This window comes from Zingiber officinale, chromosome 6A, assembly GCF_018446385.1.
Source record: "Zingiber officinale cultivar Zhangliang chromosome 6A, Zo_v1.1, whole genome shotgun sequence".
NCBI classification, from domain to species: domain Eukaryota; kingdom Viridiplantae; phylum Streptophyta; class Magnoliopsida; order Zingiberales; family Zingiberaceae; genus Zingiber; species Zingiber officinale.
This window is the reverse complement of record NC_055997.1, coordinates 80,654,361-80,798,081: the sequence shown is the minus strand read 5'-3', so window position 1 is coordinate 80,798,081 and position 143,721 is coordinate 80,654,361. Positions and strand designations below refer to the sequence as shown.

Genomic DNA, 143,721 nt, shown 5'->3' with positions numbered 1-143,721 from the left:
TCAATTAATTTATAGCTGTGAATAATATAGTATGTGGTGTCACATACAGAGGGTGATATATCGATTATATTATAAATTATAAGCGGTACTCACGACCAAAATGGAAAGGAACAAACCATTAGTAATTAAGTGGTGTAATTAGGTATCAGTTTATCTTGACTGTATAAATACACTAGTACCTCGAGTGTATTGAGTAGGATCATTTGAGGTTAAGTTTCTTTTGTCTTGACTTTATAAAGAAATAAAGACCTGATTTATTATCAGTATGTGCTCTTAATCCTAATATAATAACAAGCACATATATTTGATATTTTATTTCTTTAATTTATCAATGGGTGAGGTTTAGTTCGATGAATCAATAAGCAGATAAATTGGGAAATGATATCACTTATAGTGTGTGTTGTTGATTATAGAAGAGCGTGTCCTAGAGATACTAGGTTGATAATGTCCTCAAGAGGGAGCTCATAAGGATTGTCATGTTAAACCCTAGCGGTGGACTTGATCAGGCATGATGATAAGGTTGGTGGTACTACTCTTGACTTAGATATTAATTAAATGAGTTGTCAGTAACTCACTTAATTAGTGGACATTCGATATCTTAAACACAGGGAGACTAACATGCTCATAATAAGAAGGAGCCCAAAAATGTAATTTGGGATTGGTGCGGTAGTTCAATAATAGTTCTCTAGTGGAATGAATTATTATTGATAAAATTAAGTTGTGTGTTCGGGGCGAACACGGGATGCTTAATTTTATCGGGAGACCAAAACCAATTCCTCCTCTCGGTCCCTATCGTAGCCTCTTATTTATAGAGTTCTATACCCACCTATACCCACCTTCTATACCCACCCAATTGGGGCCGGCCAAGCTAGCTTGGGAACAAGCTAGGGCCGGCCTAGGTATGAATTTGGGTGGCCGGCCCTAGCTTGAACCCAAGCTAGTGGGGGCCGGCCAAATTAAATTAAAAAGGAATTTTAATTTTAATTTTAATTTTTATTATGTGGAAGAAATAATTTATTAAAGAGAATTTAAATTAAAATATCTCTCTTATAAAAGATCTACAAAAGATTAAAGAAAGAGATTAGATCTCTTTCCTTGTTTAATTGGTGAGATATTTATTTTCTTTAAAATTATTCACATGATAATAAATTAAAATTATAGAAATTTCCTTTATTAACCATGAAGATTTTTAAAGAAATTTTATTTTAAAATTTCCGGAAACAAATTAGGAAGTTTTAATTTGTTGATTGAAACTCTCTAATTTGTTCTTTTGATTGTGGCGGCCATCAGTTGATTGAAATTTTATTTTATTTTTCTCAATTAATTCATGTCAAGGAAAATTAAGGAAATTTTATTGTAATTAAATTTCCTAATTTGCCTAGGCCAAGGAATATAAAAGAAGGGGTGAGGGTGCCTTCATGAGACACAACATCTATTATTTCTCTCCCTCTTTTGTTCCTTGGTGTGGCCGGCCATCCTCTCCCTCTCTTCCTCTTGTGGTGGCCGAACCCTTCTCTTCCATTGGAGCTCTTGTGGTGGCCGGATACTACTCGGAGAAGAAGAAGAAGAAGGAGAGAAAGCTAGCATCTCTTGGAGCTTGGTTAGTATTTTGATTTTTCTCCTTGGTGAAGTTTTCCTTTGTGGCCGAACCTTGCTTGGAGGAGAAGAAGGTGGTTGGTGGTTTCTCATCTCGGAAGATCGTTGCCCACACAACGTTCGAGGTTAGAAGAGGAATACGGTAGAAGATCAAGAGGTTTTTCTACAAGGTATAACTAGTAATTTTTCTTTCCGCATCATGCTAGTTATTTATGGAAATAATACCAAATACAAGAGGCTTACGTTCTAGAATTTCGAATATGTTTTTCGATGTTGTGTTCTTTTGTTTTTTCTTTTCCTTGTGATTTGATTGTTCTCTTTGGTTAACCTAAAGTTATTTTAGGAAATTAAATATTAGCTTTCTATAAAAGGTTTTGTCTAGTCGGTGGTGGTTGCTCCCATATCCAAGAAGGCCATGTGCCTCGCCACGTCAGTACTGGGAACCAATTATGGAAATTAATATTTAATGGAATTAATAACTTAAGGTGACTTGGGTCGAACGTGTTAAGTTCCGCAGGAGATCCAAGTCAAAACCTAAAAGAACAAATAGATTAAGTTTTGGATCAAGCGTGTTAAGTTCGCGAGCGATCCAAAATTTAATTTAAAGAACACATGGTAGCTAGAAAAGGTTAGACCTTTGTACAAAAATTTGAGTGGAACCTATAGGTTTCCTTTGAGCCAACAATTGGTATCGAGCTAGGGTTTTGCCTCGTGTATTTGGTATTTAGTTTAATTATGCATATGTCATAATTTAGGCGGGTTAATAGTAGGATGTGCTAACTTTGTGGATCGGATCTAACTATTATGGCTTTTAGTTATTATGTGTGATTGGACCCTTGGACATGTCAAGGCATTTATCTATTTGCATGATTGTATTAAAATACAGGGGCTGTATTTAGTTTTATTAGGATTTTATTTTTGATCTAGATACATACATTCCTTTTATGGAATATAGGATCAAAATGTAAAATTCTATTTATGTCATGGTCGAATCTTAAACGTGGAACCTTCTAAGGACCGGAGGCGCGGGAACTAGGAGCAAGATGGATGTGGCTGACAGACCCGTGGCGGTGGCCAAATATGGCGGCAGTTGGGATGACAACACACGGAGGACAATTAGAGATAAAAGCCTAATAGTTGAAAATTAAATTTTCTATTTATTGCTTTTAATGTTGTGTGTTGTTAGTTTACAAGTTTTAGTAGCTAGCATAGTTAAAATTCCTCGTTCGTAAATAACTAAGTGGGAGGGTTTTTAAATAAATCCCATGGTCTCCATTCTTGGTTTGTAAGTGATGCGAACAAGCTTCTTGGCGTTGGCTCTGAGGTGCCTTCCTCCATATGGATGGCTTGTTTGCGGATCACTAGAACATGCTTCATTTTGGATGACTATGGGAAGTTAATTAGGCGTGTGATCTTCCCCACGGAAGGGCTAATCTTATTAATGGACTTAGTGTCAAGTAATGGTATACACTTAGACACATCTAATAGTATCCTCCCCATTGGAGTCACTACTATTTGTGTGACGAAATACCAACTATTAATTTTATTTGTCAAAAGTTGGTTGACAAGATAATAAAATTAATAGGATAAACCCTCCTTTACAAATGTTGAATTTGTATCACGTCAACAACGTGGCATCTGAAATTCACGGTGTTTTAAGGTGTTGGTTAATTTAAAATAGTATTGTTTGAGGAATCGATATTATTCTAAATTTAGAGTTACGACCAAAAGTTATTTGTGATTCTTAGGATGACTTTGTCCATCATACTTCAACGAGAATGAACTTCTGGACTAATTACATAGATTGGAAGGAACACGGACATTGTTCTTCTTCTAAGCTATAAATTTGTCTTGTTGACGATTGCGATGCACCTCTTGGTGAATCTACCGAAGGAGATTGAATATCATAGGAAATGGGTAAGCAGATGAGATGGTGTGGTGTTGTTTGGCTTCAATGTCAAATGTGTGCAACATCGGCATCGAGTTACCAGCTTATGATATTATGAACAATCTCAAAGAACTCTTTGGTCGGATAGGGCTTCTAGGCAAGAAGCCATGAGAATGATAATGACCACCGAGGGTACTCTTATAAGGATCATATCCTAAAGATGATGGCTTATCTGAATGAGATACAAATCCTTGGAGGAGAAATTGATGGAAACCCGGATCGATATGATCCTCCAAACGCCCTAAGTTTTGAGCGATTCACTTTGAACTATAATATGAATAAGAGGATTTATTCATTAGGGAACTACTGAACTTCAAGCACAGAAGGATTATTTCGTCACAATTCTCAAATTCACTATGTTGAGAATGGTTACTTCTAAACCGAGAGGAAGAAGAAGAAACAAAATAGCAAAGAAAGTGAATAAATTTCAGTCACAGGATTTAAAGTTGGAGTGAAGAAGCAGAAGGGCAGTCTTCATCTGGGAAGGCGGACTGTCCTCGTAGGAACCAAAACAAAGGTATATCTCATATTCTAGTTGTTGAAACATGTTTAGCGGTGTTATCTACCAGCACGGTGTGTAGATCTGAGACCAGTCATGTCTGCAATTCCTTGCGGGTTCGAGGAAACGACGACTATCACGGGAGAAATTCACAGTCTACATGGGCAATGCTACTAAGGTGGCATATTGCGGTGGGAGAGTCTACTTATCTTTTAGTAGAAATAGAATTTGGTTTAAGAAATTGTCTTTATGTACCCAGTTTTAGAAAAATTTAATTTAGTTTCTAAGCATTTTTAGATGGATATTCAGTTTCTTTCGATGTGATGTAGTTATTAAAAGAAATAATGATTCTGGTGCATTAGTTGGCAATTTGTATACTTTAAATCCAATTTCTTCCACAAAGTAAAACATGGAAATTTATAACTCATCTTCTAACTCTAATAAGAGAAAAGAACCTTATGAACCAAGCATATCTTTGGCATCTAAGGCTTGGTCATATTAACTTAAGTAGGATTGAGAGGCTTATAACGATGGACTTTTGAGTTCATTAGAGTTGAAAAATTTTCCAACTTGTGAATCTTGCTTGGAAGGTAAAATGACCAAGAGGCCATTCAAGGGGTATAGAGCCAAAGGTGTTAGAGTTGGTTCACTCTGATTTGTGTGGTCCTATGTCCGTCTGCAAGAGAAGGTTTGAATATTTGTCTCTTTCATGATTATTCAAGATATGGATACATTTACCTAATGCACCGTAATCCGAGTGCTTTGATAAGTTCAAAGAATACAAGGCGATGTGGAAAAATAAAAGTATCAAGACACTACGGTCGGATCATGGTGGCGAATACCTCTTAGGAGTTTAGGAATTACTTATCGGAGGGATTCAATCCCAATTGTACACCCCAACAGAATGGTGTGGCGGAAGAAGAATAGGACTCTTATGGAGATGGTTAGATCAATGATGAGTTATTCAGAATTACCAAATTGTTTTGAGGATATGCTCTGAAAGCAGATACATTCCGAACTTAGTACCTTCTAAATCAGTTTCTTCTACTCCATAGGATTGTAGAATGGATGAAAGCCAGTCTAAGACATATTCGGTTGGGTAGTCCGACATGTCTTTGAAACCAATCGATAAGTTAGAATCCGTGCAGAGTTCGGCGTGTTTGTAGGATATCCCAAAGGAACGAAAGGTGGTTTATTTTATAGTTCTAAAGACTGAAGGTCATTGTTAGCACCATGCCCGATTTTAGAAGAAGACTATATAACACAAGCCCGGTATGAAAGTTGTTTTAGAAGAACTTAGAGGACACGTCTACTTGTACCTACAAGATGAAGTACCACAAGAGCGCAACACGTGTCACACATGATACACAACCACGAGACGGACCTCGTCGTAGTGGGAGGGTTGTAAGGCAACTGAAAAGATTCATGTTTTTGGGAGAGTCTTGATTTGATCTGGTAAACATGAACTGATCCCCGGACATATGATGAGCACTCCAAGATCTGATGCGTCATCGAAGATGAATTAAAATAGAGTCTATGTACTCTAATAAGGTCAGGAGCTTGTAGAATCACACGATGGTGTAAGCCGTTGGATGTAAGTGGATCTACAAAGGAAAAGAGGATGAAGGGTCAAACCTTTAGGCAGAGCTTGTACACTCGAGAAGAGGGAATCGATTATGAAAAACCTTTTCACCTAGCCATGCTTAAGTCTATCAGGATACTCTTATCCATTCTTTGCTCATATGGATTATGAGATTTGGCAAATGGATGTCAAGACAACTTTCCTTAATGGAAGTCTTGAAGAGAACATCCATATGAAGCAACCAGAAGGGTTCATTGAAAAAGGAAAGAGCATCTAGTGTGCAAGCTCAATCGGTCCATTTATGGACTAAAGCAACTTGAGGTCTTGGAACATCCGGTTTAATGAAGTAATCCACCATATGGATTTATTCAAAGTCCGGATGAGTCTTGTGTATATAAGAAGTGTAACGAACGTGGTGGTATTTCTTGTACTATCGTAGATGATATTTTGTTAATTAGCAACAATGTTAAGGTATTATCGACGTAAGGGTATGGTTGTTCAACAATTTGATATGAAGGACTTGGGAGATTGTGCACATTCTTGGGATCAAAGTTATAAGGGATCGTGAAAAGAATGTTGTGTCTATCCCAAGCTTCATATATAGATACAATCCTTGCTCGTTTTAGCATGCAGATTCCAAGAAAGGTTTCTTACCTTTTTAGAACATGGGGTAGCTCTATCTAAAGAGATGTCTCCAAAGACGTCAAAGAGATAGAGGACAGCAGTTCCTTATGCTTGGTGTAGGAAGCCTAATGTATGCAATGCTATGTACGAGACACGATATTTGTTTTGCCGTGGGCATGGTCATGAGATATCAGAGTAACCATGGACAAGGACATTGGACTGCGGTAAAGCATATTGAAGTACACGAGAAGGACTAGAGATTATATGCTAGTTTACCAGCCAGACGATCTGCTCCCTGCGTCCAATCAGATAGGGGTAATAGTAAGTCTACATCGGCTATGTGTTTACTTTGGGAGGTGGAGCCATTTCATGGAGGAGTGTTAGCAATGCGTTTGGACTCAATGGGGCGAGTATGTAGCGACCTGAGGCGGCTAAAGATGCGATATGGCTCGGGAACTTTCTAATGGACTTAGATGTGATTCTGGTTTGCCCAAAATCATCACAATTTATTGTGATAATGCGGTGCAATTGCAAACTCGAAGGAACCACGAGCTCATAAGGCAAGTAAACATATAGAGCGCAAGTACCACCTGACACGAGATATCGTGGCGAGGAGAAGTTGTCATTGCCAAGATTGCATCAGCGGATAACTGGCAGATCCTTTCACTAAGGCCCTTCCTACTTTTGATTGGCATGTGGAGGAATGGGAATCGGATGTATGGTAGAAGATATGGCGACTTAGTCATTAGTATAAGTGGGATGTATCTTGAAAGCCTAAGCTTTGTAAACATTCATTATAAATAAAGAATCACATTTGGTCAAATTTCTACATTTAGTTGTAGTTGTTCAATTAATTTATATTGTAGATAATATGGTATGTGGTGTCACATAGAAGATGATATTATCGGTACCTTATAAATTATAAACGATAGCTCACGACCAAATGGAAAGGAACAAACCATTAGTAGGTCGTAGTGTAATTAGGTATCGGTTTATCTTGTTGTATAATTACACTAGTACACTCGAGTATTGAGTAGGACCATTTGAGGTCGTTTCTTTTGTCTTGACTTTATAAAGAAATAAAGACCTCGGTTATTATGGAAGTGTATATTAATCCTAATATAATAACAAGCACATATATTTGATATTTATTTCTTTAATTTATCAATGGGTGAGATTTAGTTCGATGAATCAATAAACCCGATAAGTTGGGAAATGATATCACTTATAGTGTGTGTTGTTGATTATAGAAGGAAACTGTGTCCTAGAGATACTAGGTTGATAATGTCCTCAAGAGGAGCTCATAAGGATTGTCATGTTAAACCCTGCAGGTGGACTTAGTCCGACATGATGATAAGGTTGAGTGGTACTACTCTTGGACTTAGATATTAATTAAATGAGTTGTCAGTAACTCACTTAATTAGTGGACATTCGATATCTTAAACACAGGGAGACTAACACACTCATAATAAGAAGGAGCCCAAAAATGTAATTTGGGATTGGTACGGTAGTTCAATAATAGTTCTCTAGTGGAATGAATTATTATTGATTAAATTAAGTTGTGTGTTAAGGGCGAACACGGGATGCTAATTTTATCGGGAGACCAAAACCAATTCCTCCTCTCGGTCCCTATCGTAGCCTCTTATTTATAGAGTTCTATACCCACCTATACCCACCTTCTATACCCACCCAATTGGGGTCGGCCAAGCTTGGAAGCAAGCTAGGGCCGGCCTAGGTATAATTTGGGTGGCGGCCTAGCTTGAACCCAAGCTAGTGGGGGCGGCCAAATTAAATTAAAAAGGAATTTTAATTTTAATTTTTATTATGTGGAAGAAATAATTTATTAAAGAGAATTTAAATTAAAATATCTCTTATAAAGATCTACAAAAGATTAAAGAAAGAGATTAGATCTCTTTCCTTATTTGTAGATTGGTGAGATATTTTATTTTCTCTTTATTCACATGATAATAAAATTAAAATTATAGAAATTTCTTTTTATTAACCATGAAGAGATTTTAAAGAGAAATTTTATTTTTAAATTTCCGGAAACAAATTAGGAAGTTTTAATTTGTTGATTGAAACTCTCCAATTTGTTCTTTTGATTGTGGCCGTCCAAGTTGATTGGGAAATTTTATTTTATTGTTCTCAATTAATTCTTGTCAAGGAAAATTAAGGAAATTTTATTGTAATTAAATTTCATAATTTGCCTAGGCCAAGGAATATAAAAGAAGGGGTGAGGGTACCTTCATGAGACACAACATCTATTATTCCTCTCCCTCTTTTGTTCCTTGGTGTGGCCGGCCATCCTCTCCCTCTCTTCCTCTTGTGGTGGCCGAACCCTTCTCTTCCATTGGAGCTCTTGTGGTGGTCGGATACTACTCGGAGAAGAAGAAGAAGAAGGAGAGAAAGCTAGCATCTCTTGGAGCTTGGTTAGTATTTTGATTTTCCTCCTTGGTGAAGTTTTTCCTTTGTGGCCGAACCTTGCTTGGAGGAGAAGAAGGTGGTTGGTGGTTTCTCATCTCGGAAGATCGTTGCCCACACAACGTTCGAGGTTAGAAGAGGAATACGGTAGAAGATCAAGAGGTTTTTCTACAAGGTATAACTAGTAATTTTTCTTTCCGCATCATGCTAGTTATTTATGGAAATAATACCAAATACAAGAGGCTTACGTTCTAGAATTTTGAATATGTTTTTCGATATTGTGTTCTTTTGTTTTTTCTTTTCCTTGTGATTTGATTGTTCTCTTTGGTTAACCTAAAGTTATTTTAGGAAATTAAATATTAGCTTTCTATAAAAGGTTTTGTCTATTTGGTGGTGGTTGCTCCCATATCCAAGAAGGCCATGTGCCTCGCCACGTCGATCTGGGAACCAATTATGGAAATTAATATTTAATGGAATTAATAACTTAAGGAGACTTGGGTCAACGTGTTCAGTAGGAGATCCAAGTCAAAACCTAAAAGAACAAATAGATTAAGTTTTGGATCAAACGTGTTAAGTTCATGAGCGATCCAAAATTTAATTTAAAAGAACACATGGTAGCTAGGAAAAGTTCAGACCTTTGTACAAAATTTTGTATGATGGAACCTATAGGTTTCCGAGTAGCAACCAACAATTGGTATCGAGCTAGGGTTTTCCTCTGTGTATTTGGTATTTAGTTTAATTATGCACATGTCATACATAATTTAGGCGGGTTAATAGTAGGATGTGCTAACTTTGTGGATGCAGGATCCAACTATTATGACTTTTAGTTATTATGTGTGATTGGACCCTTGGACATGTCAAGGGCATTTATCCGTGTGTGCATGATTGTATTAAAATACAGCAGGAGCTGTATTTAGTTTTATTAGGATTTTATTTTTGATCTAGATACATGTACATTCCTTTTATGGAATATAGGATCAAAATGTAAAATTCTATTTATGTCGCGGATCGAATCTTGCAAAGCGTGGAACCTTCTAAGGACCAGAGGCGCAGCGGAACTAGGAGCAAAATGGATGTGACAGCTAGACCCGGTGGCGGTGGCCAAATATGGCAGCAGCTTGGGATGACAACACACGGAGGACAATTAGAGATAAAAGCCATAATAGTTGAAAAATTTTCTATTTATTGCTTTTATATAATGCTGTGTGTGCATGTTAGTTTACAAGTTTTAATAGGCTAGCATAGTTAAAATTCCTCATTCATAAATAACTAAGTGGGAGAGGGTTTTTTAAATAAATCCCATGGTCTCCATTACTTGTTTGTAAGTGATGCAAACAAGCTTGCGCGTTGGCTCTGAGTGCCTTCCTCCATAACGGATGAGCTTGTTTGCGGATCACTAGAACAGACTTCCATTTTTAGATGACTATAGGAAGTTAATTAAGAGCGTGTGATCTTCCCCAACGGAAGGGGCATAATCTTATTAATGGACTTAGTGTCAAGTAATAGTATACACTTAGACACATCTAATAGTATCCTCCCCATCGGAGTCACTGCTATTATTTGTGTGACCAAAAGATACCAACTATTAATTTTATTTGTCAAAAAGTTAGGTTGACAAGATAATAAAATTAATGGGATAAAACCCTCCTTTTACAAATGTTGAATTTGTATACGTCCACACTAACGTGGCATACAAAATTCACGGTGTTTTAAGGTGTTGGTTAATTTAAAATAGTATTGTTTCAGGAATCAATATTATTCTTGTTGGTGCAATATCCCTCAGGTCAAGGTTGACCTGGGTAACCAAGCTGAGTCTTGGTTTGGGTTTAGATGTTTGACAATAAGATATTGATTGAAGAAGAGTCAAGTAGGTCAAGGTTGACTGGATACTTGACTGAGAAGTCCTAACTGGGATGTTAGGCAAAATGAAAGACCTAGTGAGTGAAGCTAGCGTGAAAGTCCCGGTGAGTGAAGCCGAGGAGAAGAAAAGTCCGTGAGTGAAGCGAGTGAAGAAAAGTCACAGGTGAGTGAAGCCGAGGCGAGAAGGAAGTCTAGTGAGTGAAGCTAGGCGGATGGAAATCCTGGTGAGTGAAGCGGTGAAAGTCCTAGTGAGTGAAGCTGGCGGATGGAAATCCCGGTGAGTGAAGCTAGGTGAAAGTCCTAGTGAGTGAAGCTGGCGGATGGAAAACCCTAGTGAGTGAAGCTAGGTGAAAGTCCCGGTGAGTGAAGCCGGGCAGGAAAATCAGATGGATCGAGGATGATCGGACATCCGGTGCTGGGAAGTCCAAGTAGGTCAAGATTGTTGGATACTTGGCATGAAAGAAAAGTCCAAGTAGGTCGAAGGATTGACGGATACGAAGAGAAAAGTCCAAGTGGGTCGAAAGGATTGACCGGACACTTGGTAAGGAGTCCTAGCAGGTCAAGGGTGACTAGATGCTGGGCATGACATCATACAGGTCAAGGTTGACCGGATGTTGGTTTGGGAGGTTTGGGACTTGGTTTTGGACAAAATCAAGTCGGATCGTCGATGGATCGATCCAGGCTGAATCGATCGTGGATCGATCCGACTGTCAATGAGCAGAAGAGCCTGGATCGATCCGTGGATCGATCAGAGTCCCAATCGATCGATGGATCGATTGGGGCCTGGCGATAAACTGCCGGATCGATCCGTGGATCGATCCGTGAATCGATCCGGCGCGTTCGCGATGAGGCGCTCGGATCGATCCGTGGATCGATCCAAAGCCTCGATCGATTGGGAATATTCGAATCGATCGGGATCCGACCATTGGCGTTTATAGCTGCAGGCGTGTGATGGCTGCGGCATCGCTTCTCCGATTCACTCGATTACTCTCCCACAGCGCTCTCAAAGATCAGATCGCCAGTTCTTGAAGGATCTTGGAAGCTTTCCAAGTCAAGAGGCGGATCAAAGGCAAGAAGATAACCTAGGGTTAGGGTTTTCTGTACTCATTGTAAGCTTTGCGCTTGTATTTTGTTTCCCTTTCCTTTCTTCTTGTACGGAGAGTCTTGTAGGGCTTCTCCGCCCTCGGTAGTTACCGAAAAGGAGTGTTTTCATAGTGGAGGGTGCGTGCGTGGTGTGGATCCTTGGACTAGTCACCTCTTGTGAGGTGGATACCAAGTAAATCAACCGTGTTAGCGTTGTTGTATTTGTTTCTATATTTTCCGCTGCATATTCTTGAAGAAACAAGCAACGCCGAGCAACGAGCGAACGCGACGAGCTATTCACCCCCCCCCCCCTCTAGCTACTTTTGGTCCTAACAATTCTAAATTTAGAGTTCTGACCAAAAGTTATTTGTGATTCTTAGGATGACTTTCAACCCACTGTCCATCATACTTCAACAGAATAGACTTACTGGACCTAATTACATAGATTGGAAAAGGAACCTGGACATTGTTCTTACTGCTGAAAGCTATAAATTTGTACTGACTGAGCAGTGCCCTGATGCACCTACTGGTGAATCTACCCAAGAGGAGATTGAATATCATAGGAAATGGGTAAAAGCAGATGAGATGGCACGGTGTTACATTTTGGCTTCAATGTCAAATGTATTGCAACATCAGCATCAGGATTTACCAACAGCTTATGATATTATGAACAATCTCAAGGAACTCTTTGGTCATCAGGATAGGGCTTCTAGGCAAGAAGCCATGAGAAAGATAATGACAGCCACCATGCAAGAGGCACTCGTATGAGATCATATCCTAAAGATGATGGCTTATCCGAATGAGATACAAATCCTTGGGGAGAAATTGATGGGAAACCCGGATCGATATGATCCTCCAAGCGCTAGAAGTTTTGAGCAGTTCCACTGAACTATAATATGAATAAGAGGATTTATTCATTGGGGAACTCTTGTGAACTTCAAGGCAGAAGGATTATTTCATCACAATTCTCAAATTCACTATCTTGAAAATGGTTCTACTTCTAAACCGAGAGGAAAGAAGAAGAAACAAGCTGGAAAGAAAGTGAATAAATCTCAGTGCACGGGATTTTTTGGAGTGAAGAAGCCGAAGGGCAAGTGCTTCATCTTAAGCATGGATGGCGGACTATCCTCGTAGGAACCAAAACAAAGGTATATCTCATGTTCTAGTTGTTGAAACATGTTTAGCGGTGTTATCTACAAGCACTGGTGTGTACGGGAGCCACCGATCATGTCTGCAATTCCTTGCGGGGTTCCAGGAAACGACTATCTGAAGAAGAAATTACAGTCTACATGGGCAATGCTACTAAGGTGGCGGCTATTGCGATGGGAGACGTCTACTTATCTTTTAGTAGAAATAGGAATTTGGTTTAAGAAATTGTCTTTATGTACCAGTTTTAGAAAGAATTTAATTTCAGTTTCTAAACTGTTTTAGATGGATATTCAGTTTCTTTCAGTAACGATGTAGTTATTAAAAGAAATAAAGTGATTATCTGTTCTGGTGCATTAGTTGGCAATTTGTATACTTTAAATCCAATTTCTTCCACAAAGCAAAACATGGAAATTTATAACTCATCTTCTAACTCTAATAAGAGAAAAGAACCTTCGGAAATGAACCAAGCATCTTTGGCATCTAAGGCTTGGTCATATTAACTTAAGTAGGATTCAGAGGCTTATAGCCGATGGACTTTTGAGTTCATTAGAGTTGGAAAATTTTCCAACTTGTGAATCTTGCTTGGAAGGTAAAATGACCAAGAGGCCATTCAAGGCCAAGGGGTATAGAGCCAAAGAAGTGTTAGAGTTGGTTCACTCTGATTTGTGTGGTCCTATGTCTGTCCAGGCAAGAGGAGGTTTTGAATATTTTGTCTCTTTCATAGCGATTATTCAAGATATGGATACATTTACCTAATGCGCCGCAAGTCAGAGTGCTTTGATAAGTTCAAAGAATACAAGGCTGATGTGGAAAAATGACTAGGTAAAGTATCAAGACACTACGATCGTGGTGGCGAATACCTCTTAGGAGAGTTTAGGAATTACTTATCAGAGGTCGGGATTCAATCCCAATTGTCTGCACCTGGAACACCCCAACAGAATGGTGTAGCAGAACGAAGGAATAGGACTCTTATGGAGATGGTTAGATCAATGATGAGTTATTCAGAATTACCAAATTCGTTTTGGGGATATGCTCTGGAAACAGCAATATACGTTACGAACTTAGTACCTTCTAAATCGGTTTCTTCTACTCATAGAATTGTAGAATGGACAAAAGCCGGTCTAAGACATATTCGGTTGGGGTAGTCGGCACATGTCTGAAACCAGATCTTGATAAGTTAGAATCCCGTCTGAGAAGTTCGCGTGTTTGTAGGATATCCCAAAGGAACGAAGGTGGTTTATTTTATAGTCCTAAAGACGGAAGGTCATTGTTAGCAATGCCCAGTTTTAGAAGAAGACTATATAATGGATCACAAGCCCGATGCAAAGTTGTTTTAGAAGAACTTAGAGGACACGTCTACTTGAGTACCAACGGTACAAGATGAAGTACCACAAGAGACGCAACACGTGTCACACATGATACACAACCACAGACGGTGCCTCGTCGTAGTGGGAGGTTGTAAGGCAACCTGAAAGATTCATGTTTTGGGAGAGTCTTGGTTTGGGTTAATCATGAACCTGATCCCGGACATATGATGAAGCACTCCAAGATACGGATGGCAAAAGGCGATGAATTCAAATAGAGTCTATGTACTCTAATAAGGTCCGGGAGCTTGTAGAATCACCGATGGTGTAAAAGCCGTTGGATGTAAGTGGATCTACAAAGGAAAAGGACAGACGGAAGGTAGAAACCTTCAAAGCTAGGCTTGTTGCGAAAGGTACACTCAGAAGAGGAATCGATTATGAGAAACCTTTTCACCGTAGCCATGCTTAAGTCTATCCAGGATACTCTTATCCATTCTTGCTCATATGGATTATGAGATTTGGCAAATGGATGTCAAGACATCTTTCCTTAATGGAAGTCTTGAAGAGAACATCCATATGAAGCAACCAGAAGGGTTCATTGAAAAAGGCAAAGAGCATCTAGTGTGCAAGCTCAATCGGTCCATTTATGGACTAAAGCAAGCTTCAAGGTCTTGGAACATCCGGTTTAATGAAGTAATCCAGTCATATGGATTTATTCAAAGTCCGGATGAGTCTTGTGTATATAAGAAGTGTAACGGAAACGTGGTGGTATTTCTTGTACTATACGTAGATGATATTTTGTTAATTGGCAACAATGTCAAGGTATTATCAGACGTAAGGGTATGGTTGTCCAAACAATTTGATATGAAGGACTTAGGAGATTGTGCACACATTCTTGGGATCAAAGTTATAAGGGATCGTAAGAAAAGAATGTTGTGTCTATCCCAAGCTTCATATATAGATACAATCCTTGCTCGTTTTAGCATGTAGGATTCCAAGAAAGGTTTCTTACCTTTTAGACATGGGGTAGCTCTATCTAAAGAGATGTCTCCAAAGACGTCGAAAGAGATAGAGGACATAAAAGCAGTTCCTTATGCTTCGGCTGTAGGAAGCCTAATGTATGCAATGCTATGTACGAGACCTGATATTTGTTTTGCCGTGGGCATAGTCAGCAGATATCAGAGTAACCCTGGACAAGGACATTGGACTGCGGTAAAGCATATATTGAAGTACCTGAGAAGGACTAGAGATTATATGCTAGTTTACCAAGCAGACGATCTGCTCCCTGTGGGTTACACGGATTCAGATTTCCAATCATATAGGGATAACAGTAAGTCTACATCAGGCTATGTGTTTACTTTAGGAGGTGGAGCCATTTCATGGAGGAGTGTTAAGCAGAAATGCGTTTCGGACTCAACCATGGAAGCTGAGTATGTAGCAGCCTCTGAGGCAGCTAAAGAAGCAGTATGGCTCAGGTGTTAGGACCAAAAGTAGCTAGAGGGGGGGTGAATAGCTCATCGCATTCGCTCGTTGCTCGGCGTTGCTTGTTTCTTCAAGAATATGCAGCGGAAAATACAGAAACAAATACAACAACGCTAACATGGTTGGTTTACTTGGTATCCACCTCACAAGAGGTGACTAATCCAAGGATCCACACCAACACACACACCCTCCACTAAATAAAACTCTCCTTTATGGTAACTACCAAGGGCGGAGAAGCCCTACAAGACTCTCGGTACAAGAAGAAGGAAAGGGAAACAAAATACATGCGCAAAGCTTACAATGAATGCAAAAAACCCTAACCCTAGCTTCTCTTCTTGCCTTTGGTCCGCCTCTTGACTTGGAAAGCTTCCAAAATCCTTCAAGAACTGGCGATCTGATCTTTGAGAGCGTTGTGGAGGAGCTGGCGAGTAATCTGGAGTGAATCGGAGAAGAGATTACCGCAGACACACATTCGAAACGACGCCAACGGTCGGATCCGATCGATTCGAATATTCCCAATCGATCGGGAGGCTTTGGATCGATCACGGATCGATCCAGAGCGCGTGCTAAGCGCTGGATCGATCCACGGATTGATCCGGTAGCTGCAGCGAATTCCCGATCGATCCAGCGATCGATTGGGACCTCGATCGATCACGGATCGATCGGAGGCTCTCGCTCGGTTGGGGTGCGGATCGATCCGCGATCGATCGAGCTGGATCGATCCAGCGATCGATCCGACTGATTTTGTCCAAAACCAAGTCCCAAACCTCCCAAACCAACATCCGGTCAACCTTGACCTGTTGGTATGTCATGCCTAGCATCTAGTCACTCCCTTGACCTACTAGGACTCCTTACCAAGTGTCCGGTCAATCCTTTGACTCACTTGGACTTTTCTGCAAGTATCCGGTCAATCCCTTTGACCTACTTGGACTTTTCTTTCATGCCAAGTATCCATCAATCCTTTGACCTACTTGGACTTCCCACACCGGATGATCATCCTTGATCCATCTGGATTTTCCTGCCCGGCTTCACTCACGGGACTTTCACTAGCTTCACTCACTAGGGTTTTCCATCCGCCTAGCTTCACTCACTAGGACTTTCACGGCTTCACTACTAGGATTTCCATCCGCTAGCTTCACTCACTAGGACTTTCACGGCTTCACTCACGATTTCCATCCGCCTAGCTTCACTCACTAGGACTTTCACCGCTTTGCTTCTTACCCACTGCTTCACTCACCGGACTTTTCTTCGCCTGGCTTCACTTACGGGACTTTCCTTACTGCTTCACTTACGGGACTTTCCTACTGCGGCTTCACTCACGGGACTTTCATCTGCCTAGCTTCACTCACTAGGTCTTTCATTTTGCCTAACATCCCAGTTAGGACTTCCCAATCAAGTATCCGGTCAACCTTGACCTACTTGACTCTTCTTCAATCAATATCTTATTGTCAAACATCTAAACCCAAACCAAGACTCAGCTTGGTTACCCAGGTCAACCTTGACCTGAGGGATATTGCACCAACAATCTCCCCCTTTTTGATGTTTGACAATACCACAATAACACTTATAATCCCATATGTAAGTTAGGCTAATCCCATAGCCTCCTTCTTCATGCCACTAGGTAATGAAAGCATAAATTAAGCTCTTCATTCTCCCCCTAAGAGGGCAAACTCCCTCTAGGTAATGAAAGCCTAACTTACTCCCTTTCATGAGTCCTTTCATTCTCCCCCTATGACCTTCCCATAGGTAATGAAGGCCTAAGCTTAACCATACATTCTCCCCCTATTGGCATACATCAACCCATCGTTGGACACACATCAACCTATGCTCCAATTCTGGGCACACTTCAACAAATCCATTTGTTGAAGACTCTCCCCCTGAAGAGTTGCTCATCGTTGTTCACAACATCACTCGTTGTGATCAACACGATAATGAAGGTCCCATACCCTTCATTTATCCTTAACTTCTCCTCAATGTAGACAACTACCCAACCTTGAGCATTATCTACCACTTGAGTGTCCACTTGAAATAATGAGGATATCCACTCCCCATTTCTCCCCATTTCAAGTTTAAATGCTCAACCTTGAGCAAGTTCACAACAGAAGGTTAACCACCTTCCAAGGTTCATGAAAAATAATTTTTCATGTCTTTAAAGAGTCCCTCCCCCTAAAGACATGGTGGTAACTTCTGTCATTGCACCAACAATGACTTGGAATTCCTAAACTTTTAGAAAACCCAAATTTTAGAAGTTTTGAGGTTTAAATGTTCAATATTTGAAACAACCTCAACCTAAACTTCTACTTAGTCTTCGTTAACCAATCCATCCTTGTTTTCAACATGAAAACACCCTTTGTTTGTATACAAATGTATTTTAGGGGTTCGGAATGGTTACCTAGACTAAAATAGGTTCAAAGATGCTGAAATCAGGCCTTCCCAGCCAAAACCAGTAACTTGGATCGATTGAAGTTGGGTTCCAATCGATTGAACCTTTCTGAATCGATCCACTGATCGATTCACACTCCCTGGATCGATCAGCTGGTCGATTCTGCTCGTGGGAATTGCCGTTTAATCGATCCATGGATCGATTCAGAACTCCAATCGATCCATGGATCGATCGGAGCTCTGATAGTTGCTGAAATTCCATTTCAGTCAACTTCAGAAACCCCTAGAAAATTCTACAAAAATCTAAAAATTATGAAATTTCGTGTAGACATTATTTAGGGCGTTTACAATCACGGAAAAATAGTTTACTATGAAAATACATCATATTTTCAAAGATTGACACAAACTTGAAAACTTGCAAAAACTTTAGTGTTTTTCTTCAAGTTTGTGTCTAACTATTCAATGGTGATTACTATCAAAAGATAGCCTTCACCAAGGTTTTCCAAAAACATTTTAAAAACATTTTCAAAACCAATATCCCATCATGTTCCTTGGGCATAATGCACATGACTTGTACATTAGCTTTCCCAATGATGGGAAAACACATAACTATGTGTTTTGATGAATTTAAAACTCAAAGGAATGCACTAAATCAACATCTTGAGCTTTGTTCATCATCCTAACATCTCACTTGTATATAATATGCACTAAAACACATACAAGTCACCTTATAGTCTTTGTGAGATGTAAAATTTGGTTTTGCCCTATTCTAGGGATCATGCATATCTATCTAGGCATTTTAGAGATATTGACATCCACCCAGGATGTCACTTGTCAATAAGTGTCGTTAAATGCCATTCGTCCTTAATTACAAGGAATTAAACTTAATGCATGATTATGTTATGGCATACATCAAAAGAAAATAATTTTCAAAAGAAAATATCCTATTACTACATGATGTATGAATGTCATGACATGGTATTTTTGGATTTTTCATAATAAAACATGAATGCAAAACTAGACATGATGTCATGGCATATTATAGGCAAACAATCATGGCAAGATTTAGCATAAATAAAATATACCTAGATTAACTATCTAAGTATCCTTAAAGTCTTAGCTAAACTTACAACTTAAACCTAGATTGCCCTAAAGTGCTACAAGAGAATGCCAAAACCTAAATTTGACATTTCTAATTTCCTTGATTTAATGTATGCCAATTGAAAATAAACATGTCCTCAAATGTTGGCATATTCCATTTTTCTTCAAGAGTAGCACTTTTGAATTAAGGCCCGGATTGCCTTAAATTGCCTAAGAACATACCAAAATCCCAACTTGATAGTTCTTATGAATTTTCCAATATGTGCCATTTAAGATTAAACTCAATTCTTCCACCATTAGGCACATTTTACTCTTTCAAGGAGTAATCAATAGGTCCATTTCATTTTCAAAGGTTAACTAAAACCTTGAAAATGCTCCTTGAGTGTCAATTTCCTCAAAGTTGGGTTAACTACCCTTCTAATCGGAGTTGACACTCTCTAACCCATCTATGGGGTAGAGGAGATGCTCCTAGGAACCCAACACCTATTGGTGCTCCTTGGATGCTCTAGGTACTCACTAGGGATAACTTCCCTAGATACCTTCCTAGTGACCTTGTTGGACTTCTTAGAAGCCTTGGTCACATTTTCTAGGTCAACTCTAGGGATAACCTCCCTTGTGACCTTGTTTGTGACTTTCTTAGACTTCTTAGAAGTCTTAGTCACATTTATTGCAAAAATACTCTTAGGGATGACTTCCCTAGTATTTTTGGCTTGACCACTAGACCTAGGGTTTGTTCCATAACTATATGGAACTCTATGGTAAGAGGGCACATCCTTCTTAGCCTTTGGTTTGTATCCCAAACCTCTATGGCCATTGGATGGCTTTTGTACCCCTAAACCTAGGTTATGCTCATTTTGCCCTAATAGGATATTTTCCATCCTTTTTAGGGTCTTTTCCATTTTATCAAGTCTTGACCTCAAGACTTGATTTTCTATCACTAAGTCCTTAGTATTTGATTCATGAGCATATTTTGTTTTTGGGCTTGTATCTAAAATCTTTAGAGTTATTGCCCAAGTGTCTATCTACCTTCCTAACCTTAGGTTGGGTAGTTTTGGCATGTAGGGCCACATGTTTTTCCTTAAAGCCCTCATGCTTTCTATTCTTATGGTAAATTGCATTAAAATGATAAAAGTTAGAACTATCATGCTTTTTACCATAATGTAAAGGGGTAGGCTCAATAAATGTTACCTTCTTCTTTACCTTGGAGGCTCCCCCTTGACTAATGCCTCCTTGAGCCTTGACCATCTTCTTCCCCTTGGGGCATTGACTTCGGTAATGCCCTTTTTGGTTGCAAGAAAAACACACAATGTGCTCCTTGCTCCTTTTTATTCCGGGGATGGTCTCCTTGGGCTTCTCCTTGCCCTTTTGTGCCACTTGGCCCTTCTTCTTGGCCAAGTTGGGACACTTGCTCTTATAGTGCCCATGTTCCCTACACTCAAAACATATTATATGATTTTTATTTTTAATTGAAACATTTATACCTTCTTGTATAGGGATGGCACTTGCTCCTCCATTTGATATTTCTTGAATTTCGGAGGTGGCACCATCTTCTTCTTCTTCACTTGACCCGGATGTAGAAGCTTCTCCTTCTTCTTGATCCGGCGTCACCAAAAATTGCTCCCCCTCAATCCTAGAGGTGGAGGCTTCATCATCTTGAATATGAAACAAGGAGTATGCTCCCTCCTTGTTCCCTTCATTGCATTCCCTTGAGGATGAAGCTTCTTGGACTTCCTCTTCTTCGGAGGTTGAGCATCTCTCAACCTCGGAGTCATCCTCTTGGTCTTGCTCCAAAGAGTCACCCTCTCTGGATTCTTCATGATCTTGTACAGTGGAGAGGATCTCTTCATGAAGCTTAGCCAATTTGCTCCAAAGTTCCTTGGCATCTTCAAACTCTCCAATTTGTTCCAAGATGTTGCTTGGCAATAAATTGACTAAAAGCTTGGTCACTTTGTCATTGGCGTCACATCTTTGAATTTGGTCTTTGCTCCACTTGCTCCTTTTGAGTACTTTGCCCTTGGAATTTGTGGGAGCTTCAAAACCTTCCATGAGAGCAAACCATTTCTCTATCTCCATCATAAGAAAATTTTCGATTCTTGATTTCCAAGAATCGAAGCTTGTAGATGAATATGGTGGAGCCACCCTTGTGTCAAATCCAAGTCCATCTTGGAATTGCATCTTGAAGTTGAGCTTGATAAAATCTTGAACTTGAAGAATTTGCTCCAACTTCTTCACCCCTCTAGCTTTTCTTGTTATGCTTGACCCTTCCGGCGATGATTCCGGTGAAGAGCGGCCTTGCTCTGATACCACTTGGTAGGACCAAAAGTAGCTAGAGGGGGGGTGAATAGCTCGTCGCGTTCGCTCGTTGCTCGGCGTTGCTTGTTTCTTCAAGAATATGCAGCGGAAAATACAGAAACAAATACAACAACGCTAACACGGTTGGTTTACTTGGTATCCACCTCACAAGAGGTGACTAATCCAAGGATCCACACCAACACACACACCCTCCACTAAATAAAACTCTCCTTTATGGTAACTACCAAGGGAGGAGAAGCCCTACAAGACTCTCGGTACAAGAAGAAGGAAAGGGAAACAAAATACAAGCGCAAAGCTTACAATGAATGCAGAAAACCCCAACCCTAGCTTCTCTTCTTGCCTTTGATCCGCCTCTTGACTTGGAAAGCTTCCAAGATCCTTCAAGAACTGGCGATCTGATCTTTGAGAGCGTTGTGGAGGAGCTGGCAAAGAGAGTGCCTCAGTGCTCTCGAAAATTGCCTGGATCGATCGGCTGATCGATCCAGGGCTTATCGCGCGAAATCGCAGCTCCCAATCGATCCACAGATCGATTGGGAGCTCTGGATCGATCGGCTGATCGATCCAGAGCTGTTCTGTTTGCGCGATGCTTCTCCCCAATCGATCCACTGATCGATTGGGAAAAGGCTTGTCGCGAGGACTCACCCAATCGATCGGGCAGGCCAATCCATCGGCTGATCGATCCAGCTGTCGATTTTTGCCCAAAACCAAGACCCAAGCCCCCCAAACCAACATCCGGTCAACCTTGACCTGTTGGAACATCATGCCTAGCATCTGGTCTCCCTTGACCTGCTAGGACTCCCTCACCAAGAGTCCGGTCAACCCCTTTGACCCACTTGGACTTTTCTCGTGCCAAGTATCCGGTCAATCCCTTTGACCTACTTGGACTTTTCTCCTTGTGCCAAGTATCCTATCAATCCCTTTGACCTACTTGGACTTTTCTCCTGTGCCAAGTATCCTGTCAATCCCTTTGACCTACTTGGTCTTCCCAACACCAGATGTCCGATCAGCCTTGATCCATCTGGGTTTTCTCATGCCTAGCTTCACTCACTAGGACTTTCACCTGGCTTCACTCACCAGGATTTCCATCCGCCTAGCTTCACTCACTAGGACTTTCACCGGCTTCACTCACCAGATTTTCCATCGCCTAGCTTCACTCACTAGGACTTTCACCGCTTCACTCAGGATTTTCACCTGGCTTCACTCACCAGGACTTTTCTTCTGCCTGGCTTCACTTACCAGGACTTTCCTTCTGCCTGGCTTCACTTACCAGGACTTTCCTTCTGCCTGGCTTCACTCACCAGGACTTTCATACTGCCTAGCTTCACTCACTAGGTCTTTCATTTTGCCTAACATCCCAGTTAGGACTTCCCAGTCAAGTATCCGGTCAACCTTGACCTACTTGACTCTTCTTCAATCAATATCTTATTGTCAAACATCTAAACACAAACCAAGACTCAGCTTGGTTACCCAGGTCAACCTTGACCTGAGGGATATTGCACCAACATCAGGAACTTTCTAATGGACTTAGATGTGATTCCTGGTTTGCCCAAAATCATCACAATTTATTGTGATAATAGCGGTGCAGTTGCAAACTCGAAGGAACCACGAGCTCATAAGGCAAGTAAACATATAGAGCGCAAGTACCACCTGATACGAGATATCGTGAAGCGAGGAGAAGTTGTCATCGCCAAGATTGCATCAGCGGATAACCTGGCAGATCCTTTCACTAAGGCCCTTCCGGCGAAAGCTTTTGATCGGCATGTGGAGGGAATGGGAATCAGATGTATGGTAGAAGATATGGCAGCTTAGTCATTAGTATAAGTGGGAGATTGTTGGAGTGTATACTGAAAGCCTAAGCTTTGTAAACATTCATTATAAATAAAGAATCACATTTGGTCAAATTTTCTACATTTAGTTGTAGTTGTTCAATTAATTTATATTGTAGATAATATAGTATGTGGTGTCACATACAGAAGATGATATTATCAGTACCTTATAAATTATAAATAGTAGCTCACGACCAAAATGGAAAGGAACAAACCATTAGTAGGTCGTAGTGTAATTAGGTATCAGTTTTTCTTGACTGTATAATTACACTAGTACACTCAGAGTGTATTGAGTAGGACCATTTGAGGTCGTTTCTTTTGTACTGACTTTATAAAGAAATAAAGACCTCGGTTATTATGGAAGTATGTGCTCTTAATCCTAATATAATAATAAGCACATATATTTGATATTTATTTCTTTAATTTATCAATGGGTGAGGTTTAGTTCGATGAATCAATAAGCCCGATAAATTGGGAAATGATATCACTTATAGTGTGTGTTGTTGATTATAGAAGGAAACTGTGTCCTAGAGATACTAGGTTGATAATGTCCTCAAGAGGAGCTCATAAGGATTGTCATGTTAAACCCTGCAGGTGGACTTAGTCCGACATGATGATAAGGTTGAGTGGTACTACTCTTGGACTTAGATATTAATTAAATGAGTTGTCAGTAACTCACTTAATTAGTGGACATTCGATATCTTAAACACAGGGAGACTAACATGCTCATAATAAGAAGGAGCTCAAAAATGTAATTTGGGATTGGTGCGGTAGTTCAATAATAGTTCTCTAGTGGAATGAATTATTATTGATAAAATTAAGTTGTGTGTTCGGGGCGAACACGGGATGCTTAATTTTATCGGGAGACCAAAACCAATTCCTCCTCTCGGTCCCTATCGTAGCCTCTTATTTATAGAGTTATATACCCACCTTCTATACCCACCCAATTGGGGCCGGCCAAGCTAGCTTGGGAACAAGCTAGGGCCGGCCTAGGTATGAATTTGGGTGGCCGGCCCTAGCTTGAACCCAAGCTAATGGGGGCCGGCCAAATTAAATTAAAAAGGAATTTTAATTTTAATTTTTATTATGTGGAAGAAATAATTTATTAAAGAGAATTTAAATTAAAATATCTCTCTTATAAAAGATCTACAAAAGATTAAAGAAAGAGATTAGATCTCTTTCCTTATTTGTAGATTGGTGAGATATTTTATTTTCTCTTTAAAATTATTCACATGATAATAAAATTAAAATTATAGAAATTTCCTTTTATTAACCATGAAGAGATTTTTAAAGAGAAATTTTATTTTTTAAAATTTCTGGATACAAATTAGGAAGTTTTAATTTGTTGATTGAAACTCTCCTAATTTGTTCATTTGATTGTGGCCGGCCATCACAAGTTGATTGGGAAATTTTATTTTATTTTTCTCAATTAATTCATGTCAAGGAAAATTAAGGAAATTTTATTGTAATTAAATTTCCTAATTTGCCTAGGCCAAGGAATATAAAAGAAGGGGTGAGGGTGCCTTCATGAGACACAACATCTATTATTCCTCTCCCTCTTTTGTTCCTTGGTGTGGCTGGCCATCCTCTCCCTCTCTTCCTCTTGTGGTGGCCGAACCCTTCTCTTCCATTGGAGCTCTTGTGGTGGCCGGATACTACTCGGAGAAGAAGAAGAAGAAGGAGAGAAAGCTAGCATCTCTTGGAGCTTGGTTAGTATTTTGATTTTCCTCCTTGGTGAAGTTTTTCCTTTGTGGCCGAACCTTGCTTGGAGGAGAAGAAGGTGGTTGGTGGTTTCTCATCTCGGAAGATCGTTGCCCACACAACGTTCGAGGTTAGAAGAGGAATACGGTAGAAGATCAAGAGGTTTTTCTACAAGGTATAACTAGTAATTTTTCTTTCCGCATCATGCTAGTTATTTATGGAAATAATACCAAATACAAGAGGCTTACGTTCTAGAATTTCGAATATGTTTTTCGATATTGTGTTCTTTTGTTTTTTCTTTTCCTTGTGATTTGATTGTTCTCTTTGGTTAACCTAAAGTTATTTTAGGAAATTAAATATTAGTTTTCTATAAAAGGTTTTGGCTAGTCGGTGGTGGTTGCTCCCATATCCAAGAAGACCATGTGCCTCGCTACGTCAGTACTGGGAACCATTTATGGAAATTAATATTTAATGGAATTAATAACTTAAGGAGACTTGGGTCAAACGTGTTAAGTTCCGCAGGAGATCCAAGTCAAAACCTAAAAGAACAAATAGATTAAGTTTTGGATCAAACGTGTTAAGTTCCGCAGGCGATCCAAAATTTAATTTAAAAGAACACATGGTAGCTAGGAAAAGGTTCAGACCTTTGTACAAAATTTTTGTACAGTGGAACCTATAGGTTTTCCGAGTAGCAACCAACATAAGTCACTTCACTCGCCGACATTTCATCATCACTATCCGATGATTCTTGCTCGGATTCGGATGATGAGGATTCTATCTTCTTTTCTTTCTTCTTTTTCTTTTCCTTCTTTTCTACAATAAGAGCCATACCTTTCTCTTTTGAAATCATATTAGCTTGTTCATGAAGTTCAAATTCACAAAATAATTCATCAAGCTTAACTAAGGAAAGATCTCTAGAAACCTTATACGTATCAACCATTGATGCCCATAAGCTAGTTCTAGGAAAGGATTGTAGAACATACCTTACTAAGTCTCGATTGTCAATTTTCTCACCTATTACATGAAGTCCATTTACTATCTCCTTGAATCTACCGTGCATTTGACTCACGGTCTCATTGGACTTCATAGTGAAAGTTTGAAGTTGCCCCAACAAGAGATCTCTCTTGGCTCTCCTTGATTCACTTGATCCTTCATTTAACTCAATGAGTTTTTCCCAAAGTTCTTTGGCGGAGTTGAATGGTCCTACTTTGCTTAGTTGCTCCTTTGAGAGTCAACATTGTAGGGTTGTTGTACCCTTTGCATTTGCTTGAGCCTTCTTTGCCATCTCTTTTGTCCAATCCTTGGTTGAAAGAGGAGCTCCCGACCCATCCTTTGGCATCTCGAATCCATCTACAACACTAAACCAATTTTCAATGTCATTCATTAAATAATACTCCATCCTACCTTTCCAATATGCAAAGTCGTTCCCATCGAAGAAGGGTGGCCTTGCGGTGCTATATCCCTCTTGAAATGCCATTTTGATGCTTCAGTTGACGGTGAGGTCTTCCGATGCGAACCTCGCTCTGATACCAATTGATAGGACCTTGAGTATGGCTAGAGGGGGGTGAATAGCCTTTCTTCAATTCTTCACCTACAATTTGTTAGCGAAAGCACAAAAAGAAATGAAATTGAAAAACAATGAAAGAACAAAACTAACTCCTCGATTTACTTGGTCTCCACCTCCTTGAGGTGACTAATCCATGGCACACATATACCCAATCAAGCTCCACTAAGATCTTCTCCTTTTCAATCCAAGAGTGATGGTGGAGAAACATTTACAAGATGATCTCCTCCTTTTACAAGTTTTTGATGAGCTTAGGGAGGAGAGAATAAGAGTTGTAAGACTTGAAGATCACTTGGAAAGCTTTAAATAGTAATTTGAATCAGTTGAGTTTTTCTTTCCAAGCTCTCAACTTTATATACAGTATGCTGGAATTCCCGATATCAGTCGACTGCTAAAACATGCAGTCGACTGGTATCACACAACGGCTATTGTTTTATTCAAATATGCGGAGATCTTGTGCATCACCATCCCAACGACATTATACCAGTCGACTGCTGAAACATGCAGTCGACTGCATGTTTCATCAGTCGACTGGTGATTGTGGAGTGAGCGAACAGAGACATTCTGTTCGCTCCCAGTCGACTGGATCAGTCAACTGGTGTCCGGAGTTGCTCTTGAAGTCTTCCTCCTCAACCTTTGTCCCTCAGATGCACTCAAGCCTGCAGCTATTCTTCGTGTCATCCTTCACATTGCTTTGAGGTTCACTTCCCTTCACTCCGTTTGCTTCTTGTCCGTGGTCCATCGGATGCACCATCCTTCACCAATCTTTAAGAACCTGAGCCATGAAACTTTCTAAGCTTGTGCAATCTACCAAGACCTGCACAACTTAAGTACATATTAGAACCAATATAAAGTCTAACTTAAACCCTTTGACACACACATCAAAAACAAAGATCACTCTATTTAATCCTATGTCGATTGTATCAACAAGGTCCTAGGGGGGATAACCCTAGGTCCTAGGGGGTGGTAACCCTAGGTGTAAAGTCTTGGCGGATCGAACACTTTGGGTGAAATCCTAGAGTTGGGGACTCTAGGTGAAAATTCTGATGGTTGGAGACCAGGTGAAAGTTTGGACGGGTCGTGGAGCAGACGTCTAGCATGAAGACCTGAAGTCTCGGGCATTTAGCAAAAGTTCAGTCAGCCTGGAGAACCGGTCTAGCAAAAGGTAACTCTATTGAGAGGAGTAGGTGAGGACCCGTTCCCCGAATAGGGAATAATAGGAGTTGGTTCGACCTAGGGTTTCCAGAGGAAATCTGAAAGTCAGAACTAGACAGTCCGAATGCTGTCAAAAGTTATATATTGCTTTACTATTATTTGTTGTTTATCTAACTCTGTTATGCAGGGAAACTAACATTTTACAGGTTGGACTTTCGGCCTTGATCAGTCGACCGAACCTCCAAACAGACAGATTGGATTTCCAGCGAGCTGATCGGGTTCGACCAAGGGATCAGTCGATCGAACCTGTGGTTCAGTCGACTGAACAGTAGATAGGCATCGACGTGGTCGAGCCAAGTTGATCGGACCAAATGAGCTGGGGATTGGTCAACCGAATAGCAGGATCGGTCGACCGAAGACTCTTATCCAGGCGGTCGAATCTGGATGCGAAGCTGGGCAAGTTTAGAAGGTTCGGTCGACTGAACACCTGGATCGGTCGATCGATCAACGTCAAGTCAAAGACAGATCCCGAGATTAGTGGATCTGGATCAGGTCTGGCTCGGCTATAAAAAGAGGGTCGACCAACACCTTCGGTACAGAAGACATTCTAAGATCAAGAAAGAATAATTGCTGCTCTCTTCTACGCTGCTCCGACAAATGACAATGTACTGCTATTCTTAATTATCAGTAAACCTTGTTGTTAATACTTAATCTTCTGTACTCTTCCTTGTAAAGAATTTACAAATTGATAGTGGATTGCCGAACGTAAATGATCAATGATCGCAGACTTTGGAGAATGAGTCATCACGGGCTCTGAATCAAGTAAAACCAAAGGTGCTAGCTTTGTTTTACTTGTTCTTTATTCCGCTGCGTTATTCTGTGTTTTCTAAAACGAGTGAAAAAGTCACAACTACTATTCACCCCCCTCTAGCACGCATTGTTCTTACACTTTCTCCCCTATTAAAAGGTGGGCATATGGTCGACATGGCAGCAGATGTTTATGGAGCATATATCGTCGATTGGGGAGGAGTTGTCGGTCAGGGATGTTTATGACACTAGCGTTAGATTAATGGCTTAGCAGAAGTAGTGGAATCAGAAGGAACAACAGAACGCCTCGCCAGGAATAAGGATTGTAAATAGGTCAAGTCAGTCAACTTTCAGTCTCCTTCGATTAGATTTAAGGGGAAGGCTTATGATATGGTGATAAGGGTGGCTCCAAAAGGCAGATCAAGGCTGGGAAGATCAGCTGACAAGGCAATAAAAGTCAAGAAGTGGTCAACCTTTAGAGTCACCAACCGGGGCAGGGGCACACCTGAGCGGGTCATATGGACGATCGACACTTGAGCGACTGATCAGACCTTGGATGGTCGGCGAGCCTCATAGTGCAATAAATAGTGATAACCCAACAGACTGGGCCTTTCGATCAGTCGATTGGACCTACAGATCGATCGGACATATTGCACCCTTGATGCGAACGAAAAGGCCAAGTGAAGACTGAGTCACTCATCACATTCCGCAATGCCGAGCGGTTGGTCCTCTTGAGTGTTGGCCAGTCGGGCCATTGTGGTCCCCATGCCCCAACGACTTCATACTCTCTATTGAAAGTTTGTGCCACAAAGGACAAGATATCCTGCAAACAAATTGTAATTTCGAAGCTTCCAGACTATCAAATTATAGAGATTTGCGGGCTCATTTTAAGAAATGTGTCAGAGTTATTTTATAATTTGACCTTTCTTAGGAGTGCTTCGGAATACGCGCATAAATACAATAGTGACATTATAAAAAAGGGTCCCCATCTACAAGTGGAGATATACGATGCTCTATAATCCTACGCGCTCATTGCTACAGTTTTCTTCCACCATTTTTCTTCTCACAACTCGATCACTAATTTGAACATTGGAGGGCTAACGCCGATGACTCCTTCCCTGACCAAGCACTAATAGTCAGTTTACTTGGGAAAGTGGAAACCAAAACTAAGGAAAAGTTTTCATCGTTTACTTCATTAAAATTTTCAGATGAAAATGAAACGCAATCCATCAACAGATGATTTTGGAGCCAAAATTGATAACCTCAAAATCGACCAGAAAGCAGCAGATGGAAATAAAAATGGCGTATGTACCCCTTTTCATTTACAAAACTAAACCAAATACAAAAAAAATGACGCATGTACCATTTTTAACTCATAAAATTACACCATGTATATAATAAAATGACGCATGTACCCTTTTTTATTTAGAAAATTACATTGCATGTATCCACCTTCTTCTATCAAGATAAACAAACATCTAGGAAGAGATTTCTTCACCCTTTCTCTTCTCTTCCTCCAAGGATAATTTTCTACCATATATTCCTTTCCCTTCCTCATCCATGCTTTGGAGTAAACATAGCATAACATTCTCTGTGTTACACTAGACAACGTGGAGTCTTCTTTTGGTCAATAGTAGAGTCACGTTCCCAGCCAACCACTTTCACCGCTTTCAGACAAGGTTAATATGTATAGTCAAATTGATATTTAGATGGTAGAGTTGTTTTATTAGGTAAGACCATTTTAGCAAGCTTCATGCTCCTAAGTATTAAATGTTCTCTTATTTACTTCCCTTCGTCCCATTGTGGGCTGATGATAAAAAAACTCTCATAGGAGCAAAATCATCTTTTACTTCATGTATCCCCTATATCGACTTCTTGAGTGCTTAATCATATAAAAGAGATGACATTAATAATAATAATAATAATAATAATAATAATAATAATAATAATTAAGTTTTATCCTACCAGATCCAGATGGTTGATAAAAGATGTTGGTGCAATATTCCCTAGGTCAAGGTTGACCTAGTTGACTGAGCTTGAATTGGGTTAAGCTCGAGTCTTGATGTTTGGGTTTCGATGTTTGAGAATACATAGGGACAAGACATGGAGATTGCATGTGTAATTGTTCATGTGGTAAGATTGTGAAGGTGAGTCAAGTAGGTCAAGGTTGACTGGATACTTGACTGGAAAGTCCTGGTGAGTCAAGCCAGGCAGAAAGAAAGTCCTGGTGAGTGAAGCCAGGCAGAAGGAAAATCCTAGTGAGTGAAGCTAGGTGAAAGTCCCGGTGAGTGAAGCCAGGTGAAAAACCTAGTGAGTGAAGCTAGGCAGTATGGAAAATCCTGATGAGTGAAGCCGGGCAAATGAGAAGTCCTATTGAGTGAAGCTAGGCAGAAGGAAAGTCCTGGTGAGTTAAGCTAGACTTCATTCAATAAGCTCAACTTCAAATGAAATTCCAAGATGGTCTTGGATTCGACACAAGGGTGCCTCCACCATTCACAATGATGAGCTTCGATCTTTGGAGATCAAGGATCGAGAATTTCTTAATGGTGGAGATAGAGCAATGGTTTGCTCTAATGGAAGGCTTCAAAGCTCCAAAGAATTCAAAGGGAAAAATTCTCAAGAGGAGCAAGTGGAGCCAAGACCAAATCCAAAGATGTGAGGCCAATGACAAAGTGACCAAACTTTTGGTCAATTTATTGCCGAGCAACATCTTGGAGCAAATTGGAGATTTTGAAGATGCCAAAGAGCTATGGAGCAAGTTGACCAAGATTCATGAGATCCCCTCCACTGTACCAAGCCAAGAAAAATCTAAAGAGGGTGACTCATTGGAGCAAGACCAAGAGGAGGAGAATTCCGAAGGTGAGAGATGTTTATCTTCCAAAGAAGAAGAACAAGAAGCTTCATCTTCAAAGGAATGCAATGAAGAGGGCAAGGAGAGGGCATACTCCTTGTTCCATATACAAGACGAAGATGAAGAAGCCTCCACCTCTAGGATTGAGGGGGAGTGTAGATCATTAACATCGGAGAAAGAAGAAGCCTCTACATCCGGGTCAAGAGAAGAAGAGGATGAAGAAGCTTCCACCTCCACAAGTCGAGTCAAATCTATTGGAGGAGCATCATTATCGGATCAAGAGGAAGTTTAAATAATGGTAAAAAGCATATTAATTCTAATTTTTATCATTTTAATGCTATTTACCACAAAAAGAGGGAGCATAATAGTATTAAAGAAAAACATATGGCTCTCCATGCTAAGACTACCACATCTAGGGCTAAGAAGGTAGATAACCAACTAGGAAGTAATCCTAAGGATTTTAGGTATCTACCTAAGAAAAAGAAAAATCAAGGTTTTAGTGAAAAATCCAAGGTTGAGGGATTATGGAGAGAAAATCAAGTCTTAAGGTCAAGACTTGATAAATTATAAAAGACCCTAAAAAGGATGGAAAATATCAAAAAAGGGCAAAATGAGCATAACCTAGGTTTAGGACAACAAAAGTCATCCAACGGCCATAAAGATTTGGGATACAAACCAAAGGCTAAGAATGATGTAATTTCTTACCATAGGATTCCATATAGCTATGAAACCGAGTCTAGGTCAAATGGTCAAGTCAAAAATACTAGGAAGGTTATTCCTAAGAGTATTTTTGCAACAAAAGTGACTAAGACTTCTAAGAAGTCCAAGAAAGTCACAAAAGAAGGTCACAAGGGAAGAAATCCCCAGAGTTGACCTAGAAAATGTGACCAAGGCTTCTAAGAAGCTTAACAAGGTCACTAGGAAGATATCTAGGGAAGTTATCCCTAGTGAATACCTAGAGCATCATAGGAGCACCAATAGGTTTTGGGTTCCTAGGAGCATTTTTTCTACCCTTTAGATGGGTTAGAGAGTGTCAACTCTAATTGAAAGGGTAGTTAACCCAATCATGATAAAGTTGGCACTCTAAGAGCATTTTCAAGGTTATTGTTAACCTTTGAAAATGATAAGGATTAATGACTTACTCTTAAAAAGAGTAAGATGTGCAAAAAATTTGAGTTTTTGGATATAATTTTAATTGGCACAAGAAATCAAGTCTAAAGAAATGCCAAGTTGGCATTTTATTAGGAAGTTAAAAGCAAGTCTAAGCCTTATTTTAATTTGTTACTATTTAAAAGAGTAATTTGTGTCAAAATTTGAGGAATGTGCTTAATTTAAATTGGCACAAAATTAGGAAAATCAAAAGAAATGTCAAAATTGAATTTTAGCATTTTCTTGGGAAATAGTGGGCAATCTATGGTTAAATTTTAATTTAGCTAAGGATTAAGGATACTTAGATAATCTAGGTATTTCTTTTATGCTAATTTGTCATGCTTTATTTGCCCATCATATGACATGACATCATATTTATTTTTGCATTCATGTCTTATTATGAAAAACACAAAAATACCGTGTCATGTCATACATACATCATGTAGTTATAAGAAATTTTCTTTTGAAAATTATTTCTTTTTGATGTATGTCATAACATATCATGCATTATTTTAATTCCTTGCAATTTAAGGACAAATGACATTTATTAACAAATAACATCCTTGGTGGATGTTCATAACCTCAAAATACCTAGGTAGATATGCATGATCCCTAGATTAGCGCAAAACCAAAAGTTTACATCTCACTATGTACTATAAGGTGACTTGTATATGGTTTAGTACACATTAAATACAAGTGAGATGTTAGGATGATGAACAAAACTCAAGATGTTGATTTAGTGCATTTTTGTGAGTTTTAAGTTCATCGCACACATAGTTATGTGTTTTCCAATCATTGGGAAAGCTAATGTACAAGTCATGTGCATTGAGCCCAAAGAACATGGTTGAAAATTGGTTTTGAAAATGATTTCAAATATGTTTTGGGAAACCTTGGTGAAAACTATCTTTTGATAGTACTCATCATTGAAAAGTTAGACACAAACTAGAAGAAAACACTAAAGTTTTTACAAGTTTTCTAGTTTATGTCAATCTTGGAAAATATGAAGTATTTTCTTAGAAAACTATTTTTCCATGATAGTATATGCCCTAAGGAATGTCTACATGAATTTTCATAATTTTTCGAATTTTATAGAATTTCTTGGGGAGTTTCTGAAATTGATTGAAAGTGAATTTCAGCAATTTCAGAGTTTCAATCGATCACTCGATTGATTGAAGTGCCTCAATCAATCAGGCGATAGATTGAGAAGGCATCTCTCACGAGCAGAAGCTCGCTGGATCGATCCACCGATCGATCCACGCAGTCTGAATCGATCAGTGGATCGATTCAGAAGGGTTCAATCGATTGGGACCCAACTCCAATCGATTAGGGATGCTGATTTTGGCTGGGAAAGTCTGATTTCAGCATTTTGAGCCACCTTTAGTCTAGGTAACCATTCCTAACCTCTCTAAACACGTTTGTATACATTTAGGGAGAGTTTTCATGATGAAAACAAGGATGGATTGGTTAAGGAAGACTAAGTAGAAGTTTAGGTTGAGGTTTGATTTCAATATTGAATTTTTGAACCTAAAAACTTTTAAATTTGGGTTTTCTAAAGGTTTAGGGATTCCAAGTCATTGTTGGTGCAATGACAGAAGTTACGTGCATGTCTTTAGAGGGAGTTGCCCTTTAAGGACATGAAAATTTATTTTTCATACACCTTGGAAGGTGGTTAACCTTCTTTAGCGAAAATGCTCAAGGTTAGACATTTGAATGTAATGAAGAGTGGATATCTTCATTATTTATGTGGTGTTTGCTCACGGGTGAGCATTTGATGACAATGAAGGGTATGAGACCTTCATTTGAATCGTATGTGAATATACTAAGTGGTATATGCTCAAGGATGAGCGTTTAGAATAATGAAGGGTATGAGACCTTTGTTATTGTGTTGTGAACAATGAGTGAAGTTGTCAACAACGTTGGGTAACTCTTCAGGGGGAGAGTTTTTGATGTGTGCCAATAGGGGGAGAATGTGTGGTTAAGTTAGGCCTTCATTACCTAAGAGGGAGTTTGCCCTCTAGAAAAGGAGGAGAATGAAGGAAACCATCATTCTCATACTAACTTGAAGGGAGTTGAGGCTATGGGATTAGCCTAACTTACTAGTGGTATTGTCAAACATCAAAAAGGGGGAGATTGTTGGTGCAATATTCCCTAGGTCAAGGTTGACCTGGTTGATTGAGCTTGAATTGGGTCAAGCTCGAGTCTTGATGTTTGGGTTTCGATGTTTGACAATACATGGGGACAAGACATGGAGATTGCAGGTGCAATTGTTCATGTGGTAAGATTGTAAAGGTGAGTCAAGTAGGTCAAGGTTGACTGGATACTTGACTGGAAAATCCTGGTGAGTGAAGTCAGGCAGAAAGAAAGTCCCGGTGAGTGAAGCCAGGCAGAAGGAAAGTCCTAGTGAGTGAAGCTACGTGAAAGTCCCGGTGAGTGAAGTCAGGTGAAAGACCTAGTGAGTGAAGCTAGGCAGTATGGAAAGTCCTGATGAGTGAAGCCAGGCAAATGAGAAGTCCTAGTGAGTGAAGCTAGGCAGAAGGAAAGTCCTGGTGAGTGAAGTCAGGCACAGGAAATCCAGATGGATCAAGGTTGATCAGACATCTGGTGTTGGGAAGTCCAAGTAGGTCAAAGGGATTGACCGGATACTTGGCACAGGAAATTCAGGTGGATCAAAGTTGATCGGACACCTGGTGGAGATAAGTCCAAGTGGGTCAAGGATGACCAAACACTTGGCACGAGGAGAAAAGTCCAAGTGGGTCAAAGGGATTGACCGGACACTTGGTGAGGGAGACCTAGCAGGTCAAGGATGACCAGATGCTAGGCGTGGTGTACCAACAGGTCATGGTTGACCGGATGTTGGTTTTAGGGACTCTTAGACTTGATTGGGCAAGTCCACATGGGATGGATCGATCAACCGATCGATTGGCTCATGCCCAGTCGATCGGTTGATCGATTGGGAGAGTGGTGATCGCACAAAACAGCTCTGGATCGATCGGCCGATCGATTCAGAGCCTCCAATCGATCGGTCGATCGATTGGGAGTCGCGATTCTGTGCAATAAGCCCTGGATCGATCAGTCGATCGATCCAGGCATTTCCCGAGAGCACAGAGGCGCTCTGAATCGATCGATCCAAAGCCTCCCCAATCGATTCGGAGCAATTCGATCGATTGGGATTTGACCGTTGGCGCTGATAAAGCCGTTGGCGAGCATTTTTCTGAGTACAACTTCCTCTCTTCTCCACAGGCGATCACAGAAAACCTTCACAGCGATCTTTTCTTCCTCACCGCCAGTTCTTGAAGGTTCTTGGAGGCTCATCCAAGTCAAGAGGCGAGTTGTAACAAAAAGAAGAAGAAGCTAGAGTTTTCATTGTAATCTTGTAAGATTCATTTGTATTTTGCTTCTTTCTTTCTCATTGTTGTATTGTGAGGTTGTAAGGCTTCTCCGCCTTCAGTAGTTACTGAGAAGGAGTGTTTTCATAGTGGAGGGTGCATGAGTGTGTGGATCCTTGGATTAGTCTTCTTTTGTTGAGGTGAATACCAAGTAAATCCTAGAGTTAGCGTTGTGTGTTTGGTTCTTTGTATTTTCCGCTGCATATCTTTGAAGAAACAAACAACGACGAGCACGAGATTACGCCGAGCTATTCAACCGCCCCTCTAGCTCCATTTTTGATCCTAACAAAAGATATGACATTAGTAATTATGAAAAAAAAAATATTTCTCATTCTCTATAATGTTATCTCTCACTAGGTAGTGTTCTTTATCAAACTTCATCTTAAATATCGAAAAAGCTTTGCCATGCATTTTTGACATCCTAAGCATCGAAATCATTAACGATTCTTAAATTTTGACTTTTTGAATTATTAGTCTATTTTATATACTTTTTGAATTTTCTAGAGAGTGACGTGAAATACTTACGGTAAAAATGGGAGTTTAGATTGAATTAAATTAGTTATTTAAAATTTTTTTAACTCAATTGAAAAATTCTAAATCCAAACTCGAATAATCTAAATAATCCATCCAACCTGGAAAAAAACCTTTTTCTTATTTCTCTAATTTTTTTTTTATTTTAATATTTCATATTGCTATACTACATTTTTATTATTTATATACATAAAATATCTTAATTCCTAAAATAAAATTAATTTAATAAAAAAATCCTAAATCTCTAAATCAACCTGGAATCCCCAATCTAAATTTGATTTTTTCAAATGAATCAGAGTTCATTTTTTATGCCCCTAATTTATAATGAATCCATCACTAATATTTTGTTAGACGGTCAATGCCGATAGTTAGTGAATAAAATGAGGAGTTGAAATTTTTTAAGAATATTTGATAGACACAAAATTACTCGAGCAAAAATCATAAAAAATTATCATTACATGAATACCGGAGGATGCCAAATTTCATTATTCTGAATTTACGACATGTACATTCACCTGTAAATAATTCACTTATATATTAGTTCTGGATTAAAAATATTATCAAGAGTAATTACTTTTAATTTATTTTATCTGATTATGTTTTTTAATTTGTTATTCATATATTTGTAAAAAAATATGATAAAAAAAATATCAATTTACTATATATTATATATTCAAGGAAGTATCCATTAACTGTCCAAACCAATACACCCATAAACACAGTTTAATGCATAATCACGATTCCCTAATCTAGCTCCAATTACGAGCCCGCAGGCCGTTCAATAACGCATTCCTGGTTCCTGTCGCTGCCTGAAACGCTCCGTTCACGCTCTCCCTCAGCTTCTCCAATGCCGACGTCAATTCCTCCGCCGCTCTCCCCACTGTCGCAACCACTCCGTCTCCGACGTCCTCCCGTTCGATCCCTCTCGCCAGTGTCCCCACCTCCGCCTCCACCGTTGCCAACTCCAACGGTAATGACGCTCCTAGTCGGTCCGAAACGGCCGCCGCGACCTGGTTGAACGCCTCCGCCCACGGACAATCGCAGGAAACCCGCATCTCGCCTATTTGCGATTTACCCTCTCTTCCGCCGAGAGCCACGAGCGCCGCCGCCATCACCAGGCGCGAAACCTCCTCTGCCGCGTACGTCACGCGGCGGCGAGCAGCAGACTCCGCGCACCGCGGGGCCATTCGATGGATCAGCTCGCCGGCAGAACGCCCGATCTCGCGGCTCGGGATGCTCTCCCACTCCGCGACCGCCTTTCGTGCGCAGTGGAGCTTGCCCTTTGGACGATCCTCGTCGTGGCCGTCCTCATCGGGGGTCAGGCAGCGGAGGGCGAGTCTGAGATAGAGCAGGCGGCGCTCCACTCGCGCGATCTCAGCGGAGACGGCGTTACAGGCGTCAAGCAACGCGACGCTGGAGTCGAGATAATCGACATCGGAGTCGAGGGAGTCGGAGGCAACGAAGGCGGCGGCGGCGTCGGATAGGGTGAGGGAAAGCACGCGGAGGGCGCTTGCGAGCCAGAGTATAGGCGTACCCGGGGATTCGCAGGGAACCGGGAGGAGGGAGCGGAGGCGGAGAGCTAGGGTTTCCTCGAAGAGGCGAGACGAAGCGGAGGAAGAGGACGACTCGAGCAGGGAACTCGGATGGGAGAAGAGCGAATCGAACCACTTGATTAAACCAGAAGAAGCCATGAGCAATCAATTTTCGGGTTCGGGTCTAAGATCCATCTATTTAAATAGACAACGCAAAGGCTCAAAACTATGGGTACAAAAATGAAAGATAACAATAAGGCTAAATAATATTAAGACTCTTAATTTTTTTTATCCAGTAAGCTTATCCTTATATTTAAAAAATAATATTTAATCTTTTTTATCTGAAGTTAAAAAAATAATAAATAAATAACCTATTACTTTACTGAAGTAAATCCTAATTCTAAATATTAAAAAACCCTACAAGTAATCTCAGACTTTTAGGAAAAAAACGAAAAAAAAAAATACAAAACCTTAACTTAAACTTTTTAGAAGCTGAAGCTCGAAGTCGTGTTTTTTTTCTATTACATCCATCCATCCATAAGAGGAATCCATATCTATCATTTTTGCACGTAATTAGTAGTTGATATTTATTATATGTTAGTGATTTTCAAGTTTATGTGGTATATTAAGATGTCTGAGTACTAATTTTACAACAACCCATACATTTTTTTCTTAGATTTTGTAATATCTTAGATGTGCATATTAGTATAATTTTGTCACATCAATACTTCATTCTTACTTCATTGTATGACACATTTGATGATGATGAAAAATTTTTTAATAATAAATTTTATTCTATCTTCATTTGATTTTAGTTCACTAATTTAAAATTCTGATCTTTTTATGGTTTGGTGAGAGTGGTGGAATGAATTTTTTTTTATAGTTATCTCTTTTAAAAGTTATTATTTTTTTGTTGTTTATATTGGTACATGTATAAATTTTATGAAGATTTTTTTCTAGTAACGAGTGAGATTTTTGATCTATATATAGACCAAATTTGATTAAGATTAAGTTTTTAATGATTTTATAGGATTTTTTTATTTTTGTTTTTCTTTTTTTCTAGAAGTTTGAGGTTAGTTTTCAGTAAAAATATTTTAATCAGAATAATTTCAACCTTTATAATTAGAGTTTAGGCCAATAAAATAATAAATTATTTTAACTATTTACTATTTTTTTATTTAAAAAGTATTAAATATTATTTTTAAATATAAGAATAAATTGTTACTTGACAGAAAATAACTTAGCCTAACAATAATGACAATTCGTTATTTTTGTCGAAATTCAAAGACTATAGTAAATTTTTTTGATGGTCCGTAAATCCGCGGAGAGTTGAGTCTCCACAAATGGATAAGATTGGGGTCAAACTCTTGGGGGGTTTGGATTTTGACTTTGACGTTGACTTAGATCTGGGTAAGGTGCAAAAAATGGTGAAATTACACGTAAAGGATAAGGCTGAAGACCGCTGACCTGACAGAGTTTTAAATTGCTATGCATGGAGGAATACGTTTGCTTGCAAGGCTTCTCAAGCAATAAAAAAATATTTATCAGGTTCGATAACATGACGTCGGAATTATCGATTTAATTATATAAATTTTTTTATCGATGAACGGTCTAAAAATTTAATACCTCTTAATTATAAATTTTATTTGAAGATTTTTTTTTATAAATATATTGTAGTTAGAAAAGACAACTAAAAATTTAATTAAATCCCGCTTGATTTGGTTATGGCCCAGCCCATTTAGCTGCGGGCCTGAGCCGAATGCGGCCGATTTCAGAACCCTAAACAAACCGGTTTGCCTCGCACCATCGCCGTCGTATCTGCCTCCAGCCGCTACTTCTCCGTCTCTTCTACCACCTCCGCCGCCCGGCTCTCCACCACCCACCGAGAATCCATCAATTCGCACTGGGAATCGCTTCCCTCTTACAAAGTCTTTCCTGCTCAAGGAATTCGATCCTAACCGTTCTGTTTCTCTTCTCTCATCCTTCGCTAAATCCTCTTTGATTACCTCCATCGGCTACGCCTTCGACCTCATCGCCCTCTGCTCGCTCTATACAACTGATTCTCCGATATTGAATGCCTCATCAAATACCGCAAGTCAGCGGCCTCCGTTTCGGAGCCTTAATATCCTGTCGCTTATTATTTCCTATGGTGCCGCCGGAATCTTCCAGCAAGCTCTTATATCGAGCGGAGTACCTGGATGTGGTATTCAATGAGAAGCTGATCAGGGAGATGCAGACCGCAGGGATTGAGCCTGGTTTGTATCATCTACGCTTATCCCACTACTAGCCATTTCAACGTCGGCTAATGCGGTGTGCACTGGAAACTACAAATATGTACCAGATTTTCTGGCTGATTTGTTTCAGAATGAGGATATCTGCATGCGGCTGGCTGTGTTCAATGATAACTGGAGGTTGAACAAAGTGTCAAATTTTGAGACGGCGAAGCAATCTGAATACAGCTGAATTTGAAGTAACGTGCCATCGCTTTTGAAGCTCAATAAGTCTAAGGTACAATGCTATACGACCATGTTGCTATATTTGACTAAGGATTTAGCCACCTCAATGAGCACTATTTTATTTTGTAATCGCTGCTGAAGTATCAGTTTGTTACATTTCTATGTATTATTTAAACCCAATAGTTACGCGTCGCACAGCAATGCTAGTTTATTGATTGTTTGCTAGATTTGATAAGGCGTTATTTTTCTTTAGGATGTCTTAACATGTTAATGTAGTTTATCAATGGATATGATGCGTCCTTTGCTTTAATTTAAGGTCAATAATTTGGAGGAGTGCTTTGAATGTCTTGGTCCTTTTGAGATAGCAGTAAAAATATATTTTGGACCAAAAAAGGTAGCTATGTTGAGAAGAGATGGGCTTTTCAGATGGTTGACAATTTTTTACATGTTTATTAGATGCAAGTTGAACTATAGAGAGCATCGATACATGGATCAGAAGAAATGTATTTGCATCGACCTCTATGTTTCACCATTTTGGGGTTGCTACATGAATCTTTTTTGCATGAACGCAAGAGTATAGTATATTTCAAAAAAAGAAAAAAATGTATATGTCCCTTCTCATCATCCCAATACAAATCCAAGCAAGGACTCTCTTTCGAGCACCATCTAAGATATACAAGTATCAGAAGAGAAGATGCAAAAAGGAAATGTCTATAGTGCTTAGCAGCAACAACAAAAGCTCTATCACATCTCACTATATGAATATCATTCACACAGGTCATGCCACCTGCTTTCAGAAACCAGTAAGTAGATCTCTACTTCAAACACAGTCCGTATCAGAAGCCTGGCTCAGAGGATTCCAGCCCATCCAGCAGCACAACTCAGTCCAGCCATTTCAATCAGGAGGCAGTGATCTTCAATTTGATTCCCATCCTCCAGCAGCATCAGGACAGGCAACAAAACCAGCATAGCAACACAACCATTTTTCTTAAGTATCAGCTAACAACATCAAGAAACAGTTTTTTAAAACAATCTAGCTTACAGAAATCTCCATCCTCGATCCAAGTCTTTGATAAAGAAGTCCAATTTTAAAGGTTCCACAACATCAGCATTAATAACAACCATCCTGTTCAACTAATCCAAGCAAACTTGACCATTTAGCATTAAGACAGCATCAACTTACTACTCTAAGCCTAGACAATGGCAGAAAAATCAATCTTTAGGAGTCTCTGCATCCATTACAGAAAAACTTATATTAAAGAATTCCAGCTAAGTCTTCACCTATGTGTGGCAAATGTATTCCTTAAAAGACAGCTTGTTCCGACATCCTTTCAATTTAAAACATAGCCATGCTTTGAGGGGAAAGCTGCTTTTAAGATTCATCATAACCTTCAAACACCCCCACACATGCACCATCAATAAAAAGTTTCATTCATGGTGGCAAAAGGTGATTCACTCGCTCCATCGCCTCCGTCAGCTCGTCTCCAGGCCAATACAGAAGAGATAAATCACGGGTGACTATTAGCCTTGGACAATTGAATAATGTACGGGGGAGGACAAACACTTGGCTACTAGCCGGGATGAAAAGCTTCATTCATAACTTTGTACTTCAAGTGAGGACATATCACTAGTAATATTGAAGCTATGTATAAAATTATTGTTGAAAGATTTTCATCCTGATCTTTGAAAAAAAGTGTGGAATCTTCTTCATCACCAAGATCTTCCTATTCTTGTTCTTTGTGGTTAGTTTTCTATATTTTTTGTTTGAACTCGGTCATGATGGACAATGAACTGACATTCATCACCAAGATCTTCCTATTCTTGTTCTTTGTGGTTAGTTTTCTATATTTTTTGTTTGAACTCGGTCATGATGGACAATGAACTGACATTTAGGTCTCAGTGCCTAGAATTCATTATGGATAGTAACAAAAAAAAGTCAATGCCGATTAGCACATAGTTGCTGAGAAGAGTTTTATGCTAGTGGATTTTCTCTTTGGCGAACTACTCCAATTTATGCAGTCCTGTTTACTGGGTGAGTTCACCTACTGGGTAAAACCGAAGCACAACTTATGCACACTTTGAAGTCAACATCCAAGATATTCATAAGTATTTGACATCTTGATAGGATCAGAACTTGCTAGCTACTTATCAGAATCTCTACTTTTTCTCTGTTCATTTTTTTATCATAAAGGTTTATTTTGTTTAGTCATGCTCATTTTCCGAATAAAATAGCTGTATTTTCTTCAGATGAAAAATTCGTGTTAAGTTAATAAATTGGTGTTCATGCGTGTTAAACCATATCACACAATAATTTCTTTAATGTAATGATTCAGTGCCTTCTCTACAGGCTCAGGATTTATCCATTTGGCAGGCGAAGCAATGGCATGACATGAGCAGAGCTGAGCCAAATGGAGAGGGAAAATAAGGAGCAGGTGAGCAATGAGTGCCACTGACAAATTTATTAGCCATCTTTATGGAAAGCTTTTTCTTCTCAAGTTTCTCAAATGTCCATGTTTCAACTCTCAACTAGCCATCTAGATGTGGATAGTTTCTTCCTCCACTGGATATATATCTGCACTTTACAATGGGTTGTTCAACTGCCCGGCTTTATCCTAGTGGTCTTTTTGTTCTTTTCTAAACAGCGATTCCTTCTTCCACCTGATCCTCACTATTAATTTTCTTTCTAGTGATGAGTTCATCTTGTCTTTATCCTGGTATACTTTTCATCTTTCAGGATTAGTCTTTGTATTCTGTATCTGGATTCTGTGGGCCAGAAATAGAAGTACAGGATAAGCTCATGCAACTTGTTTCATGTGTGTGAGCCTGTGAAGTATTGAGGTAATCACGGGCAACTTGTGACCTTGCTATTATTCATTTTTTCATGGAAATGACTTTTATTCTCACAAGTCGTTTTATACAGGTTCCTTTTTCTTTGTTGTTGCAAACATCAAGAAGTTCCAAGGATAAAAGTGTTGAGGTCCCCTCATTTATGAGAGTTTGCCACATTTCTATTGATGATTATTTGCAACATTTTATTCTCAAAAGGACCCTCAAAAAATTAAAAAACAAGGAGCGCATCAATCTGAGCTACATTTGTAACCTCTAGCTAAGCACATTAATAATCATTGTGCACCAGCTGTTTTCATTGGTGATAATCTTCGGGCACGGTCTCTTTCAAGCAAGCCTTTGAGCACGACCATCTTCTTGTACTCCTTCGAGTTCAAGTCTATCTCTTCATTTCCTCTTTTGTCATTACCAGTGGCATTTTCCTTTTGTATTGTAGCACGAAGCCGAGGAAAGAGGTAGAGCCAAGTGCATAAACAAATGATCACAGTGATCCAACTAACCACCAACAACAACGTCAACACCATCACAATGATCGTCAATAGCCTGGACAAGGGTTCATGTTCGTATTTGATTACACCTTTGCAGATCTCTTGACACTCGGATGCCTGTAGTTCAAGCGAGCTAGGATGGACTACTCGGGTGCCGACTTTGGTCCTGTCACGAATCCGATAAACCTGTGTGGGTTCAGCCTGCATCTTGTACCTGGAAGCCACTCGGTGTACTTGTGAATTCTGAACTCTCGGTTTGGTTTGGCTTCCGATGGGTGCTTGTCGGAAACTGTAATCGCTCCGCCTTCTCCTCGAGCCTTCTTCCACTTTGCTTTCCTTGTCATAACGCTAAGGCAAAACAAGAAAGTTCACACACATAATTAAAATACATAAAGCAAAACAACAAGCACATTCCACAAACTATGCCAGACTTGTTTTTAGTATCAAATTATCACACCACATAAACGGGGGAAATGGCACAAAACATGTACGCCGGCCTTTCTTTTGGTTGCATCCAGTTACAGCGGACCAAACACGGCGTTTACTTGTCTAATTCCATTGAACGCGACAAATGCAAATCCAAAGCGAAAAACCATTCTCTCTTTCTTTTGTTTTTTCCTCTCTCAATATTTTTCACAAAGTGAAATTTAATTCATCAGTTTGGAAAAATTAATATATATAATGTAGCATGTCTGCATGTAGCAAGATCGTAGTCAGTCTTTACCTTGAGGAACCAACGGAGGAAACTGCTGTTGACAGGCTTGGCCTTCTTCTCCTTTGGCTGGATGCCGGCGGCTGCAACGGGGCTCTCCGGCATCCTCTTATTCTTCGGCACAAACTTATGCGACTTGGCAGTCTCCGGCAAGGGGGTTAAGCCAAAGCAGGAGAGGAAATTGCAGAGAGAACGGCTTCTCTTCTTCCCGGCATCAATAACTGCCATTGATGCACAAATAGGAAGAAGGAAATATGTTATGGATGCATGATAGATCTCTCCATGAGGATCGAAGGGTGGTTGTGAAGAAAAGAAACAAGGAAGAACAAAAAGGATTAAATTTGCTTCAATTGAAGAATATTGTCTGGAGAGGAAGAGGAAGAGGAAGAGGAAGAGGGAAACAACTGCCAATAACAGGCGCAGTTTGGGGTCTTCGCCGGCATGTCTCTCTTTATCCGTGAAGACTCTTTATTTTTAATAAGGGGACTATGGCTTTGATTAGCAAATATTTTTCACTTTCCCCCTTCTCAAAGTTTGTGAACATTACATAAAAGTGCACCAATTGGTTACGCGTCAGCAATACATTAATAGAAAAAACAAGTTAGGCGGAGATGCTGAAGCCTGGATGACGTTTACGAAACTTAGGGGGTCCAAAAGCAAAATTATAAAACATAGGGGTATTTTGAAAATCATGCCACGAAATGGAAAATCGGAACGAATCCTCCGGTCAAACTGGAAATTGTTTTTCATCGTGATATCTACGCAGTTGGTTAATTTAAGTGGTATCAAATGTGGAAATCAATTTGGGAATTAAATATAATTGCCGACGAAAATGAATTCTGAATATATTGAAATATAATTACAATTATTATTATTATTATTATTAAATAAAATCATTCCTACGACAAGCAAACCTACGAGGTAAAACTAAAAGGGGGAAGAAGGCAACTGTTTGTTAGCCAAGAAGGCGCGAACGAGCTGCCGTGGCTGCCTCGGCGCAAACGTCGGAACCTCGTGGCCGGCGCCCCGGATGGTGACGAAGGTGAGCCCTTGATCGTACACGATCCTCCATCCGCCGACCTCTTGCCGATCGTACCACGCCGTCCACTCTTGCACCGTTTTGAGGCCGAGCTTTCTGAGCGTGTACCGCGTGGCCGTCACCGGAATCCTGCCATCGGCGTCGCCGCTGTAAACCCAAACCCTGACGCCTCCATCCACGAGCTTGCGGATGACCGGAAGAATGGATGCAGGAGAATCGTTCCAATAGTTGATCACGTCACTGAAGCACGCACGCACGTAATTAAACTTAGTCGCCAGATCAAATTAAAATCGATGAACAGAGGAGAATTCGTCGTCACCTGCAGTGAGTCCAATTGTAAGGGATGCTCCCAGATACATTGGCATGCAAAGCTTCCTGCACGTCTCCCCTGTTGAAGTACGCTTCGGTGTAATAATACGCACAAGGATCGTACCCTGTCGGCTTCTGATGCCATTGGCTCTGCAATCCAAACAGAATTCAAAGTTACATAGATCAATCAACTATACTCGATGTTAATTTCTGATGATCTTTACGTGTCTGGAGGCGAGTTTAGGGGCGACTCCGCTGATGAAATGGCCATTCTTGGTGGAGATCCCCGAGGCGCTGGCGGCGGAGTCGAGGCAGACCGGCGCATACAGACTGTACATGTCGATGATGTCGTAAACGGCATAGTACGCGTCGAGGGCCGCATTGCAGGCGTCCGTCGAGTTCTCGTCAGTGAAGTTGCAGTTGCTCTTCACGTCGTGGTACACTTGGTCGGAGATCACTGCGTGGTCCCAGGCGTAGTCGATCATGCCGGTTTGATCCGTGTCGTCGTCCAGCAAGGCGTTCCCGATCTGAAGAAGAGCAAACGGTTAGTGATCTGTAGCCGAGCTTCTTGGAGATTTTTCAGACGAGGGGGACTGAGCAGGAGAGTCCGACCATGAAGCCCTTGAAGTTGATGAAATCCTCCGGCGAAACGCGTTTGTTTTCGTCGAAGATTTTCTCGGAGAGTTGCGGTACGTAGTGCCCTGCGTAGCTTTCTCCGGCGATGAAAAAGTCGTGAGATTTGAACTGGGGGAATCTCTTGAACCAGTTGAGGAGGAAGATGTAAGAGTCTTCAGCTGTGATCGAGAATGAAACGTAAATTAGTCGTGGAAATCTATTAGAATGATTGGAATTAAGATTGTTGTTGTGTGATTTTACCAGTGAACTTATCTCCGATATTGTTCAAGTCGGAGCTTGTGTTCGTGTAAGAAAATCCTACTCCGACAGGGGCCTCGATGAAGAGCAAGTTGGCCTCTGAAATTGTGAAAGAAAAAAATCAGTTTTTTTTAAAAATTTTTTGTTTGTTTTTTAGATTCATATATCTTCTTCTTCCAAAATAATAATAATAATAATAATAATAATAATAATAATAATAATAATAATAATAATAATTGCCTTTGTTCCAGGATTGTTGGTTGAGCATCAGCTCTGGCACATGCTTCTGCGTGAGAAAGGGCCCTAATTCCTCTGCCTCTCCGTAGCCAATGGAAGAACAACCAGGCCCTGCAAATAAAAGAGTACTTTTAGCCATTTTGTTTATATTTACGATTGATCTAAACAAAGGTAAATGACAGAGAATTAAAAGAGGAATATGAAGAATGTAGTAGTACGTAGTACCTCCATTGAGCCAGAGGAGGAGTGGCCTGTGGGCGGCGTTGTCGGCGGCCTCGAAGAACCAGTAGAAGATCGCCCGGCCGTGGCTCTCGTTCACGGTCACGTAGCCGGCGAACTGGCGGAAGCCCACCGGCGGTTGGCCGGGGAGCCGCCTCACCTGGTCGGCTTGCTGCTGACTCGACGGCGCCGCCGCCGCCTCCGCTCTCAACTCTCTCGCAAAATTACAAGTAAAAGAGCACGACAATAACAGGAAGAAGACAAGTAATGGAGAAGAAGAAGAGAATTCCATGGTGCAAACAATATAATTGAACCACTGCAAGAGAATACGAAGAACACAGTGATTGCCAGTATTTATAGCGTCTGGGAGAATTTAAATATTGTTTTAATTTTATAGATTAATCGTTGTAAACATTAATTGGAAGGATAAGAGAGTGAGCACGATTTATGGATCTTGAATTTTGATTTATGAAAAACGTAAGAAAAAAATTGGAAACTGGATAAAGAAATTGCATTCCGTGGTTATCACTTTCGATTTTACTTTCTAAAAAAATAATACAGATAATTGCCACTTTAGTTTTTAATTTAATCATATTTTACTACATACGTATTGCTTAAACTATAATTTTTTAAATATTATTTCGTGGCAAGAAAACTTGAACGCTACGCGTATTGCCAGTTTAGTTGAATTAAATATTGCGTTGGATCTTCTTTAAGACCATTTATTTTTATACTATTTATTTTAATATCTAATCGGCATTATATCCACCATTATATTCAATCGTTAAGGATTCTAATCCAATTTAATTGGGAAAAAGAAAAAAGATTCTTTTTTATCAAATCATTAGTGTTCTATGGTGATTTTGTTATCTTAAAATGATAATAGCAAAATTATACTATCACATAGAAAGAATAGTTATAATTTTGTAGCTACTACAATATGGAAAAAAATTAAAATTAAAATTAAAATTATTTAAAGCCCTTGAAAAAAATTCAAATGATATTTTTTTTTGTCTAAACCTAACCGTTATGGATTACACCTCATAACCAGTTATAAATCTCTTAATGAGATCTAATTTAATATATTGTGTGTGCCATTTAACTTGTGCCTTTCAAAGTTTAAGATTTAATATTTACATTATGACCTCTTAAAGTTATTAGATCTTAAATCATAGTTACTAATCCGGTGGTAAGGACGCGTGGAGATCAAAGGTCAGGAGGGTCAACCCTAAAGTCCTGCCGAGCGGATAGGTCATCCGATCGCCCGGCCGAAAATCCCCCCAGGCCGGACGGAAGACAGCTCGACCACGGGTCGGGTTTCCGACGCTCAAGGTAAAAGAACTGTCTTTCCGAGTGGCCAGGCTGCTCAGTCGAAGCACAGATCACTGAGGTGTGATCCCAGCCGAGCACAGGACCGAGGATCTTCCCGCTCGGGCCAATACATACATGTACTCGAGGGATAGGAGCGCCAAGCGGCAAGACCGCCTGGCCCTGGAACCGACAAGAGACTCAAAAGGACGAAAGAGACAGTTGGTAAACATCATCCTCGAGACGTCTGCCGCTGACAAGCAGCATGGTCGGCGGCCGGACCGGACAGAGTATCGTACGGTGGAAGTTTCCACTGTCACGTCAGAGATATGCTCAGACGATTGCGGAAGGGTGTCAGACATACTTTTCTGACACACTCATTTGGAGGTATGTTTGGGGAAACGTGCACGCATCGAGAAGCGTGCTCGCGCCTCCCTGGGGTCCTATATAAGGACCCCAAACTTCGACGGAGGTATGCAGAATTCTCATCACTGTAGCCACAGTTACTCTGCCTCTTTTATTCTTCGCCTGACTTGAGCATCGGAGGGTCGTTGCCGAGAACCCCCTCCCGGCTCGACTTATATGCAGGTTCGCCAGAGATTCACATCACCAGTCGGAGTCAGCGGAGAGCACCACGCCCCCCAGCGTCTATCGACTCAGCGCTCAGACAGGATCAAATTGGTGCCATCTGTGGGAACATACCTGAATCTGAGCAGAGACGATGGAAAAAGTTGGACGCCAACTCATGGTGACGCTCTCTCCCGAAGAACTAGACGCGCTCGTCCAAGCGCGAGCGGCAAAGATTGTCGAGCAACAGCAGAAGGCCCAAGCCGATCGGATAGCACAGCAGGTAACGTCGGCATCGGGCGGTCGAGTGGCACCAGAAGACTGGCCGGAGCAGCTCTCAATATGGGGTCAAAACAAAGGTCCGACCGACACCCAGGTGGAAGCCCCACCCGCCCCGATACCATTCCATCGGGCTTTATTCCAAACACCATCAGAAGTCGCTCAGGCCAACCTCGACCGAGGATCTTTATCCGACGAAGCTCCCATTCAAGACAATAGAAAGGGCAAGGCGCCCCCGAGCGGACTTGTCACTTGAGCGGATCAACCGACAATTCTCCGACGCCATCCTGAGAGACCCACTACCAAGGCACTGTTAAAGTGTATACTAAAAGCCTAGCTTTTGGTATAAACATTTATCTAGAAATAAGAATCACATTGGTCAAATGTCTACATTTGTAATAAATGTAGTTGTTCAATTAATTTATATTGTAGATAACATGGTGTGTGGTGTCACACACAGAGGATCATGTTATCAGTACCTTATAAATTATAAACAGTAGCTCACAACCAAGATGGAAAGGAACAAACCATTTGAAGGTCGTAGTGTAATTAGGTATTAGTTTATCTTAACTATATAATTACACTAGTACACTTAGAGTGTATTGAGTAGGACCATTAGAGGTCGTTTCTTTTATACTGACTTTATAAAGAAACAAAGACCTCAGTTATTATGGAAGTGTGTGCTCTTAATCCTAATATAATAACAAGCACATATATTTGATATTTATTTATTTAATTTGTCAATGGGTGAGATTTAGTTCGATGAATCAATAAGCCCGATAAGTTGGGAAATGATATCACTTATAGTGTGTGTTGTTGATTATAGAAGGAAACTGTGTCCTAGAGATACTAGGTTGAGAATGTCCCCAAGAGGAGCTCAAAAGGATTATCATGTTAAACCCTGCAGGTGGACTTAGTCCGACATGACGATGAAGTTGAGTGGTACTACTCTTGGAACTAGATATTAATTAAGTGAGTTGTCAGTAACTTACTTAATTAGTGGACATTTGTTATCTTAAACACAGGGAGACTAACACACTCATAATAAGAAGGAGCCCAAAAATGTAATTTGGGATTGGTGCGGTAGTTCAATAATAATTCTCTAGTGGAATGAATTATTATTGATAAAATTAAGTTGTGTGTTCGGGGCGAACACGGGATGTTTAATTTTATCGGGAGACCAAAACCAATTCCTCCTCTCGGTCCCTATCGTAACCTCTTAATTATAGAGTACTATACCCACCTATACTCACCTTCTTACCCATCCTATAGGGGGCCAGCCAAGCTAGCTTGGAGACCAAGCTAGGGTCGGCCATGTTTTGGTTCATGGGTGAATTCATGTGGCCCGCCCTAGCTTGAACTCAAGCTTAGGTGGCCGGCCCTATTAAAATAAAAAGGAATTTTATTTTTTAAATTTTTCTCATGTGGATAACATGATTTAAAAGAGAGTTTAAAAATTTAAATCTTTCCTTTTATAAGATTCTACAAAAGATTAAGAGAAGAGTTAAATCTTTTTTTCTTATTTGTAGATTAAAAGGTTGATTTTAATTTTGGTAAAAACTTTCCTTTTAATCATGTTCATGATTTAAAAGAGAGTTTAAAAATTAAATATCTCTTTTATAAAGCTTCTACAAGAATTAAGAAAAGATTAGATATCTTTCCTTATTTGTAGATTGGAAGAGATTTTAATTTTTTAAAGATAACTTTATTTTTATCCACATGTTTAAAAGAAATATTTTAATTTATAAAATTTCCTTTTTATTGACCATCATGAAGGGAAAATTATTAGAGAAATTTTTTATAAAATTTCCGGAAACAAATTAGGAAAGTTTTAATTCTTGATTGAATTAAATTTCCTTTGCTTGGTTTAAAGTGGCCGGCCACATTGTTGATGAGAAAAAAATTATTTTTAATAAATTTTTCTTATCAATGGCAAAAGAATTAAGGAAATTTTTATTTAAATTTCCTTATTTGCCAAGGCCAAGGATTATAAAAGAGAGGGTAGAGGTGCCTTCATGGCTAACAACTCTATTATTTTTCCTCTCTCTTTTTCTTCCTTGGTGTGGCCGGCCATCCTCTCCTCCTTTCTTCTCTTTGATGGCCGAACCTCATCCTTCTTGTGGAGACTCATATGGTGGCCGGATCAAGTTTAGAGAAGAAGAAGAAGAAGGAGAGAAAGAAAGCTTTGTTTCTAGCATCCCTTGGAGCATGGTGGTGGTGGCCGAACCTCTTCATCCTAGAAGAAGTTTTGATGGCCGAAACTTGCAAGGAAGAAGAAGGTGCTTGGTGGTTCTCATCTCGGAAGATCGTTGCCCACACAACGTCCGAGGTTAGAAGAGGAATACGGTAGAAGATCAAGAGGTTTTTTTAAAAGGTATAACTAGTAATTTTTCTTTCCGCATCATACTAGTTATTTTTGGAAATAATACTAAATACAAGAGGCATACGATTCTAGAGTTTCGAATTTGTTTTTGATATAGTGTTCTTTTGTTTTTATTTTCCTTGTGATTTGATTGTTCTTTTCGGTTAACCTAAAGTTATTTTAGGAAATTAAATATTAGCGTTCTATAAAAGGTTTTGTCTAGTCGGTGGTGATTGCTCCCATATCCAAGAAGGTCATGTGCCTCGCCACGTCAGTACTGGGAACCGATTATGGAAATTAATATTTAATGGAATTAGTAACTTAAGGTGACTTGGGTCGAACGTGTTAAGTTCCGCAGGAGATCCAAGTCAAAACCTAAAAGAACAAATAGATTAAGTTTTGGATCAAACGTGTTAAGTTCCGCAGGCGATCCAAAATTTAATTTAAAAGAACACATGGTAGCTAGGAAAAGGTTCAGACCTTTGTATAAAATTTTTGTACAGTGGAACCTCTAGGCTTTCCGAGTAGCAACCAACAGGCACTACACGCCCCCGGCGATTGGAGAATACAATGGGACCACCGACCCAGATGACCATCTGGGTAAGTTCGATAACACAACCATTTTGCATCAATATACGGATGGTGTGTAGTGCCGGGTGTTCCTCACCACCCTTTCTGGATCGGCGTAACGATGGTTCCGGAGGTTGCCAGATGGGTCGATCACAAGCTTCAAAGAGATCCGCACGGCTTTCCTCCATCATTTCGGGGCAGCAGGCGCTACTAGAAGACTAGCGTCAGCATGTTCACCATCAAACAAGGCTCGAAGGAGTCACTCCGAGCCTACATCCAGCGTTTCAACCAGGTGGCCATGGACATCCCGACGGTCACTTCAGAAACTATGATGAACGCGTTCACGCAGGGGCTTGTAGACGGTGATTTCTTCCGCTCACTCATCAGAAAGCCTCCTCACGACTACGACCATATGCTGCACAAGGCCAATGAATATATCAACGTAGAGGAAGCCCAGGCGGCTAAAAGGAAGGAAGCATCATCTGAACCACCGACCTCAGTTGAGCGGAAGCCTCCCACTAACTACCATCCACCTAGAGGACCCCGGGCGGAAGCAACCCGACCTCATCAGCAAACAAGGTCGCACGTCGTTCAACAAGTAGCGGTCGATCGCCCTAAGCCAAAAGGGAAGATATGGACTCCCATGTTTTGTTCGCTTCATTAGTCAGCAACCCACAACACACGCGATTGTCGGAGCCTCCCCCAATCACTCATCCTACGCCGAGGAATTATCACTGTCGATCACCTTCATCGGACCGGCGACACCGACACCAGAGCCCTGGTCGGCGTGTAGAGAGGGAATCCCCCCGAGCGGCAACGTCATCAACAGCCCAGGACTCAACCTCGGGCATCACATGAGCGTCCCAGGCAATCCGCTCGGGAGGAAGAGAATAGAAGCAACGCGTCCCGAGGAGAAATCAACATCATTGCTGGTGGACCAACCGGAGGTGACTCCAACAGGGCAAGGAAGGTGCATGCGAGGCAGCTTACGATCCATGCGGTTGGCTGCAGTCAGGAGCGGGCGAACGGGACCGAGATCAGCTTTGGACCTAGGGACCTCGAGGGAGTCGAAGTCCCGCATGATGACACCCTCATCATCCGAGCGGTAATAGCTAACTACACTATTCACCGCATCTTTATTGATACAGGCAACTCGGTCAACATAATCTTCCAGAAGGCCTTCGACCAATTACAAATCGACCGAGCCGAGTTGCTGCCGATGACAACTCCCCTCTACGGGTTCACCGGTAATGAAGTTTTGCCGGTCGGATAGGTCCGGCTGGCTATCTCGCTGGGAGAGGAGCCGCTCAGAAGAACGCGGACTGCTAACTTCATCGTAGTCAACGCTCCCTCCGCGTACAATGTGATCTTGGGGCGACCGGCTCTCAACGAGTTCTGAGCGGTCGTCTCTACCTTCTGCCAGAAAATCAAATTCCCAATAGAAGATCAAGTAGGGGAGGTCTGAGGAGACCAGCTGGCAGCCGGGCAATGCTATATAGAGATGGTCATAGCCAAAGCTAGAGGCGCTCGGAAAGTGTCATGAGTCGAGGTAAACGCTATAACTGAAAAACCCCCCACATTAATTTACGAGGAAAAAGAGGAAGTACAAATCCACCCTACCCGACCGGAGGCCACGACTTTCATAGCGTCCGACCTGGAGGCAAGCCAGAAGGAGGAGCTGGTCAAATGTCTCCAACAAAACTGCAACGTCTTTGCTTGGTCGACTCACGAGCTGCCGGGGGTCTTGCCGAGTGTAGCACAGCACGAGCTTCATGTCCGACCGGACACCCGACCAGTGAAGCAAAGGAAGAGGGACTTCAGTGCTGAACAGAATGTCATCATCCGGGCGGAAGTAGAGAAGCTCCTGGAAGCCGGCCACATACGAGAGGTACAGTTCCCAAGCTAGCTTGCAAATGTGGTACTAATCTCCAAGTCGGCCAACAAATGGAGGGTCTGCATCGACTTCCGGAACTTGAACAAGGCATGCTCAAAGGATTTCTACCCTTTACCCCGGATCGACCAACTAGTTGACTCTACCGCCGGGTGCAAGCTGATATGCATGCTAGATGCTTATCAGGGTTACCACCAGGTGTCGCTCGCCCGAGAAGACCAAGAGAAAATCAGCTTCGTTACAGCGGACGACACTTACTGTTACAACGTGATGCTGTTCGGGCTAAAGAATGCTGGCGCAACATATCAACGGCTGATGAACAAAGTGTTTCGGGGGCAGATCGGGCGCAACTTGGAGGTCTACGTAGACGATATACTCATCAAATCACTCCGAGCGACAGATCTTTGCAAAGATATGGAGGAAACCTTCCAGACACTAAGGAAGTACGGAGTCAAGCTGAACCTACAAAAGTGTTTGTTCGGAGTAAAAGGTGGGCGTTTCTTAGGATACATTGTCACCGAGCGGGGTATCGAGGCAAACCCTAGCAAGGTTAAAGCACTGCAAGATATGCCGCCCCCAGAAATCTGAGGGAAGTTCAACGTCTTACCGGTCAGATAGCGGCTCTATCACGATTTATCTCTAGAACGACTGACCGGAGTCTCCCTTTCTTCAAGATCCTGCGAAGAGCTACAAAATTCCAATGGGACGAGGGGTGCGATCGGGCGTTCGAGGAGCTGAAGATGTACCTAAATTCTTTACCTGTGCTGGCTAAGCCAAGCGTAGGCGAGCTGCTCCGCATATACCTGTCCTCCACCGAGCATGTTGTCGACTCGACGCTGGTGAAAGGAAGCGAAGAGGAGCAGCCCATGTATTTCCTGAGTCACATTTTAAAAGATGCCGAGTCTCGCTACACTGGCCTCGAGAAGCTTGCGTTCACTTTAGTTCTCGCCGCTCGTAGACTCCGCCCGTATTTCTTGGCGCATACGATCATCGTTATGACAAATAGCCCGCTGGGAAGAGTGCTCCTGAATCCAAAGGCGTTCGGGCGGCTCATCAAATGGACGACCGCCCGAACGCCGAATCTCAGTGAATTCGACATTCAGTATCAAGCCCGTTCGGCGATTAAGGCGCAGTCCTTGGCAAATTTTGTAATGGAGGTACACAATCCTGAGCCCGAAGCTTCATGGAAAGTATTTGTGGATGGGTCATCCACCCGGCTCGGTAGCGGAATTGGTATTTTGCTGCTTTCTTCTCAAGAAGAGCGGATGCATCTATCCGTCCGTCTGGATTACCGGGCAACAAATAATAAGGCGGAATATGAGGCCCTCATAGCCGGCCTACAGGCCGCGCGGCATGTGGGAGCCCGCTGGGTGATACTGTACTCTGACTCCCAATTGGTCGCTTAGTAACTCTCGGGGTCCTTCGAGATAAACAACGCAAGGCTCCGGCTCTATGCGGAGGCCTTTGTAAAGCTCAGAACTAACTTCGTCGAAGTTGTCATACAGAAGATCCCCCGAGCCGAGAACCAGTCAGCGGACGAATTAGCCAAGCTCGACAGCTCAATATCGTCGATCGTCATCCAACAGCCAATTGAGCAGGTGTCCTTGGTGGCGCACATCGACCGGATGGAAGACCTCACATTCCCGAGCGATTGGAGAACAACCATAATAAAATTTTTACGTTCGGAGGCCACGCGCGTCCGATCGGGAGGAAGCCCAACTATTGAGGAGAAGAGTCGGTCGGTTCATACTCATTGGGGGTCAGCTTTACAAAAAGACATTCTCTCGTCCACTGTTGAAGTGTGTCAGCTCGGAAGACGCAGAATATATTCTCCAGGAAGTACATCAAGGATTTTCTGGAGGTCATCCGGGTGGGCGATCGTTGGCTAGGAAGATCCTGCTGGCCTGATACTTTTGGCCAACTCTACAGGAAGACGCCGCTCGGACCGTCGCTACCTGCCTTTCCTGTCAGAAGTTCCACAGCTTCTCCCATAGACCAACGGAGAGGATGAAGGCGTCTATTGTGTTCTGCTCGTTCGACCAGTGGGGTATGGATATAGTAGGACCTTTCCTTATGGCGATCGGGCAGCGAAGGATTTTATTAGTGGCGGTCGACTATTCCTCCAAGTGGGTCGAAGCCGAACCACTGGCCAAAATAATCGAGCAGATGGTCAAGAAGTTCATCTGGCAGCATATAATTTGTCGGTTTGACATTTCTCGTCGGTTCATTTCGGATAACGGGCGGTAGTTCGTTGGTCAGCAGCTCGGAGAATGGTGCAAGGGATACAGCATCGAACAACACTTCACTTTCGTGGCGTATCCTCAGAGCAATAGTCAAGCCGAGGTAGCCAATCGGGAGGTCCTGCGAATGCTTCAGGTTCGGCTCGATCACATGGGAGGAAGCTAAGTGGACGAGTTGCCCAGCGTGCTATGGGCCATTCGCACAACCCCAAAGGAGGGAACAGGGGTGACACTGTTCCACTTGGTGTACGGGGGCGAGGCGGTCGTCCCAGTCGAAATCGGAGTCGAGTCCGATCGGATCAAGAACTACGATGGGGACAATGCCGAGCGGAGACAGCTGGAGCTGGACCTAGTGGACGAGACGCGAGCTAAAGTAGCCGTCCGACTGATGGCGTACAAGCAAAGAATGAAGCAGAATTACAACAGGCGTGTAATTCCCAGAGGATTCCAGGTCGGCGACCTAGTATGGAAGAAGGTGAAGTCGGTCGGCGATGTGAGCAAGATGGAAGCTCCCTGGGCAGGGCCCTTCAGAGTCGTCGAAAAGCTCCGATCGGGTGCATACTACCTGGAAGATGAGGATGGACGACGACGTTAAACTCGGATGAGTCGAAGACTACAAACACACCTGGATAAATACCACCCGAACGACGACGCTATAAATCGACTTCCGAAGACAGAAGAACGGTGACTGGGAAAACAAAGGACGAGGAGATCGACCGACCGAGACAAAACCTGCTCGGGAGGCACACTTATTTGAGTTAGGCTAAAGAAAACGAGCTAACCATGCGGGAAACAAAGTTTCATTAAATAGCAATCAGTTTTTCAACCAAGCGACGAGATTACAAAACATCAACCTCATTCAAGATAATTAAAGATATGCTTGAGGATGGTAGTAAGAAGCGTCGCGTGCTCCCGGACGGGAATGTCCACGGATGCTGGAAGGTGGCCCTTGGCCTTCAGATAATCTGCCGTGGCGGTGATGGCCAACTCAAAGGCCTCGGCCAACCGGTTGCAGACCTTCTCAGTGAACTTGTTCGAGCGAATGTATTTTTGCCTCAGCGCGAGGAACTGGCTCAGCTCAGCCTCTTGGTACTCCTTGAAGACAGCGCGCGAGGCCTCAAGGGCCTCATGAAGGTTCTTCATCTCGTCCTTAAGGGCCACCACTTCAGCCGAGCGACCCTTTTTCTCAGCGTCGAGCAGGTCGAAGAACTCCTTAACGCGCTGTTCCAGGGCACGGGCCTCCACATTCTTCGCTTCCAAATCGACGATAGCGGTATTCTTCCAAGTGGTTGCGAGTTCTATCTTGCGGTCATAAGTTTTGACCTGCTTTTCGAGCTGGTCTAGCATGTATGCCTGGTCGGCCGTCTTCTTTCGTTCGACCTCCAACTGCTCCTTGGTCTTGGCCAGCTCCTTTTGCAGCTCGGCATATGAAGGGCCTTGAGAAGAGGACGACCCACCAGAAATCTTGAGATGCTTCAGCTCATCTTCTAGCAGCGCCAGACGAGCGACAACCGCTACGTCTTCCTCCCATCGCTAACAAAAAAGGAGCTTTTTATTACCGAAGGGGGGGGGCAATATAAAGAAATTTGAGCGGACAGAAGACTTACGCCGGTGGCATGCCTCATGTGACTGTTAGCTAGCAGGCCAGGAGGCATTGTGGTGACGCGGGCTCGGGCATCCGCCCATACCTCGGCAAGAGGTCCCTGGATGGCGATCATGTGCTCAGGGGCCTTGGGCCGATCCGACTCCGCGAGGTAATCCTCAGTAGAAAGATGCAGAGTGACCTTAATGGTGCGCCACCCGCCCAGCTTCGTGTGAGCGGACGCGGAGGGATTAGATGCGGGGGCGGACGACTTCGAAAGTATGACCGAGCGGCGAGGCCTCTGAGACACCGGAGGCAGGGAGCAGATCGGCTGAGCCGCAATGGGACCTGCTGGCGATTCCTGCTGGGAGGGGGTCAAGTCGGAGGAGAGGGCTTCGACGGAAGGGGCCTTGCCTCGGGGAGACAGAGGGCCCGTCCGCTCGGACACTTGCACCGCGGAGGTAGCCGAGCGAAGTGGCATCTCAACGCACCGCCTTTTCCTGTTAGCTAGCAGGGCGGGAGGCATTGTGGTGACGCGGGCTCGGGCATCCACCCATACCTTGGCAAGAGGTCCCTGGATGGCGATCATGTGCTCAGGGGCCTTGGGTCGATCCGACTCCACGAGATAATCCTCAATAGGAAGATGCAGAGTGGCCTTAATGGTGCGCCGCCCGCTCGGCTTCGTGTGAGCGGACGCGGAGGGATCAGATGCGGGGGCGGACGGCTTCGAAAGTATGACCGAGCGGCGAGGCCTCTGAGACACCGGAGACAGGGAGCAGACCGGCTGAGCCGCAATGGGACCTATCGAGCTGCCGCCGACCAGAGCATTACCCATCCACTCCATTTCCTTGGCTGCTGCCGCTTCAATCGTCTCCGCCTTTTTCTTCAAAATCCCGAACAGTACAGATTCCATTACGATGTTCACTGCAAAGAAAAGAGAAGGAAATCAGTTAGAACTCAAGGCAAATGCACAAGTGAATTTCTTACCAAAGTTGCTTGGGAGCTTGGCTCGGCTCGGACTCAAGCCGAACATGTACATCACTCCTTCAAGGAGGAGCTTGTTGATGTCGAGCTTCAGACCGGTTAGCATATTCGCCGCTTGAAAGTAGTCCGGTCGGGTCTTATATCTCTTTAGTTCGGGAGAGGTGGGTGGTCCGACCTGCCACTTGGTCAAGAAGGGGAGTCGTCCGAGAAAACGGAGGAAGAAAAAATATTCCTTCCAATGTTTGTCGGAGAAGACCAAGCCGATCCGAGACTGGAACAGATAAGTGCCCAGTTCAGATTGCTTGGGGTAATAGAAGTATTAAAAAATCTCCGGACGGAGGGGAATGTCGTGAATTTTGAACAACACAACAACCCCACACAAAAGGCGGAAGGAATTTGACTTCAGCTGGCCGAGCGGAATACTGAAGAAATTACAGACTTCGATGATGAAGGGATGAAGAGGAAACCGCAGACTGGCTGTTAACTGATCGCGGAAAAAACAAACAGTGCCACGCGGCGGTTTGTACAGCCGAGCGGAAGGCGAGGGCAAAATAAGTTTTAAATCAGAAGGGAGATCGAAGGCGTTAACTAAGCTCTCTGTGTCACGCGCGATCGAACCGTGACTCCATGGTAGTATACCATGGGCCAGGAGTGAGGTTTGCGAGCTGGTAAGAGCTGGCCATTGCCGGAATAGTGGAAAGACCAAAGGTAGAAGGAAGAGCAGGGGGTTCGACGGAAAGACGATAAGAACAGTAACCACGGAGCACAAACACAGCAAAGAATGCGGGAAAAAACACGAGAACAGAGGAGCAAGAGGCAAGAAATCCTTACGGAAAAGAAGGCGGCTGAAAGAAGAGGGCAAGGGGTCGCCGGAATGCCGAGGAACAAAGTAGCAAGAGCACTGAGTGCAAGAGAAGGCTTCTGGACACGCGAAGGCGAAAGTGCGGAGGAGGAGAACGACGAGAGCTTTATAAGGTTGAGCTCGGCCCCGCCGAACCATCGGATTCAGGTCACGGGACCCGAGGCCCATATCTGACCGTTCATTTCAAACCGCCGAAGGTCCCATCGGACGCGACGCCGTCGTCGTACGATGATGGCAGTAGCGCCATGTGACATCTGGTCATAGGAGTGCATTTAATCAGCCCCATTACGGAGCAGGGGCAGCGTGCTCCACCTTATTGGCAAGGATTTACACGCATTCCAAGGAGATCCGAGAGGCGTCAGGGTTGACTGCCAGCGGGGCGGTAGGATAATCATCAGTAGTCGCCCGAACAGCAGTACGTGACTCCATTTAGGCCGGGCGGAAGGGCATTATCGAAAGGGGTAAATCGGCTGTCACTCGGATAGACTCATAGTCCAGTTAGTCGAACTTAGCGCCTCCTTTGACTAGACTTGAGAGGGAGGCACGTGATCTGGTGGTAAGGACGCGTGGAGGTCAAAGGTCAGGAGGGTCAACCCTAAAGTCCTGTCGAGCGGATAGGTCATCCAATCGCCCGATCGGAAATCCCCTCAGGCCGGATGGAAGACAGCTCGACCACGGGTCGGGTTTCCGACGCTCAAGGTAAAAGAACTGTCGTTCCGAGTGGTCAGACCGCTCGGTCAAAGCATAGATCACTGAGGTGCGATCCCAACCGAGCACAGGACCGAGGATCTTCCCGCTCGGTCCAATACATACACGTACTCGAGGGATAGAAGCGCCGAGCGGCAAGACCGCCGGCCCTGGAACCGACAAGAGACGTAAAAGGACGAAAGGGACAGCTGGTAAACATCATCCTCGAGACGTCTGCCGCCGACAAGCAGCATGGTCGGTGGCCGGACCGGACAGAGTATCGTACGGTGGAAGTTTCCACTGTCACGTCAGGGATATGCTCGGACGATTGCGGAAGGGTGTTAGACATGCTTTTCTGACACACTCATTTGGAGGTATGTTTGGGGAAACATACACGCATCGAGAAGTGTGCTCGCGCCTCCCCGGGGTCCTATATAAGGACCCCAAACTTCGACGGAGGTATGCAGAATTCTCATCACTGTAGTCACAGTTACTCTACCTCTTTTCTTCTTCGCTTGACTTGAGCGTCGGAGGGTCGTTGTCGGGAACCCCCTACCGGCTCGGCTTCTTTGCAGGTTTGCCAGAGATTCACATCACCAGTCGGAGTCAGCGGAGAACGCCACGCCCCCCAACGTCTATCGACTTAGCGCTCGGACATGATCAGTTACTATAACATGAATGTTAAATTCTAAACTTCTAAAGATATAATTTTTGACTCATGTTGAACAGACACACAATGCAAATGCTAAATTTTAAATTTTCAAAGGTTATAACTTTTTACTCGTGTTGAACCATGAGACCTTAAATATATTAAATTAAAGCTTGTTTAGATATATACAATTGATTTAGGGTTGAACTCGTAATAATCAGATTTCAGACTCAAAAAATATTGTTTAAATCTTTTTCAGAAGATTAAAACAATTTTAGTCTTAATTTTTTTAATATTATAATAGTTACGAAATTATAACATTATGTGAAAGCTCACTTATCGAATGTAGTTGTTACAATTATATAGCAGCTATTAATTTGTAGCTACTATAAAACATCGAATTAGGTAGAAAAAAAATATAAAAAATATAAAAAAAATAAGAATAAGTTGTCCATGTACAGGATGGTTGAATAATTATACATCAGTGAGCCCTTTTGATAAGAAAAATTTGAAAAAAGAGGGTCGTACGTATAATTCTAAAACATAGAGGTCCTGGCGACTTTTGCTCGATTTAATTTTGGCATTACCATCTGCCCTTCCGAGAGTGTTGGGAAAGTTGACAATAATTAATTGAGAAGGTGGTTTTACCAAAATAATATATATTTGTGTAAATACGGATATATCGAGGGACATGCACGTAAAGTGCCACGGTTCGTTCTCCAGATTTAATTTCCACTGTTAGGCTACCAAGAGTTGACTTGGTCTACTTCTCGCTGTCCAGAAATCAATTGATTTGGAGCGAGAAGGAAAATAGGTAGGAATTAAAAATATCAAACAGAACGATATTTTAATTTTGGTCAAAACTAAATCAAATTAAAAAAAGTTTATTCACTTGAGTCCATTTTTTAAATTTAAATTGCACTATGAACGCATCTAATTTAATTTCCTAAATTATTAAATTGTCACTTTGTTAGTTCATATAATGGAATAATGGTAACACGGTAAATGAATTTTTATGAATAAATTTGATGTTGATTTAGTAAAAATTATATATTTTAATAAGATTAATTAAATAAATAATATTAAATAACTCGTTAAATTAAATAAATGAGTGAAAATATATATGTTTAGTTTATTAATATTCGTAAATAATATTTTATGACATCAATAATATTTTTATTAATATGTTAAATAAATAAATAAAATTTAAAATTTAATAAATAAATTTATATTATCAAAGGACTAATTATTAAGTTTAAAATGTAAAAAATTTTAAATAAAAATTTAAATTTAGAGGTCGATATTATTCAAAATGAATAAAGTTTAAGTTAAATTTAAATCAAATTTAAGCTTATACTCTAATCATTTGATGATTAATTATAAGTTATAGATGATTTATCTTCTTTTATATAATTTATGAATAACGAAAAATATCAGGGACGAATATAATTATTTTTACTATAATTAAATAAAATTTAAAGTCATAAAAAAGAAAGTAAGATAAATTTGAATAATTATTTTAACTCTCAAATTTATTTTAGGTTTCTCAGTTTGATTTGATTATTTTATCAAATAAGATTGGCAATAGACTGAGGGGCAATTTGATAACGGAGCTAAATTATGGGGTGAAATGACTTTTTTACATTAAATAAAAGTTAAAACGAGAAAAAGGCAAAACTTAAAAAGGACCGTTATGTCTTTCCGAGCGGAGTGTTGCCGAATCGGAGGAACGGCCTAGGGCGATCGATGGGGGAGGCGGCCATGGAGGTAGAGGTTGAGGGAACGGACTCCTACCTACGCCGGGAATCGTCTGTTCCTCATTCGTCATCATCTTCGGAGCCAGAGAAGGCGGAGATGACGATCTCTTTGCCTGAAGAAGCCGATGGAAACCCCGACCTCCCCCCGCCCGACCAAAATCCTTCTTGGTTCACTCCCAAGAGGTACGGTGCTGGCCCAGATTCATCCCGTATCTAGTTCCTGTGAATTTCTTGCCCCTGCCTCGTTGTTCCTAGGGTTTCGTTTCGATTCTTTTTCTTCAGTTTGAAAGATAGGAACCGCATTATCTAGAGTTTCTGGTCTCTTACTTCTACGGAATACGATAGGTTGGTGCCACTGAATGGTTTCTGTATTTTTGGTCATTGAAACTTCTCGAATCTGTATTATTTCAACCAGATTACATATGAGATATTTCATTTTGCTCTGTTCGTGTTGGCCATGGGCAACAGCAGAGTAAATCTACATTGTAGGTGCAGATACGCCATCAATCCTGCCCAGCCAAACTGTTGGTGAAGGGGAATATACTATGACTATCTGACTCAAACAATCAGCTGTTCTCCCTGGACAGTATCCCTCTTAGCTCATTTACCCTGCATATGCTGGAAGATGTTCTCCATGTCACTCTTCTTAAGGTTTGAGAAGAACAAGATAGGATCAGTGCCACAAGATGAGTGCAACTGTGGTATTGGAGTAATTACCAGTGAGTTAGAATAGTAATGGTGAAGGGGCATGTGTATCTTTATTGTCCATCCCCACACCCTAGGTGACAATGGTGTGGGATAGGGTGGAATAGAAAGATGAAAATATTATTGAAACATATTAACAATGTTAATTCTACACCAATCTTTGAGGATGCCAACCATCTCTTAGTCGGTGTGGGCTGTAACAGATATTGCCTAGGTATTGGGTTCAAAACCTGCCTTCTGAAAAAAAGTGGGGGCGTGGGAGGATGGAAGACAAACATTTTACTAGGAATCCTTTGAAGAAGGAAAAACATAGAGATTCTTTATGTAAATGAATCGTCAATACAGATGCAATCATGCAAGTTCCTGGTTGTTAAGAATTATTATCTACTAGGAGTTATTCAATGCTTTCGCAGCGTCGCCCTGGTGGGTGGGGGAACCCACTTCCTCCTCTCTTTTTGCATTAGCTTTTGATGTCTCCTTGATATTTCCACCCCCTTTGACTTCAAGCTCGACAGGAAGGTTGTCGTCCATTGTAACATGATACCCAATTCTATCATCAAGTAATCCAATGGAGACCATCTATTCACCGAGCTATCAACATCTTCACTCTAGTCCAAGAAGCCCCCATTCATTGTGAACCCAAATTCTAGATCATGCTTGATGGGGTTACCATCACCCTTCTCTTAGTCGTTCAACAACTCTAGACCTTTTATATGCCATGGCTAGCAGGGCTCAGTTCGTATAAACCCCAAAAAATTAAGAAAAAGGAGAAAGGGAAGCATTAATTGAAAAATATTGGTTCAAGAAATACAGAAAAAGTACAAAAAGAGGGCAGATGAGAAAATATTTATGAAAAAAAATTATGGACCTTGAAAAAAGAGATATATCTGAGCAACTTATTTTTCACAATTTGCAAGTTTCTCTCTATTTTAATCACTGCTAGATTCTACCCCATCATTTTTCACTTAGCTTGTTTGCATAATTTAAGATGAGATAAGTCAATTTTTGTTTCTTCAAACATCTTTCTTCTCTCATAAATTGGTGTTAGTTATTTCCTTTGTCTCTCTTAAGTCTTGATATGTCATCGCTCTTTTGGACTAACATGACTGGAAACTAAATCATCGCTCACTATTTCTCATCTCTTACAATTAGACATTGAAACCCTAATTTTGTTTTTGTTTGGAATACTTTCATCGCTAGAACCATAATCTATCACTTTCACTATGCAATCTTTCATAAGTTGTCTTGTTGGCCTTGTAAATTTCAGAATTGTACAATATCTTAAAAATATGCCCAATTTCAGCTTTTGAAGAAATCTCTCCTGAAGATTATTATCATCTATAATCCATTTTTCAATCTGATTGAAGATCATCTTTGTCATATTTGTTTAGTGTTTTTTCATTCCATTTTATTTTTCTATTTATGTCATTTTATATATTTGTAACATGTTGGCATATATACAATATTTATGGTCAGTCTTAAAGGAGTGTTATAGTTATTAAGATTTAGTAGTGTTGTATATGTTATGGGTTTAGTTCCATGTTAAATATATAGGTTTTTATGTTCGAATCTTCTCTCTCTGTTTGTCTTAGTGTGTGTGTGTATAGTGACATGAGGATTTCAATTCTTCTCCTCTCGTCTACCAACTGAGTTATTCCAACCATTTCCCATGCATCATCCTAGTCTAGTTCTTGTGCCTAAGGTTAGTCAAAGTTTTTAACTGCTACCAGCATTCTACAAAATGTGCACCACGAATAGGAGCTGGTGTGCAGATCCACTATCCCATAACAAGACATCATATCCTCTTGCGGGAAAACATTGGAATAGGTGGTTCCTTCCCTGAGAATCATATTTGAAAGTTTTCTACCTCATATGGCTCAATAATCTACTCTTTTTGCTTACATCATGCCTTAATCTTCCCTATGTTAATTGTATTAGATTTGTATAAAAGTTTCTCATTTTTGTGTATTGATTGGTTGTTCCTCTTTTATGAATAATAAAAATTCAACGAAATTTGCCCTTGCAACTTGAAAATACCCCTACAAATGGAGTATGGTGTTCCGAGCCCTAAAGTTTGGATCGTGTAGCAAAATGGTTACTACGAAATTGTTCTTGAACATTTTAAAAATATCTTGTTTGTGCTCATAATGGAATTCTTGCTTTAGCTAGTTATATTTGACATGCAAATATGTGCTTGGTCTTTTCCTTTATCTTATGATAAGTTGATTTTTGTTTTGTTTTGCAGGTTACTTGTGATTTTTTGTATTATCAACATGTTAAATTATGTTGATAGGGGTGTAATAGCAAGTAACGGTGTAAATGGTAGCCACAAGTCCTGCATAAATGGTACATGCAGTTCGGGCACTGGAATTCAGTAAGATTCATGCTACAATCTTTGACCGATATTCTTATAATATATTTTATATTTTTAATTATTACTTTTTGTTAGAGTTTTAGCAAAAGGATGCTTGTTTTGTCCTTTACTAAATTTTGACATGGTTCCTAAAATAAAAAATAATTATTGAAGTACTTGGGCCTTCTTAAAATTAATTGACATCTTCACCAATGGAACACATCTTGTGACAGTTGGGGCTTTGATTTTCCAAACAATATTAATATACTGAATGGGAATATTTATTCAGCAAAATAATGTGGTTGTATATAATTTTGTTAGAAACAAAAAATTTCTTAATGTTTATGGAGCTAATATGATTGACACACACTATTGTTTCTGACATAAAATTGTATTAGCATACTGACCAACATGATGCTAGAATGTAAAGGTTTGTGCATAACTACAATATTATGCTAATTTCTGAGGTCAAAATAATATACTGAAAGTTGCTGAAACTGCATTGTTGGGATGAGTTTCCACTTTCTTGGTCCAGAGAAAACTTAATGCACAATAGTTTCTTATATATGTATTTCTAGATGCTAGATGAATTAAAGTAGATATTTAAGAACTTAAATTGAACAAGCAAGCATGATTGTGTCTCAACTTCTGTTCTTAGATTAAAACTCAATTTGCTTCCTCTCTGGTTATGTTCTGACTATAAAAAAAAAAAATCATGCAGAGGAAATTTTAACCTGAACTATTTTGAAGATGGTGTACTTTCATCAGCGTTCATGGTCGGGCTTTTAGTGGCATCTCCCATTTTTGCATCATTAGCAAAGAGGTCAGTGTGTTAGTCAATTAATTTCATTATATCTTCTGTTATTTTGTAAAGGAAATTTCATTATAATAATTGCTGAAGTATGTTATTGTTATTTAGCTTTTTGTTTATCAAACCAAAGGATGTGGTTATGTAGCCCTGATTAGAAAGGAACAAATACAAACTAAGGACTCAATATTAAACGCTTTACCACTCCAAAGTGCACATGGTTTTCTTTGTTGGACCATGCCTGAAAGTTTGAATCTAGTTCTTAAATAGCTTAGTTCCCTGAACATGAATGATGAATTTCTTCATTACTTGCATAATGATGTAGATACAAGTGCTTTATTTCCATACATTTTTCATTGCTGATAGAGTTTTGGTGCATTTTATTTTGTTTAGTATTTTTCCTTGTTCTTTGACAAAATCTTGTGTTGGATTATGATATTCTTTTGATCTGTTTTGCAGCCATAATCCTTTTAGATTAATTGGAGTGGGTCTGTCAGTTTGGACTATTGCTACAGCTGGTTGTGGTGGCTCATTTGACTTTTGGTCTATAGCAATATGCCGAATGTGAGTGCTTATTTGGTGTTCCTTGTATTCTTATGGGTTTTATATAATTTTGATTCACAATGTTTAACATCTAACTCATTAATATTTCTTAGGTTGGTTGGTGTTGGTGAAGCTTCTTTCATAAGTCTTGCAGCTCCATTTATAGATGACAATGCTCCTGTTACTCAGGTTTGTTTCTGTGATAACTTAGATGTGGTTGTTCCCTATGAGATGTGTCTTTAATTGACATATGCGAGGGTTGGGAAGGAAATACCAGAACATGTACATGAGTGAACCTTGACCCAAGTTTGTGTTCCTTTCACTCCTCTCCTAGTTATCCACCAAGAAGAACAAGCTTCAACCTTTGATCAACTAACCCTTGTAATTAAAATCTTTGGTCAACTAACCTTTGTAATTAAAAAATCTTTATGATTAGTGCCTTTACAATTTGTTTTCTTGGCTTGTATTGTAATTTAGCACAACAATTTTGCAGATACGTTTGAAATTATGGTTTCTGTTGATTGTTGGTTGACTGGAACTTATGATCCTTCAGAGGATGTGGTAATATATACAAATGCCATTCTATGGGTGTGAACTGAGAAGAATCATGCTGATTCCAAGTTTCAATATGTTAGTTTCTGTACACAGTCATGTTAACATCCATGCTGAGATTTAATGAGACTTTGATCAATTGTGCTGAAGCTGACTGATTGTGTGCTGCTAGGAAAGGACTGATGTGCATATCTATATTGTTAGTGCTCTCAATCCGTGTGAGTGAGCACATTGGGCTGAATTGAGCCTAGCCTAACAAGTAAACTGGCTTGATTTTACTGAGGATGTAGGACTGGGACATAGAAACTGATGCAGGAGTATCAGGGACACAATCATCTCATTGCTAGGTGCTACTTGGAATATCGTTCTGTTCCCCAGTACAAATTTTTTTGTACAAGCACAGAACTTTTCCTAGCAATCCATGTGCTCTTCAAAAGTTAAACTTGGATTGGAAATGAAACTTAACATTTTTACTCCAACTTCGTTCTTCAAAGTTAAATCTGGATTGGAAACGAAACTTAACGTTTTTACTCCAAGTTCAACACTTATGTTCTTCTGAAGTTAAACCATATTACAGAAGTTGATTAAATATTTATTTCAAGATCGACTTCCAGGTCGTAGGCGAGGTACTAGGCTTTCTTGGATATGGGATCATCCACTACTTCCTAGACAAAGTCTTTCAAAGAAATTGAATCTTTAAACTTCTCACAATAACCTTAGGTTTAACTATAGAGACCTCAATCAAAGCACAAGATCGAAACACAAACCGAAGCACAAAAACGAAAACACGAAATTGCTAGCCTCTTGTGTTGGTATTTCAGGATCCATACAAAGAAAACAAAACTAGTTGTACTACGGAATAAATAACTAATTATACCTTTCTTCGTAGACAATGACCTCTTGATCTTCTGCCGTATTCTTCTCTTCTTCTTGGACGCCGTGTGGGCGACGATCTATTAAGACAAAAACATCCGAACCCTTTTTGTTTCCAAGCCGCCTACCATCAAAGGATGCTGTACAAAGTAAAACCTAAAATCTCGTGTATTTAGGAACCACGAGTTAGGCCTTTATATAGAAAACAAGAAATAAGCCAAAAGACCAAACTACCCCTATACTTATTCTAACACTTCCCCTCAAGCTTGAGAATATAGATCATATACGCCAAGCTTGTTACATATGTAGTCAATCCGAGGACCTCTAAGTGATTTAATGAATATATCTGCTAGCTGATCATTTGAGTTGACAAAACTAGTAGATATTTCTCCAGATATGACTTTCTCTCTGACAAAGTGACAGTCAACTTCAATATGCTTTGTTCTCTCATGGAAGACTAGATTTGAGGCAATATGCATAGCGGCCTGGTTGTCACATATGAGTGACATTTGTGTAACCTCTCCAGACCTTAGTTCCTGAAGCAACTGTTTTAACCATATAAGTTCTTGACTAGCAATAGCCATAGCTCGATATTCTGCCTCTGCACTGGATCTTGCCACAACATTCTGTTTTTTGCTTTTCCAAGAAACAAGGTTACCTCAAACAAATATCTAAAATCCAGTGGATCTTATCGGAGGAGATCTACCCAATCTGCATCGAATATCCCACGACTTGAGTATATCCTTTGTCTTCGTATAGAAGACCCTTTCACAGTGCTCCACGATATATCGAGCAATGCGAGTCACTGCGTCCCAATGTTCTTTGCGTGGAGGCTAAGCCCGACTTACTACACTCATGAATGAGATATCCGGACGGTGTGATGGGTAGCAGTTTCCTGATCGCCTATCTGTTCGGGATCTGAAAAGGCTCCCACGATTTGGTAGGAGCTTGACATTAGGATCCATGAGATTGTCGACTATCTTTGAGTTTAACATTCCTGTTTCTTCCAAAATATCCATTCATACTTCCTTTGGGATATAATGATCCCATCTTTAGACTGCGCCACTTCTATCCTAGAAAATATTTGAGTTTGCCAAGATCCTTTGTCTGGAAATGTTTGAAAAGATGTTGTTTTACTTGTGAAATCCCAAGATGATCATTACACTGTGATGACAATATCATCAACATAAACCACTACGTAGATGCAACCGGTAGATGAGTGGCGATAAAAAGCAGAATGATCAACCTCGAGTCATGCCAAACTGCTGAATTACGGTACTAAATCTATTGAACCATGCTCGGTGTTGCTTGAGACCGTATAAAGATTTCCTATGGTGAAAACGAAGACTCCCCTGAGCAGCAAAACACGGAGGTTGCTCCGTGTAAACTTCCTCGGCAGGTCACCGTATAGAATGCATTTTGATGTCGATTGATGAAGGGGCGATGGCGGTGCAGTGATAGGCGGAAAAAAGCCTTGAAGATATCTTGGCGGGAGAAAAGGTGTCTCCATAATCCAATCGAATACAGAGTATAGCCCTTAGCGACAAGGCGAGCCTTAAGCCGATCAACCGTGCCGTCTACACCAACTTTTACAGTAAACACCCATCGACACCAACCAGCGACTTCCGGAGGTAGAGGCGAGATCCCAAGTCCACTGCTGTAATGCACTCGTTTCATCGTAGCTTTGTTTCCATCTGGATGAGCAAAGGCATCACTGCAGTCTTTGGAAGAGAAACAGAAGACAAGGAAGATATTCAATAATAATAGGAAGGGAAAGACGATGATAGCTCAAAGAAACATAGTGAGGAGAAGGATTACAGTGGAGCACGTACCCTTCGAGTGTAATAGGAACATCGGGTCGGGAAATGAGGCCGGAGGAAGCGACGAAGGACTTGGCTCAAGATGTGCTCGCGTGAGTGTCGGTGTTGGCGTGGCGGGGCGAGCAGTCGGCGTTGATAAACTGCAAAGGAGGAGGCGAGGTCGGAGAAGATAGAGGCCTCCGGAGGACAAAAGATAGTCACTGGCGCAGGTGGAGAGGGAGAAACCTCGGAAGCGGAAGGAGCAAAAAAAGAAACCGACTCAAAGAATGTGACATGAGATGAAGTACCGACGAAGGGTAGGAGAATAACACTTGTACCCTTTACGAGACCGTGGGTACCAAGGAAAACACACTTATGAGACCGGGAGAGAGTTTGTCAGCCGGATTAAGAGCGTAAGCAAAACATATAGAACCAAAGACCCAGGTGGTAGAAGATGAAGGGACTGATGTGGATACAGTACCTGATGAGGTATACCCTGGAGAGTGGATGAAGGCATGCGATTAATGCGATAAAACGCAGTAAGTCCGACATCAACGCAAAACTGATGAGGGACATGAGAATGGAGAAGAGAAGTCCGAGTCGTCTCGAGGAGATGACGATTTTTGCATCTGTTGAGGGGTATGAGGGCAAGACGTGCGATGCAACACGCCATGAGATGTCAAGAAGGTACGAAAGTGAGTAGACAAATACTCGCGTGCTTTATCACTTTGCAAAATTCGAAGGGAAGTACCAAATTGAGTTTTTATTTCAAGGAAAAAGGATTCAAAAATAGAAAACAATTCTAAACGATCCTTCATTAGATATAGCCATGTACAACGGGAAAAATCGTCTATAAAAGTAACAAAATATCTTGACCCCATTGTGGAAGAAATACGACTCAGACCCCAAACATCAGAATGAACCAAAGCAAAAGGAGACATAGCCCGACTCTCAATGCGAGGAGAAAAAGAACTACGAACATGCTTACCTAATTGACACGACTCACAAGATAAAGACTCTAAGTGAGAAAGACTAGGATGTAACTGTTTCAACTTATTAAGACCTGGATGTCCTAACTGAGCATGAATAAGTAGTGGAGATGTTGCCGCCGAACCAATAAAAGAGGGTTGTTGAAGCCGATATAGGCCATGGGATTCACATCCGAAGCCAATCATCCTCCCCGTACTCCGGTCCTGTAAGAAAACAGATGTGTTAGTAAAAGAAATGACACAATCAAGAGATCGAGTAAGTTGACTTATCAACAATAAATTAAAAGGAGCGCCGGGAACATAAAAAACATTATAAATTGAAAGAGATGAAGAAGGATGAACAATACCAATATCCTGGGATTGAGTTTGGGAACCATTGGCCATGGTGACCATTGGTAAGTTATGAGAAGTAGTGAGAGAGGAAAAAAGGGATTTATTACCAGTGATATGATCGGTGGCCCCCGAATCAAGAACCCAAGGACCCGAAGAACGAGATATGCCAGCAAAGGAAGTACCAACGTCTGCAATGGTAGCAATGGAACCCGAAGCCTGTCGATCCTCAAACCATTTCAGAAAGTCAGTATAGGAAGGTGTTGAAGTCGAATCAAGTGTTAACTGTGAGGTGGAAGCTGAAGGAACAGCGAACTACGAGCAATCGAAGCGGACGAGGAGGACGACCATGTAAGACTCGGCGTTTATCAATCGTGTGTCCGGTGGTGCATGATCACACAGGCGTCCTTTGCCACCCTTGCGAGGTGGAGGTCCTTTGTGTCGAGAGACCAAAGTAGAACAGAAGAAGGCATCGTCAAGACTTTGGCCGGGACACGGAGAAGAGTCGCCCAGGTATTTTCCATAGTAGCTTCTGTGGGGCTGCCCAGGATCTGGCCACGGACATGAGAATAATTTGTCGGCAGACCATATAAAGCCAAAGACATAAAAAATTTCTTCCGATTTTCAAGCTCTTCAACAGGATCAGCCGCAGGTGGAAGCAGTTCATTGAAGTCACAAAGAAGGCTAGAAACTGAACCCAGATAAGTTGACATTGAATCCTTAATCTGATTGGCGTTGAGGTTAGTCATGAGATCTTCACAAACTTGATAGAGTCGCCGAGAAGTGTTTGTAAAGAGTTGTTGAGCTTGTATCCAAACAGCTTTGCAGGTTTTGTGAGTACGGAAGACATTCCTAAGAGATGAATGGATGGTGGCTCGGATAATACAACACAACTGAGCGTCAACCTTCTTCCACAGAGGACGATCGGCGTCTTGAACATCTTCTTCAGTTTGAGTGAGATGTGTCTCATACCCCTGTCCAACAAGCCAAAGTTCAATGTGAGATGCTCAGGAGATATAATTTTTACCATCCAACTGCTCGGAAGAGAGGGGTGCAGCAATATGGTTGGTAAATATTGAGGTATCTGGCTTTGGAGCGCCAGATGTAGCCATGAATAGAACTATGAACCGGACTGCGCTTGCTTGAACTCTCAAATCGGAAACAACAACTGGAAGGAGCTCCACCTCAATCGGAAAGGGCTGCTTCAACTTAATCTAAGGCAAGGGCTGCTTCAACTGTGAGGTGGAGGTTCTTGGCTGCTGATGACAGCAGAAAGAGAAGGCGCCGCTGGAGAAAGGCCGCGACAGAAAGAGACGGCGCCTCTGGATGAGAGTTCGCAGCAGAGAAAGGTGCGTGGCAGAAAGGCCGTCGCTGGAGGACTGTCGCTGCTGGAGAGAGGCCTGTCGTTGCTGGAGAACTCGCGCGTGGAAGGAGGCGGCGCGGAAGGAGGTGGAGCGAGAAGACAGCGGCAGCGGGTGCGCGTTCGACGGAGGGCAGCGAGGCGACGTAGGCGGCGGCGCGTCGTCGACCGTCCAGGAGAGGCGGAAGCCGTGGAAGGAGTTACTGACCGCGTATCCCGTTACCGGTACAAAGGAAAACTCGTTGCCTTGTTGGAGGCGGTGCGAGGAAGGGGATGCTCGCGGCGAGAGAGAGAGACGCGGTGAGAGAGGTGCGGCGCTGAGATAAGGAAATTAGGTTTAGGGTTTTAATCTTGCTCTGATACCATGTACAAAGTAAAACCTAAAATCTCGTGTATTTAGGAACCACGAGTTAGGCCTTTATATAGAAAAGAAGAAATACGCCAAAAGACCAAACTACCCCTATACTTATTCTAACAGATGCAAAGAAAAGAACGCCTCCTTCTTCTTCTCCTCCAAATCGTCGGCCACCAATGTGCTTCGTCTCTTCGTTTTCTTTTCCTCCAAGCTCCAGCCACCAAGAGAAGATGGGGCGCCGACCCTAGAGGGAAGAAAAGGGAAGAAGAAAAGAAGTGGGGCGTCGACCCTAGAGGAAAGAAAAGAAAGAATGGGGCGCTGGCCTCAAGGCAAAGGAGAGGGTTTTTAGTTGTGGAGAGAAACTTATCAATTCTTAATTGAATTGTTGATTGTTGTGGCACAACCTCCTCTCCTTTTATAACCCTTTGCCCCAGATAAAAAAGGAGAAAAAGTAATAGATTTTTGTTTAGAAAAAATCGAAAAATTTCTTAAGAAAGATTTAATATAATTCTTTTTAGAAAATTTTTAAGAAAGAATCAACGTAATTTTTTTTAGAAAAATTTCTAATTCTGTTGAGAAAAAATCTCTTTTTTTTTTTCTTTTTCTTTTCTTTTCTTTTCTTTTCCTTTTGGTTTGGTCGGCCCCTTGCTTGGGCACTAAGCAAGGCTTGGCCGACCCCTTTTTTGGGTAGGAAGCAAGGCTTGGCCGACCCCTTGCTTGGGCACCAAGTAAGGATGTGGCCGATTCCTTTCTTGGATAGGAAGCAAAACCAAAACGGGTGAATGTGAGACTTTATAGAGGCTACAACAGGGACCTAGAGGAGGAATTGGTTTTGGCCTCCTGATGGACTTGAGCTTCCTGTGTTCGACCCGAACACCCAACTCAAGTTCATCTATAATAACTTATACCACCAAAGAGTTATTATTGAACTACCGTACCAATCCCATATTACATTATGACTTCTTCTTATCATGAGTGCATTAGTCTCTCTGTGTTTAAGATATCGAATGCCTATTAATTAAATGAGCTACTGACAACTCACTTAATTAATATCTAGCTCCAAGAGTAGTACCACTCAACTTCATTGTCATGTCGGAACTAAGTACACCTGCAAGGGTTTACATGACAATCCTTATGAGCTCCTCAAGGGGACATTATCAACCTAGATAATTAGGACACAGTTTCCTTCTATAATCAACAACACACCATATAAATAATATGATTTCCCAACTTATCGGGCCTATTGATTTAACGAATAAATCTCATCCATTGATAAATTAAAGAAATAAATGTTGGGACCGAAAAGTAGCTAGAGGGGGGGGGGGTGAATAGCTCTTCACGTGCTCGTCGTTGGCGTTGCTCGTTTCTTTGATGGTATGCAGCGGAAATATAAGAAACAAAAGCATACAACGCTAACAAGGATGGTTTACTTGGTATCCACCTCACAAGAGGTGACTAGTCCAAGGATCCACACCTACTCACGCACCCTCCACTATGAATAACACTCCTTTATGGTAACTACAGGCGGAGAAGCCTACAACACTCTCAATACAAAAAGAAGAGGAAATACAAGATAAGCAAAAGCTTACAAGATGTGATAAAAACACCCTAACTCCTTCTTCTTGCTTTTGATCCGCCTCTTGACTTGAAACCTCCAAGAACCTTCAAGAATTGGCGATCGAGCTTGAGAGAAGTGTGGAGAAGTGTGTTGATCGAGATGAAATCGTGAAGTTAGAAGAAATGAGCGCTGCGGCTCGGACGGTCGGATCCGTCGATTGGATTGCTCCCAATCGATCGGGAGGCTGATCGATCCAGGCGCCTCGGTTCTGGAATAGACTGGATCGATCGGTGGATCGATCCAGGCTTATCGCGATAACAGCGTCCCAATCGATCCACGATCGATTGGGACCTCTGGATCGATCCACTTATCGATCCAGAGGGTTCGTGAGGACTCACCGGATCGATCGGCCGATCGATCCGGATCTTGGATCGATCCACCGATCGATCCGAGTCTTTGGATCGATCGGCGATCGATCCAGTCTTGGTTTTGCCCAAACCAAGTCAAGCCCCTAAACCAACATCTAGTCAACCACGACTTGTTGGTACATAAGACAGCATCCGATCACCCTTGACCAGCTAGGACTCTCCCAAGTGTCCGGTCGATCCCTTTGACCCACTTGGACTTTCTCTTCTTGTGCCAGTCAATCCTTTGACCTGCTTGGACTTTTCTTCCTCGTGCAAGTGTCGATCCTTTGACCTACTGGACTCTCACCATGTCTGGTCGACCTTGACCCCTCTGGATTTCTCTCGGCTTCACTCACGGGACTTTCCCGATTGCCTAACCGCTCACTGGGTCTCCCCCTAAGATTTTCCTTCCTGCTTCACTCACTAGGACTTATTGCCTAGCTTCACTCACTGGGTCTTTCACCTGCCTTCACTTTCATACTGCCTAGCTTCACTCACTAGGACTTTCTTCTGCCTGGCTTCACTCACCAGGACTTTCCTCCTGCCTAGCTTCACTCACTAGGACTTCCTAATTGCCTAGCTTCACTCACTAGGTCTTTCACCTGGCTTCACTCACCAGGATTTTCCCTTCTGCCTAGCTTCACTCACTAGGACTTTCTTCTGCCTGGCTTCACTCACCAGGACTTTCCTCCTGCCTAGCTTCACTCACTAGGTCTTTCACCTGGCTTCACTCACCAGGATTTTCCCTTCTGCCTAGCTTCACTCACTAGGACTTTTTTTTGCCTGGCTTCACTCACCAGGACTTCCTTCTGCCTGGCTTCACTCACCAGGACTTCCAGTCAAGTATCCAGTCAACCTTGACCTACTTGACTTTCCTTCACAATCTTAACTGGTCAACTTTGACCAAACGGGAATTGTATCAACAATCTCCCCAAATGAACAACTGCTCCTACATTGTCCATATCATCTAAACCCAATATATTGTCAATTATCGAAACCCAAACCAAGACTCAGGCTTGGTTAACCAGGTCAACCTTGACCTAGGGAATATTGCACCAACAATAAATACTAAGTATATGTGCTTGTTGTTATATCGGGATTAAGAATACACACATCCATAATAACAGAGGTTATGTTCTTTTATGTAGTCAGTATAAATCGAACAACCTCAAATGGTCCTACTCATTACACACATAGTATACTAGTGTAATTTTATAGTCAAGATAAACTAATACCAAATCACACTACAACCATTAGTGTAATTTTATTGTGCTACCAAATTGTTTGACTGAATAGAAGAATGTAATTTCTTTGCCGTGAGTTAAATAATGAGCGCATAGTGGTTTCCTAGAGGAACAAAATCCAACCCATTGAGGTGATTGAACTGTTCCGTCGTCTTTAAAGGAATAGATTCCAATAATTATCACATGGAAAAGTGATAAAAGTACAAACCTTTGCTTAAACTTAGAATTTATATGATTCTTATAAATTACGAATAGAGAATTGAGTGTTGTACATGAATACATGATTTTTTTTTTCTGCAATTCCTGTGGAGTAGTTCTGATTTATTATATGCTTGTGAACTTAAAGCAGTCATGGTCAATAATTATGGAGTAAAGATATCAGTTTGGCAGATTAGTTTCTATCAGTTAGTGACAGTGTGAAGGGACGCCTATTCATGTTGTTCACTAGGCTACTTTTTTTTTTACTTAAATAAAGTGGCTTTATGTCCATGTTGATTCTATTTCCTCTTCTGGACCTCTTTAGAAGTTGTAACTTGGATAAATTATTGAAAACATTATACTTCAGAAAAGAGTAGGATTTCTGTTAAGCACACCTAGAGGTAACAAGTTTAATAGCTTCTTTAATTTTAATATTGCACTTCAAATTACAAGATATGCTATTGTCAATAGCCAACACAATAGAAAAAGATTGAATACCTATTTATGTTTGAGAAATGCCTTCATTTAGTTCTTAGAAGGTAACATGCAATGTCTAGGGGAACTAAGAACTTTTAAATGCTCATATTTGATGTGTGATCTTCTAAGCATTGCAATAAATTCAACTTGTGATGAGAGAACGTTTGTTATATCAAAGGTGCATTTAAGGTGTGAATGACTCAGATTATGGTCCACGTTCAGATGGCCCTTGAGCTTCACTGAGGCATAAATCAATCATAATCCTAATGAACAAATCAATCATAATCCTAATGAACACTTTGAAAATTGCCGAGTAGGTGCATTTGTATCCTGTGAACTGATCCTATTAGTTTCATTTAGGAAAAAGGGTAAAGTTATCAGCTCTTTGAAAAAAACATGTTTCTAAGAAGGCTTAACTTCACTGGGATGACACTCCAATGAACAATTGGATTTTGACATATCCATTGGAGTCTTCCTCCATGAATTTCTTCCAATGAACCCCTTGCTTCATTTAGATGTGTGGCTCTTCTTAATACTTGCTCATCTAGATTCAAGACCTTGAGGGGCCACTATGGTTTGGCTTTCCTTAGCAACTTGAATGCGATAAACAATCAGCCAGTATAATCTGTGTTTGATATGTTTTTATTATTTCCTCAGGGAGGATCTTATAATATTGATGCCACTTGAAATATTTCAATCTTATGAGTTTGATGTGTGTAACTCGGTTTATGTTTGCCTTTGCTCACTTTTCAGTCTTTTCTCCATGTTGGTTAATTTGTTGCTTTATTTTGTACACGGCATCAGAAAACAGCATGGCTTGCAATCTTCTACATGTGTATACCTACAGGAATTGCAATTGGCTATGTATATGGCGGGCTGGTTAGTCTTTTATATATTATTGTACTTATTGATCAATTAATTTTTATTGCCACTCTTCAAATATTTTATTTAGTTGTGTTAAAGGGAACATGGTCTGTTACCATACAGGATTATGCTAGATTCTTATTTGTTTTTCTTTTTTTATGATAGTTTGTTCTGCTAACAATTTTTTCTAAATGTTTTGTGATAAGTGTATAATAACTGATATAATAGATTCACTTAGCGCTCAGATTTGTTCATATGGCATCTTTGCTTTGACAAGGATGGATTTGAGACTGTAATTTCTGAAAATCAAGCAGTAAAAATTAATATACACCCAATGGCAACACTGCCAGTCTGACAAGTTGTCAAATAGGTGTGGAATTTGTATTTAAAAAACCTTGATCTTTTGTTTCTTTAGCAGATCTTGCTGTATGATATCTCAATTATTCCTCAGATTGCCTTCTGAATTTGAAACTAGTAGAAACTTTTGTTTTTAGAAGGGTTCCTATAAGAAATGAAGTTTCAATTGGTTCATCAAATAGGATATATATAATTTTGGTTTTTTCCTTCAATTTTACCAGGTTGGGAACCATCTACATTGGCGAGCTGCATTCTGGGGAGAGTCAATTTTGATGCTTCCATTTGCCATTTTAGGTTTCATCATAAAACCTTTGCAGCTCAAAGGTGCATAATTTTAGTTGTCACTAGCTAGTCTATATGGTTAGCCACATATAATTCTGGAAGGTGTTATATTCTGAAATTTTTAATCATATAGGTTTTACCTCATCTAAAACAAAACAAGCAAAGATTAGTGGTGAATCAATGGACCAAGATATGCAACATAGTGGTATGTTTCATGCATCTATCTTCTAGTGATATAACTGGCTAACCTCTATGTTTTAACATTCTCATAGATATAACTTGTTGGGCTTTGGTCATTAGATTCTTTGATTTCTTGAAGCAATAGTAATACTTTTATTTCAGATCACCAGAATGCTGGAACTGAGATACGAGGCAATGATGGTAGTTTATTTGCAAAAGCACCACAAAAATTCTCATCGTATGTTCTTTGGCTTATTTTTTTACCACTGTCAAAATATTAGAATGTAGAAACATGATTATGTCATTTTTAAAAGTTTCTTTAACCAATGAGGATCCATAAGATTAGCTGTTTGAACTTACTATGATGCACACTTCACCTGTTTGCTAGCTAGCTAGCTGATTGTTGCTAAGTTTTGGAGCAATTCGATACACCATGCTTCGAGTACTTCTACTTATATTGGTTACTTTAAAAGTGAAGCCACATATTGATTCATAAAAAAGGAAAAGAAGAGAGACCAAGTTATTTTATAGAGATTTTGCTTTTGCTTTTGCTGCTCGTGGAATTCTTTGATTGTCAGAAATTTTAACTTCTGCACAGTTGTAATGCTTTCTATGGATAGAAATGCCTTTAAGATTCCTTGTTTTATAAAAGTGGGATTTTCTTATGCTATAACATTTTTGGTCCTGCACTAAGGTCCTCACGAAGAGATAAACACTCAACTAGCATACTTGACTTGGGATATTAATTAGTAGAATTACAATGTTCTAAGTGGAAAATAACATATACAATAATTACGACAACAAGCTAAGCACACAGTCCTCACAAGAGAATGAGATACTGTTAGCTTTAGGAAGCAACTTTATAATCAAAGAATTTGTTTTTTTTTGGCTATTTTATATTTTAAAAATATTCTTTATTCTAATTGTTATGTTTCTTTATGACTCCAATATAGGTGTAGTGGAGTTGATAGGATTGTGAGTCAAGTTTCAAGGTTTTGGGAAGATATGAAGATGCTTCTATCAGAGAAAGTCTATCTAGTAAATGTTCTGGGTAATGGCCTTAACAGATACTGAGCTGAGTTTTTTTATTTACTTTATCCGTTCTATGCAAAGTTCTGTCAATCTACTATCTCTGTCTCCTTAACAATGTTATGCGAATTTGATTTCAAATGTTAGGTCGTTGGATAGCTCATAATGTACTAGGCCAATCCAACAAATATCTGTCAAAAATTGTTTCTTTTCATAAAACATAAATGTTACTAACAGAAAGTCTTCAGCTATATAACCTTCTTGTTACTTTTACTCTGTTGGCATAATCATTAATCATTGCACATTCTCCTGGTCAACTCTAAATCTAGTACTTACATTGATTTAACTTTATTAAAGTTGTAAAGAAAGTAAAGCATCTTAGTAGAAAAACCTTGGCACAAAGATAAAGTTGCTTCCCTGTCACCTCATTAATGTTGGTTCAGGTTATGGAAGCTGCTTTCCTTGTTCTCGGATAAGGTTGTATATCGTTCATCCTTCTGGACACCAGACTAACTTGTGCTTTGGACATGGTCTTACATGCAAAGTTATCCTTTAGGAAAGCTAGTGTGTTTATTCATTGTTATTGTTTATGTTGTAGTAAATTTAAGTTTTTTGGTTATTGTATTATGTGAAGAACTTGTGTTATCGGCATGCTAATCAAGCTTATGACCCTTTATAGACTTCTTACATTTTTTTGATGAAGGGGGTTGCCTTGTGGCTCAACTAGCAAAGAGCTATTACATTTTTTAGTTGGCAGTAGGCCTATATCATCCATGTAATCCGAAATATCCTATTGAGAGAAGTGGTTGCCATTCTGCATTCCATGCACGTTGACTACAGGCATTGCACTGTGTCCTCTGGCCACCTTCCTCTTCATGCACTTATTTATCTATTTTCTATTCCTCTAATTACCTCCCTTCTATTATGTTGCATTGCACACGAAGAATATACGCAAACCTGTAGTATAATAGTTCCATTATGATTGTTTGCAGAATCTGGTGGTGATATTGTGGAACATAGCGATGACAATTTTATTGTTGATATCAATAGAATGAACATTCAGTTAGTATCTATAGGAAAAACATAGAAAGGAGTCAACTAATTGATGCCGTTTTGGCTGTTACACTTCAACTATTAATTACTCTGATTTACAATTTTCTGATACCTTAGCAACCTTGCAATCTGCAGGGTATATTGCTTACAATTTTGTTATAGGGGCTTATTCATACTGGGGGCCCAAAGCTGGTCATGATATCTACAATATGGTAATCTGAATCCTGATTAATTTTTCTGTGTAAATGTTTTTCTGGTTTTGAAGATCTCTGTCAAACAAATATCATTGATTGTTTTGCCTGACCAACTAGTGCTTCTCTGCTACACTTTTATTTTTGTTCCTTATCTTCTAGTTCTTGACTTGGAACCATGGGCCTACGCTTACAACTTCATTCCAATTTCTCTTCTATTCATCTATATAGTTGTTATACAAGTGTTCATGTTATGAATTGTTTGTTAAATTATCCTCAGAGCAATGCTGATTTGATGTTTGGAGGGATTACTATAGTTTGTGGGATTGTTGGAACTCTAGCTGGTGGATTCATTCTTGATCTCATCAACTCTACTATCTCCAATGCTTTTAAGGTATCCTTATATTTGTTAGCACAGTGTTTTCATCTGTATTTGCATGGAGTGCAACCTTTGGCCGACTTGACTAATTGTTGATGAATCTTATTTCTTTGTTTATCACTCCTGAACCTCTGTTTGTTTTCCTTGCCACCACTGAGCCTTGGTTAGTTCCATCATTTTACTTGTTAATTCTGACAAAGTTCTGCATCAAATGAAATAGGCCGGTTTACCTAAATATGCTCTATAATTTGTTTTCACCAAAAGACAACTCAATACCAACATTGTTTTTTTATTAAACACACCCCTTTTTTATTTCTCCCCTTATTTTTATTGTTAATCTGAGATTCGCACGGCGGAAAGTAATTGCAAATCAATAACTAATTGAAGATGCATATGAAGGAATATGCTAGTTCTTTAATCATATATTTAGTCGCATCCGAATAACTAATTGGTGGCCAGGAAATAACCTGTGTTTCTCTGACATCATTTATTTTATTATCATTCAACATCTTATGTTTCTTGTATTTTCGGCTATTTTGAATCAGCTTATGTACTATTAATGTTTATATTTTTCGCCCTTTATGTCTTGTGCATAAATTTGATAGATATATATGTACCTTGCAGCTTCTATCTGGAGCAACATTTTTGGGGGCTATTTTTTGTTTCAGTGCTTTTTGCTTCAGAAGCCTCTATGGTTTTATAGCCTTCTTTGCGGTTGGAGAAATTCTTGTCTTTGCCACGCAGGTACAAGCTTCTCTCCTTCAAAATCTTTTATTCCCTTTTTCCTGTCAGCATTGTTGTGTTCCTTGACAGATCGTCGGAGACAAGCATGCAGTGATAATTATCCTTTTTGTATATTACTTGTTGAGAGAAAAAATAAGGGAAACATAAATGTAATATCATGTCCTTTGAGTGGAAACTATCATGTGGTCATTTATTTAGTAAGGTATTTTGGAGATAGAAATGGTGGAATGGAACAGAGAATGGTTAGATGCATGGTTTATGATCCTGTCCGAAAGCGGTGAAGGCGGTGAGCTGGGGACGTGGCTCATTGACCAAATGAAGACTCCGTGCTATCCTGCAACGCAGAGAGCCTTAGTGTTGGGCCAGGGGAGAGATCCCGACGTTGTCCCTCCAACGCTTAAGTCAGTGATCGGTTTGTGGAGAGAAAATAGTGAAGATAAACAGTAGCAAATGAGCGTGTAAAATTATAGAGCATCACATACCTTCACTAGTGAATGGAGACTCTTTTTATAGTGTCACTGTTGTATTTACGCACGCATCTCAAAGCATTTGTATGCTTCTTAAAGCCTTCCTAAGAAAGGACATGCCATAAAGTGCTTCTAACATCTTTTGTTAAACGAGTGTACAAATCTCTTTGATTTGTCAGGTGGAAGCTTCTAAAGTACGATTTGCCTACAGTATATTCTCTGTCCTTCACAGCACAAACTTCCAAAAGAGTAAGATATAGCAGGAACATGAGACTTGCGCTAGGTCGATCGACCATCTCTTAGGGAGAAAGCCGACTCGACTCTATGGGCCACCACTGATGACCTGGTCTTCACTCGGCCCCTTCCTTGTCTGTAAAGGAATAGAGTGTCCGATCGACTCAATATCCTTGATCGGCTGAGGCAGCCGATCGGGTTACTCAATGCTTCATAATGAGGTTGGCCAACCTGACCTGAGTTGAGACACAAAGTTCAGCCGAGCGGGAGGCTTGGTTGGACATTCGCATTCGACCGACTACGTGGCTAGCTTGGGCACGTTGCTTCAATCACTTCTTGACTTTGACCTCCACGCCCGCCGATCTTTTATATTTTGACTCGTTTTTTGGGGTCCACCTTTATTGTCGTATTATAAGCCTGTCCTTCAAGTCAAGTCGAAGGAGACTGTAAGTTCGACTAACTCGACCTTTAGTATTATAGGCACTCCTTTCCGACCGGGCATTTTGCTTTCTTAGCTGTCGCTCGGTTGAAGCAACCACTGCCTTCCTCTAAAGTTTCTCCACGAATTCTTTCCTCCCCGACCGGAGGCATTGTGGTATGACGTCGCTTGGCTTGAATGTCGACGACCCTTGGTTGTTTGTTATCTTTTGTCTCAACTTTTTCCCGAGCGGCCCCTAATTTTGCATAGTGTTTTTCTTATCCCGGCTGACATCGTCTTAATTTCTCGAAAATTGATCAAATCCTCCGCCATTAATAAAAAGCATGCGGAGCATGCTTTTTCATCATGCGCCTGCTAATCATCTCCATTCCTCATTAATGCATCCTATGATTGACGGCCACGCGCCACATTCTTATGCCGTCGAATGTTCGATGTGATGGGCGATTGTTAGGATTCAATGTGATAACTACCTTTTCAAATTTGACGGCCCTGATCAAGACTTGTTTTTCTAAACCCTTGTTCGGACGATCTCGAACAATAGGTGATAAGGTTTTTAGAGCCTTTGTTTTTCTTTACATTGTATCACCTTTGTTTCAGCCTTCGTCTTCCTCCTTTGCATTTTCTTCTTTTTTTTCGTTCTTTGTTTACTGCCGCCGGCGATCCACGTTCTAGTAAGTTTCATCCTTCTCTCAATTTTTGATCTTCATCCTCTCCTCCTCATGGCTCCTTCACCTGCTCCTCCTCCTGCTCTCCTCGATTTGTGGTATACTTCCACTTCGTATGATTTCAATGGTGACTAAGTGGATCAAATGAAACTTACATACCACATTCCCTCTAATCATTAGCTTGCCATCCCCTCTGCATACGTTCTCCCCCACACACCTCCTGATGGTTTTCTTACTTTCTTTAAGGATCAACTTTATGCTGGCCTTCACTTTCCGATATATCCTTTTTTCTCCGAGGTTTGTAGATATTTCTATATTCCTCTGTAGCAACTAGTGCCAAACTCCTTTAGGCTTAAGGTGGAGTTGTAGTGTTCTTCAGTTTGTACAAAATCCCTCTTAACTCTCGTATTTTTCATTACTTTTATTACCTAAAGCTATCTGAACTAGGCGTCTTTCTTTTCCAAGCCCGAGTGGGCACCGAGTACTTTGATAAAATGCCCTCTTGCAACAAGGGCCAGAAGTCTCATTCTACCTTTGACTTCTCGATCAGGCAGCTTTCCTGATCGGTTGGCAAAGGAGTTGCCCAACCCTCCCGAGCTGGGCAAATATAGGTGGGAGTTGACCTACCTTCAAGCCATTGCGCAACTGATCGGCTTGAAATACCACACCCATAGGCTGCTGATAGAGGGCATTTTGTACATGTTCGGGTTAAGTCCCATTCGTGCGTAGCTACCTGACCCTTTTGGTGAGCAATTTTTCCTTCTATCGTTTTTGGATCTAACTGATTTTTGCAACTAAAGTAATGTTAAGGCTTTGCTCAGCGAATCCACGAAGTTAGCTGATGAAGAGGTCGAAGCCAGGGAGTTGTTGAACTGGAGAGCCTTGGGCTCTTGTCAATAAGAATCTGTGAAGGGTCGACTGACGATGAAGAAGAGCGGGGAGCAACGTCGCTGCTAACACTGAAGAGCTACCTCTTGAGTGCCCTTTATTGGTGCCCATAGTAGTTCCTTCAGAGTCTACAACATTCGCCAAGCCGTTTCTCTAGCGCCAACGTCGTAAAAGGCTTAGAATGGAAACTTCTACCCGATCGGCGACCTCCGCTCAGCCGAGCTCTGTTGCTGCATTGGCCGTTCGACCACCTTCCTAGAAGGGGGAAAGTTCTACCTCCATTGTTTCCGAGAGAGCAGTCGGTCGATCGATTCCCCTCTCATCTAATCGAACGCCTTCCGCTCGACTTATAGCTTATATGATGCTTCCACCAGCCGACCTAGTGGCCCTCCTCTCCACCATCCGTTCAATTCCCATGTCAAAATCCAAAAGCAAGGCCAGCTTAGAACCAATTAGCTCCACAGATATATCACGACCATCCTCAGATTGCCCATCAATGAGTGGCGTTATCCCGACCCGAATGAGCTACGTGCCCTCGAGCATAAAATTAGGATCCAAGGTCCCTTGGCCTAGACTTGGGCGAAAGCCAGAGCTAGAGCGGGGACCAGTCCACTCGATGAGTTGGCTGACGGTTTCAGCCAAAATTCCACGGCGGTGAGTTTGTTTAATATTTTAAATAATTAAATTCCCCGATCAGCTTCTCTTGATCACTTTTTTTTCTTTTAACGATTCTGGGTAGAGGGCCTGACAATGTGCCAAAGGCTGGCTCAACTAAACCACGAATTTAAACAAGTGCAAGTCTCGATCGGAGGAGTCGGCGCCTCCCAAGTCTAACTGCTGAGGTGACCCAACTGAAAGAGGATTCGGAGTAGCAATCCGAGCAGCTCTTAGGGTTCGAGCGGACGTTGACAGTGGAAAAAGACAAAAACCATGATCAAGCCGTCGAGCTCGAGAAGCTGTGGAATCAGGCCCACAACCTTGAATCAAAGATCAGCTCGGCCAACGTCAGGAAGCTCAGGGCCATTGAAGACTTGGATATCAAGAATAAGGAGGCTCGGACGCTCTCCTCACTGAGCAAGTTGGCCAGACGACCGAACAAGCAAGCCACGAGTTGCAACTCGGGGTTTATCAATAAACGATTGCAGGGCAGAACGCTGAGCTGCAAGCCTTTAAGGGCGAGTTGGAGGCTTCCAAGGCTAATCTTGCTTAAGTTCACAGGGTGGAGTATCTTCGCTCGAGAGACTCCAACTAGTTGTTGATCGATCGGACCATTAAACTGTTCGGATATGGCATTGAAGGGACCCTTAAACAACTGAAGGAGGGTGGTTATCTCTCTGTCGAGGTTCCCCCGACCTTCATCAAATGGCAGAAAATCTTAGAGGTGATCCCAGGTGATGTCATCGCCGACTTGGCCTAGTATTTTTCTCAAGTTTGTTAGTAAAAAAAAAACTGTTTTTTTTATGCCATGTACATTTGCTCTGTGTCTTGGAATTTTCATCTTTCGAATGCTTTAGCCTTTAGTTGTACTTCTTTTGTCATTTAGACTTCGCGCTCTTAGTTTACTTAGGCAACATTATAAAGAATCTTGCTCGCGGTGATTTCCTGGGGTTCAGGGAGAGTTTTACCACTTAGCGGTGAAATTAAGCTCGCTTGTGACTCAGCCGCTAGGCTTGACGGCTTGAGACCCAGCCGAGCGGCTCGAGAATCTAGATAATTGGTTGTGAGAGCAAGTTCACTTATAATTAGGTCGAATGACACGAAAGTCTAGATATTTGGCGTGAGAGCATACTCACTTATAACTCGACCGAATGATGTGAGAGTTTGAGATTTGGCGTGAGAGCATGCTCACTTATAACTTGCCCGAGAGTTTGAATACTCAGGCGTGAAAGCATGCTCACTTATAACTTGGTCGAACGACGCAAGAGTCTGGGACATGGCATGAGAGCATGCTCACTTATAAATCGGCCGAGTAGCACGAAAGTTTGGATACTTAGGCGTGAGAGCAAGCTCACTTATAACTCAGTTGAATGACGTGAGAGTTTGGATATATAGGCATAAGAGTATGCTCACTTATAACTCGGTCAATTGGCACGAGAGTCTGGATACTTAGCGTGAGAGCATGCTCACTTATAACTCGGCCGATCGGCACAAGAGTCTGAGACTTGGCGTGAGACATGCTCACTTATAACTCGACTGAGACGCGCGAGAGTTTGAGACTTGGCATAAGAGTATGCTCACTTATAATTCGGCCGAGCGTCATGGGAGTCTGGATACTTAGGCGTGAGAGCAAACTCATTTATAACTCGGCCGAACGACGCGAGAGTCTGGATACTTAGGTGTAAGAGCATGCTCACTTATAACTTGGCCGAACGACGCGAGAGTCTGAGACTTGTCATGAGAGTATGCTCATTTATAACTCGACCGATCGACATGAGAGTCTGGATACTTAGGCGTGACAGTATGCTTACTTATAACTTGGTCGAGTAGTGCGAGAGTCTGGATACTTAGGCGTGAAAGCATGCTCACTTATAACTCGGTCAAACGACGCGAGAGTTTGGATACTTAGGTGTGAGAGCATGCTTACTCATAACTCGGTCGAACGACGCGAGATTCTGGGACTTGGCGTGAGAGCATGCTTACTTATAACTCGGTCGATCGACACGAAAGTCTAAATACTTAGGCGTGAGAGCATGCTCACTTATAACTTGGCTGAACAGTGTGAGAGTCTGCATGCTCACTTATAACTCAACCGATCGGCACGAGAGTCTGGATACTAAATTATTTTTCGCTTAAACTTTTTTGCATTCATAGAACAATACTTTTTACAATTTACATAAATTTAGCGCAAACTTACTACACGTTTTGATAGTGATGATTTGCGCTCCACGGTTGATCCAGGTTTTTTCCATTTTCATCCTGCGGGTAATAAGATCCCACGCTGAGCTTTTGTATCACTCTATACGATCCGCCCTATGGGGCTCCAACTTGCTGACATCGTCGACCGGTTTGATTCTCTTCCATACTAAGTCGTCGACTTAGAAAGATCTCGGAATAACCCTTCTGTTGTAGTTCTACTTCATTTTTCGCCTGTATGCCATCAGCCAAACAACTGCTTTATCTCTGATTTCCTCTACTAAGTCCAACTGCATAAGACGTCGATCGGAGTTTTCCTCATCATATAGCTGTCTCTGATCGGATTCAAAGCCTATTTCCACCAGTACTATTGCTTCTCCTCCATACACCAAGTGGAAAGGGGTTATGCCGGTGACTTCTCGGGGTGTGGTGCAGTATGTCCATAACACACTTAGAAGCTCATCGACACAGCTTCCTCTAAGGTGGTCGAGCCAGGTTCTAAGTCCTCTGATAATTTCTCTGTTGCTGACATCCGTCTGACCGTTGCTCTAGGGATAAGCCACGGGAGTGAAGGCCTGCAAAATGCCATAGCTTGCACACTACTCTTTAATCAACCGTCCTTGAAATGCCTTCCATTATTAGAAACGAGTTTGTGAGGAACGTTGAACCGACACAATATTCTGCCATAAAAACTTGATATTCATTTGCTCTGTTATCTTAGCGTGTGACTCGACTTCCACCCACTTGGAAAAATAATCTACGGCTACGAGGATGAATTTCCTCTGATTGGTCTCCATGGGAAAATGTCTAACAATATTCATGCCCCACTGGTCAAACTAGCACGAGACAATTGATGTCTTTACTTCTTCAGTAGGTTAGTGCGGTATGTTTTGATGTCTCTGACGTGATAGACAAGTGACCATTGTCCGAGCTACGCTTGCTTGCAGGGTGGGCGAAAAATATCCGACGAATAAGATCTTCCGGGCCTGCGAACAACTGCCTGGATGATTGCCATAAGAGCCTTGGTTTACTTCCTGCAAAATGTATTGGACGTTCTCCAATTTGACGTGTTTAAGCAATGGCTGGAAAAGGCTCTCTTGTATAAATGATCCTCTATCAGCGTGAACCGATCGATTCTTTTTTTATCAAATAAGCTTGTTTTCGGTTTGCCGATGCATTTCTCGATCGGAGGAATTCTGTCAAGGGTGTCCTTCAATCACTTTGTACTTCTATTTCAGCTGTTCTTTCGACATGAACCACCAACAATCACTTTGTGTCTTCTCCTTGCTGCACCCGATCGCATGGATCTCCAATCAACGTGCGTGTGATTTCCTGGCCCGGTTGGAGTCACCGTTGATCGGGCCACCTACTATTATGTTGATGTCGCCCCGAGTGGCATTACCGTGATTTTCTTCCTCCCGATTCGATCGGCGTGTTGGCCACTCGACCGATGTCCGAGTGGGCATTTGATTTTCTCTTTGCTAGGGTCGTTGCTGGTTCCGCTCGGTCGTTATGTTGCTTTGACCTTAGGGCCTGCCCGGTCGGCGATGATGTTAGTGGGTTGGAGAGGGAGATTGCCGGTGGAATCCTTGAGGTGCTGGTTGCGAGGCCCTGGATTAAAGTGGCAGTAGTCCTTCGTGTTGTGAGTCGTTGAGCGATGGTAAGAGCAGAATATCGGGGTCCATTGTCTCCGCTTAGCTTCCACATGCTGGATCGTATGCGGTCAAGACTCCTGATGTTGTTGTTGAGGGCCCACTCGGGGCCCTTTTGGTAGCACATTACTGCTGGCCGATTGGCGCTCATGAACACTAGGAGGCTCGGGGATCACTTCTTTCTTTCGAGTTGATTAGACTTCCTCAACGTTGATATATTTTGCAGCCTGTCCGAACATATGATTGAAATCATTCGGAGGCTCCTGACGAGGGATCGGAAGAAATCATTATTTGTAAGTGCTAGTGAAAAGACACTTACCAAATTTCCTTAGTGGTCGACGGGACACCATGGCCACTTGGATGAATCTCTTGATATAAGTCCTTAATGCTTCTTTGATTTCTTGCTTGAGGGAAAGCAAATTCACCTTTGTTTTCTGATAACGGCAGCGGTTGGCCAAGTGTTGAAGGAAAGCCGCTCAGAAGTCCTTGAAGCTGCTGATGGACTCGGCAGGCAATCGTTTGAACCATCTTTGTACCGAGCCTGATAGGGTAGTGAGAAACACTTAACATTATTGGTGGAGTATGCCCATATTCTCAAACTTAAGTAGATGGTCCTCGGGATCGCTCGAGCCTCCATTTTCTCCAATCGACAAAGGTCAAAAATGAGCTGGCAGCTGGTCATCAAGTATCTCCTCGGAAAATGGCATGTTTACCCGCTCGGGGGAATTGTCGGTTCGAGGTGCTTTGCCCTTAGAAACATCCTAGGTGGGCTCGTTCTCGGAGGACGATCCTTGTGTCCTTTCTGCTCGAACATGCACTTCTGAAGGCGTTCTGAATAATGCTCTGTGGTATGAGATTAGTGCATTGGGCACTAGCGACATGGGTGCTTGATGGAATGCGCCCGTCGGCAGGTGGTTTAGTTGACTCCCGGTGAGACCCTCCACTCGGGTCCCATGTTCAGTGCGTTGGCCCGTAGCGGATACAGACGAGTCGTTCAACATTCGACACTTGACTGCTTGTTGTTGTTTCACAATCTTCGCAGCTCAAATAGCTCTTCCTGGGTTAAAGTCACTATGGTGGGCCGTCTAGCATTCTCCATCTTTACGTCTCGGAAGTAGGTGAAAATTTCACAAATGGTGCCAAATATGATCCTGTCCGAAAGCGATGAAGGCGGTGAGTTGGGGATGTGATTTTGCTGTTGACCAAATGAAGACTCCGCGTTGTCCTGCAACATAGAGAGCGTTAGTGCCGGGCCAGGGAGGGGTCTCCGACGCTCAAGTCAGTGATCAGTTTGTGGAGAGGAAATAGTGAAGATGAACAATATCAAATGAGCGTGTAAAATTATAGAGCATTGCATACCTTCACCAGTGAATGGAGACCCCCTTTTTTAGTATCACTGTTGTATTTATGCACGCATTGCAAAGTAGTTGCATGCTTCCCAAAGCATTCATAAGAAAGGACAGGCCATAAAGTGCTTTTGACACCTTTCTTTAAATGAGTACGTAAATCTCTATAATTTGACAGACTTGAAGCTTCTAAAGTACGATTTGCTTGTAGTATATTCTCTGTTTTTCATAGCACAAACTTCCAAAAGAGTAAGATATGGCGGGAACATAGGACCCGCGTTAGGCCGATCAACCATCTTAGGGAGATCGCTGACTCGACCCTATGGGTCACCGCTGATAACTTGGTCTTCACTCGACCCCTTCCTTGGCCGTAAAAGAATGGAGTGTCCGATTGGCTCACATCCTCGATCGGCTGAGGCTGTCGGTCGGGTTACTCAATGTTCTGCAATGAGGCTGGCTTGCCTGACCCAGGTTGAGACACAAAGTCCTGTCGAGCAGGAGGCCAGGTCGGACATTCACGTCTGACTGGCTACGTGGCCAGCTTGGGCACATTGCTTCAATTAGTTCTTGACTTTGACCTCCACGCCAGTTGGTCTTTTATATTTTGACCCATTTTTGGGGGTCCATCTTTATTGTCGTATCAGTTTATATCTCAGTTCTGGTATTGCTTTAAATCGTAGCCTGGAGTGAAATTTTATCAGTGTCGAATCATGATAAACCCAATTAGCTTCATTGACTGACCTTGGGGTGAGCGGCCCTGTCCCACAGAATTTTTCCACCGGCCACTAGGATAAATCGGGAAGCGCACGGAAGACATTTCAGAAGTCCAACATCCTTTGGTTGCACGTCCTATTTGGAGAAAAAAATTTCTGTAAATATGCCATATCTGGGGATCGAACCGTGAGTATCTGGGTGACAACCTGATGTTCTACTGCAGACCATAGCCCCAGGGACTTATCAGTGTTGAATCATGTTAACTCAATAGGGGGTCAACATCATGTTTTTACATGCGCATCTATGTTTGTTCCGAGGAAAAAATAAAAAGGGGGTGGGGGTGGTATAAATGTAATGTTAACCGAAAACTCTCATGAGGTCATTTAGGATGTATTATGGAGGTAGAAATCGTGGAATGGAACATAGAGTAGTTGGAGGCATGGTTTTATATCTCAGTTTGGTATCGCTCTCAATCCTAACCTGGACTGAAACTTGATCGGTGCTGACTCATGTCAACATGATAGGGATTAGCATCAGGTTATTGTGCCAATCTACATGTTAGCACGAATACTGATGTAATTTTTATTTTTTTAATAAACTATACTCTGGATTCATATTCTCAATTCTTTAAAGACTTACCCCTATATTCTTCAGTTTGGTATGGTCAGTGCTGACTCATGTCAACAGCAAGAAAAATGATGTAATATTTACTTGTGAATAAACTGTATTCTGGATTCATACTCTCAATTCCTTAAAGATATTTATCCCTATATTCTTGATTATACTATCAAATAGTCACAATTGTTTTGACTATTTTTCATGTTTGACAATCTGATCAGATTTCTCCATAAAAAGTCCTAGACAATAAAAATCATAAAACTTATTTTGTTGAAGTTGCATACAGACATATGAAGATAATGACAACTTATTTATTTTACATTTATTGCCAATAAACTTATATGCACATTTTCTTTGTAGTTGGATGATGTTAGATATTCATTTTCCTCGAATATTAGTCTAAATAATATTTGATAATTTTTATCATGAAAATGAAAATACTAGAATTTGAAAGTTAATAATGCGAGTAATGTTTTTTTTTTTGTGGGTATTAGTTTGGTTCTGTGAATTTTCTATTGTAAATCTATATCACCTTTGTCAAGTTCAGTGTCATGAATCAAATTGTGTATTGCTCCTATCAAGCTTCATAACACTTATTATGTCATGGGCACATGCAGAAAAGTTAAGTATCGCTTATGTGACCCTTTGTCCAATTTTGACATTATCAGAATGCTACATGGTTGAGTAATGGCGCAAGAGGAAGTTTCCTTGGATTGGAGGAAAGAACGTAGCGATTTTAAAATTGATATGGTGTGGTAGTTTATATTTGGAATGCAAACAGGAAAAGCAGTGTGGTCAAAACCATGTGATGGACTACATATATAACCTGTTGCTCAACTAATAGATATGATAACGGGAGAATCTTGTTAATTTGTTTGGAGGCTATGGGTTGCTTCATCTATTAATATAACTGAATCTGCAAAACATCCATATTCTTTGCCTTACCTGCTTGCACTCTACCTATGTGTATTGTTTCATGCTATTGGAACTATGAATTCAACGAAAATATGGATTTTATTTTCCTTGAGTTTCTCGCTGCAATATAATAACATGTTGACCTGAACAAATATTTTCACTTGGTCTTGCAGGGTCCAGTAAATTATGTATGCCTTCATAGTGTCAATCCTAGCTTAAGGCCACTGTCAATGGCTATTTCAACCGTCTGTATCCACATATTTGGAGATGTTCCATCCTCGCCACTGGTTGGGGTCCTGCAGGTTTTGTCTTTCACCTTTGTTTGTATTTACGTTTTCTGTTTCCTTCTCCTTTACAATGTCCACTGAGGGAATGGAAACTTTTCAAACCTAATAAGTTTGCACATTCCTTTTATCTATTGTCCAATATATTTATTATCTATTATCTTATGCCGAAAGATGACCGGTTACTATTTTTCTTGAATTAGTTAAACCTTCTTTTGGTTAAAATTGAACCATAGATATTAGCTCTCTGCTGAGATAAATATGATGTCAAATGTTTTAACTATTAAAGAAAAGAATGTAAACTGGTTTTCATAGTTACCATTAAATTCATAATTGCTAGAAATGTTTTATTCAAGATCTACAGAGTTATCTAACATGAGTATGGAGAGGATAAATGAAGTGTCTAATCATTATAAGATTCATACAAGAAGTTATGATAATAGATGGACAAATTAAGTCTGCTCAGAGAACAGTCATCAGCATAAAAGCCAGTTCAGGAATTTATCTGTGTTCCTTTGTCTGGTCCTCAAAATAATATGAGGCCCATATGGTGGTGGCCCTACAAAATATCAATCTTTAGGTAGAGCATTGTGTTGTGGCTATGGTGTAATGCATTCCAAGGATTATGAATTCATTTCGGGCCTTAATAGATAAAAACACAGCCACAGTTCTATGAACTAGCTAAAAAGGTTGCTTCCAGTATCTGTGTTTTCTTGTGCTGGACACTTCAAAAATTCTCCTGCACCAGTTTGTTTAATTTTCACTTATTTTTTGCAGGACTATGTTAACAACTGGAGAGAAACTTCTCTCATACTGACATCGATTCTGTTTGTTGCTTCTGGAATTTGGTTCATAGGTAGGACATTCAATTGCCAAATAGTTGTCAAATCTTTTGGACCTGTGTTTCATTGGATATATTGCAATCTAATCACATAGCATATGCTTTTGCACTTTTTAAGACATTCTGAACATGAATGCTTGGCATGGTCGTTAATCCATATGTACTGTACTTGTTCTTGGTCCCCTTTTACCCTCACTTTTACACTAACTCTGATTTATTATCCCCTGATCATATCCCAAACCTTTGCCCACTATATTTGAATTCTTGGTTCCAGTCATTGTCCGACTAATAACACACTGTCTTGTATTCTTTTGTGAGTAGGCATCCTTCTTAAAAGCGTAGACCGGTTCAACGAAGATAATGAACATGTTCCTTCCGCCAAGGCATCAAATACAAAGCCATCGCTTGATGCTAATAAGGTTTCAGAAGAATGCAGCTAAAAGATTTCCAAGAGTTAAATGCAAAAAATTCTCAACTATCTACTGCTCTTCACAGGGGATGTATATAGTCTAAGGGAAGCATCTTTGAACTCTCTTGATTGTAAGTGTTTTCATTCTTATTTTCTTTTGCATTTATATATAAGCTTTGAAAGACCTATTTATACGGGTTAAATTGATAAGTACGATCAAAAATACATTTTGGTCCACAATTAATTTTCTTTGGTTAATTTGCTGTTTAAATTGCAACTCATAACTCCTATGTGGAAGGTACAGACCCCCACACAAGCACACAACACTTTCAAGCTTCTGTAATAATACTCAACACACACCCTTTAGATTGAATCCTAATTGTTCAAAGCACTAAACTCTTCTATGAAAGCATGTATTATATCAAAATATTACAAGTTGAAATTTAACTAAAATACAGCAATTTTTGTCGATCATTACCTTGATCTAATGATATTAAGTCGAGAGGTAAAATTGTTGCATATTTCAAAAGGGGGTAAGTGGATAATCAAAGAGAACTCAATCATGAAAAACACAAGTCACCTTTAATTGAATATAATTGAATTGACTGCCCCAAAACATGTCCTATAGCAATCATCTTGTTATCACATCCTCTCTTAGATTCTAATAATTATATCATGGGCAAGCTCAACACATGTGGGAGATACATAAGTTATACATCCATTTTCACATAAGCTCATTATATGTATAAAAAAAATATTCAAATTGTTCTATCAAATTAATTTAGCAATTAATCAAAACGTTGTAGGATTTAATTTATAGGTGTATAAAAAAAATTGATAGCCTCCACCACAACAAAATATGCAACACCTATCTATTTGAAAATATAAAAAATACCATAACAGAAAAAATAAATTGAAACACTATATGATCAAAAAGTGATACTTATAAAATTTATAACAACTACTAAAACTAAATACTAATATCTATTTTAGCTAAATGGTAACTTCTATCATTTGCCACTATCAATCTATTGACTTGAGTTACATTGATTCTTCTACTTTAACATGATTTTTCTTTTAAAAAATAATAATAATAACTAGCTTTGGATCGGACAGGATAACCACATCAAATATTTAACATGTGGTATACTAGAAGCAAAGCTCCACTAAATCAATTTCTTACATTTTGCACATATTTCCAATGTATCTCAAGCCCATATCTAATCTTAAAAAAAAAAAACAAAAAAAAGGCAAAAAGGTGTAGTAGCATGTGATCTAACAAAAAAGGTGAATAATTTGCCTAGAATCATGAACCTTGAACTTGACATGCCAACCTCAATTGGGTCTAACACAAAGCGTTGCATCAAAATTGGTTCAACACTTGCCTTCTAAGAATGTTCTTGCGTGAGAGAGATGGATGGCAAACCACATGTTGCCTTCACAATAATTTGACAAGGGATTCATTACTCTTCTTTCAATCAAAGGTTTCTTTGTACATGAAAAGTATAAATAAAAAAACAATAGAAAAGAAAATATCTTCGAAATTCTATAGTTGGTAGTGTATATAAGAAATCAATATTTTTATTTGAGGTGAAGGTGTTGTTTTTGTCACCCTTGACAACACACACTTTGCATTATTGACTCGAGGTATCTTCTCTTTTTTAATTTCACTTTCCTCAGTTGCCAACTCATATTTATCCAACCTTCTTCGTTAAAAAAAAATCAATTTGCAATTTTCCATATCAATATATATATATATATATAAAGAAAAATTATTTAAGTAAATAAACCCGTAAACCTAATATTTTCAGCCCAAGTGAATCAATAAACATCCACTGCATTTAATTATGCACACTTAACTTAATACTCTTTTTTTTTGTCAAAACAAAAACTCATTTGAATATAATACAATTTTTTAATGTTTCATTTAAGTTCTCTTATTGCCCTTTTTATTTGAGAGGGACATGGGAAAACCCTTTTCTAAACCCAATTGATGTGTTCCATCATGTGGCCATGCATGCTCCTACAATTCACAAGGGTTGCTTCTGACAAGGCAATTGGATCAAAAAAGTAGTCTCTGCCACTGCCAATTAAATTCTTAAATTAGTATCTTTTCACAATTCTCTCATTATTTTTTTTTTAAAAGAAAGTTGCAATGTTTTTCAAAGATGTCATGTTGAAATTTTGTGAGTGGATATCATTTATGATTCATGTAAGTATATTATTGGTGGTTCTTGTTTATATGAAATTATTTATGTTAAATGCTCATTCAAGTTAGTGAAACCATTTAAGTTCTTGTTTATAATCTAAATTTTTTAAATATTATATTATAAATCTGGAAAATAATGTTTATATTTAAAGTTATTTTTTCCCTTTTTACTAACCTTATATATATATATATATATATATATATATATATATATATATATATATATATATATATATATATATATATATATATATATATTCCCGAAATGATCATGATTAATATAGTTCTATAAAATTTATAATTATCATAGGGTATTTTTATTATAGATTTAATTTGATAAAAAAAATACTTTTAAATTAGTAGCTATTTCAAACATCTATAATCTATTTGTGTTAAATTGATTGCCTAACCTTTAAAATAGGAGACTAATTCATTGAAGCAATGCCAAACATAATTAATTGTTACTGGCCCTATCATGTTACATGTATAATATAATATATGAGTATACATAAATTATATAAAATAAATATTTCTTGTCAAGTAATTAAATAATATTATTCAATTCTAGTATGATTTATTCTATAAAAAATTTAATAAAAATAAAATAGAAATTGTTAGTATAGATTGCATTGATAATCAGGTTTTGATATATGACAAATATATTAAAATTAGATGTGTTGTTTGTCTAATCTTTTTACCAAGTGTATAGGATTTGATAAGTCTAATGGACCAAAACATCAGGCTGAAGTCCAGCTAGCTTAATAGCTGACATGAAGTCTAGATTGGTTGAGATTCGACACATGGAAGTACAGCTAAGTTGATAGCTGACACGAAGTCCAGATCAATTGAGATCTGGCAGGAGGAAGTCCAGATTGGTTGAGATCTGCCAGAAAGTTTTGGTGGGTCAAGAGATCTGACATCAAGGAAGTCTGCAATTGGTAAGTAAGGTAAGTTACTGGAGGAGAGAGATCCAGTGAGGACGTGGTCCTAATTGAGAGAACGGTAAACGTCGATTCAACTTAGGTTCATTTGGAAAATCTAAGTTGTGACTGTGACTAGATTCTGGTATCGAGGAGACATTAACTTTGTTTTGCCTGGACTAACTGTTAGGACCAAAAGTAGCTAGAGGGGGGGGGGGGGGGGGAATAGCTCGTCGCGTTCGCTCGGTGCTTGGCGTTGCTTGTTTCTTCAAGAATATGCAGCGGAAAATACAGAAACAAATACAACCACGCTAACACTAGGATTTTACTTGGTATCCACCTCCAAAGGAGGTGACTAATCCAAGGATCTACACCACGCACGCACCCTCCACTATGAAACACTCCTTTTCGGTAACTACCGAGGGCAGAGAAGCCCTACAAGACTCTCGGTACAAGAAGAAGGAAAGGGAAACAAAATACAAGCACAAAGCTTACAATGAATGCAGAAAACCCTAACCCTAGCTTATCTTCTTGCCTTTGATCCGCCTCTTGACTCGGAGAGCTTCCAAGAACCTTCAAGAACTGGCGATCACGAGCTTTGAGAGTGCTGTGGAGGAGCTGGCGAAGATCTGAGATGAAACGGTGAAGAGATGCCGAAGGAAATGAACGCCTGCGCTCATCCAACGGTCGGATCCGATCGATTCGAATATTCCCAATCGATCGGGAGGCTTTGGATCGATCCACGGATCGATCCAGAGCGCCTCGTGCTCGGAACAATGCCAGGGCTATCTGTATGAGCGGTGACAGCGTCCCAATCGATCCACTGATCGATTGGGAGGAAGACTTGTCACGGGACTCATCCAATCGATCAACTGATTGATTAGACATGGTTCAATTGATCAGTTGATCGATTGAGCCATGTTGATTTGCCCTAATCAAGTCTCAAGTCCCTAAAAACCCAACATCTGGTCAACCATGACCTGTTGGGAGACATGCCTAGCATCCGGTCACCCTCGACCTGCTAGAACTTCCTCACCAAGTGTCGAGTCAATCCCTTTGATCCACTTAGACTTTTTCTCTTTGTACCGAGTATCCGGTCCTCCATTATCCACTTGGACTTCCATTAGATGTCTGGTCAACCTAGACCCATTTGCATTTCCTCGTGCCAAGTATCCAATCAATCCTTTGACCTACTTGGACTTCCCAACACCGATGTCCCGTCATCCTTGATTCATCTGGATTTTCCCCTGGCTTCACTCACTGGACTTTCACCTAGCTTCACTCACTAGGGTTTTCCATCCGCCTAGCTTCACTCACTAGGGCTTTCACCGGGACTTTCACGCCTAGCTTCACTCACTAGGGTTTTCCTTCGCCTAGCTTCACTCACGGGACTTTCACAGCTTCACTCACTAGGGTTTCACCGGTTTCACTCACTAGGACTTTCACCTAGCTTCACTCACTAGGACTTTCACCTAGCTTCACTCACTAGGGTTTTCCTCTGCCTGGCTTCACTCACCAGGACTTCACCTAGCTTCATTCACTAGGACCTTCACCTACTTCACTCACTATTTTCTTACTGTCAAACATCACTCAAACCAAGACTCAGCTTGGTCACCCAGGTCAACCTTGACCTGAGGGATGTTGCACCAACAATCTCCCCCTTTTTGATGTTTGACAATACCATAATAACACTTACAATACCACATGTAAGTTAGGCTAATCCTATAGCCTCAATCTTTATGCCACTAGGTAATGAACATATAAATTAAGCTCTTCATTCTCCCCCTACGAGGGCAAACTCCCTCTAGGTAATGAAAGCCTAACTTACACCCATTCATAGGTCCTTTCATTCTCCCCCTATCGGCACACATCAACCCATCTTTGGGCACACATCAACCCATGCCCCAATTTTGGGTACACATCAACAAATCCATTTGTTGACGACTCTCCCCCTGAAGAGTTACTCATCATTGTTCACAACATCACTCGTTGTGATCAACACGATAATGAAGGTCTCATCCCCTTCATTTATCCTTAACTTCTCCCTCAATGTAGACAAATACCCAACCTTGAACATTATCTAACCACTTGAGTTCCCACTTGAAATAATGAGGATATCCACTCCCCATTTCAAGTTCAAAAGCTCATACATGAGCATTTTCTTTAAAGAAGGTTAACCACCTTCCAAGGTTCATGAAAAGTAATTTTTCATGTCTTTAAAGAGTCCCTCCCCCTAAAGACATGGTGGTGACTTCTGTCATTACACCAACAATGACTTGGAATCCCTAAACCTTTAGGAAACCCAAATTTAGAAGTTTTGAGGTTCAAATACTCAAAATTTGAAACAAACCTCAACCTAAACTTCAATGAAGCCTTCCTTAACCAATCCATCCTTGTTTTCACATGAAAACACCCTTTGTATGTATACAAATGTATTTTAGGGGTTTGGAATGGTTACCTAGACTCAAAGAGGTTCAAAGATGCTGAAATCAAGCCTTCCCAGCCAAAATCAGCAACTTGGATCGATTGGAGTTGGGTTCCAATCGATTGAACCTTTCTGAATCGATCCACTGATCGATTCAGACTACCTGGATCGATCGGCTGATCGATCCAGCGAGCTTCTGCTCGCGGGAGACTTGCCTTCTGAATCGATCCACGGATCGATTCGGGCACTCCAATCGATCCATGGATCGATCGGAGCTCTGATAGTTGCTGAAATTCCATTTCAGTCAACTTCAGAAACCCCTAGAAAATTCTACAAAAATCCAAAAATCATGAAATTTCGTGTAGACATTATTTAGGGCATACTTAATCATGGAAAAATAGCTTTCTATGAAAATACATCATATTTTCAAAGATTGACACAAACTTGAAAACTTGCAAAACTTTAGTGTTTTTCTTCAAGTTTGTGTCTAACTATTCAATGGTGATTACTATCAAAAGATAGCCTTCACCAAGGTTTTCCAAAAATATTTTAAAACATTTTCAAAACCAATATCCCATCATGTTCCTTGGGCATAATGCACATGACTTGTACATTATCTTTCCCAATGATGGGAAAACACATAACTATGTGTTTTGATGAACCTAAAACTCAAAAGAATGCACTAAATCAACATCTTGAGTTTTGTTCATCTTCCTAACATCTCACTTGTATCTAATGTACACTAAAACACGGACAAGTCACCTTATAGTCCTTGTGAGATGTGGGATTTTGATTTTTCCCTAATCTAGGGATCATGCATATCTATCTAGGCATTCTAGAGATATTAGACATCCACCTAGGATGTCACTCGTTAATAAGTGTTGTTAAATGCCATTTGTCCTTAATTACAAGGAATTAAACTTAATGCATGATAATGTTATGACATACATCAAAATAAAATAATTTTCAAAAGAAAAATATTCTATAACTACATGATGTATGAATGTCATGACATGGTATTTTTGGATTTTTCATAATAAGGTATGAGTGCAAGAATAAACATGATGTCATGGCATATGATGGGCAAGCAATCATGGCAAGTTTTAACATAAATAAAAATATACCTAGATTCCCTATCTAAGTATCCTTAACCACTTAGCTACCTTAAAAGGTTAAACCTAGATTGCCCTAAATGCTTCAAGAAAATGCCAAAACCTAAATTGACATTTATATTTCTCTTGATTTGTTTATGCCAACTAAAAAATTAAGCATATCCTCAAATGTTGGCATATTCCATTTTTCCTCAAGAATAATCACATAAATCAAGGCTCGGATTGCCTTAAATTTCTAAGAGAATACCAAAATCCCAACTTGTTATTTCTCTAGGTTTTCCCAATTTATGCCATTTTAAGATAAAATCAATTTTTCACCATTAGGCACATTTTACTCTTTCAAGGAGTAAATAATAATTCAATTTCATTTTCAAAGGTTAACAAAAACCTTGAAAATACTCCTTGAGTGTCAATTTCTTCATGATTGGGTTAACTACCCTTTCACTTAGAGTTGACACTCTCTAACCCATTTATGGGGTAGAGAAAATGCTCCTAGGAACCCAACACCTATTGGTGCTCCTTGGATGCTCTAGGTATTCACTAGGGATAACTTCCCTAGATACCTTCCTAGTGACCTTGTTTGGCTTCTTAGAAGCCTTGGTCACCTTTTCTAGGTCAACTCTAGGGATAGCCTCCCTTGTGACCTTGTTGGTGACTTTCTTAGACTTCTTAGAAGTCTTAGTCACTGTTATGGCAAAGATACTTCTAGGGATATCTTCCCTTGTATCCTTGACTTGACCCCTAGACTTAGGGTTTGTTCCATAACTATATGGAACCCTATGATAACTAGGCACATCCTTTTTAGCTTTGGGTTTGTATCCCAAACCTCTATGGTCATTGGATGGCTTTTGTACCCCTAAACCTAGGTTATGCTCATTTTGCCCTAATAGGATATTTTCCAATCTTTTTAGGGTCTTTTCTAATTTATCAAGTCTTGACCTCAAGACTTGATTTTCCCTTACTAAGTCCTTAGTATTTGATTTTTCATTTGATCCATGAGCATTTTTATTCTTGGGCTTGTATCTATTATCCTTAGTGTTTTTGCCCAAATGTCTATCTACCTTCCTAACCTTAGGTTGGGTAGTCTTGGCATGTAGGGCCATATGCTTTTCCTTAATGCCCTCATGCTTTCTATTCTTATGGTAAATTGCATTAAAATGATAAAAATTTGAACTATCATGCTTTTTACCATAACGTAAAGGGGTAGGCTCAATAAATGTTACCTTCTTCTTTACCTTGGAGGCTCCCCCTTGACTAGTGCCTCCTTGAGCCTTGACCATCTTCTTCCCCTTGGGGCATTGACTTCGGTAATGCCCTTTTTGTTGACACAAGAAGCACACAATGTGCTTCTTGCTCTTCTTTGTGTTGGTGCAATATCCCTCAGGTCAAGGTTGACCTGGGTAACCAAGCTGAGTCTTGGTTTGGGTTTAGATGTTTGACAATAAGATATTGATTGAAGAAGAGCCAAGTAGGTCAAGGTTGACTGGATACTTGACTGGGAAGTCCTAACTGGGATGTTAGGCTAAATGAAAGTCCTGGTGAGTGAAGCCAGGCAGAAGAAAAGTCCTGGTGAGTGAAGCCAGGCAGAAGGAAGTCCTAGTGAGTGAAGCTAGGCAGATGGAAATCCTGGTGAGTGAAGCCAGGTGAAAGTCCTAGTGAGGGAAGCTAGGCAGATGGAAAGCCTGGTGAGTGAAGCCAGGTGAAAGTCCTAGTGAGTGAAGCTAGGCAGATGGAAATCCTGGTGAGTGAAGCCAGGTGAAAGTCCTAGTGAGTGAAGCTAGGCAGATGGAAAACCCTAGTGAGTGAAGCTAGGTGAAAGTCCTGGTGAGTGAAGCCAGGCAAGGGAAAATCCAGATGGATCAAGGATGATCGGACATCTGGTGCTGGGAAGTCCAAGTAGGTCAAAGGATTGACTGGATACTTGGCATGAAAGAAAAGTCCAAGTAGGTCAAAGGGATTGACCGGATACTTGGCACAGAGAAAAGTCCAAGTGGGTCAAAGGGATTGACCGGACACTTGGTAAGGGAGTCCTAGCAGGTCGAGGGTGACTAGATGCTAGGCATGACATACCAACAGTCGAGGTTGACCGGATGTTGGTTTGGGAGGTTTAGGACTTGGTTTGGACAAAACCAAGTCTTGGATCGATCGATGGATCGATCCGACACTTGTCAAGACGAGCCACGGATCGATCCGTGGATCGATCAGAGGTCCCAATCGATCGATGGATCGATTGGGACGCCTTTTCGGCGATAGCGCCGGATCGATCCGTGGATCGATCCAGCGCTTTCGAGCAGAGGCTCGGATCGATCCGTGGATCGATCCAAAGCCTCCCGATCGATTGGGAACATTCGAATCGATCGGGATCCGACCGTTAGCGTCGTTTATAGCTGCAGCGTTCGATGGGCTGCGGTATTGCTTCACCGATTCACTCCTCTCGCCAACTCCTCCACAAAGCTCGGATCGCCGTTCTTGAAGGATCTTGGAAGCTCTCCAAGTCAAGAGGCGGATCAAAGCCAAGAAGAGAAGCTAGGGTTAGGGTTTTGTACTCATTGTAAGCTTGTAAGCTTGTATTTCTTGTATCCTTTCCCTCTCTTCTTGTATTGAGTCTTGTAGGGCTTCTCCGCCTTTGGTAGTTACCACAAAGGAGAGTTTTATTTAGTGGAGGGTGTGTGTGTTGGTGTGGATCCTTGGATTAGTCACCTCTTGTGAGGTGGATACCAAGTAAAACCAACCGTGTTAGCGTTGTGTGTTTGTTTCTGTATTTTCCGCTGCACATCTTTGAAGGAACAAGCAACGCCGAGCACCGAGCGAACGCGACGAGCTATTCACCCCCCCCTCTAGCTACTTTTGGTCCTATCACTTTGTCCCGGGGGTGGTCTCCTTGGGCTTCTCCTTGCCCTTTTGTGTCACTTGACCCTTCTTCTTGGCCAAGTTGGGACACTTGCTCTTGTAGTGCCCACTTTCCTTACACTCAAAACATATTATATGATTTTTATTTTTAATTGAGGCATTTATACCTTCTTGTGTAGGGATGGCACTTGCTCCTTCATTTGATATTTCTTGAATTTTGGAGGTGGCACCATCTTCTTCTTCTTCACTTGACCCGGATGTGGAGGCCTCTTCTTGCTCCGGGTTCATTGATCTACACTCCCCCTCAATCCTAGAGGTGGAGGCTTCATCATCTTGTACATGGAACAAGGAGTATGCTCCCTCCTTGTTCTCTTCATTGCACTCCCTTGAAGATGAAGCTTCTTCTTGGACTTCTTCTTCGGAGGTTGAGCATCTCTCAACCTTGGAGTCCTCCTCTTGGTCTTGCTCCAAAGAGTCACCCTCTCTGGATTCTTCTTGCTCTTGTACAGTGGAGGGGATCTCTTCATGAAGCTTGGCCAATTTACTCCACAATTCCTTTGCATCTTCAAATTCTTCAATTTTGCAAAGGATGGTGCTTGGCAATAAATTTATCAAAAGCTTGGTCACTTTGTCATTGCCCTCGCACCTTTGGACTTGCTCTTGACTCCACTTGCTCCTCTTGAGAACTTTGCCCTTTGAGTTTGTTGGAGTCTTGAAGCCTTCCATAAGAGCAAACCATTGCTCTATGTCCATCATAAGAAAATTTTCGATTCTTGATTTCTAAGAATCGAAGCTCGTGGAAGTGTATGGTGGAGCCACCCTCGTGTCGAATCCGAGTCCATCTCGGAATTCCATTGTAGAAGTTGAGCTTTTGAATTTCTTTGACTTTGACAATTTTGCTTCAACTTCTTCACCCTCTAGCTCTTCTTGTTATGCTTGACCCTTCCGGCGATGATTCCGGTGAAGAGCGGCCTCGCTCTGATACCACTTGTTAGGACCAAAAGTAGCTAGAAGGGGGGGGGTGAATAGCTCGTCGCGTTCGCTCGGTGCTTGGCGTTGCTTGTTTTTTCAAGAATATGCAGCGGAAAATACAGAAACAAATACAACCACGCTAACACTAGGATTTTACTTGGTATCCACCTCCAAAGGAGGTGACTAATCCAAGGATCCACACCACGCACGCACCCTCCACTATGAAACACTCCTTTTCGGTAACTACCGAGGGCGGAGAAGCCCTACAAGACTCTCGGTACAAGAAGAAGGAAAGGGAAACAAAATACAAGCACAAAACTTACAATGAATGCAGAAAACCCTAACCCTAGCTTCTCTTCTTGCCTTTGATCCGTCTCTTGACTCGGAGAGCTTCCAAGAACCTTCAAGAACTGGCGATCACGAGCTTTGAGAGTGCTGTGGAGGAGCTGGCGAAGATCTGAGATGAAACGGTGAAGAGATGCCGAAGGAAATGAACGCCTGCGGCCTTTATCGACGCCAACGGTCGGATCCCGATCGATTCGAATATTCCCAATCGATCGGGGAGGCTTTGGATCGATCCACGGATCGATCCAGTGCGCAATCGAAACGCTGGATCGATCCACGGATCGATCCAGCGCTTATCGCGCGAAGCAGCCGCGTCCCAATCGATCCACTGATCGATTGGAACATCTGGATCGATCCACGGATCGATCCAGAGGCTCTCTGTTCGCTTAGGAGAAGCCTGGATCGATCCACTGATCGATCCAGCTCCTGGATCGATCCACTGATCGATCCAACACTTGGTTTTTGCCCAAAACCAAGTTCCAAGCCTCTCAAACCAACATCCGGTCAACCTTGACCTGTTGGTACATCATGCCTAGCATCTGGTCACTCCTTTGACTGCTAGGACTTCCCACCAAGTGTCCGGTCAATCCCTTTGATCCACTTAGACTTTTCTATTCATGCCAAGTATCCGGTCACTCCCTTGATCTACTTGGACTTCCATCGATGTCCGGTCAACCTGATCCCTTTGACTTTTCTATTCATGCCAAGTATCTGGTCACTCCCTTGACCTACTTGGACTTCCCAACACCAGATGTCCGATCATCCTTGATCCATCTGGATTTTCCCTTGCCTGGCTTCACTCACCAGGACTTTCACCTAGCTTCACTCACTAGGGTTTTCCATCTGCCTAGCTTCACTCACTAGGGCTTTCACCTGGCTTCACTCACCAGGACTTTCACCTAGCTTCACTCACTAGGGTTTTCCTTCTGCCTGGCTTCACTCACCAGGACTTTCACCTAGCTTCACTCACTAGGGTTTTCACCTGGTTTCACTCACCAGGACTTTCACCTAGCTTCACTCACTAGGACTTTCACCTAGCTTCACTCACTAGGGTTTTCCTTCTGCCTGGCTTCACTCACCAGGACTTCCCTGTCAAGTATCCGGTCAACCTTGACCTACTTGACTCTTCTTCAATCAATTTCTTATTGTCAAACATCTAAACTCAAACCAAGACTCAGCTTGGTCACCCAGGTCAACCTTGACCTGAGGGATGTTGCACCAACACTAACTCTTTTTTACAAGAAAGTAAACACTAAAAGAGAGTTGCCCCGGTGCTTGGAAGGGATCCGGACGCTTGGACTAGTTTCGAGGCCAAGCGAGTGCCTGGCCAGACACCTGGGCGGTCCTGGCGCCCAAAGCTAGTCTAGGCGCTCGGACTAACAAAAATCATCCAGAAGCTGAGTTGAAGCGCGACGATTGGCCGAACCCACGTCAATGGTCTAGGCGCCTAGAGGGGGGCCGGGCATTCGAAGGTGGATAAACTTCGGGATGAATTTCGACGAGAGCTCACCACATCAGCACAGTCCAAGCACTCGGGAGGGGATTCAGGCGCCTGGACGGGGCTATAAAAGGAGGCTTCAACCAGTAGCTTAAGGAGATCATTTGCTACAACTTTTGTTTCTGTGCGTTGCTATGAAAAAATTCTTACGACGCTGTAACGCTTCTCCGACAACTAGTAGTCAAGTTCTACTTATTTTCGCTGTTGTTGGTAACGTTTTTTTAATAGTTCTTGTATTTCATTTTTGTAATATTTCGAACTATTAGTTAATTGTCCAACGAAAGTACTTAACGAGTGTGAGTCTTGGAGTAGGAGTCGTCAAAGGGTTCGAACCAAGTAAAAAACTACTTGTGTTAGCGCTTGTTTTTTTCTTTCTCGCTTCCTTCTCTTTAGTCTTATTTCCGTCGTGTCTTCTCAATTTCTAAAAAGAGATGAATGTTATTCACCCCCCTCTAGCATCTTAACGATCCAATAGAAATTATGTTATTAATCATAGCTCAAGTTATGTAGTAAAAATATCTTATATCATCTGAAGAACTGATGAGATAACTGATGAGATAATTGATGAGATATAGAGATAGATAAATGCAACTGTGATTTTTTTTTTGAAGAATCAATGAGATACAGATGGATTGATGCAGCTGTATCCATATATAGAAGAGTCAAAACAAATAGATTGATACGTTGTGATATAAAAAAGATAAGAAGGAGAAAGCTATAGTAAAAATTGGAGAAGGAGAGGGGAGTAGAGAATGATGAAGAGCTGATACAGATTGAGGCGGTGAGAAGAATCGATGCAGATAGTAGAAATTAGGTTATGCGTATGTGATTTAAGAAGGATAGGAAGTTAAAATTATTAATAATCCTTAAAATTATTTTTAGATGTGAAAAGAAAAAAAATGACATCAACATAACTTAATTTTGAACTTCACAAAATCAATTAAGTGTTAAATAGTAAGATAATAGAGCTCAAATATGGACCTTGTTTGTCATTCGGCAATAATACTTATCTAGTACATAATTCACCATCCGTAAGCAATGATATGGAGCAATAATTTGATTTGAGGATTTAGAATTGATCGGATGAAAATACGCTAAAATAGTTAAATGTATACAGAAATTTGGACTTCTTCCCTAAATTCTACAGTGACCCTCCGAGCAAAAGTCCAAGTAGATTAGCACATGGCTCTGTCCCTGTCCATAAGTCCAATAATCAATTAGAATTTCACAATTGAGTTTCCTAACTAATTCTTATCGTCTTCTATCTTCCATATTCATCTTCTATCGTCTCTATTTTTTTTCAAATATTTATGATGATTTAGATATCAGTAGGAGTGTGAAAAATAGATCCGAATCAATTTGAAAATTATTAGATTTGGATTGGAGATTTTCATGTTCGAATTAGATTCGAATTGAGATTTTTTAGGATGTGTTATGATCAGGTTGGATTTGGGTTGACTTGGATTGATTCGGATTGATCTGAATTTAGGGTTTAGGATTTTTTTTTTAGAGTTACATTAAATTTTATTTTAAAAATTAAGATATTTTATATAAATAATAGCAGAAGGTAAGTATAATAAGGATACAATATTGAGATAAAAGTAAAAAATTATAAGGAAAATAATAATTATTTTTAATCAGTCCGATCGGGTTATTCGGATTTGGATTTAAGATTTTTTGGATTGCATTCGAATTTGAATCAGATTCAGATTGAGATTTTTTTTTTTTTTAATAATTTCCTTGCTTCAACTCGATTTAAACTCATCCAACCTATTCGAATTGACATCCTTAGGTATTAAAGGGATCTCATCGAAATGACTCTCATAGGTGGCAAAAGATGAATACGCTCGCCCCTAGCGTCCCCCGCCAACCCGTCCCAGGGTCAACACGGAGGAAGTAAATCACGGGCGGCTACTAGTCTTTGGAATAATGACTAGTATATAAGGGAGGTATTTACTTCGATTTTGTCGAGATTTGAACCTCAGACTTCATTGATGGTAACACCTAATGTGTTACCCACTAAATCCATCCGAGGAGACGAAATGACTCCCATAGAACTTTATGACCCATATTAATTTGTACAAGACATCTAGTCAACTAGACCGAGGGAAATGATAAATTTTAATCGTAAATTATAATATATATACTAACAATTAATAACCTAATTTGGCAAGTGGAGTAGGTTGAGCATAGCCCAACATTGGAGGACAAGATGAAATATGTTATCGTAGCGGTTTTTCCAATGATGATCTCATACTTTCTAGAATAGAGTAAATTACAGAGGACATTTAATATAATGCAACAACTTTGTGTATGAAAACAAAATCAAATTTTTAATAAAATATTTTACATTTATTAAAAATTGATCCTAAAATTTATCCAAGACCATCTGTATAAATATTAACCATGCTAACCATCGGACCAATATAGTCCAACATGACTCGATTATGTTCAGTCAGGACCGTTTGTAACTGACTAAATTTGAAAACTAAAATTTAATTTAAGTCTAAAAATTCTGTTATTATGATTTGGTTTGGCCTCATCGTTGACAAGACGAACAAATGACATTTATTAACGTGTAATCGAGGGGATCATAAACCTTAATTAATCAATTAATTACGATAGCGATTTTTTAATTTTATTCGCAATAAATACGAGCAAATGATGGAGGACGGTGAACTCACCGCCGTGATGGATTCCGTCACATCTAACGGTGACTCAGACATTCCAACGGTGGCAGCCTTCCGCAGACTTTTTCGTCGCCGGATTTCCACCGGAAAGGGCGACATCGAAGTCCCTCTGTCGACCGTCCGATGAAGATCCAGTGTACAAGATTCAAGGATGCCCAAATGACGTCACCTTTCCCTTGCGTGCCATCGCAGTCAAGGATAGGCGTGTACTTGAAATTACCATTCGAGACACGACATTTTTGCAATTGACGGGTTTTGACTCATTTCGTTGCGTTGGATAATGTTTTTACTTAGGGGTAAAATAGTCAATTGAGTCAACCGTTAACTCCGTCACGCACCGTCTCTGCTATTTTCTCTGCTATTTTAGTGGTTGACGTTATTCGGCCGTTACTTTTTTATGGACTTACTTCCAAAAGAGTTCGTATTGGAAACAATTTGAACACAAATATTATAATCCGCCGAAGCAACTTGTTAAAGCTGGAGAAAGGTAGCAGGCGACAGCCACGGGAAATTTATATGGTGGTTAAAAATATTGGATCAATCAAGCAAGCGATTACTGGTTTCACAGTCAAGAAGAAGAAATCGGTTGTTGCTCTCCTTTTCCTTCTAATTTCCTTCCTTTTGATCCTTTTTTTTTCCTTCTCTTTCTCCGATCCTTTATTTTTTGAAGTGTAAGAGTATCAGATCGTCCAGTTTGTCCTTTTTCCTACGGCTTTGTGCCGATTCCTCTTTATTTAAACAAAAAAAATTCAATTTTTTGGACTCCTGTCGCCGGACGAAGTTTTTGACCAATAGATCGTTCGGATTTATTTAGTTTGGATCTCTGTATTCTTTCCCTGCTTATGTTTTCGTGATTATTTTAGGGTTTTAGAAGTGGCTGTGGAGGAAATTAGTGTTTTTAGGGGTTGGTTTTTTGAGAAATTGTTTTGGGAGGCGACTAGATCAGGTTGCGGATGGCGTCTGTGAGAATGTCGTCGCCTAGAACTCGGGAGCCGAAGAAGCTGACCCGATTGGAGCGGACCAAGGTGAAGGCTCGCCCGCAGGCCCTGCTTCAGTCTTTGAAATCGCTGCCGATTGATCACAGGTTCACCGGCGGATCGCCTTCGTCTTCTGAGAGCAGAAGAGCCGAATATGGACTTGGTAATCTGAATGAAAAGGAGAAGAAAGAGAAGGTTACGGGTGAAGCCAAGGTGGAGGATGATTCACCGTGCAGTTCCAAATCCAGTTCGGGAGAGGATCGTCCGTCAGGAGTAGCCAAGGATTTCGACGATGCTGAGGAGAATGAGGAATCGCCATACAGCTCAAAGACAACTTCTCGCGAAGAGAGAGCTGCGGAAGGAGATGAAGATGTTAGGACATCGAGTTCAGCAACTTCTAAAATCTCGGCGATCTCTTTATCGAGGTCTGATTCTAACTGGGGAGACACCCGTTCGTATATTGCAAAAAAGGTAAGTCCTTATCCATTTTTTCTCTTAATTACTGCAGGCACTATACCTGAGTGCAGATTAACTACAACGGCTAACAGATATTTGTTTGTGCCTAATTAGCTTAATGTTGAGCCGATCAGCATATTATACCATTGACATGATAAAATATTACTAGTCTTCACACTCGAAGATTCTCTTCGTCCTCTGGTGGTTTGTGGTTTTTTATCTTGAAATTAGGTTCCTGGTCGAGTGTTTCTCAACTCTCAGGACCATCTTCGCCATATTAACCTTACTAATTTCTATGTCACATTTTGGTGCTGTCACCATGTTTCCTATATAAGTGCTTCTGTAACTTTATCATTTGAAAAATGTATCTCTATTTTTCATATAGTCTAATAGATTTGTTGGGTTAGGTTGTGCAATTCATATGCATTTGCTGTTCCTTTAGTTTCAGTGACAGTGACTTTAAGTGTTCAGGAAATTCACTAGCCAACAATCCAATGTGTTGTGGATTAAACATATTCAGAGTTTTAGTTCCATTGATTTGTCATATACTTAGTCCGGCATTAAGTTAGTGCATATTATACATGTTTGGAACTTGGAAGTTAATGCCATTCAGCCTCTATTCTTTTGAGCAAGTGCTTCTTTATTACTATCGTGATGCACTCAATTATTTGATTGTTTCAGCAAATATACTATCCATAACCTTTACATCATTCTATTGTAGAGTGATATATTAATTTCTCATAATTTCGGTTGTTCATTGAGTTTATTATAACACTCATGCTCATGCTCGAAAATTTTCTTTAGAGAAGTTATGCATTCCATTTACTATTTAATTATCCCCTATAAATTGTTGCAGATTAAGATTCTTGTTATACAGTGATGTTGCTGCCCTAATTTGCACATTTTTGTCAATTAATTTTTTCAATACACCATCTTTTGAGTGTGAGAATGTTTGTTTCTCAGAAACTTCAAGCATGGTGTCAACATTCAAATGGTGATTGGGTATTAGCAACAATAATATCTTCTGGACCAGAGTCTGTTATATCTCTTCCTAATGGTGACGTAAGTTTTTCAAGTTCTCATCCGGACATATAGAGCCCCTAAGTTTAAGTTCAAATATCTAAGTACTTGTTCTATTAATTGGGAAACTTATTCTTCATCTTCAGGTTTTAAGGCTCAACGCTGAAAGCTTGTTGCCTTCAAATCCCGAAATTCTTGATGGTGTTGATGATCTCATGCAACTTAGTTATCTACATGAACCATCAGTGCTGTACAATCTACACTTTAGGTACTCCAGAGATATGATATATGTGAGTTCATGCACCCATTTCTAGACACCCTCCCAAGTAATAAAATCTTCAATACCTTTTTACTTGTCTTGACCTCTTCAATTTCTTTATATGTTTGCAAGATAGACTAGAGCAGGACCAGTTTTGGTTGCTATTAATCCATTCAAAAAGGTTCATCTTTATGGAAATGAGTTCATTGAAGCATACAGGAATAAATCTATGAACAGCCCTCATGTTTATGCAATAGCTGATACTGCCATCCGCGAAATGATTCGAGGTATGGGTATAGTTTCATTTAAGAATGCCGTCATTATTATCTCTCCTATTTTCTGATTGATAATTTTCTTTCTTTAATTGCAGATGAAGTCAATCAATCAATTATTATCAGGTTAGCATATTGTTTGATGATTTGGAACCTTGAAATCATGATCCCTGTTATTGATGAAAAGACACTGGTGTCTTTTATTTGCTTAGTTAGATTATGATTCTGTACATATTATGAGAATGACTAATTTTAATTGATTTGGTAGTGGTGAAAGTGGAGCAGGGAAAACTGAAACTGCAAAAATAGCAATGCAATATTTGGCTGCTCTTGGTGGAGGCAGTGGTATTGAATATGAAATTCTACAGACAAGTCCGATACTTGAAGCCTTTGGAAATGCAAGAACATTACGAAATGACAATTCCAGTCGCTTTGTAAGATAATTTATTTATTCTTGGCCTTTGCCTTATGTTTAGCAGATGCCTTCTCTAACATTCCCTGGCAAATTTTTTACTGCAACATATGCTAGATATTTTATTGATTTTAAAAATGCAAGTTAGACTTGCTAATTCTTGCTGTAGTTCTAGAATTGCTACCATTTTTTCCAAATCCATTGTCATTTTACAAAATCTTGGTTTCTTGCCACAGGGCAAACTGATTGAAATTCATTTCAGTGTGACTGGAAAAATTTCCGGTGCCTCAATTCAAACATGTAAGTTTACTATATTTTTGTCGATTTGATTCTCATTCCTCCTTTTGAATAACTTTATTATCTTTGTTTTTTGTGATCGACTTTGTTTGCATGGGCAGTTTTACTTGAGAAGGTACTCTATCTGCCTTATTCTCTTTTTTTCCTTACTTTGCTTAACCTTTGTTACTGATATAGAATCCTTTCTCCCTTATGCAGTCAAGAGTGGTACAATGTGCAGTTGGTGAACGTTCATACCATATTTTTTATTATCTATGTGCCGGAGCTACCAAATCTCTAAAAGGTACATCTTCCTTTTTTTCGCCTCATCATAGTAGTAAACTTCTATTTCTTCACTGTGTCCTAGCTGTGAGCATGACAAATTGTTTTATTAAATGCATAATATCAGAGGGTCATATAATATTTGAGCTAAAGTGTTAATTGTTTCTGAAAAGAGTGTTTGTAGCAACAGATATATTTAGCATGGTCTGGAAATGAGATTCATCACTGAGAAATATAATCAAAGACTAGCAGAGGATTTAATTGTTGGATAATTTAGTCTCTGATTTTAACAATTTATGAAGTATTAACAATTTAGTACTCCTGAATTAGCAAGAAATTGGATGAGTTTGAGCATCTTGGGTGCAAGGATGAGGCTCCTTTTGTACATTTCTTATTTTCCTCGTTCATTTGGGTTGCGATGAAGGATGTTAGTGATTGCCAATATGACAATTGTGAGATTTCAAGTATTCATTGACTCATTGTTGTCATATTCATTTATCATGACTCACTTTATTTAATCCATTTGATCTTTTGAGCCCTTTGGAATCATAATCCGGGTCATATAAGTGATGTACTGATACTAGAGCATACGCTAGTCATTGTTGGCCCGGGTGGGACAGCTGAAACCTAATCGGATTGTTAGGCAGTTTGCTTGGACCAAAAATTTGGTTTACTCACCTTATCAATATGATGTGGGTTGGTTTGTAGCTGTACAGCTTGTACTCTGTTATTGTGTTAATAGACTAATAGTAGATAATATTTACAGATTATTTATCAATATGTATTAGATTATTTATTTGAAGGAGAGCCTTGGCGCACTTGTAAAGTTGCTCCCATGTGACCTTAAGGTCATGGGTTCGAGTTGCGGAAACAACATCTTGCAAAATGCAAGATAAGATTGCGTACAATAGGCCCAATGTGGTCAGACTCTTCCTCGGAACGGAGCTTAGTGCACTGGGCTGCCCTTTATGTATTAGATTATTTATCTATATAATATGTACAGATTATTTATTGTAGCTAGTGATTGAATGAAGTTACTCAATTTCATTGTACATATCACAAAGCTGTGCAAATTGTCAAAGAACAAGCAATAACTGAAGCACGAACAATATCTGCATTTGGTGACACTTTCCCGTGGAGCTGCATCTAATTCTCCAGGAATTTGCATGGAAATGCCTTGCCCTTTAGTTTACTCAATGCATTCATTTGCGATACCATACTCCATTTCTCCTCAATGTTCAACTTTGGATTAGTTAACTTAATTGTTAAGCTACTACTGATTTTTGTTTACATCTCTGCATTCCACTTCATTCGACTCTAGAATTTCATGTTATTTTAAAGGGTATCGTAACCATAGAAGCTTTGCACAATGATCGTAATTGCATGCTATGAAGACATCTAAAAGAATCTATACTGATGCTATATCTCTGAATAGAATACTTTGCTTGTTCCCATAATAATTAACTGTCCAATGATACATTTTGATGATTCCTAGATCATATATAATACTAATTATGGTTATTTGTTTTGTGAGACCAATTGCTTCTTGCATAACTTAATTGTAAATATCAGTCTATTTTAAATTTATATATAACTAGATGGCCTATCTTGTTTGTATTCTTTCTGTTTTGCCCTTGTTGATGTTACACATTGTATTATTCATGCAAATTGAAAGATCTTATGTAGTTACCTCGTGCTGTCATTATCTTGTTAACTAGCTCTTTGTTTAACTCAGCAAAACTGAATTTGAGGAAAGCAGATGAGTATAAATATTTGAAGCAGAGCAATTGCTATACTATTGCTGGGGTTGATGATGCTGAAATGTTTCATCATGTTATGGTATGTCATCTAACAACACAATTCACCACTTTGCCATTCCCAAGAAAGAGAACTTCTTGGTTAATACATCATAGATTGTTGCAGAAAGCTATGGAGGTTGTCCATATCAGCAAAGAAGATCAAGAGACTGTATTTGCCATGCTGGCTGCAGTGTTATGGTTTGGTAACATCTCTTTTACAGTGATTGATAATGAAAATCATGTTGACGTTGTTGCAGATGAAGGTATAGTATTCAGACTCGAATTATATTGAATTTATCCAAGTGTGTTTTTGCTTGTTATTAGTAGATCATGCCACTTTTTATATGTTAATAAAGAATTGTAATCTCATTATTTTTCACCAATGTTCTAGTCTGTTACTATTGGTACAAATGAATGAATGAGAATTAAGTGCAATTTCTCCCTTTCACTTTGCACATCAATAACAGAGAACTGATTTGTGAACCACAAGAAGTTTTGCCATAATTCGTGCTGCCTTCGAAACTACAAATGAGCTTTGCCAAGTTTCCATTTGGGCATTTCTCCAGTTTGCATTCTCGCTCAGTGGATAGTCTGATACATGTAACCTTTTTATTTCTGTGCTGATTGGTTGGAGTAATTATTTTAGGCCGATAGATCTGGATAAATAGTTTCTAAGTTATCTGTTTGAGATAAAAGGTTATTTGAACTTACGCTACTGTTTGCTTTCTTCCATTCTAGCTTGCATTCTTTCATACAGTTATCTGAACTTGCAAACTAGCCCTATCTGAGATACATTAGCTACAACAGTGATACAATAATCTTGTCTTACACCTTGGTTATTTTTGGATCACTTGTTAGGTTCTAGTTAGTAATTTGTTTCTTTAAAATTCTGTTGTAAGATTGATTTATTTCTCTTGTTCCATTTCTTGATATCGAATACAATTCAGCTGCACAAACTGTTGCTAAGCTTATCGGGTGCACTATCTCTGCACTTAAGTTATCCCTGTCAACACGCAAGATGAAGGTCGGCAATGATAACATTGTACAGAAACTTACCCTTTCTCAGGTTTGTTGTCTTCTGCCCATTAAGGCCTAATGAATGAATTATGATAGGCATCTCATTTATACTTTTCTTATGTGTTTGATAGGCAATTGATGCAAGAGATGCCTTGGCAAAATCCATATATGCGAGTTTGTTTGAATGGCTTGTCGAACAGATTAACAAATCACTTGGAATAAGCAAACGTCGCACTGGTAGATCAATCAGCATTCTCGATATCTATGGATTTGAATCTTTCGATGTAATAGGCTTCTAAATCACTTGCATCTTCTGCTTACCATTTTGTAAAATCCACTCCGACTCATGGCTGATTTATTGTCCTTGTTCTCACAGAAAAATAGTTTTGAACAATTTTGCATCAATTATGCTAATGAAAGGCTGCAGCAACATTTTAATCGCCACTTGTTTAAGCTGGAACAAGAGGTACTTTTTAAAATCAGATTGACAACTTGTCTTTCTTTGTGAAGCACCTACTCGATATTCTCCAATAAACAAATGTTGTGTTGTTGGTACAACAGGTTTCTATCAGATTGATAACTCATCTTTTGTTGAGAAATTTACCTGATTGATATATATAACCATTAAACTAGTTTCTTCAATGTGTCAGGTGTTGAGTTTCATGGTCTCTATTTCCCTAATGTACGTTTATGAATCACCACAACAATGTCTCATGCTAATATTTGAGTGCATTCGATAAACAGTATATAAAGCGAGAGGTGCTTTGTGGCTAATTCTTGCTTGGACGTGTATGTGGGCATCTAACTTGATATATAGCCCTTGTTGTCACCTCCTGTATTCTGACACTTCTCAGTTATAGGTGTTCAATATGTGGTGTGGCTTAGTTTGCTAAGAGTTATATACACTTTTTAATTACTAAACTTGCAGTGCATTCATTCATAAGATTTGCTCTTAAGTCTTAATACATTATCAGATTTGATTACCTGACTATTTAACCCAAAATATCAAGTCTTAGGACTATGTTTCTTTTGTATTCTTTACACACGCCACTGATGTGTATTTGCATTTCTGGAACTATTTTCTTTCCTTTTTTTTATCAACACTTGTTGAATTGTAGTTCCACAATTCTTATATATTTGGCATTCTGGAAAACATGCTTGGTAATTTAAGAACAGATTGTTTTCTCATAATATAAGGTGCTTAATCTTTTTTTTTTTTTTTACATATATTCACATTGTTACATTTCCCAGGAATACGTTCAAGATGGCATAGACTGGGCAAAAGTTGACTTTGAGGATAATCAAGATTGTCTAAATCTTTTTGAGAAAGTATGTGATGTCCTTCACTATATTTTTGGGTTAATTTACTTTTTTTTAACTTGGGTGTTTATGGTTTCCTGCTCCTGTATGTTTTTTTTTTGCCATTTCTTTGCCGTTCTGTTTCTTTAGCATCTGTTAACTGTATAATCTGACGATAAAATGATCATCATCATGTGTTAGTCCCAATTGTTTGCGGTTAGCTTCAAAGATGTGAACAAGCCATTCAACTCTATGTAAATAAAACAAGTGGAACTTGTAATACTTTTTCGGGGAATTATCCGTAGCTGATAAACTTTCATATTTTATTTAATATGGTTTCTTTAACTATGATGATAACATTATACCATTTTTCAATTTTTTTTAATAGAGCTTGGATAGTTCATTGTTGCCAGACTGTCACTTGAACTGTGAGTTTCCTTTTCAAATACTTGTAAAGGGATTCATTTAAAAATGCTTTTGGTGCAGAAACCATTGGGGTTGCTGTCTCTCTTGGATGAGGAATCCACTTTTCCAAATGGAACTGATCTTACATTTGCGAATAAACTGAAGCAGCATCTGAATTCTCGTTCTTGTTTCCGAGGAGAAAGAGGCAAAGCTTTCACAGTACAGCACTATGCAGGGGAGGTTGCTATTTAACCCCCAATTTTTTTTCCTAGTTGACATTCCCGTGTAATTGTTCAAGCTTTTGATCCTAAATATTCTATTAGGTTATCTATGACACAACTGGGTTTTTGGAGAAGAACAGAGATTTACTTCACATAGATTCCATTCATCTCCTTGCTTCTTGCACATGCCATCTTCCTCAAGATTTTGCATCAAAAATGCTGTCTCAATCTGAAAACGTAGCTACTAATCCACATCGATTGGGTGTTGCTGATTCGCAGAAGTTGAGTGTTGCTTCTAAGTTTAAGGTAAAACCCACAATAAACAACTATGGGCTTTGTGGATTGCATTATTAGATTGTTTATTCGATGCTTTCTTATGCTCGGTTACATCTCTGTAACTACTATAAATTTGTTAGCTAACTTCTCTAGCAACTCAGTTCCTTTTTGTCATGTATGGTTTTATTAATCTCGCACTCCATGTTTTCTTTTGCACTCTTCAGGGGCAACTATTTCAACTGATGCAAAGACTTGGGAATACAACACCTCATTTCATACGCTGCATTAAACCAAACAACTCACAAAATCCAGAAAAATTTGAGCAAGGGCTTGTTCTTCAGCAGCTTAGGTGCTGTGGCGTTCTAGAAGTTGTTCGTATCTCTAGATCTGGCTATCCTACTAGAATGTCTCACCAAAAGTTTGCCAAAAGGTAAATCACTATTCCTACTGTAATTTCAGTGCTGGATGCCGTTCTTTAAAGCATTGGTATATTTCAGGTATGGTTTTCTTCTTCTTGAGAGTGTTGCATCTCAAGATCCTTTAAGTGTCTCTGTGGCAATACTTAAACAGTTCAACATTCATCCTGAAATGTATCAAGTTGGTTATACTAAGTTGTTTTTCCGAACTGGACAGGTGAGCGAGAAATTAAATATTGATCGTGGTTAACTTTTAACATGTTACATTTGTTAGTATAAGAACAATTTTGTTGCATCATCCCAATTATAAAAAATGTTTTATCTAGAGAAATCTCATGTGACTTCTTATGCATGTTTCATTCTTTCAATAGATTGGTGTTCTTGAAGACACAAGAAACCGAACTCTACATGGAATTTTAAGAGTGCAAAGCTGTTTCAGAGGCCATCAAGCTCGGCGCTACGCGAGAAAACTCAAAAGGGGAATTCTTACATTGCAATCATGTAATTTCTTACATTGAATTGAGTACTAATTTCACAGTCATTGGAAGACCTGACCTTTTGAATTGACATACAGTTATTCAAGGCGAGAAGACAAGGCGAATATACTCTGGTTTGCTTGCAAGGCACAGAGCTGCAATAGTGTTGCAGAGGAATGTTAAATCTCGAGCTGCTCGGAAGAAGTTTGTCACTGCCCGTAGTGCTTCTATAGTGATCCAATCTGGTAGCACGTTTACTACTGGAGTTCAGTTAGTTTTACTCATCTTCTTTGATAATTTATCTCTAAGCGATCATCAATGGATCGAGCAGGAATCCGAGGATGGCTTGTTAGGAGATGTTCTGGCGATATCACATTGCTGAATGCAAACAGGTCTTTTACAGATAAAAAGGTGAATACTCCTTTCTCTGTGCTACTAATCGACAATATCTTCTCTGTTCAGCATGCTTCCTCGCATGATCTTTTTCAGGGAGGAGAAGCAGAGCAGGTCATTCTGAAGGCGTCTGTTCTGGCAGAATTGCAAAGAAGGATCCTTAAATCGGAGGCCGCACTGAGAGATAAAGAAGAAGAAAACGACATACTCCACCAGAGGCTGCAGCAGTACGAGAACCGATGGTCGGAGTATGAGCAGAAGATGAAAGCCATGGAAGAAGTGTGGCAGCGGCAGATGGTATCCTTGCAGTCCAGCCTCTCGGTTGCAAAGAGAAGCCTCGCCGTCGATGACGCAGAGCGGAATTCCGACGCCTCAGTGGAGCAAAGCTGGGGCAGCGCGGACTATGCCCGGTCCAAGGGAAAGGAGGAGAACGGCACGCCTCGATTGGTCTCCCGACTGCTCGACAGGGACATGAGTGCGAGCCTGAGCGTCATCAACCGCCTGGCGGAGGAATTCGATCAACGGACGCAGGTGTTCGCCGACGACACGAAGTTCTTGGTGGAGGTCAAGTCCGGCCAGGCAGAGGCAAGCCTGAATCCCGACAAAGAGTTGAGGCGGCTGAAGCAGGACTTCGAACTGTGGAAAAAGGACTTCAGCACACGCTTGCGCGAGACGAAGGTGATCATAAACAAGCTTGGGAGCGATGACACTGGTTCTGACAAGGGGAAGAGGAAATGGTGGGTGAGGTTGAATAGTTCTAGGATACTATGAATTGAAAATACGTCCGTTTGATTTCATTTCAGTTTCCTGTGGATTTGGATTCATGTTCCAAAAGAAAGATAGCTCTGCTGTTGCGTGTTGTTGCAGAGTTGCAGAGAGTGAAACAAGATGGTATTAGAAAAACTTGTATTGTATAGGGACACAAAGCACCGTGTTTATGAGCATGTATGCATGCATGCATGCGCCTTTTAGATTTGATCAATCCACCTTTGTTTGTTGAGCTTCTTCTCTTCTGGCTAGTTTTCTAGTTGAAATCAAGATGCAATACCAGGCAGAATTTATTGCGAAGTAATATTATTTTGTAGTTTGTTATTATTTGGATGATAATATGAGTTATCTTTCATAACTATCATAATTATTACTATGATAGTATATGTTTTATTAAATGATATTTATTTATTTATTAATTTAGGTATTTAATTTTTTGAACTGAAAGATATGTCTTTAAATTTAGTTTTTCACTAAATATTAAGATAAATTTTTTTAAAAAAAATTCGGCAATTTATCAAAGGGCGCACGTAGAGATTTAAATTTACCAAAAGATGTACGTTACTTTGGTATTTACTAAAGAACGCACTTTTTTAAATACATTTCCTATTTTACCCTTCCGACAATTTGACTTCTTCTACCGTTTTCTTTTCTTCACTATATTTATCTCTCTCCTCTTTTTTTTATAGGCAGAACATATAAATAACATTAGTCAATTTTTTAGTAACATTTTAATGCATTTGAAGAAGCAAAAATAAATAATGAATAACATATTTGAACTCCTTGTAATTTTAGAAATCCACTGGAACTAAAATGAGTATAATCGGAGCTCTCTAGGTCGATCAGTGGGTTTCGGTCAAAACCCACTGATGGACCTAGAGAGCTCCGATTGAACCCATTTCAGTTCCTATAAATTTCTGATGTTGCAAGGAGTTCAAATTTGATGTTCATTATTTATTTTGGCTTTTCATAGATGTTAACATGCAAAATCAAAGAATCGACAAAAATACCATGTTAGGCCTGATATCATTCCATATCAGGCCCACGTTAGGGCCTGATATGTGACTCATATCAGGCCCAACGTCATTCCATATCAGGCCCAACGTGGTGTTTTTGCCGATTCTTTGATTTTGCATGTTAACATCTATGAAAAGCCAAAATAAATAATAAACACCAAATTTGAACTCCTTGCAAGATCAGAAATTCATAGGAACTGAAATGAGTTCAATCGAAGCTCTCTAGGTTCATAAGTGGGTTTTGACCGAAACCCACTGATCGACCTAGAGAGCTCCGATTACACTCATTTTAGTTCCAGTGAATTTCTAAAATCGCAAGGAGTTCAAATATGCTATTCATTATTTATTTTTACTTCTTCAAATACATTAAAATGTTGCTAAAAAATTGACTAATGTTATTCATATGTTCTGTCCATAAAAAAAAAAGAGAAGAGAGAGAGAAATATAGGGAAGAAAAAAACAGTAGAAAAAGTCAAATTGTCAGAAGGGTAAATAGGAAATACATTTAAAAAAGTGTGTTCTTTGGTAAATACCAAAGTAGCGTACGCCTTTTGGTAAATTTAAATCTCTACATGCGCCTTTTGGTAAATTGTCGAAAAAAATTCGATGGACGGTCTGACATCCCATCATGAGTAGGTCGAATATTATGGATAAGAACAGAGCTAGAAATTTGATATTAAGAGATGAAAGATATGTCATTACGTTGAGATGAAAAAAAAAACAAAAATAACAATCCTTTCTCAGCCATCTCTCTTCTGTCTTGTCTTGTGTTGGTGCGAAAAATAGCAGACGATTAAATTTATATTTTGATTATGTCAAAAAATTCAAAGTTAAGATTATTTGTTATTTGATAAGTTTGAATGAAATTGTAGGAAAGTCCTAAGTGTTCTTAGACAAAAGTTCTAACTACGGTTAGGCAAGTGGAAAATCCTAGGGGGTGGTAACTCTAGGTGAGGAAAAGTCCTAGCTGCGGTTAGGCAAATGGAAAACCCTAGGGGGTGGTAACCCTAGGTCCTAGGGGTGGTAACCCTAGGCAGAAAGTCTTGGCGGGTCGAGCGCTTTAGGTAAAATCCTAGAGTCGGGGACTCTAGGTTGAAATCCTGTGTCACGAACCGAGTGGAAGTCTGGATGGGTAGTGGAGTGAACGCCCAACATGAAGACCGGAAACTTCGGACGCTGAGCAAAAGTCCAATTGATCTGGAGGATCAATATGACAACAGGTAACTTGTCCTGAGAGGAGTAGGTGAGGATGCACTCCCCGAAGAGGAAACAGTAGGTGTTGGTTCGACCTAAGATTTTTGGAAGAAATCCGAAGTCAGAATCGGACAGTCTAGTGATTGTCAAATACTTGTATTTATCTTATTTTATTGTGCTAATTTTGTTTTACAAGGTATACTTTGTTTGTGGACTAATATGCCTTGCAAGAAGGGAGTTGCACAAGAAAAGACTCGGATGAACAATACCCAAGGCACCCTCCATGGAGCTTGGAGGCGCCTCGGGTGCATTAGTCGAAGACTCAGCGCAGCAGGGCAGAAGGTGTACTCCAAGGCTGCTAGAGGCGCCTTGGATGCTGGATGGAGGGTGCCCTCCATGGAGCTTGGAGGCACTTTCGAGTGGATAAGCAGCGGACGCCGTAGAAGCTTATCGACGTTATGGACTCAGGCTGGAGGCGCCTCCTATGGAGGTTGGAGGCGCCCTCAATGGGCTATTTAAGCCTGGTTCGAACAGAGGCAAGAAGACACTTCTCTTTACGATCTTTCTACCGTGCATTGCTCTACAAGATGAACCTGCTACTCAATAACGCAACTCCGGCAACTTGGCGATATGACTCCGACGACCTAAAGCACAATCTTCAAGATATGAAAAGTCGTTGGTATACCTTTATCGTTGCACTTAAAATATAAATCATTCTACTTATACTTGTAATATTCGAACTAATAGTGGATTACCCAATGTAAGCGATCGATGATCGTAGGCCTTGGAGTAGGAGTTGCTATAGGCTCCGAACCAAGTAAAATTAACGTGTGTCATTTCTTTAATTGTTCTTATTCCACTGTAATGTACTCTATTATCTTAAAAACAAACGAATTAGCCACGAACACTATTCACCCCACCTCTAGCGCTTTTTCGATCCTACATCTTCCCCATAAACCACAATACCACAAAATCAATTACCCATAAATCACAAAAGCCGCAAAAATTACAACACCACAAGAATCAACCTCTCTTCCCCATAGCTACAAAAATCACAACACTATAAGAATCAACCTCTCTTCCCCATAAACCACAAAAGCCACAACACCACAAAAATCAACCACTCTCTTCCCTATTAGCCACAAAATCTAAAAAAACCACAGGGGAAGGGGTGCCACCATCACCCCTGGCTCCATCCTTGACTACAGATGTATGATATATCATGTTAGAGATTCAAACTCTCATTGTATGATAATCTGTCCTAGTTGTGATTAGACAAATGGAAAACCCTAGGGGGGTAGTAACCCTAGGTTCTAGGAGTGGTAACCCTAGGCGGAAAGTCTTGGCGGGTCGAGCGCTTTGGGCAAAATCTTAGAGTTGAGGACTCTAGGTTGAAATCCTGGTGTCGCGAACCGGGTGGAAGTCTGGATGGGTAGTGTAGCGAACGTCCAGCATGAAGACCGGAAGCTTCGGACGTTGATCAAAAGTCTAGTTGGTCTGGAGGATCAATCTGGTAACATGTAACTTCTCCTGAGAAGAGTAGGTGAGGACGCATTCCCCGAAGAGGGAAGAATAGGCGTCGGTTCGACCTAAGGTTTTCAGAGGAAATCTGAAGTCAGAATCGGACAGTCTAGTGATTGTCAAATACTTGTATTTATCTTATTTTATTGTGCTAATTTTATTTTTCAAGGTATACTTTGTTTGTGGACTAATATGCCTTGCAGGAAGAGAGTTGCATAAGAGAAGACTCGGATGAACAGTACCCAAGGCGCTCTCCATGGAACTTGGAGGCGCCTCCTATGGAGGTTGGAGGTGCCCTCAATGGGCTATTTAAGCCTGGTTCGAGCAGAGGCAAGAAGACATTTCTCTTTATGATCTTTCTACCGTGCATTGCTCTACAAGACAAACCTGCTACTCAGTAACGCAACTCCGGCAACCTCGCGATGCGACTCCAACGACCTAAAGCACAATCTTCAAGATCTGAAAAGTCGTTGGTATACCTTTATCGTTGCACTGAAAATATAAATCATTCTACTTATACTTGTAATAGTCGAACTGATAGTGGATTGCCCAACGTAAGCGATTGACGATTGTGGGCCTTGAAGTAGGAGTCGCCACAGGCTTCGAACCAAGTAAAACTAACATGTGTCATTTCTTTAATTGTTCTTATTCCGCTACAATGTATTCTATTCTCTTAAAAACAAATGAATTACCCACGAGCGCTATTCACCTCACCTCTAGTGTTTTTTCGATCCTACATCTTCCCCATAAACCACAATACCACAAAATCAAGTACCCATAAATCACAAAAGCCGCAAAAACTACAACACCACAAGAATCAACCTCTCTTCCCCATAGCTACAAAAATCACAACACTACAAGAATCAACCTCTCTTCCCCATAAACCACAAAAGCCACAACACCACAAAAATCAACCACTCTCTTCCCTATTAGCCATAAAATCCAAAAAAACCACAGGGGAAGGGGCGCCACCATCACCCCTGGCTCCATCCTTGACCGCAGATGTATGATATATCTTGTGAGAGATTCAAACTCTCATTGTATGATAATCTATCCTATCTCTTATCATCACTATGTCTCAGATGCGATAATTTTATTTTATTTTATAATCTAGGTATTCCATTCTTATGATTCGACTAATTTTGAAGGTGACTGATCTGGTGTCATAAAAGTTTCCTTGAAGTATACAAGAATATATCTCACTGATCCTGCCCACAAACATCGACGAATGAATCACCGGTGGATTGACTTTATTGCCAGGAGGCCTAGGACACAAGAGGCTCATGAGCTGGGCGTCAACTCTATTTCCCCTTTGTTGGAACCACCTCAGCAGATTAACCAATCTTCTCTTATTCACGTGGCGCCTACCGATTACCTCTTGGACTACAAATCTCCCTTTCAAATCTAGTCGAAGGAGACAAGAGTCCAACTAACTGAATTGTTGTGTGCTCAAAATAATTTCAACTATTTCAACTTTTTAAGCCACGTGGTGGATGCATTGTGTGTTTCTAAAGAGATTACACATTAAATGTCCGCACACCTTGTTCATTATATCTTTAAATGCAGCAACTCCTTTTAACACGATGCCTACATCATCCACTTTAATTTCCGAATCCAAAATGCACCAGTGCGTCTCTAGATTGCATCATATTAATATGATATGATTCATGAAAACATGAAGTCTCTTTTACTAGGTAATGATTATCTAGATTTTATTTGTTCTATATGCTTGATCTTACGATGAGAAATTTGTCTTACTCTTGTAACAATAGAGATCTAACGGTTTCTATTGATTAAGTCGGGCTATATTAGGTCAGATAAGAATATCCCTGCACACAACTGTTGATTCCACATTCATCGTTCTTCATCTTTGAGCTTTCCTTCTCACCTAGTAAGTTGTTTCGGTCTGTCTTTTCAATTCTTTTTTTCACTAGTCTGTGGTAGCACACTCTATGGCCGAAGAATCTTCTTTTGCTCCCTGGTATAGATCTTCTACTTCAAGTTTTACTGTTGCATCATTGAATTGGAAAGGATGACCTATGGAGTTCTAGCCGATCATCTGTTAGAGATTTCGAACAACAACGATTGGCCATATCACCATCCTCTAGGTTTTGTGACTTTCTTTTGAAGCCACAAGTTGAGTGGGCTACGCTTCTCTATCCCAATTTTTTTTATTGAAGTATCGTGATATTTTCGTATCCCATTATCATAGATTGAGGAGGATAAGTACTGAAATTATTTAACATGATATTGAAAACGAAAAGAATGTCTGATCAATGGAGGATAAGTACTCTAGTTCCCTTATATAAGAACAAGGGAGACATACAAAATTGTACAAACTATAGGGGTATTAAACTAATGAGTCATACTATGAAACTTTGGGAAAAAGTAATAGAAAAAAGATTAAGGAAGGAGACCACAGTGACAGAAAATCAATTTGGGTTCATGCCTGGAAGGTCGACAATAGAAGCTATACATCTCCTTAGACAATTAATCGAAAAATATCGGGAGCAAAAACAAGATTTACACATGATATTCATTGACTTAGAAAAAGCTTATGATAGAGTCCCAAGAGAAATTATATGGAGAATTTTAGAAAAGAGAGGTGTTAGCGTAACATATATTGAACTAATCAAGGATATGTATGAGGATGTAACGACTAGAGTAAAGACTTCAGGCGGAGTAACTGAAGCATTTTCAATAAAGATAGGGTTACATCAAGGATCAGCCCTAAGTCCCTATCTTTTTACACTAATTATGGATGAACTCACTACGCACATTCAAGACACAATACCGTGGTGCATGTTGTTTGCAGATGATATTATTTTGGTAGATGAGACACGTGAAGGAGTAGATGCTAAGCTAGAATCTTGGAGGGAAACACTAGAAGGGAAAGGTTTTAAGCTTAGTAGATTAAAGACAGAATATATGGAATTTAAATTTAGCAATATTAGAAGTAATGAAACAATTGTTAAGATAGGAGAGGGCGAGTTGCCCGAAACCGAGAGATTTAAATATTTAGGATCATTTTTACAAAATGATGGAGGGATTGAGAGAGACGTCTTACATAGAATACAAGCAGGATGGGTGAAATGGAGGGGAGCGTCGGATGTTTTATGTGATCGTAAAGTACCTCTTAAACTTAAAGGTAAGTTCTATAAAACCGCGGTTAGACCTGCTATGTTATATGGAGCTGAATGTTGGGCTATGACTCGAGCATATGAGCATAAGATGAGAGTTGCAGAGATGAGGATGTTAAGGTGGATGTGTGGACATACGAAGATGGACAAAATAAGGAAAGAGAGCATTAGAGAGAAAGTCAGAGTTGCATCTATTGAGGACAAACTTCGAGAGACACATTTAAGATGGTACGGACATGTACTTAGACGACCAATAAATGCTCCAGTTAGGCAATGTGAAATTATGATACACATGCATATCAAACGAAGAAGACCAAAAAAGACTTGGTTAGCAACAATAAAATAAGATAAAATTTATTTAAATATAGATGATGATATAATAAGAGATAGAGCTCAATGGCGTAAAAGGATTCATATAGCCGACCCCACCTAGTGGGAAAAGGCTTGGTTGTTGTTGTTGTTGTATTATCATAGATTGACCCCAATTCCTTTTGCATATGGACTGGGGTGGTAATCCTTTTCCGTTTGTATCATATTTTACTTTCTTCTAGCTTTTTTTATATGTTTCTTTTTCTCGAAGCAGATGGAGGATGGGTCCTTCTTCTTCTCCTCCTGATATGGAATTAACCTAATAAAGGAGCTTCCTTCATCCCACAAGGGATGGAAATCCCAATTCTTTTTTGTCATACCCGCAGGTTCTATTTCTTGGTCAACTCACTGACAGTGGCAATTGCCCCCACATCTGACTTTGAAAAACTATCACTTGGAGTGGGACTACTTTAGTGCGTCCCAGAAACTATTGGGCTTGTAGTTCAATATCAATGTCCTAATCAAAGAAGGATTGCTATATATGTTCGGGCTGAGTCCCAGACCGACTCCTCTCAATGCTCTGTTTGGTAAGAACTCTCATCATCACAAGTTTTGATATATAACTAAAGGAATGTCATTGTTTGCAGCCGACACGATGATGAAGGCATCACTAAACAAGGTGATAAAATTTACTATGGTAGAATTAGAGGCACGCAGAGTAGCCATCGTTGATTTTACTGAGGCGACACCTAAGGAAGGAGCACTCTCGATTTTGTGTACATCCCTAATAGAGGTGACTCCACAATCGATGGCTAGAGCGCCAAGCTCGATGGGAGAATTGATGAGGTCTCTTGCTTATCGATCTGGTACCTTGAGACCAACTTCGTCTGTGGAGTTAGAAGCCCCCCTCAGAATTTTGAGGAAAAGACATCCCCCATATAAACCTTCAGCTGACCACTCGAGCTTGTCTGCCTTTGTATAAGCCCTAGACCGATCCACATGTCCACTGATTTGTTCACCAACTCAGCCGCAAGAAGTGCCAGTTGGGCTGAAGGGTCACCCTGTTATGACCAATCTTCCCCTAGTGCACCTTCCACCATCTCTTAGGACCTTTGTTTTCTTATCCCCCATTGAATCAAGAACTTCCCGTATGGAGGTGGGCCCCTCGCACGCTCTTGTGGATCCGAGTCCTTTAAGTTTTCGGGGGGATTTTCCAAGTGAAGAAGGTGCCCCTTTCATTGTGGAGCTATCCCAAGACCTAGTTCAAGAAGAGCGAAGGTTGGACCTCACCCTCTATGTTCCAACAACCCTCTCATGGCAGAACAATAAAGAAGCATCCAAGGCCATGCCCATTCGAGCTTTAGCAAAGGAACTTCTGTTGAACGGGGTTAAGCGTATGCCCTAACTAATGGAATTAGGCCAATGATATCCCTAGATCTAATAGGGCTGACGAGAGTTGCAAGCCCACATAGCTAGATTGGAGACCCAGTTAGCCATAGCCCATTCTCAAGAAGCTTTGGCCTTAACTCAAGAGGAAATAATCACTATATAATTGAAAGTTGATCTCCTGAAGCGACAACAAGCTAATCCCAATTCTGACCAGGCAACGATCACTCGACAGAGGAGGGGGATAACAGAGACGATGATAAAAAGGATTAGCTTGATGCATAGTGTGAGTCACATGTAGGTGGAGATAAACACATTGACAACTGTTGTAACTGACCATCAAACAAAATTAGAAGTCACCACAGCCTCGGAGGTGGTCGTTCAGGTTGATTTAGAGGCCAGTAAAAAAGAGTTTGGGCTTTTGAAAGTGGATCTGAGAGTCACTTGAAGCTAGACCGAGTCGGCCAAGGCCCTGGCGAAAACCTGTCGATGCAAGTTGGAGGTCGCCATCATTATAGCTGAGGATGCTCGAGCTAAGGCACTGGGCCAAGAGGCTTCCCTAGTGGCACTACAAGCCTCGTGGCGATGCTTGAGATCCAAAAGTACTAGTTGGAAGGTCAAGTGTCCAAGCTTACGGAGCACTAGGCGGGAGAGGATGCCCGTTGGGTCACCAAGAAAAAGAAATTCATGTGATCAAAGGAGTTCTATGGTATGGTTAGCACCCGCCTTGTTTGAATGGCGCAACATGGATTTGACGACACCGTCAAGTATCTCGTGGAGAATGGAAAGCTTCCCGCCAACTCTTCCCTCTTAATTATAGACCTTCTGAAGATCAATGAGAGCATCCCGGATGAAAATGCTATTAATTTTTGAGATGTATTTATTTAGTACTTATCCTTTGTAATAATTTCTTGTGAATATGATGAAAGTTTAAAAATTTGTGTTACTTTTTGCCACCACCATAGGGGAGAGGACAAGGTGTCCACTTGACTTTTGTGCGGAGTCCGTTGTTGTAGCCTGGAAGATTTTGACCCCGACTATGTCCTAGTTGGGGGAATTTGAGCCCTAAAAAGGATAAGGTGATATGATACTCACTCGACTCTTGTATGAGGGGGAATCCGCTACTGTAGTGTAGAGGACCTTGACCCTGACTTTGTTTGAATCGGGAGAGTTTGAACCTTGAACAAGATAAGGCGATACAGTACTCGCTCGACCCTTCTATAAAGGGGAGTCCGCTACAGTAGCTTTTAGGATCTTGACCCTGACTATGTCTAAGTCGAGGGAGTTTGAGCCTTGAAAATGATAAGATGTTACAATACTGGCTCAACTCTTGTAAAGGGTGAGTTCCCTATCGTAGAATGGTAGATCTCGACTCTGATTATGCCCGAGTTGGGAGAGTTTGAGTCCTAAAAAGGATAAGATGATAAGGTACTCGCTTGACTCTTGGTACAAATGTGAGTCCATTACCATAGTATGGAAGATCTTGACCCCAACTATATCCGAGTTGAGAGAGTTTAACTCCTGGAAAAGATAAAGCAATACGGTACTCGCTTGACCCTTATATGAAAGGGAGTTCGATACCACATCCTAGAAGATCTCGACCCTGACTATGTCTGAGTCGGGAAAGTTTGGGCCCTGAAAAGGAGAAGGACATACAATATTCGCTCGACCCTTGTATGAAGGGGAGTTTGCTACTACAACTTGTAGTATTTTAACTTTAACTATATCCGAGTCGGGGAAGTTTGAGCCCTAAAAAGAATAAGGTGATACGGTATTCGCTTGACCCTTATATGAAAGGGAGTCCACTAATGCAACCCGGAGGATCTCGACCCCCACTATGTCTAAATCAGAAAAATTTAGGCTCTGAAAAGGAAAAGGTGATACAGTACTCGCTCAATCCTTATACGAAGGGGAGTTGTCTAGGATCTCAACCCTGACTATGTCCGAGTCGGGGGAGTTAGTGCAAGACCTGAGTCTAAAAGAGAAATAGTCATTTATTCGGTAATAGAATTACAAAGTATAAATAAATTTGGGAGAAATAATATTAAGGAAATCAAAACTATTTTTAAGAAAAATAAAGTTTCAGGTGGTTGGTAGTCCATGGTCGATCAAGCTTTTGTCATTTGAGTCTTTAGATAATTGGATCTTGACCTCTACTTACTAATTATCCGGATGGGCCCTTCCTATTACAACTCTAATTTGCTCACATCGTCAACCGATTTAACCTTATTCTAGACTAGGTTTCTGATTTGAAAAGTATGAGGATTAACTCGTTTATTATACTTGATATACATCTATTATCGATACTCTTGAGTCGAGCAACCACTTGCTCTCGAGTTTCAGTGATCAGGTCAAGATCTAGGAGTCATTATTCAAAATTTTCCTATCTATTAGTGCTCCTTCGAATCTATTCTTCTCTAATTTCTACTGGGACGATTACCTTTCCTCCATAGACAAGATGAAAATGAGTCATTTCTATGCTCTCCTGATGCATGGTTCAGTAAGCCTTAGAATGCTCGACAACTCATCCACCCAACTGCCTTTTGGCATAGTCTAATTTGATTTTGAGTCTATGAACTATTTCTCTAATGCCCATCTCAGTTTTCCCATTATTATGTAGTTGGGCTACTAAAGTGAAGGCTTGGTGGATTCCGAATCTTTCACACCACTCTTTTAGTCGACGACCTTGAAATGTCCTATTATTGTCGGAAACAAGTTTGTGAGATATGTCATATCAGCAAACGATATCCTTCCATAGAAATTTCTTGATTGTATCTTCAGTTATTTGGGTTAGTGCTTCAACCTCAATTCATTTAGAAAAGTAATTAACAATAACCAAGATGAGTTTCTTCTGTTGAGGCCCAACAGAAAAGAGCCCACAATACCCATGCTCCACTAGTCAAAGGGAGTTGATACAGTCGAAATTTTCAAGAACTCAGTAGGGAAATGAGAGAGGTTCTGGTGTCTTTGGCAATGAGCGTAGACTATAATGAATCGAGAAGTATTAGCCTATATTGTTGGCCAAAAATACCCGGCTAGCAATGATTTTGAGTGAGTGTCCTTCCGTCAATGTGATTTCTACAAATACCTTCATGAATTTTCCTCATAACATAATCAACATCATCAAGACCGAGACACTTGAGAAGGGGCGCGAGAAGGATCATCGGTATAATGCATCCCCAATTAAAGTGAAATGGGGATTTTTTTTTTTGAGCAGTTAGGCTTGTTTCAGATCAGTAGGCAGAATTTTTTGCTTGAGATAAGTAATGATAGATGTTCTTCAATCAGTAGTCTCATACTGACTAGAAGCTCATTCAACCTGGAAAACTAGTAGTGTCTGAGACATGCAGTCATCCGTTCTCCAACATGTCTGTGCGCTTGCTAGTTTGGCTAGTTCGTTCGCCTTTTGGTTATCTACTCGGCTCGGGAAATTTTCTGCAGAGAGAATTCTTGGAAATAACCCTTCAAGTTTTTGAAAGTGTCTGCGTATCATTGCAATCAATCGCTTCTTATCCCAAAACTTTTTCTTAACTATTGAGTAACCAATTGAGAATCTGAATAGATGATTACTTGGGAGGCCCTAATCCATTTTGCCACATGAAGTCAGGTGAGTAAGGTTTCATTATTGGACGCTCAGAAGTCGAGTTGGATTGAAATTGGAGCACATCTTCTCTGAGAGAGATTAATAATATCCTTACCCCACTACCTTATCATGTGGAGGAGTCATCCACATAAATCTTCCAAGTCCTACCTTCCTCTTGATCAGGAACTTCTGTTAGAAAATCCATTAGGGTCTGAGCTTTGATAGATGTTCGCGGTTGATATTGGATATCATATTCAGTTAACTCAGTGATCCACTTGATCAGCCTCCCAGAGACTTCTAGATTCGTTAATATTAGTACCCAAGGTAGTTTTGATGTGGTCAACTAAATTCAGTTAGGTTCATTGTGTTTGATCCTTGTCTAAGTATGTAGGAGTTTAGAAATACAAGAAGTCGAGCGAAAGACGCAGCTAACGAGAAGAATGACATGGGAAGAGAGTCAATGGGCTCGGTACATCCGAACAAAAAGATGATGCAAAAGAGTACATCGGCGGACGAGAAGAATGCGTGCGGCAGTCTGAGAGACGAGAAACCGGGGAGGAAGGCTGCTCGAGAAGAAGGTCGGAGTTGGATTCGGGTGAGCTCAACTCCGGTTAGCCGAAGAATCACCTATGCAAAGAACTACGATAAGAGATCAGTGTTGAGCTAAGTTACCCTATGGAAGGTGCCTTTTATAGCTGGAAGACACCTTTGATGAATAGTAAGAAGGCGCCTTTGATGAATATTAAGAAGACGTCTTCCAGCCTTTGAAGGCGTCTTCCGATAGCCATTAGTCGCAGATAGAGTTTTATTCACAGCGGATAAAACTTATCCGATGGAAGGCGCCTTAGACCTCATTGGAAGCGCCTTAAGTTATGGATAGAGTTTTTCAGGAGTTATAAAAAGACCCCTGAACTTAGGAAATAATCAACAACTCGTGTATTCAATTCCTAACTTATTTCTGAGTGTTCAAAGAGTGTAAGAGATTTTTCCGCCTTCAACGTAAAAGACTTTTTTGGTGTTTTCATTTACTTTGGATTAACAACTACCTAGGTTGTAACTAAGTAATTTCTTAGTCTCTTTTATTTTTAGTTGTTCATTTCTTTTATTATAATTGTACTACTAATCCAAGTTGGAAGATCGGAAAAGGTTAATTTTTGTTATATAGGCAATTCACCCTCCTCTTGCCGGCACCGCTGCGTCAACAGTTAACACCCGACTTAAAGCACTGTCGATAAGAACCGTGATTGGGTGAGCAAGGAAGTATGGTTTTAGTTGACAGGCAATGAGAGCCAATCTGAGAGCTAACTTCTTCATATTAGTGTATCTACTTTTGATATTCTTCAATAGGTGGATTGGGAAATATATGAGGTGTTGTATACCATCTTCTTATCAGAGTAGGATTGTGGTGACTGCTTCTTCAAATGCTTATAATAGATTTACCCATAACATTTTTCCTATCATCAATTTGGATAGTAAAGGTAGTCGGGATAAATATTTTTTTTTAATTTGTTCAGAGCTTCATCGCACTTTGTGTTCCAATCAAATTTGAAAGTTTTCCTCAACACCTTAAAAAGGGTATATTTCGATCAGCTGATCAGGAGATGAATCAAGAAAGTGTTGTAATACACCTAACAAATCATTGTATTTCTTTGAGGTTGCGAGGGGGAGACATGTTCTAGAGTGCTTATATTTTCTCGAGGATCATCTCGATTCCCACTCGATTGCTATGTACCCCAGAAACTTTCTATTTTTCACTCCAAATAAACACTTATTGGTGTTAAGCTTAAGCCTATATTGTTTGAGTGTTTGACATGTATTTTCAATATCTGAGATCAAGATCCCATATTAGACTTGATTAAAATGTCGTTAACATATACCTTGATATTTCTCCTGATTTGATGCTTAAAGACCTGATCCATGAGTTGTTGATAAGTTGCCACTGCATTCTTCAAACTGAATGATATGATAGTATAACAAAAGGTTCTATTAGAGGTGATGAAACTGATATTTTCTTGAACTTCAGAAGCCAAGGGAATTTGATGATATCCTTAATAAGCATCCATCATGTATATAAGTTCACAACCAAAAGTAGAGCCGACCAACTAATTGATGTGTGGCAGGGGGTAGCAATCTTTTGGACAAACTTTCTTGAGGTCCTAAAAGTTGATGCAAACTCTCTATTTGCCTCCCGATTTGGACACCGATACCACATTGACGAGCCAAATAGGGAATTGGACCTCTAGTATGTGCCTGACTTTTAGTAACTTATCGATCTCCACCTGAATTATCTAGTCCCATTCTGTCGAGAAATTTCACTTCTTTTGTCGAACAAGGTGAATTTCTAGCAATGTGTTTAGCCGGTGAACTATTATAGTCAAGAAAACACATGTGACATCTTGTGATGACTAGACAAAGATATCATGATTACGTGAAAGACACACGATTAATTTTTATTTGAGCTCTGAAGGGAGGTTAGTAGCTGTTCTGGTGACCCTGTAGGGTCAATCGGGATGAACTCATATGCTCCCATGATTCTCCTCTGGTTGGGTATCATCTTTTCTTGGATGACTTGGACAATATTGCTTTGAATTCGATGAACCTTGCGCGAGTTGGTTCAGATTATATCCACGTGGCATTTCCCCACGACCAACTGATCATCTTTTACCTCCCTGACTTGATTTCTCATCGATAATTTGATTTTCTGATGAAAATTGGAGATCACCATACGAATACATTCAGTGCCAGCCTCCCTAGTATGACATTATATCCTGATGCAGTGTTTACGATGATAAAAAATGTTTGTCGAGTTTGTATTAGTGGTTCCTCCCCTCAGGAAAGAGAGGTTAATCTGACTGATAGATTGTACTTCATGTCCCATGAAACATACAGGGGAGTATGTATAGGATGAAATTCCTTCCCATCCAACTGCATCTGATCGTTTAAAAGATAATCTTGATAGAACTATCGATATCAATAAATACTCTTTTCACTCGATAATTGGTGATGAAAGACTTGAATATTAACATGAGGGGCATTGATTCTTGCCAAATCTTCAGGTCCAAAATTTATGGAAGAACTTTGTTCTCTTCCTCGACTGGTACCGATAGCATAACTTTCCAACCTTCTACAGTGAGCCTTTCAAGCTCGAGTAGAATCCCTATCTGTGGGACCATCCAAGATTATATTCATAGTCATCCCTCGAGCATCAATCTTGTTCTTTCCTATATTTTTCTCTTTCTCACCTTCCCGCAAGACCGAGAGGAGCCTTGGGGTTCCTTTGAGGGAGAATGGGATCGTCGATCGGTGGGTTGATCAATATTAACATCATAACGACGACAGCGTTTGTAAGGTTTGGGATACTTTCTTTTGCTACACCCACTTCTATTGACATCCCATTGACCAACCATTAGTTTCAATTCTCACATATTGCTGACAATATCGAATAGAATGAGTGTTTGATTGATAATAGGCATAATACTAAGTCACCTTGGGAGATCTTTGATCAGAGTCAGGAGAAGAAGTCTGGACTACTTCCACTGTTAGTACCATCTTTTCCTCTCTCCTATTTGTGAGCTCCCAATTTCTTAAGGGCGGAGGAAGTCCTCTACAATATGGATGAGTGGGGGTAGGAGCGGGAGTCGGAACTTCCATTCTATTCATGAACTAGGCTTCCTAGACTTGGATATATTTAAGCACTTGTATTTGTAATTCTTCGAAATTAGTAGGAGACTTTTATACCAAAGACCTAAAAAAATCTTCATTGATTAAGCCTTGTGAGAAAAATACTAACCTATACTTCTGAGTAACAATAGAGCGTCTATGTCCCCCCGATTAAATTATTGCAAATATTTTTCATGGGTTCTTTAAATTTTTATCTGATAGCAAACAAATCATGTGACATTTTTTGATATATTCGACTGGTTGCGAAGTGTTGTATAAAGACAAATTTAAACTCCTCAAAAGTTTGAATAGAAGTGGCAGGGAGTCTGTTAAACCATCTTTGCACCGAGCCTTAGAGTGTGGTCAAGAATACTTGACACTTTATATCATCTGTATATTGATGTAACAAAGAGACATTCTCAAATTTACAAATGTGGTTCTCAAGATCGATAGTACCATTATATTCCTCGATGTACAATACTCAAAAGTGTCTTGACAACTCATCCTAGAGGATGTTATTCTAAAATGGAGGGCCTCGAGGAGCTTTTGTTCCGCTAGATTCGGGACCATTTTCCCTTGGAAAATCCTGATGAAGTGTTTCACCGGAAGATTCTTAAGAATGTTCTTTTGCGACAGACTTATTGATTGGTATGGGAGAAGCAGCCTGTGGTGTACCAGTAGGCCAAGGTATCTTTTGGTGCGTTGGTGTCACTTGGGCGATATTTTAGTTGAGGGATTCATCCTTGGAGGATGCGAGGGTTGTCCTTTCAATACTTATTTTACCGTCGCTGCTACCAACTTGTCTAAATCCTCTATTGTCATAGCGATGACGTTGTCTTTCAGCATCATCCATCTTCATATTCTGGTTCTAGTCTTTTAACTTAGTCGTTCCACAAACGACGACAATTTGATCTTGTCTACAAATGTTAACAAGTGAATCATCGGTGAGTTGACTTTGTTGTCAACTTAATCACTAATCGTTGGATGACAATGAGAATGATGATGCGATTCTTGGGGCCCTTCCTTAGTGTTCTTGAAGTTTCTATGGTTTTGAGTTCTTGGAGTGCATTTATTCTAATTATAGAGTAGATTTATATTATTCTAGAACATAGGAAGTAATTGTAATGTGTGGATGTTGTAAACTCTATTGAATTATCAATTTCCTTGTTTGATGAAGGCTGTATGACACTTATTCTGTTTGATGAAATGCTTGCAAGTGGGCTTTCTCTATGAACATGAATTTATATATCTAGATTATATTTATATACGTATAGATCTAATTCCCGAGCTAGATACATTATTGTGTGTCTATATCTGAGCATGAACCTAAACTTTCATTAAATAGATGTATAAATCGTTGCCTCTTTTGAGTGTATGTTCTAATATAGCTCGACATGCCATTAGGATGCTTGTTTAACGTTGAGTATCTAAGATAACTATCATTCTATATGGAATGTAACCTCCTAAGGAAAAATAATTCTATGTATGAACGAGTCTATCACTTGACCTAATGGGCTTTCCCTAATCATATGCTATGCAAGTGACCTACGTAATTTAGAGATGTAAACCTGGGGGAGACCATGTGACAAGAGGTACTCTACTGAAAACACGGACTCTCTAAGTTACTTCTTCACTTAATGACATACTTGGTTACTGGCAGGGGAAGTACTCTAATTGTTGGTTGCTACTCGGAAAGCCTAGAGGTTCCACTGTACAAAAATTTTGTACAAAAGTCTGAACCTTTTCCTAGCTACCATGTGTTCTTTTAAATTAAATTTTGGATCGCCTGCGGAACTTAACACGTTTGATCCAAAACTTAATCTATTTGTTCTTTTAGGTTTTGACTTGGATCTCCTGCGGAACTTAACACGTTCGACCCAAGTCACCTTAAGTTATTAATTCCATTAAATATTAATTTCCATAATCAGTTCCCAGTACTGACGTGGCGAGACACATGGCCTTCTTGGATATGGGAGCAACCACCACCGACTAGACAAAACCTTTTATAGAAAGCTAATATTTAATTTCCTAAAATAACTTTAGGTTAACCGAGAAGAACAATCAAATCACAAGGAAAAGAAAAACAAAAGAACACTATATCGAAAACGAATTCGAAACTCTAGAATCGTATGCCTCTTGTATTTAGTATTATTTCCATAAATAACTAGCATGATGCGGAAAGGAAAAATTACTAGTTATACCTTCTAAAAGACCTCTTGATCTTCTACCGTATTCCTCTTCTAACCTCGGACGTTGTGTGGGCAACGATCTTCCGAGATGAGAACCACCAAGCACCTTCTTCTTCCTTACAAGTTTCGGCCACCACAATTCTCCAAGAGAAGTAGAGGTCCGGCCACCACCACCAAGCTCCAAGGGATGCAAGAAATAAAACCACCTTTCTCTCCTTCTTCTCCTAGCTAGAACCGGCCACCATCAAGAGCTCCAAGAGAGGTTGCCGCCGGCCATAAGAAGAAGAGAAGAGGAAGAAGCTAGGGCCGGCCACCAAGGAGGAAAAGAGAGGAGAAGAATAATAGAGTTGATCACCATGAAGCCTTCTCTACCCCCTCTTTTATAATCCTTGGTCTTGGCAAATAAGGAAATTTAATTAAAAACTTCCTTAATTATTTTGCCATGAAAAAGAAAATTTTATTTAATTAAAAATAATTTCCTTTTTACAAATACAATGGCCGACCACACCATTCCACAAATCAAGGAAATTTAATTCACACAAGAATTAAAACTTCCTAATTTGCTTTCGGAAATTTATAAAAATTTCTCAAATAATTTTTCCCTTCATGGTGGTTAATAAAAAGGAAATTTTATAAATTAAAATTCTTCTTTTAAACATGTGGATAATTTCCAAAAGGAAAGTTATCTCTAAAAATTAAAATATCTTTTCAATCTACAAATAAGGAAAGATATCAAATCTTTTCTTAATCTTTTGTAGAAACTAATAAAAGAGAATATTTAATTTTTAAACTTCTCTTTTAAATTATTATCATGGTTAAAAAGGAAAGTTTTTCTTAAAAATAAAATCTCCTTTCAATCTACAAATAAGGAAAGATTTCAAATCTTTTCTTAATCTTTTGTAGAAAGCTTTTAAAAGGAAAGATTTAATTTTTAAACTCTCTTTTAAAACTATGATATCCACATAAGAAATAATTTTAATAAAAAATCCTTTTTAATATGATGTGGCCGGCCACCTAAGCTTGGGCTCCATCAACTTGGCCAACCCTTGGCTTGGCCGACCTAAGCTTGGACTCAAGCTTGCTTGGCCGACCCCTATTGGTTGGGTAAGAAGGTGGTATGGTGGGTATAAATCTCTATATACAAGAGGCTACGATAGGGACTGAACGGAGGAATTGGTTTTGGTCTCCCGATAAAATTAGGCATCCCGTGCTCGCCCCGAACACACAACTTAATTTTATCAATAATAATTCATTCCACAAGAGAACTATTATTGAACTACCGCACCAATCCCAAATTACATTTGGGCTCCTTCTTATCATGAGTGTGTTAGTCTCCTGTGTTTAAGATATCGAATGCCCACTAATTAAGTGAGTTACTGACAACTCATTTAATTAATATCTCAGTCCAAGAGTAGTACCACTCAACCTTATCATCATGTCGGACTAAGTCCACCTGTAGGGTTTAACATGACAATCCTTATGAGCTCCTCTTGGGGACATTATCAACCTAGATTACTAGGACACAGTTTCCTTCTATAATCAACAACACACACTATAAGTAATATCATTTTCCAACTTATCGGGCTTATTGATTCATCGAACTAAATCTCACCCTTTGATAAATTAAAGAAATAAATATCAAATATATGTGATTGTTATTATATTAGGATTAAGAGCACACACTTCCATAATAACCGAGGTCTTTGTTTCTTTATAAAATCAGTATAAAAGAAACGACCTCAAATGGTCCTACTCAATACACTCTAAGTGTACTAGTGTAATTATACAGTCAAGATAAACTGATACCTAATTACACTACGACCTTCTAATGGTTTGTTCCTTTCCATTTTGGTCGTGAGCTACTGTTTATAATTTATAAGGTACTGATAACATGATCCTCTGTGTGTGACACCACACACCATGTTATCTACAATATAAATTAATTAAACAACTACATTTATCACAAATGTAGACATTTGACCAATGTAATTCTTATTTCTAGATAAATATTTATACCAAAAGCTATGCTTTTAGTATACACTCTAACACTAATACACCATCACAGGGTGGTATACGGTAGTAATTTAGACCGTCATGTAAACATATAAGTGGAGAACTAGGAATGAGCAAATTCATAGTACAACATTCACCATTACAATGAATCCGAAGACCTAGAACATCCTCTGAATTCAGGACTTCCTCAGTTATCTTTCTTTTATTTTATTTTCACATCTTAGTCGAAAATCTCAAATCAAACGATAATCGATTCTGTCTAGCTAAATTCGAAGTGTAAAATCAATTAATATTTGATCCTCAGTCCTCGTGGGATAAACTTACATAAATTTTATTACTTAATGACACCCCTGCACTTTCGAGATCACATCAAGTTTTTGGTGTCGTTGCTAGGATTGAGTGCTTTAAATTTAGTTAGTTTACATTAGAGTTTGTCTAGACAATTCTTTAATTCTTAATTCTTTATTTATTACCCTTTATTCTTGTATTTTCATTCCCTATTCTTTGTTCCTTAATTTATTATTCTTTATGTCTTTTTTTCTCATTTTTATATTTTATTTCCTTTTCTACATTTTATTTTCTTTCATGCATCTTATTTCTTATTTATTTTTAAAATTTTGTTACTTCATGTCTATCTGCTTTTAACACATTCCCTTCCAGATAGACATGGACTCCTTGAAGGCGAAGCCGATTGCTCTAATTCATAGGTTCAACCAAAATGCTAACGTGAATTCTTATATTATTTTTTGTGATTTTTGTTTTGTAACAGGTCATGTGGAGAATACTTGTCCATCACTATTTGACCGTTCCTTGTGGGGTTCCCTACCCAACTATAATCAGGGGTCGGAGCAAGGTTATTGTGAGGCTTGTAAAATAATGAGTCATTCCATTGCAACTTGTATAAAGATAAATAATTTGGTGAAATCGTTGGAAGAACTTGAAAGAAAGTTTAATGAAATGACCTATTCAAATTTACATCTCAAATATCTAGCTAGAGGAACCCCCAAAAGTTTTTCAAAAATAATCAACAAGAAGGAAGGCAGAATTATTATGGTCTGATAATGGAAGCTCAACCACCATCTCAAGAAGATAGAATGGAAAAGATGGTGGAAAAAATTTTAGCCAGTCAAGCTCAAATGCTTGTGGATATGAAGAAAATGATTAAGAGCAACAATGTAGTCTCATCTTACGTTGAAACGCCAACTCTACTCTCAACTTAGGAGGCCCCTCAGATGAACATTATACATAAATATGAGCTTGAGCAACAAGATATAAAAACTTCTTCCCACACCTTGGAAGATAGATTATGGGAAATGTGGGAAAACTTTAAAGCCTCCTAGGCTCAATCAGATGAGATGAATGATGATGATATAAATGATCTTGGAGAAAATGAAACAGAGAATTTGATAGAGGAGTGCCCTGCTCTAATTCTAATACCTCCTATTGCCAATAATGAAGAGGAGCCTTCCCTTTGTCCTGCTATTGATAAGATTATGGAAGGAAGTGTAGGGGCAATGCCCCAAGAATCATTTCCTTGGTTCACACAACAATTTGATTTTATAGATGATGCATGAACAAATATGAATGATGAGGGTAATGTAGAGACTTATGTAATGGATGCAAAGTCCCAAGAATCATTTCCTTCAGTAACACCCATGTTCAATGATTTAATTTTTCTTGTAATTGGTAGTAGTATGCTTTATTTAATATATCTAATACTATTAACTAATTCTTTGTTGCATATGTTGGTTGCAGGGAACATTTTGCAAAGGATTCACGTAGATGATTTCATGATGAACGATTGAAGGAAGACATATTAGTTAAGGAGAATTTTAGAACCTTATGCAGAAAGGTTCTAAAATATCTGAAGCCGCCAAGGTCAAGATTTAAGCTTGGTGGCTATGATAAGAGGTCGAGCTTAGGACCTTAAACAAGCACTTCTTGGGAGATAATCCAAGTTTTTTTTCTTGTATTCATTTCAGTTTATTTTCTTTTCTCTTTTCTTAACCCAATCCCTTTACTTAGTTTTTCTTGTTCATACTTCTTTTTTAGGATACATTGTTTAAGAGACTTGAGGATAATGGAGTAATTTCATAATTTGATTGACCTATTAACTTGGCACGTCTCACTTGGTAACTCCTTTAACCTTAACCCTCTTTTATATTTGACTTTGTTTTCATTGGGACAATGAAGAGTTTAATTTTGGGGAGATACATACTTGGATGCATATATGTTGGGTTATAGTTTAGATTTTGATAATAGAATTTATATTTTGGTCATAAGTTTTGAGCTATTTTGAGCTAACTATCCACACTAATACTGCTGACTTGTCCAAGAGTAAACTTCTAGCATGATCATTATCTAGAGGTCATGAGTTACACTTTTCAGTGATAGTATATTTAGTGATTTATTTTTTCTATTTCTGGTGGAACAAAATGAGCATAGCATTTGTTTTATAATAATTTTTTTTTCACATTTATCATTTAGATTTATGTTGTTAGGTAATTAGTGCTAGTATGTTTGGTGATCTACTTTTCTCTATGTTCAATAGCAAGACATGAGCATTGTACTTTATTGAAAGGATTTAATTTTAGTCTAACTTAAGGATCTCTTTACACTTTGTTTTATTTTGATAGTTGAAGGTTCTGAAAATAATCATGGTTCATTAGACTTGATGAGAACTTGAGTTCCCATGGTGATTCCTTAACTACCTCATGGTCATTAGATTGATGTTCGAAACATTAAAGCTCATTTGGAAAAAAATGGAAATCCCACCAATTGTATCGTTACAAATGTGCAATTGAGGTGTTTGAAAAAAAAAGTACATGAAATAAGGGATTGAAAATTTTATTATCGTGAGTGGAAACTAGTTGTTTGCCCCTTTGAGATTGAGGTAGGTTGCTAGGGAAACAAACATTATATTTTCCTTGTTATCGAGCACATTCT

At 40.1% G+C, this 143,721-nt stretch overlaps 6 protein-coding genes across 9 annotated transcripts; 3 read left to right on the top strand and 3 right to left on the bottom strand.

Annotated features, from left to right (window-relative positions):
- Window positions 1-36,982: 36,982 nt before the first annotated feature.
- On the bottom strand, window positions 36,983-38,010 carry LOC121994115 (UPF0496 protein 4-like). The gene has a single exon (XM_042548269.1). The coding sequence runs from the start codon at window positions 38,003-38,005 to the stop codon at window positions 37,064-37,066; it is 942 nt and encodes a 313-aa protein (XP_042404203.1). The 5' UTR covers window positions 38,006-38,010; the 3' UTR covers window positions 36,983-37,063.
- A 1,641-nt stretch (window positions 38,011-39,651) lies between these two features.
- LOC121996712 lies at window positions 39,652-43,361 on the top strand. 2 transcript variants are annotated; one of them, XR_006116142.1, is made up of 5 exons: window positions 39,652-40,101; window positions 40,211-40,354; window positions 42,650-42,734; window positions 43,037-43,140; window positions 43,223-43,361. XR_006116142.1 is itself a non-coding variant. In XM_042550780.1 (2 exons), exons 1-2 carry the CDS (start codon window positions 39,921-39,923, stop codon window positions 40,307-40,309), a joined length of 303 nt encoding a protein of 100 aa, XP_042406714.1. In that variant the 5' UTR covers window positions 39,652-39,920; the 3' UTR covers window positions 40,310-40,680. The 2 variants fall into 2 exon arrangements, 1 of the variants encoding a protein (XP_042406714.1); XM_042550780.1 differs by lacking the exons at window positions 42,650-42,734; window positions 43,037-43,140; window positions 43,223-43,361 and having other exon boundaries at window positions 40,188-40,680.
- On the bottom strand, window positions 43,353-44,823 carry LOC121996711. Its single transcript, XM_042550779.1, has 2 exons — window positions 44,362-44,823; window positions 43,353-43,985 (listed from the first exon to the last, which is right to left on the bottom strand). The coding sequence occupies exons 1-2, from the start codon at window positions 44,575-44,577 to the stop codon at window positions 43,425-43,427; spliced, it is 777 nt and encodes a 258-aa protein (XP_042406713.1). The 5' UTR covers window positions 44,578-44,823; the 3' UTR covers window positions 43,353-43,424.
- Window positions 44,824-45,276: 453 nt separating this feature from the next.
- Window positions 45,277-50,445, bottom strand: LOC121994114 (serine carboxypeptidase-like 34). Its single transcript, XM_042548268.1, has 7 exons — window positions 50,424-50,445; window positions 46,811-46,918; window positions 46,574-46,669; window positions 46,310-46,491; window positions 45,922-46,224; window positions 45,708-45,847; window positions 45,277-45,628 (listed from the first exon to the last, which is right to left on the bottom strand). Exons 1-7 carry the CDS (start codon window positions 50,443-50,445, stop codon window positions 45,277-45,279), a joined length of 1,203 nt encoding a protein of 400 aa, XP_042404202.1.
- A 12,253-nt stretch (window positions 50,446-62,698) lies between these two features.
- On the top strand, window positions 62,699-94,959 carry LOC121996710 (probable sphingolipid transporter spinster homolog 2). The gene is made up of 16 exons (XM_042550778.1): window positions 62,699-62,947; window positions 65,715-65,843; window positions 66,544-66,645; window positions 67,090-67,194; window positions 67,287-67,362; window positions 78,120-78,194; window positions 78,758-78,860; window positions 78,952-79,023; window positions 79,161-79,236; window positions 79,952-80,049; window positions 81,216-81,292; window positions 81,552-81,665; window positions 82,275-82,394; window positions 93,359-93,487; window positions 94,247-94,325; window positions 94,632-94,959. The coding sequence occupies exons 1-16, from the start codon at window positions 62,754-62,756 to the stop codon at window positions 94,748-94,750; spliced, it is 1,668 nt and encodes a 555-aa protein (XP_042406712.1). The 5' UTR covers window positions 62,699-62,753; the 3' UTR covers window positions 94,751-94,959.
- Window positions 94,960-110,159: 15,200 nt separating this feature from the next.
- Window positions 110,160-120,999, top strand: LOC121996709 (myosin-1-like). Of its 3 annotated transcripts, XM_042550775.1 has the most exons (24): window positions 110,160-110,325; window positions 110,604-111,188; window positions 112,137-112,235; window positions 112,340-112,483; window positions 112,589-112,739; window positions 112,823-112,850; window positions 112,993-113,158; window positions 113,373-113,436; window positions 113,535-113,548; window positions 113,632-113,716; window positions 115,430-115,533; window positions 115,618-115,756; window positions 116,441-116,559; window positions 116,642-116,794; window positions 116,887-116,976; window positions 117,762-117,839; window positions 118,296-118,454; window positions 118,538-118,741; window positions 118,936-119,141; window positions 119,209-119,344; window positions 119,499-119,628; window positions 119,702-119,848; window positions 119,935-120,014; window positions 120,093-120,999. In XM_042550775.1, the coding sequence occupies exons 2-24, from the start codon at window positions 110,694-110,696 to the stop codon at window positions 120,765-120,767; spliced, it is 3,666 nt and encodes a 1,221-aa protein (XP_042406709.1). In that variant the 5' UTR covers window positions 110,160-110,325; window positions 110,604-110,693; the 3' UTR covers window positions 120,768-120,999. The 3 variants fall into 3 exon arrangements, with proteins under 3 accessions (XP_042406709.1, XP_042406708.1, XP_042406711.1); XM_042550774.1 differs by having other exon boundaries at window positions 110,160-111,188; XM_042550777.1 differs by lacking the exons at window positions 110,160-110,325; window positions 110,604-111,188; window positions 112,137-112,235 and having other exon boundaries at window positions 112,342-112,483; window positions 112,585-112,739.
- Window positions 121,000-143,721: the final 22,722 nt, after the last annotated feature.

Coding starts and splice junctions, on each gene's coding strand:
- LOC121994115 (XM_042548269.1), bottom strand. CDS start 38,005: ATGGCTTCTTCTGGTTTAATCAAGTGGTTCGATTCGCTCTTCTCCCAT.
- LOC121996709 (XM_042550775.1), top strand. CDS start 110,694: ATGGCGTCTGTGAGAATGTCGTCGCCTAGAACTCGGGAGCCGAAGAAG. Junction 112,740..112,822: donor CATCCGCGAAATGATTCGAG/GTATGGGTATAG, acceptor CTTTAATTGCAG/ATGAAGTCAATCAATCAATT. Junction 116,795..116,886: donor ATGGATTTGAATCTTTCGAT/GTAATAGGCTTC, acceptor TTGTTCTCACAG/AAAAATAGTTTTGAACAATT.
- LOC121996710 (XM_042550778.1), top strand. CDS start 62,754: ATGGGGGAGGCGGCCATGGAGGTAGAGGTTGAGGGAACGGACTCCTAC. Junction 78,195..78,757: donor GCTATGTATATGGCGGGCTG/GTTAGTCTTTTA, acceptor CAATTTTACCAG/GTTGGGAACCATCTACATTG. Junction 79,024..79,160: donor CCAAGATATGCAACATAGTG/GTATGTTTCATG, acceptor CTTTTATTTCAG/ATCACCAGAATGCTGGAACT.
- LOC121996711 (XM_042550779.1), bottom strand. CDS start 44,577: ATGGCAGTTATTGATGCCGGGAAGAAGAGAAGCCGTTCTCTCTGCAAT. Junction 43,986..44,361: donor TCCTCCGTTGGTTCCTCAAG/GTAAAGACTGAC, acceptor GTTTTGCCTTAG/CGTTATGACAAGGAAAGCAA.
- LOC121996712 (XM_042550780.1), top strand. CDS start 39,921: ATGCCTCATCAAATACCGCAAGTCAGCGGCCTCCGTTTCGGAGCCTTA. Junction 40,102..40,187: donor GACCGCAGGGATTGAGCCTG/GTTTGTATCATC, acceptor AATATGTACCAG/ATTTTCTGGCTGATTTGTTT.
- LOC121994114 (XM_042548268.1), bottom strand. CDS start 50,445: ATGGGTAAGAAGGTGAGTATAG. Junction 46,670..46,810: donor CCAACAATCCTGGAACAAAG/GCAATTATTATT, acceptor TCACAATTTCAG/AGGCCAACTTGCTCTTCATC. Junction 45,629..45,707: donor TACAATTGGACTCACTGCAG/GTGACGACGAAT, acceptor TGCGTGCTTCAG/TGACGTGATCAACTATTGGA.